Consider the following 107323-nt stretch of genomic DNA (forward strand, 5'->3'; position numbering starts at 1 on the left):
GATATAGTTGTACACGTTGGCACTAATAATATTAAGAGTAGGAGACCGGCAGAATTACTTAACAAGTACAGGTCACTGTTGAACAAAAGCCGAGAATTAGGGTTGAATTTGAAAGTGTCTGCAATTCTGCCCAGACACGATAGAGGGAGTATATGATGAGAGCCTTGTCGATCAATTCGGCCTTGGAAAGATTGTGCAAGGCTCAAGGGGTAGAATTTTTTTCAGCCTGGACTGTACTTGTTAACAGGAGAGATTGCTTCTACAGGGATGGGATACACTTAAATAGAAAGGGTGCAAGAATATTTGCTGATGCTATCGAGGCAGTGTTAGGTGGGTCGGAAAACTGCTAGCTTGGGGGCACACAAAGACCAATAGATTGACAGTAGCCACTGGCAGAGGTGAAAGAGATTCTTGCACTGCTTCTATTAGAATGAGCAGAAGCCTGAAAAACAAGATTCAGAATATTTCAGAGACTGCTGGGAGTTATTGCGGTACAAGTAAACACATGGGTTGTGTGTTAGGGTAGCTAAGAATAGAAATAGGTGCATGTATACTTGCGTGTACACCAATGCTAGGAGTTTAGTAAATAAATTTGATGAATTTGAGGTATTGCTCAAAACATCAAAGGCAGATATTGTTGGGATATCAGAGACTTGGTGTCACACAGATATAAGGAATGCAGAACTGGAATTTGGGGAGTACAACGTCTACAGAAAGGATAGACTAGATAGGAAGGGAGGAGGGGTTATGCTATTAGTTAAGAAACACATAAAATCCAAAGAAGTGAAGCCAGTGGACATCGCTGGACAGTGCAGTGTCAAGTCAGTTTGGTGTGACACAAGCATTGGGAGATCAAAATTGAGAGTAGGAGTGTGCTATAGGCCTAATGACTCTGATGAGTATAATAAGGACTGTACAGGGAAATAGAGTGGGCCAGTAAATCAGAGAGTCTTATAATGGGAGATTTTAATTTCCCAGATATTGACTGGAATTTGGGGGCTGGTTACTCACGCACTAGCAGGGCTTTTGTGGATTTATTGGATGATTGTTTTCTACATCAGCATGTTCGGGAGGCAACTAAAGGGAGTAATACTCTTGATTTGATTATCAGCAGTGATTCTTCATGCATTAAGAATCTGCAGATAAATGAACCACTAGGTGGCAGTGATCACAGTGTGCTGAAGTGGGATTTACTTAAAGAGGTAACTACCATTAGGGGTAAAGGGAAGGGTTATTGCTTCCATAAAGGCGACTACGATGGACTGAGACAGTATTTAAATTCTATACAGTGGGACCAACTGATGATGTTACCAACAGCAAATTCAAAATGGGAAGCATTCAAAGAACTCATCTTGGAAGCTACTAGGCTTTACATACCATCTAAGAAATATTGTTCAAGGTTTAGGCCAAAATGGATGTCAGATGAACTAATGAGTCATATGGCAGAGAAGAAAAATGCATGGGATACTTACAAATTAACACATGACACAGAAGCCTATGATAGATACAAGTTGATATGCAACCAAGTTACAAAGGAGGTTAGGCAGGCGAAGGCAGATTACGAGAAATCCTTGGCAAGGGATGCAAAGAAAAACAGCAAAGAGTTCTTTACTTATGTAAACTCTAGAAGGAAGGGGATGAATCAGATTGGTCCACTTGATATTGATGGGTCAACTGTTGATGATCCTGCTCAGGTAGCTAACAAACTAAATGGATATTTTGCGTCGACATTCATACACGAGGAGTTATTCAGCAAGGGGAATGCCAGAGGTGTACTCAACTCTAGCAGTAAGCTACAGAATCTTGAAATAACTGGGAGTAAAGTGGAGGAGAAACTGTTGAAGATAAACACAAGAAAGGCACCCGGGGTGGATGGGATCTATCCAGTTATATTAAAGGAGGCAGCAAAGGAAGTAAGCAAACCCTTAGCCATAATTATGAGAGCTTCCTTGGACTCAGGGGAGGTACCCATAGACTGGAAATGTGCAAATGTGACCCCAATTCACAAAGGAGGATCAAAGGCTGACACAAGTAATTATAGACCTGTGAGCTTAACTTGTGTTCCAGGAAAATTAATGGAGGCACTGGTTAAAGAAACACTGCAGGATCATTTAGACAAGACTTCAGTTATAGCTCAGACACAGCATGGTTTTGTTAAGGGGAAGTCTTGCCTGACCAACTTGATTGGATACTATGATGCAGTCACAAAAGAACTGGATGCAGGGAATAACTTTGATATTATATACTTGGATCTTAGAAAGGCTTTTGATACTGTTGCACATGGAAGACTGCTACACAAATTGGAGCAGTGTGACATTGGAGGCAAATTGCTGCTATGGATAAAGGGGTGGTTGAGGGGGAGAAGACAGAGAGTGGTAATCAGTGGACACTGCTCATCGTGGACTAATGTTATTAGTGGAGTCCCTCAGGGCTCAGTGTTGGGTCCATATTGTTTTCTGTATTTAATAATGATATTGATGATGGTATATCAAGCTTAATGTCCAAGTTTGCAGATGATACAAAGGTTGGCAGGGTTGTCAAGGACACTACTGACACTATGCTGCTGCAACAGGATCTGGAAAGGTTGAGCAGATGGGCTGAGAGGTGGCAAATGAAGTTTAACATTGACAAATGTAAAGTACTACACATGGGAAACAGCAACCCCAGAGCAACGTATCAACTCTGTGGTACTACACTGACAGTGGTAGAGAATGAAAGGGACTTGGGGGTGGTTGTGCAGGCAGATATGAAGTTCTCTGAGCAGTGCAGACGGGCTGCAAGAGTAGCTCATGGAGTATTGTCAATGATATACAGGAATTTTTCCAGCAGGGATATGGAGGTGATTATTCCATTGTATAAGGCAATGGTCAGGCCACACCTAGAGTACTGTATACAGGTCTGGAGGCCTCATTTCAAGAAGGACGTAGAGCTGCTGTAACGCGTACAGAGAAGGGCAACAAGATTAGTGAATGGAACAAAGGGGTGCTCTTACGAAGAAAGGCTTAAGTTTTGCAAATTACAGTGTCTGGAGACTAGGCACCAGCGAGGTGATCTGATAGAGGTGTATAAAGCCTTGAATGGTTTAAGCATGCTCAATGCTGATGGGATTCTTCCTCTAGCTCAGAAAAATCACCTGAGAGGGCATAAATTCAAATTGAGGAAAGACAGATGTAGGATAGACGTGCGGAAATTTGCCTTTAGCCAGCGGGTGGTTGGTTGGTGGAATAGACTTCCATCCCTTGTGGTGTAGGTTGATAGCCTAAATAAGTTTAAGGCTCAGCTGGACAGGTATTTTGAACGAACAGAGGGGGTGAAGTGGAAGTGGGGTTTTTTTTTTTTTTTTTTTTTGGCTGATGCTGCATAAGCTTGCTTTCTTGCATCAAATGCCTCTACTAATGCTAATGCTAATGTAAAGGATGATGTCCAGCAAGCACACTATAATGGAAACACCTGTGGAACGCAATACTAATAAAAAAAAACACATTTTAAAACCACTTCTTGTTTGAACTTTTTCAGTTTCACAAAGAACAGCCAAACCTTTTGGAAGAAATTCATTAAATACTGTATCTGCTCAATAGAAATTTCTGTAATTTGAGAATGTTAATGTGAGACTAATACAGCAATAAATATGTAAGTAACTTATATTAATTTTAATCAAACTAAACAGTTATGGCTAATTGGCAGGAAACGACTACAAGATAATTTTAACTAGTATGACAGTCAAATCGTGTCAACTCGCCATGAGTGTCACATTTTTTTTGTTTTATAAATCTGGTCACCTATATAATGATGAAATGTGTTCCCCTTCACTGAAACCTTCAATCATATAAAAAAAACAAATTTTCAGAAACTTCTCTTCATTCCGATTTACTTATTATAAAAGTGAAGGGAACGCGACCAACAAAAACTGCAAGTGGTGGTAGTGTCAGGAAACGAAAGTAGCATTAGCATTAGTAGAGGCATTTGATGCAAGAGCATGCTCAAACCATTCAAGGCTTTATACACCTCTATCAGATCACCTCGCTGGTGCCTAGTCTCCAGACACTGTAATTTGCAAAACTTAAGCCTTTCTTCGTAAGAACACCCCTTTGTTCCATTCACTAATCTTGTTGTCTGTACTCGTTCCAGTAGCTCTACATCCTTCTTGAAATGAGGCCTCCAGACCTGTATACAGTACTCTAGGTGTAGCCTGACCACTGCCTTATACAAGGGAATAATCACCTCCTTATCCCGGCTAGAAAAATTCCTATATATCATTGACAATACACCATGAGCTACTCTTGCAGCCCGTCTGCACTGCTTACAGAACTTCATATCTGCCTGCACAACCACCCCCAGGTCCCTTTCATTCTCTACCACTGTCAGTATAGTACCACAGAGTTGATACGTTGCTCTGGGGTTGCTGTTTCTCATGTGTAGTACTTTACATTTGTCAATGTTAAACTTCATTTGCCACCTCTCAGCCCATTTGCTCAACCTTTCCAGATCCTTTTGCAGCAGCAGTGTCAGTAGTGTCCTTGATAACCCTGCCTACCTTTGTATCGTCTGCAAACTTCGACATTAAGCTTGATATACCATCATCAATATCATTTATAAATACAGAAAACAATAATGGACCCAATACTGAGCCCTGAGGGACTCCACTAATAACATTAGTCCACGACGAGCAGTGTCCATTGATTACCACTCTCTGTCTTCTCCCCCTCAACCACCCCTTTATCCAAAGCAGCAATTTGCCTCCAATGCCACACTGCTCCAATTTGTGCAGCAATCTTCCATGTGCAACAGTATCAAAAGCCTTTCAAAGATCCAAGTATATAATATCAAAGTTATTCCCTGCATACAGTTACTTTGTGACTGCATCATAGTATCCAATCAAATTGGTCAGGCAAGACTCAGGCATGAAAATGATTAAGTACGAAGCAGAACAAAGCTTGTCATCTATTGCAAGGGAATTAGGTGTCACTTCTTCTTCAACAGTGAATATTATTTTAAAGGACAGTGTATAAAAGAACATGTCAAAGGATCAACGCAATTAAGATTAACAGTGATCACAAAACGGCATTCAGGTGGTGTATCAAAGATGGAACAGCTGTTAATAATATAGATGGAAAATCAGAGTCAGAAGCGAGTGCCCCTGAGTCCAATGGCCATTCAAGCAAAAGCAACAAGTATTTATAAAGATATTAAAAATAAGTACGGCAAACCCCAACCCAAGTTTGTGGCAAGCAATGAGCGGCTTAATAGGTTCAAGCATCGTGCTAGTTTCCACATTAAAGTATGCGGTGAAATTGCCAGTGCCGATTTTGCAGCTGCAGAGAAATTTTGTGATGTGTTGGAAAAAAAATTATTGAATGCAGCTATTCAACGCAGCAAATTTTTAACGTTGACGAGGCTGCTCTGTATTGGAAAAAATGCCGGATCGACATTGCCAAAGAGAAAAATACAATGCCAGGTTTCAAGGCATCAAAAGATAGGGGTACACTCTTGCTTGGGGCTAATGCAGCAGAAGATTACAGATTAAAACCACTGCTTTGTACCATTCTGGAAATCCTCATGCATTTAAGGGTATCAATAAAGTCACCCTACCCGTGCATTTCCAATCGAACCAGAGAGCATAGATAACAATATTTCTCTTTGGGGATTGGTTTAAATGCTGCTTCATTCTCGAGGTTGAAAAATATTGTAAAGACGACGTTACTTTCAAGATTTTGCTTCTATTAGATAATGCTCCTGGACATCCTACGCATCTAGATGATTTCAATTCGAACGTGAGAGTGATATTTCTGCCACTGGTGATATTGCTAGGTTGGATAAGTGATACTTCACCACCCAACCTATGGATCAGGGTGTTATTTCGAATTTAAAATACTATTTACGCACATTTGCTCAGACATTGTCTGCAGTAGACTGTGAGAAAAATTTTACGTTAAGAGCCTTTTGGAAATCTTACAATATTTACCACGCCATTTTACACATTAATAAGGCCTGGGCGGAAATTACTAAAAGCTGTTTAAATGGCACATGGAAGAAAATATGCCCACTACACTACACGTAAAAGGCTTCGAAGGATTTGAAAAAGATGAATCATACGAAGAGGTTACAAATAAGATTATAAAGGTTGCAGAGCTGCTTCAGTTGGAGGTTGATGCCAAAAACGTGGAGGATAATGAAGAACTTATTAACTTGCAGGCGATACTGAAAGAAGAAATTGGTGACCAAACTTAAGATGAACCGAGACGCTTCATCACAAGAGATGGCAATGCCATTCCGTGAAATTGCATCGGCAATGGCGAGGTTTGAAATGGATCCTGACAGCGAACGATTCTCAAAAGTTAACAGAGGGATGAACGTGTTTGCTTGCCACAAAGAAATCTATGATGAAAAGAAAAAAAAGCCACCATCCAGTCATCTATTAATGTTCTTTTGTACGGTTGAGCGGCTGACCCTTTCTAAATCTTCACAGCCCTGAACCTCTGCAGCGCCATACTTATTAGCTGAAGACGTCGATTCTGGCAATGATGCTCGAGAGATAAAATTTACTGACATTATGCCCGTCTCTTCTGTTTTGTAATTTTTCCTGTGCATGAGATAAAAATTTGAATAAATATAATACATAATTCTATTTATATGTTTGTCCAAGATTTCTTTTTTGATTCAATCAATTCAGCGAGTGCTGCACAAGCATGGAGGAAATTCCGACTTACATAACGTTCCGCGGAAAGCAAACCCTTACGTAAGTCGGTGAGTTCCTGTATATATTGTTTCTCTGGTATTAATCTGAATAATCAAACTGTCTGGGGATTTTATTTTTTCTCCCTCTAGATCAAATTTTTTATTTATAGAGTAGGTGGGATGAGAGGTACTGTTCTGAAGTATTGGCAGAATCCTTGTTACATGTGCGATAAAGGGTCATTTTCGGATTCTTGTAACTTCCTCAACTGATGTCTGTGTGGTAGTCTCATGTTTGAATCCCATGAATGACGAGAGGAACTTTAATGGGCTGTTTTCATTCAGTGACTGAGTTAGTCTTCAGGCGTAGATAGCAAGGTTTCCCCCCAGAAACTGGGGTTTTTTCATCCAGCAAAACAGGCAAATCAACCAGAACATAAACAATTTACAGACACAATACACATGGGTACATGTAAGAAATCACTGGGTGATCCTAATACAATAATAATAGTTTCAACTAGTGTGACTGTGCTTCCTTTTTAATGGATTAACGAAGACAATTGTATATATTGCGATTAGTTATTATACTATTATTAAAACAGCTTATATCACCTAATTTTGATGACAAGTCGGCAATTTTTTGCATTTTTAGGACTAGTGAGGTTTATTGAAGCCTTCTCAAAATGAGATGAAGTCAATAATCCTCAAAAGATCAGGGACTCATGTTTCTTCTTTCATGTTATATTGCTCATTGCGTACCACATGCTTTGTCTAGTGGTTCCTTGCACCACAGATTATATTTCTAATTCATGTGATTTATTTGAGAATAACCAATTGAATTCTCTCGGCTTGTTTTATAACCTTGTAATTTATTATAATTTGTATAAAATATGTATGTATTATGTATAGTGGAGTTGCCAGTATCTGACTAGGGGTTGCTTTTTAATAAAAATTATAAAATGAAATGTAATAGTAACACAATTAAAGGGAAGCCAAGGCGGCACATGAGAAAGAATTGGTTCAGAGAGCAAAGAATGGGGAAAAGGAATTTTTCATGTATATGAATACAAGAAAGAAAAAGGCAAATCAGTTCGGACCCTTGTGCACTGGGTGGAAAAATCTTAGACACCCCAGCTGATATTGCAGATTAATTGAAGATATTTGGCATCTGTCTTTACTGACAAAAGACCCACCCTTGTGGGGAGCACAGTTCGTAGGATTGCCGTCCTCACCACACCGGGTGGAACAGACCTTGGTTCAAACACCATCAATGATGGGAGGAATTTTTTTCATGTGACTCAGTTAGTTGGTCTGAGGCAAAAGGAGCATGGTTTTTTCTCCCAGAAATGTGGGCTTTTTTTGTCCGGCAAAACAGATCAACCTCAGATCACATGCAATTTACAATGTACACAGAGCAACATAGCCTTAGTTGCTGATGCTCCTAAAGCCCAACAACTGGACCTATGACAAAAGACCCTTTAAACTGAGAAGAGGCTGTGTGAGCAAAGGTGGGCCATAAGAAATTAGTGAGGTCAAAATTACAGATGAGCATTTTTAGAAACTTTTGAGCATAAACGCAAGTAAGGCTCTCAGAGTGGATGGCATATGCTCTAATTTTGAGGGAGTGCATCAAACCACAGAGGTTAATTATGAGGGCATCTTTGGACTCGGAGATTACTACAGATTCAAGAAGTGACAATGTATCACCAATACATAAAATCAGTTCTAAGAGTGAAATTGGTAACTACAGACCCAGTTAGTCTGGCTTCACTGGTAGCAAATATCTTAGAGGCAGGGATTAAGAGTGCAATCTGGAGACCTCTAGTAGATATGGCATTCTGGACACACATGCCTTTAATGTCAAATCATGCTTTTCTAACTTAATATGCTATTTTGACAGTTATTGTGAGCTGGATTTAGGGATTAATTTAAACTTATTTCATTTGGATTTCAGTAAAGCATTTGATTCGGTCCCTTATGAGAGGTTATTGTATAAGGTTGAACAGGTTGTGATTACTGGGTGGCTGCAGATGGTTGTAATTAATGGATATTCAGATTGGTGCAATATCAGGATTGTGGTCCCTCAAGGATCGGTTCTTGAATGTGTTGTTTCTTGTTTTCATAAATAACTTCGACGAAGGGATAGGTGTGATGTGAAAATTTGCTGATGACGTAAAAATTGATGGTGGTTAATGATCAGTGATGAGTAGCACTCATTCAGGATGAACTGAACAGACTTCAAAGATGGTCAAAGAAGTGGCAGCTATGTTTTAATGCAGCTAAATGCAAGGTCTTACACTTGGAGAACAGCAACCCATAAATAAATGATACACTAATGGGGTTGAATTTAAAAATAGTGGAGGAAAGGGATCTGGGAGATACAATACAGGTAGATATCAAGTTTTCTGAACAGTGTAAACAGGCAGCCAGGAAAGCCCCTGGTGAAAAATCAATGATTTTTAAAACACTAACCTGTAGTGATAGGGGAGGTCATAATCCTAATTATCCACCAATCATAATCCCACTGTATAAGGCGTAAGACAACATTTGAAACACCGTGTTCAAGTATGGAGACTTCATCTGAAAAAAAGATGAGCTTCTTGAAAAGGAGGGCAACTGAAATGGTCATATCGGCAGGACAACTATGAAAAAGGACTTTATGTGGGCTACAGAGCTTGGCAACCATGCACCACAGAGGTGACCTGATTAAAGTTTATGACTCTGAGATGGATTATTAAAATACATGAATGTGGAATTCTAAGTGTTCTAAAGAATTCCCGATCTAGGTGTCATAAATAACAGGGCTGGAAATTTAGATTAGACTGTAGGAAGTTTTCTTTTAGACAGTGGGTCATCGATATTTTGAACAAGTTGCCCTCCCAGGTAGTTGAAGCTGACAGTGACAATGTCAGACTCTCCCTGATAGTGACATTCACCATGAAGGAAAAAAACAAGTAATACCAAAAAAATACAGAAATGATAGCAATATAGTGGCAGGATGAAAGTATAGAGACCAAAATTATTAATACAGCAAACCCCCGCTATTCGCGGTATCTGTATTCGCGATCGCCGATTTAATATAAAATGAAACCTAAAAAATGTGAATTTTAAAGCGCCGTGAATATTTTCCGCCATAAAAAAACATGGGCGTGGCTAAAATTATCTTTCCCGGTCAAAACAGCGCTCAGTGGGTGGGGGGAGATGGGTGACAAAATCGCGAGCGTGAATGTTTCTCGCTAATCCTTGTTCAATATGTGTTATGCGCTTGTTATGGAAGGTTTCGTCGTTTGCTTTTAATTTATATGCTTAGAAATTGAATAAATTTATCAATTTATAAATTGATATGCTTAAAAAAGTGATAAATCTACCGTTTTGCAGTGTAAAACAGACTTTTTCGAGTGTGTTAACGGAAGAAAGTGACTTAATTGTGGACAAGTTCTTTCTAACCCCTACAAAAATATGACTACGAATAACAAGAGAAATGTGAAAATATCAAAGAAGGTGATAACATTAGCGAATAAAATTGAGTTATTAGATAAAATTTCTAATGGTGAAAGTGTCTTCTCAGTGGCAAAACATTATAAAATCAATGAGTCAACGGTACGATCAATCAAAAAATCGGAAGAAAAAATCCCCCGTAGTGTCCGTGAAAACCCGCTAATTGCTTCAAAAATTTGCTCTGTAACTTGTGATGTTAAATTAGAAAAAATGGAAAAAGCTTTAAATCTGTGGATAGAAGACCGAACTCAAAATAAAATTCCGTTAAATTCACTCATCATTCGTGAAAACGCAAAACTCCTTATCAACGCTTTAGCGAAACTGGTGATAGCACTGGCGGGATAGGTTTTTTAGCTAGCAAAGACGCTGGTTTGAAAGATTTGTTTGAAATTTCTAATAAATATTACATTTAATATTAAATTGTTTCTTATTTTCATTTCGATGCCATATGCTTGCATTTCACTAGGTACTGTCTATGTACATAGTCATATTATGAAGGTACATATAATACATACATAGACAAAATTTTAGACTAGTTTTTCTTATATATTTCATACTTTGGAACGGAACCCCTTTATTACTATGGAAGCCATAACTCAGTATTCGCATTTTCGGTATTCGCGGCATTTCTCAGGAACGTAACCCCCGCGAATAGCGGGGGTTTACTGTATATTAATAATGCCACCATCCTTCCAATGTATTGTTACAGTTTTTGTAATTTTTTGAATTTGATATTTTCAAGAAAAATTAACATTTGCACGTACTATTTCATTATGGTTTTCACATTTGTTTATGCAGTTTTCATGCATTCTACTTTCATTTTATTTGTACTTTATATATATATATATATATATATATATATATATATATATATATATACACACACACACACACACACACACAGAAACAAAATTATCAGAAATTTTTCCATTTAAAGAAAACAAGACCTGCAATTAGATCTATTTACTTGCAATAGTGATATAATACATAATTAAAAGATGTAAAAGTAATTTTATTAGAATTTTATTTATATAATTTTTTGCTTACAGATTTCAGCTGTCAGCTATGAATTCAGGAAATACTTCAACTTTTGGCAATCATGCCAACCTGTTTATTCATGCTGATTGTACTTCTTTAAAATTGTAAATTTGGAACTGCCAACAATACTGAAATCACAGAAATTTCCCTGCCCTGTCAAGACATTTAAGACATCGAAAACAGTACACTAAGAGCAATAAACATTTTGAAGAGACAAAATAATATGTTCACATCTGCACACATATATACAAATAAAAATCATTTACAACTATATCATAAAAACAATATTAAGGTGCTATATACAAAATGTTGACCCCTGGTCACAGAATAAAAAATGTACAGGAATAAAACTAAGCCAATTATACCTAATATTTCAAAGTATATCCAAATATGCATAAAATGCAAGTTGCACCCATTACTTTTCATGAAGTCTCAGTAACATTAAAATAAAACTTTGTATAGTGAAGTTAATTCTACACTCCAACGTTTATATATATCAATTGCTTCAAGGAACTGGTATTACAAGGCACATATCACAGCATTCTTGACTGAATGAATTCTGGCATCCAACTTTTTGGACTTAAAGCCTCCGAAGGTTACGCTTACTCTTTTTACTGCCAATGGTCGATCTCCGATGCACTTGTCCTTTCGGAATAGGAAAGCACTGCTGATCTTCATGGTAATATCCAAAACACAGCATACAGAAGTCATAGGCACATGATGTTCGAGTACACAGTGCTCTCTGTTCATCCTTGTGTACATTACATGGGGACCGACAGCGAGGACAGGATCTCAAAACTTCCCCAGGATCCAATTTTTTTCCCTCCTTAAAATAGAAAGACTAGTTTAATGTTTCAATATAAAAAAATTTATGAACTCCAATTAATAATGGTGGCCTAAGGAAGCATAATTATTCATTGAAATTTAATTTCTTGAAAGAAATTAATAAATGGGAATTAACTAATTCTAATAAAAAAAATTGAACACTGCAATACATAAATTTTAAAGGCAAAAAATGATAATTCTATTGAAACAAAATGGAAATAAAACATCCTAACCAGGTTAAAGAGGCCTCTGTTCTCAGGACAACGAGGTTCAGTTTTACTGAGAAAATGTGGGAACACGGGTTTATTAAAATCCTTAAGGAAGCAAAATTATCGGAATTTAAGATAAATTCTTAAGAAAGAAATATATTGGAATTCACTAATTCTAATAAAAAAAATTAAACAATACTGTATTACACAAATTTTAAAGGCAAAAAATAACTTGATTGCAAAAAGCTGGAAATAAAACATTTCTTACCATTCAGAAGCCAATTTTGATATTTTTAAATCCTTGCGGAAATCAATTCCAAGTGTAGAGGAAGGGAAAAAGAAAGGTCATTGTAAGAAATGACAATATAATTTTTATTTTTAAAATTAAAGAAATTGAAAATTATCAGGAAAAAGAAGTTGTGAAGATATGCTCTGCTACTTGTTATGAAATTATCATTGTCAAGTCTAAAAAAATAAATCAAATATGGGTAAGTTTACAACAACCACTGTAGTTTTATTTATTTATATATTTAGAAACAAATTGTGGATTGTATTCTAATGTAATTAATAAAACAATTCCAAGAAACTCAAGATTACAGCGACAACTATTAGTAATACTTTACGTAATTTAAGGGTCTAGTTACGTCAATCACCGTGTGTTTATTTCAAACGGCAGAGAAACGAAACTAGAATTTCTGTAACAAGCTACTGCCTATTATTTACAATTGGAAGAGCAAGGATGTGAGTTTTATTTTAATTGAAGGAAGCTGATTTAGCAGAATATTTCAAAAATAAATTACACATTGATATCAAAGAGAAAAAAAAAAAAAAAAAAAGATTTTCTTACATCCTGAGGTTCACTCTTCCTTCAAATTTTCTTTTCATCAAACCACAACGATATCGTGAAATCTCAACATAGTTGCCCCAATGGAGTATATGTACTAACTTTTCAACAGACAAAAACATACAATAATCATAACACTCAAAAAACCTTTTATAATAAACTTTACTGGAAGAATAAAAGATCATTCTGCCAAACAGCAATTAAACTACAGGGTGTCTCAAAAATATTGGTACAAACGTTTAGGGGAGGTAGGTAACATCTAAAGGAATGTGAATTGCATAGGAACCCATAACCGGAAACGTCACCCTAAGCTGGTACATGGCACTGTTCATCAGTTGGTGAGAGGGAAAATTTCTGGTTTACTCATTCAAGCAGTACTTGCTGCATGAAGAGCATGCATTGATATACAAACTGTCAGCTGATTGACATGTACCTAGTGTATGGATTAGCAGAGGGCAATGGATGAGCCGTTCAACGAATTTATGGAGAAAGCTTCCCAGACAGACAAGTACTGGACCACCGTTTGTTTGCACGTGTGCATCAAAATTTGTGCGATTATGGGTCAATTAGAGGTAACAGGAGTAGTGCGGGCAGACTACATTCAACGCGAACTCCTGCCACGGAAGAAAGTGTGTTGAATGCAGTCCAGAATAATCCTACCAGCACACGTGCCGTTGCCTCAGGAGTGTCTCGTTGTAGTGTACAGCGTGTCTGGCACAACAATTCCTTACACACCTTTCATCTCCAAAGGGTTCAGTTACTGCCCCCCCCCAAGACCATCCTGCACGTGTGGCTTTTGAGCAGTGGTTTCTCCTAGAAAGTATTCAAGACTCGAATTTTCCAGCCTATGTTTTGTTCACGGATGAGGCTTATTTCACTCGGGAAGGCTTCTTCAATCAGCACAATGCTCATGTGTGGGCTCACGACAACCCGCACGTTGCGCCTCCATGCGGCACAACATTGCTTCACAATAAATGTGTGGGCAAGTATTAGCATTAGTAGAGGCATATGATGCAAGAAAGCAAACTTATGCAGCATCAACCAAAAAAAAAAAAACTTCCACTTCATCCCTCCATTCGTTCGAAATACCTGTCCAGCTGAGCCTTAAACTTACTTAGGCTATCAACTTCCACGACAAGGGATGGAAGTCTGTTCCACCAACCAACCACCCGCTGGCTAAAGGAAAATTTCCTCACGTCTATCCTACATCCGTCTTTCCTCAATTTGAATTTATGCCCTCTCAGGTGATTATTCTGAGCAAGAGGAAGAATCCCATCAGCATTGAGCATGCTCAAACCATTCAAGGCTTTATACACCTCTATCAGATCACCTCGCTGGTGCCTAGTCTCCAGACACTGTAATTTGCAAAACTTAAGCCTTTCTTTGTAAGAGCACCCCTTTGTTCCATTCACTAATCTTGTTGCCCTTCTCTGTACTTGTTCCAGCAGCTCTACATCCTTCTTGAAATGAGGCCTCCAGACCTGTATACAGTACCCTAGGTGTGGCCTGACCATTGCCTTATACAAGGGAATAATCACCTCCTTTATCCCTACTAGAAAGATTCTTATATATCATCGACAATACACCATGGGCTACTCTTGCAGCCCGTCTGCACTGCTCAGAAAACTTCATATCTGCCTGCACAACCACCCCCAGGTCCCTTTCATTCTCTACCACTGTCAGTGTAGTACCACAGAGTTGATACGTTGCTCTGGGGGTTGCTGTTTCCCATATGTAGTACTTTACATTTGTCAATGTTAAACTTCATTTGCCACCTCTCAGCCCATCTGTTCAACCTTTCCGGATCCTGTTGCAGTAGCATAGTGTCAGTAGTGTCCTTGACAACCCTGCCAACCTTCGTATCGTCTGCAAACCTGGACATTAAGCTTGATATACCATCATCAGTATCATTTATAAATACAGAAAACAATAATGGACCCAATACTGAACCTTGAGGGACTCCACTAATAACATTAATCCACGATGAACAGTGTCCATTGATTACCACTTTCTGTCTTCTCCCCCTCAACCACCCCTTTATCCATAGCAGCAATTTGCCTCCAATGCCACACTGCTCCAATTTGTGCAGTAGTCTTCCATGTGCAACAGTATCAAAAGCCTTTCAAAGATCCAAGTATATAATATCAAAGTTATTCCCTGCATACAGTTACTTTGTGACTGCATCATAGTATCCAATCAAATTGGTCAGGCAAGACCTCCCCTTAACAAAACCATGCTGTGTCTGAGCTATAACTGAAGTCTTGTCTAGATGATCCTGCAGTGCTTCTTTAACCAGTGCCTCCATTAATTTTCCAGGAACAGAAGTTAAACTAACAGGTCTATAATTAGTTGTGTCGCCCTTTGATCCTCCTTTGTGAATTGGGGTCACATTTGCACATCTCCAGTCCATGGGTACTTCCCCTGAGTCCAAGGAAGCTCTCATAATTATGGCTAAGGGAAATTAAAACAACTTTCATAGCAGGAACAACTCAAAGTGTAATTAAAATCCATTAGATTAAGACACAACGAATTGGAAGAGATGGAAGGGCTGTCATCTGCTTGGATAGAAAATCAAACAAAAAACAAGTTCGCTTACGATAGAAGCAAAAGCATTAGCAATATTTTATTACGTAATAGTTGCAATAAAATAGGTAAGTATTTTATTATGATCATTTATTGTGTATGGTGCTGTTTTGGTTACAAATGTGTGTTCAATCTTGGGTGGTCGGCACCTAACCCTATTTTTCCCATAGGGCCTGTTGTTTATATCGCACGAGGGTTTCTAGGAATGCAACTATCGTGCTCTACGAGGACTGACTGTACTCATTCAGTTTATCAGTTACCCAAGCAGGATCATCATCAATATCAAGGGGACCAATCTGATTCATCCCCTTCCTTCTAGAGTTTACATAAGTAAAGAAGTGTTTGCTGCTTTTCTTTGCAACCTTTGCCAAATATTTCTCATAATCTGCCTTTGCCTGTCTAGCCTCCATTGCAACTTGATTCCAAACTAGCTTATATCTACTACCATAAGCTTCTGTCACCTGATATTTTATATGCATCTCATGCATTTTTCTTCTCTGCCACGAGTCTCATTAGTTCATCTGACATCCATTGAAGCCTAAACCTTGAACAACATTTCTTAGTTGGCATGAAAAGCCTAGTAGTTTTGAAGATTAATTTCTTGAATGCTTCTCATTTAAAATTTTCTGTTGGTACCACCATATAGAATTTAAAAACTGTCAGAGACCACTGTAGTCACCTTTACAAAAGCAAAAACCCTTCCATTTACTGCTGATGTTAGTTTCATCTTTAAGTAAATCCCACATCACTACACGGTGATCACTCCCACCAAGTAGTTCCTTTATCTGCAGATTCTTAATGCATGAATAATCACTGCCTATAATCAGACAATAACAGTATTATTCCCTCTTGTTGCCTCTCAAACATGCTGCTGTAAAAAACAATCACCCAAAGAATCCCCAAAAGTCTGACTAGGATGAAAGTGATCAACCCATAAGTTCCAGTCTATATCTGGGAAGTTAAAATCTCCCATTATTAGACAATCTGATTTACTGGCCCACTATTTCTGTGTACAGTAGTTTGTTATACTCATCAGTTATTAGGCCTATAACACACTCCTGCCATTATTTTTGCTGTCCCACTGTTTATGTCACACCAAAGTGACCCAACATTGCACTCTCCATCTATTTCAACTGGATTCGCTGCCTTAAATATTGTGTTTCTTAACTAATAGCATAACCCATCCTCCCTTCCTATCCTGTCAGTACACATTGTACTCCCCAAATTCATATTCTGCATTCCTTACATCTGTGTGAAACGTCTCTGATATCCCAATAATATCTGCCTTTGATGTCTTCACCAGCACTTTAAATTCATCAAATTTATTTACTGAACTTCTAGAATTGGTGTACATACAAGTATACATGCATCTGTTCTTACTCTTAGTTATCCTAACACAGCCCATGTATTTACTTGTTCCATGATGACTCTCAGCAGTCCTGGAAATCACCAGCAACTTGATTTCCAGGCTGCTGCTCATTCCAATAGAAGCAGTGCAAGAATTGCTTTCACTCTGCCTGAAGCTACTATTAATCTTTTAGTCTGTGAATCACCTCAAGCTAGCAGTTTTCCAACCCAACTAACAATTCCTCAATAGAACCAGCAAATATTCTTGCATCCTTTTGATTATGTGTATCCCATCCCTGTAGAGGCAGTCTCTCCTGTCAACATCTGAGCACTTTTTAACATTATCATTAGCAGTGGCATATGATGCAAGATAGTAAGCTTATACAGAATCACAAAAAAAAAAAAAAAAACCTTCCTATTTCACCTATCCATTCACTCCAAAAGTTTGTCCAGTTCTTCCTTATATCTATTTCAGCTTTCAATTTCCACAGTGGATGTTTGTTCCGGCAATCAACCACTCACTGGCTAAAGAGAAATATCCACACATGTATTCTGCAACTGTCTTTCCTCAATTTAATTTTATGCCTCCTCAACTGCACAATCTTAGCAAAAACCCATCAGCACTGAACCTCCTCAAATCATTCAAGACCTTATACACCTTCTGGGTGCCTAGTCTTCAGATATTACAATTTCCAGAATTTAAGCCTTTCTCAGTAAGAGCACCTCTTTTTTACCCTCACAAATCTGGCTACCCTTCTCTGTACTCGTTCCAGCAGCTCTACACGTTTTGTAAAATGAGGCCTCCCGCAGACCAGTATGGAGTACTTATATGTGCTACAAAAATTCCCGTATATCATTGACAAGACCCCACAACTTGCTCTGGCAGTCTTTCTGCACTGCTCAGAAAACTTCATATCTGACTGCACAATCTTTAAATACATCTTTAAGTAAATTCCACATCAATACACTGTGATCACTGCCACCAAGTGGTTCCTTTATTTGCAGATTCTTAACGCATTAATAATCACTGCTGATAATCAGTTCAAGAGTACTACTCCCTCTAGTTCACCTTCGAACGTGCTGCTGTATAAAACAGCATCATCCAATAAATACACAAAGTCTTGCTAATGTGCGAGTGATCAATCCACAAGTTTCAGTCAATATCTGAGAAGTTAAAATCCCCCATTATAAGGCATTCTGATTTTCTGGCCCACTATTTCTCTGTACAGTTGTTCATTATACTCATCAGAGTCATTAGGCCTATAACACACACCTACTGCTTTTCCCAGTGCTTCTGTCACATGAAACTGACCCATGCCAACTGGATGTACTGCCTCAGATTTTGTGTGTTCCTAACTATCAGCATAAACTCTCCTCCCTTCCCATCCTGTCTGTCCAATAGATGCATCTCCAGTGCTTTTATTGCACTAGATAGTAGACTACGGCCCAGCTCAGCATGCCTAAGGATGGGTGCCGGGAGGCAAATGGCAAGATGGCGGTCACTCTCTGGTGGCGAAGAGGCCTGAAACAACATAGCCATGCACTTTCACTTTATATACACACACTAAAAGAACATACTCAGGCCATTTGGCAGAGTGCTATTGCATCACAGTTATTTTGAATGGTATTGGTCTTGTGTCTAGGATCCACCGAAAACAGATACATACATAGATGATCTTTCCATACACATTGTACTCCCCAAATTCGAATTCCTTATATCTGTATGACATTTCATCTCTGATATCCCAACAATATTCACCTTGGATGTCTTGACCAGCACTTCAAATTCATCAAATTTATTTACTATACTCCTAGCATTGGGTGCCCATGCAAGCATACATGCACCTGGTCTTACTCTTAGTTACCCGAACACAGCCCATGTATTGAATTGTTCCATGATGAGTCCCACTAGTTCTTAAAATCCCCAACACCTTGGTTTCCAGGCTCATTCCAAATGGAGTGCAAGAATCTCTTTCTCCTCTGCCTGCGGCTTTGTCAATCTATTAATCTGTGTATCCATCCCCAAGTAAGCAGTTTTTGACCCATTTAACGATATTTCGATAGCACTTTCTGAGACCTGACTGTTTTCTGACATTCAAGATCATTGAGGCTGTCACAGACATTCTGTCAAGCTGGGCATGTTACCTGGTAGACTAAAATGCTGATAGAACTGATATTTGTGTGACACACAAGTCAAGTGGACATAATTTCGGTAAAGTCTAGTTAGTCTGTGACAACCAAATCCTCTGCTTGCACCTTCACAATGGTGACACTATTAGTAACCCTGAATATAACCCCCATGTGCAAGTCTTATAAAAAGGGCAATTAGCACACTCTAGATCAGTGATGGCGAACCTTTTTGAAGAGTGGGTCAATTATTTTTATTTCTTTTTTAAATACTAGCTCGTAGTCATAAGTTAGTGGCCTCAATTAGAAAGGGGGCTAAAAAGGGTGCCAATTATTTGGAAACATCAAACATTTTCTCTCTATCTCTTAACATTTTGTTAAGAGATAAAGTTGACAGTTGAATCTTTTTGGTTCTCACTTTTGAAATAATCCAAAAAAAGGTTTTAGTTTCCTTTTTGATTTATAACTTTAACTTTTGCAAGTGAAGAGCTAAAAAAAAAGTAAATATCGAAGCTTGATTTGATACCTTGTACCGCACCAGGTGACATCATGACCAGTATTGCCTCTGCACAAAGTATTTAAATGAGCAAGGAATAAAAGAAAACACTTTTATTTTGAAATATTCTTCATTAATAATTAATATAATTACAGATACAGTATGTGTAATAAAGTTGATAAAAGTATATTTAATGCGAAATTTGTTGTTGCTTACTTTCAGACAGTTTCTTAATATTAGGTACATACTTCGTGTTCATTACTTTAATACATTTTGCAGTCAATTCATTTCCAAGTTTATTCCTGTTGGAAGATTTAACAAAATTCATTGAGGAAAACAATTTTTCACATGAATATGTGGACCCGAACATTGTGAGAAGAGCATTAGCCAGTTTCCTCATACATATAAAATTGTTCGGTAAAGAATACCATGCGTTTAATATAATATTTTCAAATTTTAGTGTGGGATCTTCATTAGGCCTATCTGCATTACTTTCTGAAATTTTTCCTTCTACTTCGAAAATCAAGTTTTCAAATTTATTTTTCCACACTATGTTGCTTTGTAATTCAATTAATTCCATTTCTAAGTTAGTGATACCTACCTAGCCACATAAAATTGTTTAGCTGCATTGTATCATACTCTGCTTTATGTAGACATAAAATAAAGCGAAATGTATTTTCCAAACTTTTAAATTGATTATATCTCTCATGAGGCGCCTCCGTAGCCAGATGGGAAGGAACAGCAGTGCGTAGTACACGCTTCTTGATTAGACCAGGGTTCGAGCCCGTCACCACCAAATACGGAGGATGCGGAAAGGTCAGGGAATGACCACCGCATATCCCGGAGCAATATGACCTTAGTTGCTAATGCTCCTAAAAACCAAATAACAAACAACAACAACATATCTCTCATGGAAAGCTTGTTTTATTTCTTGCAAAATGGTTAAATATTTTTTAATTGCATTTTCTTGAATGTCAAGAATATTTTCAATATCTTTAGTGTTTTGAAAATGTTTTTGTAATTGAGGAAAATATTTCATGGTGCTCATTTCCAAATCTTTAGTAAAGATGTCAAGTTTTTTCATAAATATTTTTATATTTTCAAACATCATTAATGCAATTTGTCCATGTCCCTGAAGTTTTTTATTCAGTTCATTGGAATGCTGAGTGATATCACATAAGAACATTAAATCATTTAGCCAATCTATATTTGAAAATTCGTCATAACTATTGTTTTTTCATTCAAAAAGAGCTTTATTTCGTCTAATAAAATGACAAACCAATTAAGAACTTGGCCGCAACTGAGCCATCGAACATTGTTGTATGTCAAAATCCCAGAATATTGGCACTCAATTTCCTCTAATAATTGTGCAAATTCTTGCTTATTAAGACCTCTTGCGTTTATAAAGTTAATAACTTTAATTACAACTGGTATTACATTAGAAAATGTTTTTAAACCTTGCTTCGCACATAGAACTTGCTGGTGTATTATACAATGAAATTCTATCAGAGAATGTCTAATATTTTGCTTAAGCTGCTGAATAAAACCAATGTTTTTTCCCACCATATTGGGAGCACTGTCTGTTGTTACAGAAACAATTTTTTGTAGGTTAATTTCCATTTTTTTAAATGCATTATCAAATTCTTTAAAAATATCAAGACCAGTACACCTTCCTTTCAGTGTTATTAGTTTTATTAACTCTTCTTTCATTATATTGCCTGCATTATATCGAGCAAAAACTGCTAGTTGTGTATAACCATTTAACATCAGTACTCTCATCTAAAGCAATCGAATACATTTCTACAGACTTTAAGTCGTTATGTATTTGAGAAGAAATATTTCTTTCTAATTCTATTACTCGATCTTTAATAGTATTGCGACTTATTGGTAACTCATTTATATGCTTTATAATCAAGTCTTTTTCTTTAAAATCTGAAAACAGAGTAGCACTACATTCTAAAAATGCTTGTTTTACAAACTCTCCTTCTGAAAGAGGTTTCCCATGGCGAGCAATGCAATGGGCTACTTGAAAACTAGCAGCTGTAATGTTATTTTTTGGAGTCAAAAAAGTTTTTAAAACACTTGTTTGTGAATCATTGTTTTTTCTTTTGTAAAAAATATTCTCTCCTTTCTTCGTCTGTTGGGAAGCTGAGATTTGAATGCAACTTTTCAAAATGTCTTTTTACATTGAATGTATGAGAGGTGACTTTTTTGTTACAAATAACACACAGAGTTGTTTTATTTTTTTCAATCACACCATATTTATCAAACCATTCTGTTTGATATAGTCTGGAGCTTGTACCGTTAGTTTTCATTTTTTTAACCACAGACATAGTTCAGGGCTACACCTGCAAAAAATATATATAATATATATATTTTATTTTTATTTTTTTTCTTATAAATCTGACATTACATATTTATATTTTATAATTGTTTAATATTTTCGATTATCTTTTCTCTCTATTATAATTAAAAAAAAGTAGGCCAATATTACAATGTGCGCGTGGGTTACTTACAAAGCCTTTGTGGGTCAGTATCTGACCCACGTGTCATAGGTTCGCCACCACGGCTCTAGATGATCACCCAAGTGCAAACCAATGTAAGCAGGAGTTTGGATGTGGAACCCACACTACACAGGAATGCCGCCCCTGTGTGCAATACTAGGTGGTAGATGACTCATCAACTGGTGCAATACCACCACTTTGTTTAATGGAGGCTTGAAGTGGTAGTACCCATGTTTAGTCTCCAGAGCAAAGTTACAGCCAGCCCTCTTCCATCATGCAGTATGATCAATGTCTTTTGAGGTTATGATGGTATGTACGAGATCCAATCGTACATTTCTCCGGATCTGGAACCCTCCCAGCTGAGGTTATACACTAGCTGATCCGGAAGCCTCCTAGAGAGTTGCCTGTTAGGAGGTTTCTGGATCAGCTAGTGTATAATCTCACTGCCACTAATCTTCCAGATAGTGATTGGAGGGAGTCCGAGTAGTGTGTGTGTGGGGGCATTGTTGAGGCCATGTTATGCCAAGGAGCTCAGTATATTCTTACCAAACATGTACACCACATCCAAAAATTTAAATACTTCATACAGCATTTCCTTGCCACCTTTTATTACATCTGAATACACCAACAATTTTCAAAATAACAGACAAACTTACAGATCGCAGATAAGTTTGTTCTATCTAGTTTGTTGTATAAGATCATTGAGAATATAATTACACACACACACAATTCACAACTAACAAAATTGGATCTGTCCTTCATGGGAGCCACTGTAACTAATCTTGTTCCTCTGCAATTTGATAGAAATAATTAGATGAATATGATATATTTGGATTTTATGAAAGCATTTGACACCATTCCTCATTCTCTAATCTGTTGCAAGCTAAGTTACATGGGGATGGTGGGCAAAGCATATCTTCTATGGAAAACCTTTTTACTAATAGACGAAGTACAGTTATTTGTGTGATACATACTCTTCCTTATTTTCTATTCAAAGGGGTGTGTGCAAGGTTCTCCTCTAGGTCCTCTACTATTTGGCATTTCTTTAAATGATATACAGAAATATTTGAAGGAAGTAATTTTACATTAGCATTAGTAGAGGCATATGATGCAAGAAAGCAAGCTTATGCAGCATCAGCCAAAAAAAAACAAAAAAAAACCACTCCCATCTCACCCCTCCATTCGTTCGAAATACCTATCCAGTTGAGCCTTAAATTTATTTAGGCTATCAACTTCCACAACAGGAATGGAAGTCTGTTCCACCAACCAACTACCCGCTGGCTAAAGGCAAATTTCCGCACATCTATCCGTCTTTCCTCAATTTGAATTTATGTCCTCTCAGGTGATTATTCTGAGCAAGGGGAAGAATCCCATCAGCATTGAGCATGCTCAAACCATTCAAGGCTTTATACACCTCTATCAGATCACCTCGCTGGTGCCTATGCTGATTATTTGAAAAGCTACTAAGAGATTGGTTCAGGGTTGTATTATATAATGGTTTATCTATTAACATGAAAAATACTGTTCCATATCTATTTCAGACTACAAGAAAAAAAAATAACATTTGACTGCATTGGAAATCATATAATATTGAAGATTAAAGAAACGAAAGATGTCAGGATTATTTTCTCCTCTAATGGAAACTTAAACACATATATTGACAAAATTACTGTCAGGGCTTCAAAAACCTACTGTTTTTGAAGCTCTGGCACTGAAATCTGGTTACTACACAGGATCTTTTTTTTATTTCAACAAAATCCATCTAATAAAAAACTGCCTATACTATGACAGTTAATCTAATTCTGGAATATGCCTCCCAGACCCTAGTACTAAATTTTTAATTAATCAAGTACAGCAGGTTCAGAGGTCCATGATCAGGTTTTTTTTAATATAAATCTAAATTAAAATAAATAAAAATTGAAACTTTGGACATGAAGACATCCCACTCAGTTTAAGTTCTCTTCTTCTTTCCCTTTTTAAATGTAACTGATTCAATTTTAAATCTTATATCACTATTTCACTTATTTGCTATTACTTCGTTAATGTCTATATATTTAAATTTGATTCCATAGGTATAAAATTTGCTGTTTATAATCTGTTATCTATATAATATTCTGTTATCTATGGTCTATATAAGTTGTTCTTCAACAAGATCAGTAAACTATCATATTCATAACTTTAAGACTAACTATTTAAACTTTGATTTTTTACTCACCATAACTTTCAATATTTTAACACTTCATATATTAAAGAACCTTTTATTAAAGAACCAATATAAAAAAAAAAAAAAAAAGTTATCAACTGTCACAGCTGAGGAGAATGCAAGAAATTACTAATGAGTTTACCGTGATATACATATATAATTAGTTTTATTACTTATATGTGTAATTTTATTTCCATATGTAAAGCATTTTTGCGTTTTGGAAATTAATAATAATAAAATTAAAAATAATTACTGAAAATTATGGGAAAGATTTTACCTAAATTATGAAGCCGACTGGCTGTTATCAGCGTGCACGTGGTATCGCGGAACTGACGAAAGATAAACTCGAAACCAAAAGAAAATTTGATTTCGAGTTTTACAAAAGATTTATGAAACATATGAGGCTGAAAAAAAAAAAAAAAAGTTTAACAAACGAGAACTGAACAGACACTTGGTTTCGAGTTTATCTTTTGCCAGTTCCGCACGTGGAGGCTGATAACGCTACCGGCTCCGTAAGTTTTTTTTCCATAATTATCAATAATTATTTTTAATTAAATAAAAGTAACATAACGTATTCAACCTTTAATACTTGTTGTTTTCACAACTACTTCGTTTTTATTTTAATTTAAACAATAGGCACTAATCGGTTACAGAAGTTCTAATTTCCGCGTGTTTGCCAATTCAAATAAACTACACGGTGTTTGACGTAATTAGACCTTTAAATCGCGTAAACAATTACTAACGGTTATCTCCTTAATCTTGACAGTTTCTTGATATCATTTCATTAATTACATTAGCATCCAATCCATGCAATTCGTTTCTAAATAAATAACCGGCCTCCACAGCCGAGAATTAAGCGCGAGGGTACAAAAGTGCACACGCTTTGTGTAGCTCAATCCCGCGTGATGATTACTAAATACCGTATAACGTTCTTCATCTTCTGAACTCCTCTCTGACCTTAGGTGGTCACACCCAGGAGTATAAACAGAAAACTGATAATTTATAAAGTATGGTTTTCTTTGTAACTAGTGTTCTTTCCTAATTTCTTTAATTCATAAAACTGTACAGCATTGGTTTTAACTAGCTCTTATGCAGCCTGCATTTTTACCCTGCATCAATTTTGTTTTTCTAGACTCGACAATGAACAATTTCATAATTATTGCATAATTGGTTAAAAATAGCGCAAATTATCATCACAACTACTTTATTTCTGATAATTCACACAATTTCTTGAATTTCAAAAATAGCGCAGCGTTATGTCACCAGTTATGATCACATTACTTGCCCCTCCTCTAGACTTAAACGACATCCACGTGGATTCCAGGGTCGTTTTTCTGTCCAGGTGGTTTCTATAAACTCGACCATTTTTTACCTTTAAAATTTATATGGGGTGCAGTGTTGTTTAATTTCTTATTAGAATTATATAAAATTATTCAATTATTTTATGAAAAACCTACCTCCACAAAGTTCTCAAACCGTGACTTTAAAACCTGCACCTTGTGTGGTTGTTTTTCTGCCACATTTTGTATTTGTCGAAAGGGATCCTTGCTTCTAGTATTAAATGAAGTTAGTCCTTTGTTTTTAAGAGGCCAGTTCTCCTAAAATAAAATAGACCCTAAAAATTAAAATGTGATAAGCATTTTGAAAAATATACCCACCCTTCCCTTTTAACAAATAAATAGATCTTTCTTACTCAGGTGGTGTGTTTAACGTTTACATGTATGTGCTAAGAGTGTATATACAGCAATACCCCACATAGCATCGATAATTGGTACTGAAACTGTTCTGTGTTATGTGAAACCATGCTGCTTGAGGTATAATTATAATAGGTTTTAATTGAATGCACACCAGAGATGCAGTCTATAAACAACTTATAATAAATATATAAACAATTTGCACTTGATAGCCAATTAAAAGGATTTGAAATAAAAAAATATTGCTAAAATTTTATAAATGAAAAGGTAACATAATGAGACAAGAAAAAGCTTTGTTTATTTAGGTATTTCAATAATAAAGTCTTCACTTCTTTTTCTCTGTCTTTGTAGCATCAAACCACATCTTGTAAAATTTTCCGTATCTTGATGCTACGTTCAACATCGGATCTCCATTCGTAATTGCCTTGCAGGCCACATCAAACCCCAAAAAACTTTCTCCAATTCTTCTGTTGAAAATTCTTTTGGTGCCACTTCAGAATTGTTTTCCTCTTCTTCATATGCTGTTTGCTCGTCAATTTCAAGGAGGAGAGTTGCATCATCTAAGTCATTTGCATTTGAGTCAGTGCAGTCACATACATAGGCAGTGTCCAAAGTTTCGAATTCCAAGTCTTCTCCGATCTTCACAATGTCTTCGGCAGTTGTCTGAACTTATGATTCAAAACCAGTGAAATCATTTGCCATATGGGGCAAAACACGCTGCCAAACAGAACGCATGTTGGTGGAGTGATTTCTAGCTAAGATGCAGATATATTCTGGATCATATTTAAAGGGGTAAAAAATAAATTGTGAAATGAAAAGCTATCATGTCGTTTTGTCAGGATGGAATTAAGAACACCGTTGCATGTCGCCGCTGACTGCCTGAGGGGACCTGTTGGCACGTGAGACAATAGCGTTGGCACCGCAGCATATATACACATGTACCTAGACTATGACAATGCAGCATATATGTAGAGTACTCATACATTGGATGAGTTTAATATGTACAGTAAATTTTTGACTTAAATTTAATTGAAAGCCATGTTATAGTGAAACCCGTGCTGTTTGAAGCTGTGCCAAGCAAGGTATTGCTATATATATATATATATATAAGCTAAAATAGGATATTTGCAAGTAGCATAGCAAAGCACCTCGCAGATGCCTAGTCTCCAGATGCTGCAACTTGCAGAATGTAAGCCTCTCTAGGTAAGAGCAACCCTTTGTTCCTCTCACCAATCTTATTGGCCTCCTCTTTACTCGTTCTGGAAGCTCTACATCCTTCCCAAAATGAGGCCACCAGATCTGTATGCAGTACTCAAGATATAGCTTAACTACTGCCTTATACAAAGATAATCATCACTTTATCGATGCTAGCAAAATCATTGCATATCATTGACAAAACCCCATGGGCTGTTGTTGGCAGCCTGTTTGTGCTGCTCAGAGAAATTCCTATCTGACTGCACAATTACTTCCAGGTCTCTTATTTTCCAGTACACTGAGTGTAGTACCACACAGTTGGTATGTTAATCTTGGATTACTGCTACCCATATGAAATACACTGCATTTGTCAATATTACACTGTGTTCTTGTTGTTCCCTTGCCAGAGAAGATTAAGGTGAACACCGTTGTTTGAAAGTTTGAGCAGATATATAATTAATTGGGGGGGATACAAGGACTAATAGATTAACAGTAGCCAGTGGCAGAGGTGGAAGTGATTCTTGCACTGCTTCTATTGAAATGAGCAGAAGTCTGAAAAACAAGATGCAGGATATTTCAGAGACTGCTGGTAGTCATTGCGGTACAAGTAAACACATGGGTTGTGTTAGAGTAGCTAAGAATAGAAACAGGTGCATGTATACCTGCGTGTACACCAATGCTAGGAGTTTGGTAAATAAATTTCATGAATTTGAGGTATTGCTCAAAACATCAAAGGCAGATATTGTTGGGATATCAGAGACGTGGTGTCACACAGATATAAGTAATGCGGAACTGGAATTTGGGGAATACAATGTGTATAGAAAGGATAGACAGGACAGGAGGGGAGGAGGGGTTATGCTATTAATTAAGAAACACAAAGTCCAAGGAAGTGAAGCCAGTCGACATCGATGGACAGGGCAGTGTCGAGTCAGTTTGGTGTGACATAAGCATAGGGAAATCAAAATTGAGAGTGGGAGTGTGCTATAGGCCTAATGACTCTGATGAGTATAATAAGATATTGTACAGGGAAATAGAGTGGGCCAGTAAATCAGAGAGTCTTATAATGGGGGACTTTAATTTCCCAGATATTGACTGGAATTTGTGGATTGGTCACTCGCACACTAGCAAGGCTTTTGTGGATTTATTGGATGATTGTTTTCTACATCAGCATGTTCGTGAGGCAACAAGAGGGAGCAATACTCTTGATCTGATTATCAGTAGTGATTCTTCATGCATTAAGAACCTGCAGATAAATGAACCACTAGGTGGCAGTGATCACAGTGTGTTGAAGTGGGATTTACTCAAGGAGGTAACTACCATCAGAGGTAAAGGGAAGGGTTTTTGTTTTCGTAAAGGCGACTATGATGGTCTGAGACAGTATTTAAATTCTATACAGTGGGACCAACTGATGATGTTACCAACAGCAAACTCAAAATGGGAAGCATTCAAGGAACTAATCTTGGAGGCTACCAGGCTTTACATACCAACTAAGAAATATTGTTCAAGGTTTAGGCCTAAATGGTTGTCAGATGAACTAATGAGACATGTGGCAGAGAAGAAAAATGCATGGGATACATACAAATTAATGGGTGACATGGAAGCCTATGATAGATATAAGTTGGTCTGTAACCAAGTCACAAAGGAGATTAGGCAGGCAAAGGCAGACTATGAAAAATCCTTGGCAAAGGATGCAAAGAAAAACAGAAAAGAGTTCTTTACATACTTGAACTCGAAAAGGAAAGGGATGAATCAGATTGGTCCACTGGATATTGATGGTTCAACAGTTGAGGATCCTGCTCAGGTGGCTAACAATCTAAACGAGTATTTTGCATCTACATTCACACATGAGGAGTTATTCAGGAAGGAGAATGATGTAGGTAAAGTAAACATTGGCAGTGAGCTGGATGATTTTGTAATAACTGAGAGGAAAGTGGAGGAGAGATTGTTGAGGATAAACATAAAAAAGGCACCTGGGGTGGATGGGATCTATCCAGTTATATTAAAGGAGGCAGCAAAGGAAGTATGCAAACCCCTAGCCATAATTATGAGAGCTTCTTTGGACTCAGGGGAGGTACCCATAGACTGGAGATGTGCAAATGTAACCCCAATTCACAAAGGAGGATCAAAGGCTGACACAAGTAATTATAGACCTGTTAGTTTAACTTCTGTTCCAGGTAAATTAATGGAGGCACTGGTTAAAGAAGCACTGCAGGATCATCTAGACAAGAATTCAGTTATAGCTCAGACGCAGCATGGTTTTGTTAAGGGCAGGTCTTGCCTGACTAATTTGATTGGATACTATGATGTAGTCACAAAAGAACTGGATGCAGGGAATAACTTTGATATTATATATTTGGATCTTAGAAAGGCTTTTGATACTGTTGCACATGGAAGACTGCTGCACAAATTGGAGCAGTGTGGCATTGGAGGCAAATTGCTGCTATGGATAAGGGGATGGTTGAGTGGCAGAAGACAGAGAGTGGTAATCAATGGACACTGCTCAACGTGGACTAATGTTATTAGTGGAGTTCCTCAAGGTTCAGTGTTGGGTCCGTTGTTGTTTTCGGTGTTTATGAATGATATTGATGATGGGATATCAAGTTTAATGTCCAAGTTTGCAGATGATACAAAGGTTGGCAGGGTCGTTAAGGACAATACTGACGCTATGCTGCTGCAACAGGATCTGGAAAGGTTGAACAGATGGGCTGAGAGGTGGCAAATGAGGTTTAACATCGACAAATGTAAAGTGCTGCATATGGGAAACAGTAACCCCAGAGCAACGTATCAACTCTGCGGTACTACACTGACAGTGGTGGAGAATGAAAAGGACCTGGGGGTAATTGTGCAGGCAGATATGAAGTTCTCTGAGCAGTGCAGACGAGCTGCAAGAGTAGCTCATGGTGTCTTGTCAATGATATACAGGAATTTTTCTAGCAGGGATAAGGAGGTGATTATTCCCTTGTATAAGGCAATGGTAAGGCCACATCTTGAATACTGTATACAGGTCTGGAGGCCTCATTTCAAGAAGGATGTAGAGCTGCTGGAACGGGTACAGAGAAGGGCAACAAGATTAGTAAATGGAACAAAGGGTTGCTCTTACGAAGAAAGGCTTAAATTTTGCAAATTACAGAGTTTGGAGACTAGGCACCGGCGAGGTGATCTGATAGAGGTGTATAAGGCTTTGAATGGTTTGAGCATGCTCAATGCCAATGGGATTCTTCATCTTTCTCAGAATAATCACCTCAGAGGGCATAAATTCAAACTGAGGAAGGACGGATGTCGGATAGATGTGCGGAAATTTGCCTTTGGCCAGCGGGTGGTTGGTTGGTGGAACCGACTTCCATCACTTGTTGTTGAAGTTGATAGCCTAAACAAATTTAAAGCTCAACTGGACAGGTATTTCGAACGAACGGAGGGGTGAAATGGGAGTGGGTTTTTTTTTTTTTTTTTTTTTTTGGCTGATGCTGAATAAGCTTGCTTTCTTGCATCATATGCCTCTGCTAATGCTAATCTTGGTATTCAAATATCAGAGTTCCTAATTTTCTGTTTGAGCACTAGTTGAGAGCTAATTGGCTAATCACTACTCAAAACTGTCAAAAATTTCATACTGTACTGCCAACCTTTCCTTTTTCTGTTTGCTCTGACTATTCAAAATAATAGAGATCCTACTGTATTGTGGAAACATGAAAAGGAACTTTAGAGGCAGATCTGTATCTGTTATCTTTTTCATCACAACCATTGATGATGTAAGTTTTGTGAAATGTTTCAGGAACACTCAAATAAATTTGTAAAAGCACTCCTGACTTAACTTGACACCCTCCTAATGACATAGAAATTAAAAGGGTATACAGCAGACTCTCGATTGATTATCCGGGACACTTCAAGACTCCAAATAAAAAAAAAAAAAAAAAAAAAAAAAAAAAAAAATCAACCAGAAATCAAAAAATTCAAGTAATAACTAGAATAGGTATAAACAGATATTTTGCAAGTCGTAAATAAGCGCCAAGCGGTATTATAAGTGTCATTGGGAGATTAGTGTACCTATTATCTTGCAATGTGAAGACAGTCTTCCGCTGTCTTCACATCTGCCGCTCAAAAAAAAAAAAAAAAAAAAAAGAAACAAAAAAACGAGAGACCAAATGTTTAGTTTGTTTTAGTGCGTCGCGTAAATTTTGCTGTGTTCTGTTGCAGTGCAAAAGGAAATTTTGTTTCGTTATTTATGTCAGGGATGCCAGAATTTTTTTTATAGTAATTTTTTTTTTTTTTTTGTTTAGAAATTGCAAAAGAGTTGCATTTTCAGTTAAACAAAAACTTAAAATTATTCAAAAGTTTGAAAATGGTGCATCTGTTAAATCTCTAAGGAACCATTATGATGTTGGTGGAGAGTGGGTGCAAGAGTACATGTGAACAGGCAAAGTTTTTGCTTTTTTATTGACTTAAATTGGCATATTAATGTATTTTTTAGAGTTGCTTTATATTCCTAGTAACAATACTTTAATATAATTGAATTTAGATAGATATTTTGTAGGTTATTACTTAGTATTGGTAAGGGTATCAAATCCACGTGTGGACAGGTTTTGCAGCTCCTACGAACGAAAAGTTTTTAATTATACTTAGCCGCTTTGACTTAATTGTTAGATTAAATTATTTTCAATAAGTAGATTACAGACCTAGTCAAGCTCCATGGTTTATTTTGAATTTAGATAGTGTGATTTGGAAATTAAATAATACCTCGTGTCCGTAGATTAACTGTTCGTAACCTGCCACCATTGTTATACGATACATGTGCTAGCGTAAGGTTTAACGGAAAAATAGATAGCGAGTATAGTAGTATCAATTAATCAGTAAAATTTATTAATCTTATTAAATTTCTTTGTCAATTGAATTGTACTTTTTTAACTAAATAAATATAGCGACCTAGTTATTACAAGCGTAACATCATAAATTAATATATATAAGTTGACAGGGGATAAGAAAGTCAATATAACATAACTCAGAGATAATATTCAATACCGAAATATATATATATAGTGTTATAACTGCATTGGGATATAGGTTTAGGGTTATATTTAGTAGTGGAATTTTATTGAACTTGAATAGAAATCATGACTCGGACGAGAGAAGCAAAGCAAAAGGCTCAAACTAGTGGAAGTGCTGTGGCCCAGGGGAGAACTGAGGGGGGGGGGGTTGTCCTCGGAATCACAGTATTGAAATGCACTGCTTGTTCGATGTTTGTGGAGAAATCAGGAATGGGACATGATATTGCCAAGGGGAATGTCTGTGTGAGGAAATCAGTCGCCATCTTGGCATTGTTATGGGCTTATATGAGAGCTTGAAGGACAGGGTGGATGCCTTTGAAGGATCTAAATTGAGGGGCCCATCAAGCTCTCAGCTGCCCACTTCAATGCCAGAGCTTGCACTTAAACATCACGCAACACAGCGGCAACCCCCAAGGCAGAATTCGTTGGTCCCAAAGGAACTAGTTGTTGTAGGTGACTATTGTTAGGGAAATGGGGAATATATTGTGCAAAAAGGATAGATGTAACAGAACCAGGTTAGGTCTGCCAGGGGCAAGGGTTGCAGGCAGATATCATCCTTTAAGGGCGCAAAGGGTGATATTGTTGTACACGTTGGCACTAATGATATTAAGAGTAGGAGACCGGCAGAATTACTTAACAAGTACAAGACAATGCTGAAAAAAAAGCCATGCGTTACGGCTGAATTTGAAAGTGTCTGCAGTTCTGCCCGGACACGATAGGAGGGAGTATATGATGAGAGCCTTGTCGATCAATTCAGCTCTGGAGGGATTGTGCAAGGCTCATGTGGTAGAATTTTTCTCAGCCTGGTCTGTGCTTAATAAAGGGAGAGACTGCTTCTACAGGGATGGGATACACTTAAATAGAAAGGGTGCAAGGATATTTGCTGATTCTATCGAGGCATAGTTCGGTGTGTCGGGAAACCGCTAGCTTGGGGGGGGGGATACACAGACTAATAGATTAACAGTAGCTGCTGGCAGAGGTAAAATTGATTCTTGCACTACTTCTATTGAAATGCAATTGAGCAGCAGCCTGGAAAGCAAGGCAAAGGGAATTTCCAGGACTACTGGGAGTCATAGTGGAACAAGTAAATACGTGGGCTGTGTTAGAGTAACTAAGAGTAGAAACAGGTGCATGTATACTTGCATGTACACCGATGCTAGGAGTATAGCATTGGTGTACATGCAATATAGTTAATAAATTCGATGAGCTTCAAGTGCTAGTCAAGATATCAAAGGCAGATATTGTTGGGATATCAGAGACATGTTGTCACACAGACATAAGCAGTGCAGAACTGGAATTCGGGGAGTACAATGTGTACAGAAAGGATAGACAGGACAGGAAGGGAGGAGGGGTTATACTGTTAGTTAAGAAACAAAATCTAAGGAAGTGGATCCAATTGATGTGGGTGGACAATGCAATGTTTAGTCTGTTTAGTGTGACATAAGCACTGGGAAAGGTAAAATGAGAGTAGATGTGTGTTTTAGGCCTAATGAAATCTGACGAGTATAATGAGCAATTGTGCAGAGAAAGAGTGGGCCAGTAAATTAGAGTGTCTTATAATGGGGGGGGGGGGTTAATTTCCCGGATATTGGCTGGAATTTGTGGGTTGGTCACTCTCACATTAGCAAGGCTTTTGTGGATTTATTGGATGTTTGTTTTCTACAGCAGCATGTTCAGGAGGCAACTAGAGGGAGTAATACTCTTGATCTGATTGTCAGTAGTGATTCTTCATGCATCAAGAATCTGCAGATAAAGGACCCACTAGGTGGCAGTGATCACAGTGTGCTGAAGTGGGATTTACTCAAAGAGGCAACTACCATCAAGGGTGAAGAGAAGGGTTTTGCTTTCGAAAAGGTGACTACAGTGGTCTGAGACAATATTTAAATTCTATACGGTGGAACCAACTGATGATGTTACCAACAGCAAATTCAATATGGGAAGCATTCAAAGAATTAATCTTGGAAATTACTAGGCTTTTCATACCAACAAAGAAATATTGTTCAAGATTTGGCCTAAATGGATGTCAGATGAAATAATTAGACATGTGACAGAAAATAAAAATGCATGGGATACATAAATTAATATGTGACACAGAAGCCTATAATAGATATAAGCTGGTCTGTGACCAAGATACAAAGGAGGTTATGCAGGCAGATTACGAGAAATCTTTGGCAAGGGAGGCAAAGAAAAACAACAAAGAGTTCTTTACTTATGTAAACTCTAGAAGGAAGGGGATGACTCAGATTGGTCAACTTGATATCGATGGTTCAACTGTTGATGATCCTGCTCAGGTAGCTAACAAACTAAATGAATATTTTGCATCGACATTCACACATGAGGAATTATTCAGGGAGGGGAATGCCAGAGGTGTATTCAACTCTGGCAATAAGCTAGATAATCTTGTAATAACTGAGAGTAAAGTGGAGGAGAAATTGTTGAAGATAAACACAAGAAAGGCACCTGGGTGTGAATGGAATCTATCCAGTTATATTAAAGGAGGCGGCAAAGGAAGTAAGCAAACCCTTAGCCATAATTATGAGAGCTTCTCTGGACTCAGGAAATGTACACATGGACTGGAGATGTGCAAATGTGACCCCAATTAACAAAGGAGGATCAAAGGGAGACAGGTAATTACAGACCTGTTAGATTAACTTCTGTTCCAGGAAAATTAATGGAGGCACTGGTTAAAGAAGCATTGCAGGATCATCTAGACAAGACTTCAGTTTTAGCTCGAACACAGCATGAATTTGTTAAGGGGAAGTCTTGTCTGACTAATTTGATTGGATACTATGATGTAGTCACAAAGGAACTGGATGCAAAGAATAACTTTGATATCATATATTTGGATCTTAGAAAAGCCTTTGATACTATTGCACAAATTGGAGCAGTGTGGCATTGGAGGCAAATTGCTGCTATGGATAAAGGGATGGTTCAGTGGAAGAAGACAGAGTGGTAATCAATGGACACTGCTCTTCGTGGACTAATGTTATTAGTGGAGTCTCTCGGGGTTCAGCGTTGGGTCCATTGTTGTGTTCTGTATTTATAAATGATAATGATGATGGTATATCAGGCTGATGTCCATGTTTGCAGACGATATGAAGATTGTCAGGGTTGTTAATGACAGTACACTGCTGCAACAGGATCTAGAAAAGTTGAGCAGATGGGCTGAGAGGTGGCAAATGAAGTTTAACATTGACAAATGTAAAGTACTACATATGGGAAGCAGTAATCCCAGAGTAACGTATCAACTCTGTGGTACCACACTGACAGTAGTAGAGAATGAAAAGGACCTGGGGGTAATTGTGCAGGCAGATATGAAGTTTTCTGAGCAGTGCAGACAGTCTGCAAGAGTAGCTCAGGGTGTCTTGTCAATGATGTACAGGAATTTTTCTAGCAGAGATAAGAAGGTGATTATCCCCTTGTATAAGGCCAATGGTCAGGCCACATCTTGAGTACTGTATACAGGTCTGGAGGCCTCATTTTAAGAAGGATGTAGAGCTGTTGGAACAAGTACAGAGAAGGGCAACAAGATTAGTGAATGGAATGAAGGGTTGCTCTTACGAAGAAAGGCTTAAGTTTTGCAGATTACAGTGTCTGGAGACTAGGCACCTGCGAGGTGATTGATTGAGGTGTATAAAAGCCTTGAATGGTTTGAGCATACTCAATGGGGATGGAATTCTTTCTCTTGCTCAGAATAATCGCCTGAGAGGGCATAAATTCAAATTGAGGAAAGATGGTTATAGGATAGATGTGCGGAAGTTTGCCTTTAGCCAGCGGGTGGTTGCTGGAAGAAACTTCTATCTGTCGTTGTAGAAGTTGATAGCTTAAAGGCGGAACTTGACAAACATTTGAAGCGAGTGGATGGGTGAAATAAGGTTTTTTTTTGGCAAGATAAGCTCGTTTTCTTGCATCATGTGCCTATGCTAATGTTAAATCATACGGAATATCGTAAAAAATAAAGGGAAGCATCTTTTGGACACGCGAGCAGTGTGTGGTAAGTTTTTTTTATCTATCGCCATATTTTTTATGTAGGTTGCTGAACATTTTTCGATACAGTAAGTCCCCTACTTACGCAACTATAGATTTCCGTAAATTTTTTTATCACTCATTTTTTTTTTTTTTTTTTTTAGGATTGTAAAATTTAAAACAAACAAAAATAATAAACAAATAAAATAAACAATCAATAATGACGATCATGGCACGCACAAATTGCACAAGTGAGATACGGAGTAACAAGCAAAAAAAAACCTCGATATTATTGCAAATGCAATAATTATCGAGTTTACTACCCGTTTATAATTAGATGCACAAACAGAAAAGCCCAGTAACCCGGAAGATGCAAATTGCTTAACCCTGTGTAGTTCTTTTCAGAAAATTTTATTTTGACCGTTATCATGGTGCCGACTAAGAGAATAAGTGACAGTGGTGCTAGAAAATTTACCAACAAAAGGAAAGCCACCGATTTGGATCAGAAAATTAAATTAATAAGGATGTATGAAAATGGGCCAAACATTAACAAGTATCACACGGAATTCAGATTTGTCAATAATATTATAGCAGCAATATGTTATTAGTCATTCCCGAGTTACGTAAAACTCCATGAAGTAAGAAGTCCTGGAACATATCTCTTACGTATGTCGGGGACTTTTGTATTTTTGGATTAACTGGGATTTGTTTTTTACCATCTATCCCGGAAAATTTGAGTCTACTGTATACACATTTTTATAGACAAGACAAGGGAAAACAATGCAAGCATAGCTCTGTCTGTAACTATAATTACCATTGCACTACTTGAGCAGTACTTATCCCTTTACCCTCGTATAAAGAAAAATAAACTTTATACCTTAGGACTGAACCATATCTTTTAAGTTTTTCTCCATTTAATTATGCAATACTTAAACTATTTCTTCTATAAATCATAAATACATGCCTAAGCTGGATACAGTGTAAGAGATTGTTTGTGATGGCTTCATGGTAAGACCCAACCATCTTTACATTTCAAGAGTACAGCTTTAAAATGGTTTTCAGAGGCTAGCCACTAGATAGTCTAGATCAGTGGTTCCCAAACTACTGAGATCTATGGACTCCTTCAAAAATTAAAAAAGCTTATGGATCCCCCTATATATATACATATATACGTACACACACACACACACACACACACACACACACACACACACACACACACACACACACACACACACACACACACACACACACACACACACACACACACACAGGGTTGTTAAAATTAAAGTATCCCTATGTATTTTTGTATTAAAGTATCCCTATGTAGAGGGCTCTGGAGCGAGTTCTAATGCTCGTACTGAAAAGAAACTTGGACAATAGTACAAAGAATGAGCTCGCCATTTATTGGGAAAAAATATATATTTACAAAATTTGTCACTATATGGCGCTGTGCCAATACAAATCACTTGAACAGCACTACAATTGTTCAATGTGTCCTCCATTTTAGCATTAACATTAGCAAGGGCACATGATGCAAGTAAGCAAACTTATATAGCATCAGCCAAAAAAAACACACACCCCCTACTTATTTCACCCATCCACTTGCTCCAAATGGTTGTTTAGTTCTTCCTTGAATCTGTTTAAGCTATCAACTTCTATGACAGATGGAAGTTTGTTTCAGCAATCAACCACCTGCTGGCTAAAGGCAAACTTCCACAAATCTGTCCTACAACTGTCTTTCCTCAATTTGAATTGATGCCCTCTCAGGCGATTATTCTGAACAAGATGAAAATCCCATCAGCATTGAGCATGCTCAAACCATTCAAGGCTTTATACACCTCAATCAGATCACCTCGCAGGTGACTAGTCTCCAGACACTGTAATTTGCAAAACTTAAGCCTTTCTTCATAAGAGCAACCCTTTGTTCCATTCACTAATCTTGTTGCCCTTCTCTGTACTCGTTCCAACAGTACTACATCCTTCTTAAAACGGGGCTCCAGACCTATATACAGTACTCAAGGTGTGGCCTGACCATTGCTTTATACAAGGGGATAATCACCTCCTTATCCCTGCTAGAAAAATTCCTGTATATCATTGACAAGACACCATGAGCTACCCTTGCAGACTGTCTGCACTGCTCAGAAAACTTCATATCTGCCTGCACAATTATCTCCAGATCCCTTTCACTCTCTTCCACTGTCAGTGTAGAACCACACAGTTGATACGTTACTCTGGGGTTACTACTTCTTGGTCTACAACAGTTACCATTCAAAGAACAGCATTTCCTACAGCAGAATGTAACATGTCAACTGGAATAGCCAGCACATGAGATCTAATGCTGTCCTTCAGATCTGCTAGAGTTTGACATCCTTCCCAATACACCTGGTTTTTCAAAAAACCCCACAACCAGAAGTCGCATGGAATGAGATCCAGTGATTAGGGTGACCAAGATGTCTGGAAACAATGGCTGATGACCCACTCATCTATAAAGTTTTGCCTTAGCAATCTTTGGACAGAACGGTGGATGTGGGGGTAGCAGACCACCTTGAATGAATATGGTATCCTGAAGGCACCCACATTGTTGCAGCTCTGGTATTGCAAAATTTACCATCCTTTCATAATATTGCTGTCCGGTGACGGGTCTAGTTGGTGTTACCTTTTCAAAAAAATATGGCCCAATCATGAATGTGGCCATAAATCCACATCACATTGTCACCTTTGGAGAATGCAAGGACCTCTTGGATAACTCGAGGATTTTCTGTTGCCCAAATACGACAGTTGTGCGTATTTACTTCTCCATTTAAGCACAAGTGGGCTTCATCACTCCAAAGAATGTTCCATGGCCAAGTGATATCGCACCAGAAACTGAAGTGCATATGTGAAACAAATTTCTGCATCTCCATCTTGTTATTTGTTTTTTTTTTTTTTTTTTTTTTTTACAAGCATTAGCAACTAAGGCCATATTGCTCCGGGAATATGCGGTGGTCATTCCCTTGACCTTTCCGCATCCTCCGTATTTGGTGGTGACGGGCTCTAACCCCGGTCTAATCAAGAAGCGTGTGCTACGCACTGCTGCTGCTCCTTCCCACCTGGCTACGGAGGCGCCTTGTGCATCTTTTAAGGATAGTACTGCAACACCTGATGCATTACTAGCCTTACAGTGGAATATGTCATATCCACTTCACAAGAAACAGCTGGCACACTTGTGCTACCACATGGAGATTGGCTTGATAAATCCACGACAGCCATAGCCACATCTTCAACATGAGGAGCCCACTCGTTTTCGACCTCTACCTGGTTGAACACCAAGATGTCCTGTCACTTCAAATTTCGCAATCATTTTGTGGACAGCACAAACAGTCATAAGTCCACGCCTTAAGTGCTTCTGATGTCGGAATTCTCTGATAGCCACAGCTGCATTGTTGCTCTTCTGATAGTACAGCTTCACTAAATGCCTTTTCCTGCAACGTTGTTGGCATTGCTGCTGTAGGCAAACATCTACTGTATGATTTGAAGGGACTGCTTTGCTTTTATACAGTAAAAGGTAGTTACTGTAACTAAGATAGTTGCACACCATACAATGACAAATTTTTTTTCCTGATAAGCAAGCGCATTCTTTATTGTACCTGTTATCCAAATTTCTCTTCAGTACGAGCCTTAGAATTCACTCCAGAGCCCTCTACATAGGGATACTTTAATTTTAACAACCCTGTATGTATGTATGTTTCTGTGTGTGTATATATGAACACTGGATTTTCTGAAAAGAAAATTCAAAGTTTTATGTTTAAAACAACTCAACTTTATTCTTTATTTTTACATAAATATATAATAATAGCTTTATTTTATTAGAAAACAGGCCTTGTGCATAGGGTTGCGTATCATCCAAGTTTCTTGCGACGAACGACTAACTGGTTAAAATAAAACACTTTTATCTTATTGTATTTTAACGCTTTTATCTTATCTCTGTTTTATTTTATGTATATATCATTTTTATTTTAAGAAATTTATTTTAACCAGTTAGTCGATTGTTGCAAGAAACTTGGATGAATAACTTTATTTATCATCAATCTGCTATATATAGAATGAATAATTTGATCAGTTCAAGAGTGTCATTTCGTGGACTCCCGAACTGGTCTACAGACCTCCAGGGGTCCACAGACACAAGTTTGGGAACCGCTGGTCTAGATCAAAATCCATAATTCTTTCCATGTGGGAATTATGAAGAATTCCCATATGGAATCCAATTTGGCTGGATTCTGTGAGAAATATGAGGTTCCACAAGATTATTAATGAGCCAGAGATGGTTTTATCTTTGTTATGTTTAATGAAAAGAAAGAGATAACATTGAAAGCAGTCTATTTCAACAATCAAGTAACCTCTGGTCGAAAGCAAATTTCCATACAACTGCCCTACAACCATCCTTCCTCAATTGAAATTTGTGCCCCCCTGATGTGTGTTGTCTGAATTATATTAACAATATTTTAGTATGACCTTAATCCAAGAATCACAACTATCTAGAGCATTGGTTTTTGAAATGTGTTCCATGGCACCCTGAGTTCCACAAATGCTCTGTTAATATTTTATCATTGAATAATTCATTTTATATACAGTGCACATACCTAATAGTCTTGAACACCTAATACCCTTCGAAACACACAGGCACAAAACCTAATAACCTTCAAAGCACACAGTTAATGTTAGTGGTCTTCCAGGTGCCTCAGATCACAATGTATTTGTTGATTTCTCGAATGGAACTCTGCCACGGCCATTCTCAGCTCTTGTGTCATTTGGCATTATAATTATGCCAAATGGATCAGCCACACGATTTTCGTTTTTTTCTATTGTTGGATTACTGTTTTATATGAAGTGTGAGCCAAACATTTCTGATCTGGGGCAATAAATTAATTTAGGTTCATGATGGCATTGTTCCTTTTAAAATCTAGAGCTTATACATCAATCCCAGTACTTCTCCCATCGTTTGAAAGATATCTGGAACTCATGTTTCTTGATGCTGTGACTTTCTGTGATTCAGCTTGAATCTCCACCCTTTTAATTGGATTTTGGAAAACAGGAAGAGGTCATAGGGGACCAGGTTGAGAAAATAGGGAGGGTGTTAATTGTCTGATGGCACCAGGGGTTTGGGACCATCACCATTTTGTTCTTGGCTAAAAACTGCTAAATCAACAAATCCATGTGGGCTGACATACTGCATCACAACAGAAGCCAATCCTGAGCTTTTTCTCCTGCTCCCTTCTTCAAGTGACTTAGGATCCCGATGTAGAACTGGTGATTTATGGTTTGGCCTGGCAAAAGGAACTCCAAACAATTCCTCCAGGGTCAAATGAAAAGAATCAATTGTTCTTGATGTTTGATCTGAGTTACCTTGCCTTTGTTTCTAGATCATAACCATAAACCTAGCTTTCATCCTCTGTTCTGACCTTGGAAGGGAAGTTTCTGTCTTCTCCAGGAATAGGATTCCTGGTTATACCCCAGTGAGATGGCAGTAATTAGTGAAGTGGACGTCTGGATGGCAATGTCACATTACAAATACGAGGGGTTTCCAAAAAGTAAGGTAACACATTTTTTCTTCTTCTTAATAATGGTGAAAGGGAATGAGATGAAAAGCTTTGGACAGATAGACCCGTTAATAATGTTCAAAAAGTCACCAGTGAAGTGTTGCGGTACTGTCACCTCACAGCAGATTCCAGTTGCAAAATGGTGGCTACCATGCGAGTGTGGTCCAAAATAGGTGTTTGTGAAGTCATTCGCTTTTTGAAAGCAAAAGGGTCTTCACCAAGTGACATTCACCATGACAAAGAAGCAGGTGTGTTTTTGGTACAATGAATTTAAAGCGGACCGTGTTGACATTGAAGATCGACATTGGGTAGGCAGGCCTTCATCGATCAAGACAGAAGACAACATTTCACACATTAAGGGCATCATTCTTGAAAACAGGCGAGTGAAACTGCATGAAATTGCACAAATAGTGAACGTGAGTAAGTCAACTGTTCACGATGTCCTTGACTTTCGAAAGGTGTGCTGCTGCTGCTGGGTGCCCTGACAAAGAAAAACATATAGGGATGTGCCTGGAGAACCTGTTGCGATACAGTGATTGAAGGAGAGGATTTTCTCGCTCGCATAGTCACAGCAGGCAAAACATGGGTTCATCACTTTACCCCCAGAGAGAGCAAACAAGATTCCGTCCTGGAAACATCCACAATCTCCTATGCGCACAAAAAATTCAATTGTTCTCTGTGTCCAAAAAGTCATGGCCACTGTGTTCTGGGATCGCCAAGGCATTCTGTTGGTGGATTTCTTGACGAACAATCAGTGCACAGCTTTACTGTGCAATGTTGGAAAAGCTGAAAGCCAACATTTGATGCAAACGACCTGGACTCCTGACAAGTGGCGTGATTTTGTTGCACGACAATGCAACTCCACACACCACCTGTGAGTAGTTGCGCTGTAATCATTGGGAAACTCTGTCAATATCCCCCCCCATACAGCCCAGACTTCCATTTGTTCAGCCCTCTGAAAAAACACCTTTCAGGAAAGCATTCCACCACAGATAAGGAAGTTCATCAGGCGGTGCGATGTTGGTTACTGCGTGTGGGCACAGACTTCTTCAGTACTGGTATTGATAAACTGATCCATCGTTGGGACAAGTGCCTCAATAAAACTGGAAACTGTGGAAGTAGTAGTGCATGTTCACTTATTTCTTGGTGTGTAATTTCAACTTCGTATTATTAAACATCATCGAGAAAAAAAATGTGTTACCTTACTTTTGGGAAACTCCCTTGTATATAGTAGTTATAATTCCTATATATATATATATATATATAAAAAAAGTACCATTTTTTTTTTTTTTATAGTGCAACATCAAGGTAACTTACTGCATTCATGATGCAAGTATTTAAAGAATTAACATTTATTGTATTAATTGAACCATTAGCAATTTCACTGCTTTACAGAGAGTGCAAATTATTCCTATAGCATCCTTTCCTATGAGTGCCAGTTAGTCTTGAATTACAATTCTTATTTGGTCTTTAATGGTAAGAGGCAGTTAATCAGCTCTTTTTTTTTTAAAACTTACTATAAAGAAAATTAAACAAGTTAAATTCCTTTTCCTAAACAAAATTTGAAGTTCACTTTAATTGGTTAGTAATGGGAACTAAATGCAAAGAATCAAAGCTTATGCAGCCTTACCTTTCCAATTCGTTTAAATAATTGCTCTCTTTGCTCTAAGTAGCTGGTTCGCCTTTCATTTGCCTTGTTGTCACGCAAGCACAGTCTTCTCCACATTTGGCTAGTATGGGATATATTGCACAAGTCACGAGGAGAAAGATAATTTAAAATATGAGATATGATATGATAACATTCCCTCCTGCAGCCTAATTCCATTAGAAAATCTATCCTTGTACCCTTTTCTGCAGTATCATTTGTATTATTCCAAGCTGAGCAAGAAAATTTAGTGTAAGAAGATAGCACTTTAGATTCACACCCAAGATATGATCCTTTTGAAAAATTGGTCAGTTGATTTAAATATGCTGAATCGGAAAGACTGTTATATTTTATACTGGAATGTTCTTTCTCTTTATTCGTTTTTACTAAAGAAATGTCACAGTCTGATATACTTTTAATATTTTTCATTTCATGTTTTATAGATATCACAGCAACATCACTTCTCTTGCAGGACTCAGCTATATTACTAAATTCATTAGTCAATTCTGGACAATTGACAGGATGACACACACTGTCTTTTCTTTCATAAGATTTGTATTTCTCTGAAAAACTTACAAATTTTTGCTTTTCTTGAAGATTACAAGGCTTCTGGTCAAAGAGCACTTCAAAATCGTCAAATAAAATTCTAGCACAGTCACCACTACCACGATTTAATTTGAGTTCTTCCATACCTGAATCTTTTTCCTCAGATGATTTTTTATATTGTTCCTGACGATTACATTCAGAAATTTTGGTAAGAGGCATATCAAAAAGATCTCCTTGATTTGATTTTGCAATTGTTATACCAGAATATCTAATTGGAGAATACTCACATTTCAATTCATTTGATGTATTCTTATACTTTATAGGGCTTTGTACCAAATAACATGACTTATTTATATTGGCAAGAGGTGTTGAAGCCCATACATAATGTGATGGGGAACTGGGAGTGGCCACTAAGGGTGTACAATTTGAAACTGATATGCTTGGTTCAGATAATGCTTTGCTGATGTCAAGGCTGCCACAAAATCCACTGTCACCCTTTGTGTCCAAAAAGGTTTCACCCGGAATTAGCCCATCTTTGTTTTCAGAATGGGAATAAATGAGTTCAGGATGGTGTAACTCCATCATAATCTGAAAAATTAAAAAATAGACATCAAACCTTTTCTCCTTTTTTAACTAATAGCAAAATATTCTGTTGGTAGGATAATTTGCACCATAACTATTTTATATATAAGGCATTATGAAATTGTTTTTAGCATCCAAATGGTTTAACGTTTGAATGCTAATTATTTCAACATTTTAGACCAAATGATGTAAGAAAGCTGAGAAAAAATAATAATAAAAGATAAAGCCACGTCCCAATCCCATTGGATCCTGTCAGCAGTGCTGCAGTTGTGTGTGTGTGTGTATATAGAAGAGTAAGTAATGAATGTGGCTAGTGGTGAGTAGGTAGTATAAGAAAACTGGAAGTCGAAATATATATATATATATATATATATATATAGTGTTCTCCCCAGAAAATTTTGCCAGTCAGGTGGCATTACTTTGCAATATTATAAAATTTTATGTTATTTATAAATGTGACTTAAGCAATCCAGAGCAAAAATTAATTGTATTATATGCTCCTGTCGCATTGACCTCGATCGCATAGTATGTTCAAATTATTACTGATCGAGATAAGTACCGTACAGTACTGTGAGAATAGTTTAAATTTTAGCTGGGCGGTTATGCCCATTCAATAGGTCCTGGGGAGAACACTGACACACACAGCATATTTACTTACTTATCTATGTGGCATATATATTAAAAATAACAAAACTATAAGTATTGCCTAATAATCAAATTCTAATAAATTTATTTTTTAATTTTCTGTAAATATTTTAATATTTGTTTCTTCGAGTCTTTCAAAAACCAGAAGGAATACACTATTCACCTAAAAAAATCCAGAGGGTATGCGGCTTATACTACACTACATCCCTGCCTGTCAGTGATACAACTAGTTGGGAGGGGGGTATAATTCTGCTGTATAAGGCAATTGTAAATGTACTTTGAAGTTATGTATTTGTAAAATAATAAGAGAAGTTCACAATATTTTCAGAGGATATTGAGCATTACAGCTCTGATTCATACTATCTAATATTGATGTAGAAAATAAATAATGCTTCTCTAGTAGAGAAGACTACTGTTATTTATTTTCAGAGGATACCACCACCCAGACAATCGTTTCAGGGTAGTGGGTGGGCAGGTACTCTGGTAGTGCAACATGCCATCACAGTTGCGAAGTTATATCCACAATATGAGAGATGCCAAAGGGTGGTGGTAATAATGTATTTGAAAACGAAATGCATAAGGCATAATCCTTATGGGTTTTGGTAATTAACTATATAATATCGGTGTAGATACACCATAGTTAACCCATAAATTTGAACTTCGTATGTAGTGTAAAAGGCATCGTTTTAATAGTATCTCATATTGTGGGTGTTTTCATAAATGATGATGATGAAGCCCAGTAGCTTCGAAATGATCGTCTAAGTCATGGTATCCTCTGAAAATAAATAACAGTAGTCTTCTCTATTAGAGAAGTGTTATTTATTTGAAGTAGTGCAATACCAGCAATCTCATTGTGAAGGCACCCCAATATGAGATACTATTAAAACGATGCCTTTTACACTACATACGTAGTTCAAATTTATGGGTTAACTATGGTGTATCTACACCAATATTATATAGTTAATTACCAAAACCCATGAGGATTATGCCTTGTGCATTTTGTTTTTTCAAGTATTTTGACATGTAGCATCTATCCCTTCCCAGACATAGATGCTACACTTTGCCTTTAGCCAGCGGGTGGTTGGTTGGTGGAACAGACTGCCATCCCTTGTGGTGGAGGTTGATAGCCTAAATAAGTTTAAGGCTCAGCTGGACAGGTATTTTGAACGAACAGAGGGGTGAAGTGGAAGTGGTTTTTTTTTTTTTTTTTTTTTTTTGGCTGATGCTGCATAAGCTTGCTTTCTTGCATCAAATGCCTCTACTAATGCTAATATATATATATTAAAAAAAAAAAAAAAAAAAAAAAAAGCCATCCAACTTCATAAAAAGGTCCAAAGTTGGATAATGTGCTTGGTAAGATTGGCTAAGGGTTTCCCATATGACAGGAGATTGTAAAATGAATGAAAGTAAAATTTCCATCATATTATGTAACACTAGAACCAAGTGTATTAATTGAAACTAAAGTGGGAGAGTTATAAATTTTTTCTTTTGGCCAGTGAGTTGTTAATTATTGGAATAAGTGGCTTAATTAGTCATAAGGCCAGTGCTTGGGATTATCAAAGGCTTCTTGATAATCTTTGATTATCCTTACATTATATGGCCAATACTGATACTGCTCTGGTTCCATTCAAGTTTGCTAGGCATGGATTAGAAATGTATTGCAGAAATCTACAATAACGCTGCAAAAAGGTAAATAAATTTCATAAGATCCAATCTCATGAAATTTCAATTGAGCCTTATACTTGTAAAACTTAGTCAGATCCTCCCTTAGGTGTCTGGCTCCCAAGCTTTCTAAGTCCACATCTAAACTGGTTCATCATGGGAACAATTTTTAATTGCTCCTTGCCAAAGCCAATCTGGTCACAGCTCTTTAAATTTTCTCTCTAGAAGTTCTGTCTTTTTTTAGATGCATTCTCCCAACCTTCATGAATACAATATTCAAATAAGTTATCATCATCTCATATAGAGGAGTGACATCCTACTTGAAAATGTCAGATAAAAATCACTAATAGGTGCCTGCTGTTTACATGCAGGGTAAACTCATCTGATTGTATTATCATACATCTAAAATTTCACCCCGGTTCTCAACCCTACCATTATCCTGCCCCCGAGGCACAAGCCCACCACATTTAGCAGCAGTTACTTTTACTATCTTGATAGTTTTTTTGTTTCAACCAGGATAATCATAATATGATCATAATCATAGTCAAAAAGTTATTATCCTAGATGAAGGAGAAAATTATGTTATGATCTCAAACTTAATTCTAACCTTCTTTATTCTAAATGTTAAGTGGTTGAACCATATAATGAATGTCTTTGCACAGTAAAATGGTTTTTACTGCCTAATAATATTGGATTTTGTCCCTTTCAGATAGGATTATTTCAGTGTTTCACATGAGGTAATTTTAAAAATTAAAAGTGTGGGACATATGATCAATGCTATTCATATTTGTTTAATATAGTAAACAGTGGTTTCTAACAAGTGAATAAAAATAGGAAAAATAAATGAAGTATTAGAACAACTGATAAAGGTGAGCCATTAAAATAAAATAAAGGATAGGATAATGAGCAGAAGCCTGGAAAACAAGATGCAGGATATTTCAGAGACTGCTGGGAGTAACTGCGGTACAAGTAAACACATGGGTTGTGTTAGGGTAGCTAAAGAAAAAAACAGGTGCATGTAACACCAATGCTAGGAGTTTGGTAAATAAATTTGATGAATTTGAGGTATTGCTCGAAATATCAAAGGGGGATATTGTTGGGATATCAGAGACGTGGTGACACAGAGATATAAGGAATGCAGAACTGGAATTTGGGGAGTACGTCTACAGAAAGGATAGGAAGGGAGGAGGGGCTATGCTATTAGTTAAGAAACGCATAAAATCCAAAGAAGTGAAGCCAGTCGACATCGCTGGACAGTGCAGTGTCGAGTCAGTTTGGTGTGACTTAAGCATTGGGAGATCAAAATGAGAGTAGGAGTGTGCTATAGGCCTAATGACTCTGATGAGTATAATAAGAAATTGTACAGGGAAATAGAGTGGGCCAGTAAATCTGAGAGTCTTATAATGGGGGATTTTAATTTCCCAGATATTGACTGGAATTTGTGGGTTGGTCACTCACACACTAACAAGGCTTTTGTGGATTTATTGGATGATTGTTTTCTACATCAGCATGTTCGTGAGGCAACTAGAGGGAGTAATACTCTTGATCTGATTATCAGTAGTGATTCTTCATGCATTAAGAATCTGCAGACAGAGAAACCACTAGGTGGCAGTGATCACAGTGTGCTGAAGTGGGATTTACTCAAAGAGGTAACTACCAACAGGGGTAAAAGGAAGGGTTATTGCTTTCGTAAAGGCGACTACGATGGTCTGAGACAGTATTTGAATTCTATACAGTGGGACCAATAATGATGTTCTCAACAGCAAATTAAAATTGGGAAGCATTCAAAGAACTTATCTTGGAAGCTACTGGGCTTTACATACCAACTAAAAAATATTGTTCAAGGTTTAGGCCTAAATGGATGTCAGATGAACTAATGAGACATGGCAGAGAAGAAAAATGCATGGGATACATATAAATTAACATGCGACACAGAAGCCTCTGATAGATATAAGTTGATCTGTAACCAAGTTACAAAGGAGGTTAGGCAGGTGAAGGCAGATTACGAGAAATCTTTGGCAAGGGATGCAAAGAAAAACAGCAAAGAGTTCTTTACTTATGTAAACTCTAGAAGGAAGGGGATGAATCAGATTGGTCCACTTGATATCGATGGTTTAACTGTCGATGATCCTACTCAGGTAGCTAACAAACTAAATGAATATTTTGCATTGACATTCACACATGAGGAGATATTCAGCGAGGGGAATGCCAGAGGTGTATTCAACTCTTGCAGTAAGCTAGATAATCTTGTAATAACTGAGAGTAAAGTGGAGGAGAAATTGTTGAAGATAAACACAAGAAAGGCACCTGGAGTGGATGGGATCTATCCAGTTATATTAAAGGAGGCAGCAAAGGAAGTAAGCAAACCCTTAGCCATAATTATGAGAGCTTCCTTGGACTCAGGGGAGGTACCTATAGACTGAAGATGTGCAAATGTCACCCCAATTCACAAAGGAGGATCAAAGGCTGACAAGTAATTATAGACCTGTGAGTTTAACTTCTGTTCCAGGAAAATTAATGGAGGCACTGATTAAAGAAGCACTGCAGGATCATCTAGACAAGACTTCAGTTATAGCTTGGACCACAGCATGGTTTTGTTAAGGGGAAGTCTTGCCTGACCAATTTGATTGAATACTATGATGCAGTCACAAAAGAACTGGATGCAGGGAATAACTGATATTATATGCTTCGATCTTAGAAAGGCTTTTGATTCTGTAGCACATGGAAGACTGCTGCACAAATTGGAGCAGTGTGGCATTGGAGGCAAATTGCTTCTATGGATAAAGGGGTGGTTGAGGGGGAGAAGACAGAGAGTGGTAATCAATGGACACTGCTGATCATGGACTAATGTTATTAGTGGAGTCCCTCAGGGTGCAGTGTTGTGTCCATTATTGTTTTCTGTATTTATAAATAATATTGATGATGGTATATCAAGCTTAATGTCCAAGTTTGCAGACGATACAAAGGTTGGCAGGGTTGTTAAGGACACTACTGATGCTATGCTGCTGCAACAGGATCTGGAAAGGTTGAACAGATGGGCCGAGAGGTGGCAAATGAAGTTTAACCTTGACAAATGTAAAGTACTACATATGGGAAACAGCAACCCTAGAGCAATGTATCAACTCTGTGGTACTACACTGACAGTGGTAGAGAATGAAAAGGATTTGGGGGTAATTGTGTAGGCAGATATGAAGTTCTCTGAACAGTGCAGACTGGCTGCAAGAGTAGCTCATGGTGTCTTATCAATGATATACAGGAATTTTTCTAGCAGGGATAAGGAGGTGATTATTCCCTTGTATAAGGCAATGGTCAGGCCACACCTTGAGTACTGTATACAGGTCTGGAGGCCTCATTTCAAGGATGTATAGCTGCTGGAATGAGTACAGAGAAGGGCAACGAGATTAGTGAATGTAACAAAGGGTTGCTCTTACGAAGAAAGGCTTAAGTTTTGCAAATTACAGTGTCTGGAGATTAGGCACCGGCGAGGTGATCTGATAGAGGTGTATAAAGCCTTGAATGGTTTGAGCATGCTCAATGCTGATGGGATTCTGCCTCTTGCTCAGAATAATCACCTGAGAGGGCATAAATTCAAATTGAGGAAAGACAGATGTAGGATAGATGTGCGGAAATTTTCCTTTAGCCAGCGGGTAGTTGGTTGGTGGAACACACTTCCATCCCTTGTTGTGGAAGTTGATAGCCTAAATAAGTTTAAGGCTCAGCTGGACAGGTATTTCGAACGAACGGAGGGGTGAAGTGGAAGTTTTTTTTCCCCCTTTCTTTTTGGCTAATGCTTCATAAGCTTGCTTTCTTGCATCATATGCCTCTACTAATGCTAATGCTAATTAGAAATTACATTTTAAAGAAGTTAAAAATCGAGTACGATTTGCTTTTTAGAAAAAAAGAAAATCAAGTGTATTTGTGGTTTTCTATGGTTTTTCAAGTTTCAGGTATAGATATCAGCACCAAAGAAAAACACACACCAATGACTCAAAGAAAAATAGCAAAAACATGTGAAGTAAGTGCTTTAAATAAATAGCTACAATGCAAGGAAAGAGACAAGGTCAGTGTCTCCAAAGCAGAAAGGAACCTGTAAGAGAAAGTGAAAAACTATGTCAGAGATGACACAATCCTTTTAAGAAAATCTATGATTAATTCACAGAACACAAGTTTTGACCTTCAAAAAGGATATAAATACGTATATCCAGTAAAAATTTTAATAAACATTTAATTACAAACCATTTGTAATTAAATGTTTATTAAAATTTTTACTGGATATACATATTTATATTTATGCAATGGATTCCAGTACTATAGGCCAATTTACTCTTCAAAAAGGATTTACCGATGCTGGAATTCATGTCCATGACACCACAGTCCATTGCAGACTCTTGGAAGGTGGTTGAATGGCAAGTCGCGCTCTGTCTTGTCGGAGGATGCTCTCTCTGACAAAACAGCTTCTAGCAGAGAATACGAACAAAAATTATTGGATCGGGCAAAGAAATATGCTGGATGAACAACTGAACAGTGGAAGAAAGTGTTATTTTACAAGACTTACTTTATGTTCAGGGCAAGCACTCTTGTTACGTTATAAAAACAATATTAGGAACCAATTTCAGTGAAGCACATTACATAGATTGCAGTAGTAGTGCAAATAATGCAAAACAAGCTTATACAGCATTATCAAAAACACACACACACACACACACACACACACACACACACACACACACACACACACACACACACACACACACACACACACACACATTCATACCTTCCAAGAATTTGGCTAGTTCTTCCTTGAATTTAATCAAACTACCCACTTCCAACAACTTAAGCCTGTTCCAACATTCAACAAGATGCTGGCTGAAGGCAAACCTCAACACATCTTTCCTCAACTTGAATTTATGCCCCCATACGTATGTAGTCTCAGCAAGAGAAAGAATGCCATTAACATTTAGCTTACTCAATCCATTCTAGGCCTTACCTCAATCAGATCTAATTGGAGGAGCCTGGTCTCAAGATGCTGTAATTTAAAGAACTTTTTTGTGAGAGGAACCTTTGTTCCTCTCACCAATCTCATTGCATTTCTCTGAACAAATTCCAGCAGCTCTGTATCCTTCGAAAATGAGGCCAGCACATCTATATACAGTACTGGTGATGCAGCCAGACCTGGCCTTGTAGAAGGGGATAATTACCTTATCCGTGCTAGCAAAGTCTCTGTATATCATTGACAAAACCCTGAGCTGTCCTGGCACTGTTCAAGGAATTTCATATCTGACTGCACAGTTACCCCCCCCCCCAGATCTTTTTCATTTTCCACTACCCTGAGTGTAGTACCATATAGTTGGTATGCCACCCTGGGGTTACTACTACCCATATGTAAAAAAAAAAAAGGTAAAGTGCAGCCATTATCAACCCACTGCAGGATGGAAGCCTCCTCAACAATTCATGCTGAGGGAAATGGACCATAATCTGCCACGCTGGTCCAGTGCGGGTTGGCAGATCGACCGTATTCAGCAGTCAGGGGCTTGAACCCCGGTCTACTCAAAGAGCGTGTGCTACTGCACTCCCGCTCCTGACCACTCGGCTACGGAGGCCGTCTATCCATATGTAGTACTTTGCATTTATCAATGTTAAACTGCACTTGCCATTTTTCAGCCCATCAGCCTAATTTTCTAAATCTTGTTGCATTACCATACTGTCATTAAACACCCTGCCAACCCTTGTATCATCTGCAAACTTGAACATTAAGCCTGATATTCCTTTATTAATATCATTGATAAATATAGAAAACAATGGGTGCAACAACGAACCCTAAGGAACTCCACTAATAACATTGATTCATGAAGGGCAGTTGTTGTTGTTGTTTGGTTTTTAGGAGCATTAGCAACTAAGGCCATATTGCTCCGGGGTATGGTCATCCGCATCCTCCGTATTTGGTGGTCAAGGGCTCGAAACCCGGTCTGATCAAGAAGCGTGTGCTACGCACTGCTGCTCCTGCCCACGGAGGCGCCGATGAAGGGCAGTGTCCATTAATTACCACTCTCCATCTTCCCCCACTCAACCTCCCGTTATCCATAGCAGCGTCTTGCCCTTAATGCTATAACTGCTCCAATTTGTACAGCAGTATCAAAAGCGTTCCTAAAATCCAAGTACAGTGGATTCCGGTTAATTGGGGCAGCTGTTTATTTGGGGAAAAACAGAACCCAATAGCCAGAGTTTACTTCGCTTAATTGGGACAACATGCTGTTTAATCGGGACAGGAGACCACAGCACTGGAGATTACCCTACGATTGTCTCCGACCATACCACATGGTTCGGTTGGATTTCTGGAGGTCACAACCATAAAAACAATTAGCAGTCAGCTGTTTATTGGGCTTTTCTGTTAGTGCAATCTATCATAAACAGATAGTAAACTCAATTTTACTGAATTTGTGACAATACCGACAGCTGGAATTCTGTGGGTTATTATGGTGAAATGTGTTTACACTTCCACGGAATCTTCAATCATATAAAAAAATTAATTTTCAGACTCTTCTCTTCATTCCTATTTTTAAAGCTTCGTAACTTGTTACTCCGTTCTCACTTGTGCGTATCATGTTACTTGCAATTTGTGTGTGCTGTGTTCTTTGTTATTGATTGCTTATCTTTTTACTTTTTTTAATTTTAACTCCCACCCACAAATGTCAGTGAACAGAAATGTTAACTAGTTAGTATGTACATATTACAGTAAGTATTAATTATTCCAATTATCACGTATATTCTTCCGATTTTCACGTATCATTTAATTTTTTAATTGGTTAGGTAATAAAGGGTAAATTTGTGCTTAATATATCTTTACTTTTATAACCTGTGGATAATATTCCTCCTATTTTTCACTAATTAGAATCACTGTTTAATGGAATTAAAATTCAATTCACAAATGTGATCGCAATGACCGCGCTTACTACACATCTTATAGCGAACGGTACTTTTCTATGGCGAGTCCATCATAACGTGATTTGATTGTACAGTGAACCAATTGTAAAGGGGGGTCCATTGTATTTTAAACTATTTACGTGAATCTTCGGATAATTGGGGCAGCCGCTTAATCGGGCCAAAATGCACTAGTCCCGATGTGTCCCAAATAACCGGAATCAACTGTATATGATATCAAAATTATTTTATGCATCCTGTTCCTTTGTGACCACATTGTAGTATTCAATCAAATTGGTCAGAGAAGGTTTCTCCTTAACAAACCCATGCTGTGTCTGAAGTATAATTGCAGCCTTGTCTAGATGAGTCTGCATTACGTCTTTTACCAGAGACATGATTATTTTCCCTGGAACAGAAGTTAAACTAACAGGTCTGTAATTACTCGTGTCACCCTTAGATCCCTTCCCTTGTGAATTAGGGATACATTTGCACATCTCCAGTCTTTGTGGAACTCCCCTGAATCCAAGAATGCTCTCATAAAAGTTTTGCCCACTTCCTTTACTGCCTTCGTTAATATAACTGGACAGATCCCATCCACCCCAGGTACCTTTCTTATGTTTAACTCAACAATTACTCCTCCACTTTGCTCTTAGTTATTACAAAACCATTTAGCTCCCTGTGTTAGAGTTTGATAAACTTCTGGCCCCTCTTCCCCACAGAGTTCGTCATGTGTAAATGTAGATGCAGAATACTCATTCAGTTTGTCAGCTAACTGAGCAGGATCATTAACAGTCGAACCATCAATAACCAAGGATGCTTTCTTAATTATGGCTAAGGGTTTGCTTACTACTAATCTGTATCAGTGGGAAACAAACAGGCAAAGGCTATAATGGAATAAATCTGTTAACTGAACTGGCTGGCAAAATCACAAAATAATAAAGAATTTTAGAAGTTAAGAATCTAAAATTCTTTATTATTGTTTAGCTTAATTTTAGAATTAAGCTAAGCTATACATACGATCTAGTTATTACATTACAGCACATAAGGACTCCTTAAAAATTCAAGAGAATTTTAGAAGTTAAAATAATGCCCAACTTTTCCAACAGTGAAATATTGTATGCCAGTCTCTTTAATATTAATAACCAACAGTTGAAATGTTAGTATAAATTCTAACAATATAATATAATATAATATTCAAGGTTGTTTGCCCTCTCATTGGTGGGTAGGTATCCTGGTGTTGCAATAAGTGACAACCCAGTTTGAGGTGTATAAAGTCTTGAATGGTTTGAGCATGCTCAATGTTGATGGAATTCCTCCTCCTGCTGAGAATAATCATTTGAGAGGGCATAAATTCAAATTGAGGAAAGGCAGATGTGGGATAGATGTGCGGAAGTTTGCCTTTAGCCAGCGGGTGGTTGGTTGGTGGAACAGACTTCCATCCTTTGTTGTGGAAGTTGATAGTCTAAATAAATTTAAGGCTGAGCTGGGCAGGTACCTGGAACGAATGGAGGGGTGAAATGGGAGCGTGTTTTTTTTTGGCTGATGTTGCATAAGCTTGCTTTCTTGCATCATATGCTTCTACTAATGCTAATATATTTTTCTTTCTCTATAAAAATTCAAAACAGAAAAATATTAGAGCATGTAGTACTTAGTACCATTCATACTTTAAATGGACAGATAACAGAAGGTACTTGTTAACATTAGACTCAAATTTCTGAGCGTATAAATTTTTTGTGAAATACATATGAAGGAAGATTGTTCCAGGGAACAGAAGTAGATTGTTAGTTCTTTGAGCTTGGAATTGGACAGTGAATGGATATTGGCTGTTTGAGGCAAGTGTTCAGAATAGAGAGTGGTGGAATATCTGTTACTTGATGTAATGGTTAGTGCAATAGCATCATTGTTATATGTAAGTGAATCACTGAAATGGTGAACATGGCATTGTTTTTATAATATCTCATATTGTAAACACTTTTATAACAAGTTGCCTGATATTGCACTACCTCGAATAAGCAATACTTCACTAGTGGAGAAGACTGTTGTTACTTATTCTCAGTGGATAACACCACCCAAACAGCTGTTTCAAGGTTGTTTGCCCTCTCATTGGTGGGTAGGTATCCTGGTGTTGCAATAAGTGACAACCCAGGTATGAAATATAACTTCACAATATGAGAGATGATATATAACAGTATAGACTGCAAGAGTTTGGAAGAGCTATAGCCTCAACCTACAGGGAATTCACTTGACTTAATGGTTACTGCAATAGCATCATTGTTATATGTAAGTGAATCACCGAAATGGTGAACATGGCATCGTTTTTATCATATCTCATAATGTGAATACCTTCACAAGTTGCCAAATATTGCACTACCTCAAATGAGCAGCACTTTACCAGTAGAGAAGACATGTTATTCTCACTGGATAGATGAGAGGCCAAACAGCCTTGAAACGGCTGTTTGGGTGGTGGTGGTATCCACTGAGAATAAATAATGTCTTTTTCACTAGTGAAGCACTGCTTATTGCAAAAGTTCTGAAAGGCAAGCGTTTCGCATCCGACACAACAACTCAGAGCCACAACAGAAGCACTTTGGAATCTTTCAAAAAAAAAAAATGGCTTGCATTTAATGAGTGGTTATGACAATGGCAAAAGTGTGTCGAGTTCGAGGGAGTGTACTGAGGAGAAAAGCAGAGAAGATTCAGATTGTGAAAATTAAGATAAGATCTCACACCAGTCCAAGAATTAAATGATCACCCCTCGCACATATAATAAATGGTTGTACCAACGAACAGAAGCAGAAAGTATAAATGAGAAAGAGGAAAGGTTAGTTCTGTGATCTTGGAGCGGGACAGTGAATGGACGTTGAGTGGTTCGACTGGTTTTGAAGCAAGTGATGGAATTACAGATGACAATTCAGAAACAGTGCCCACTCAAGTATCAATAGAAAACACAATCAGCAGAAACTGAATGTCTCTACTATTCTTCTGCACTACTAGCTTCTACATTACGAGCTACAATATTCATACCAAAGCATCAATACTATAGCAGTACGAGTAGCAAGTTGTAACTTACAAAATCACTATCGAAATTTAAAAAACAAGCTAAGGAACTGGACACAAAAAATAATATTGCTTTCATATACTTGGATTTTAGGAAAGCGCTTGATACTGTGGCACATGGAAGACTACTGTACAAATTGGAGCAGTATGGCATTAAGGGCGGGTTCCTACAATGGTATGTTGTTCTGTGGGAGAAGACAGAGTGGTTATCAATGGACACTGCCCTTCATAGACTAATGTTATTAGTGGAGTCCCCCAAGGTTCATTGTTGAGCCCATTATTGTTTTCTGTATTTAGCAATGATATTGACGAAGATATATCAAAGTTAATGTCTAACTTTGCAGATGATATGAAGGTTGGCAGGATTGTTAATAAAAGTAATGATAGTATGCTACTGCAACAGAATCTGGGAAAGTTGAGCAGATGGGCTGAGAGGTGGCAACTGAAGTTTAACATTTACATATGTAAATGTTCTGTATATGGGTTGTTGTTGTTGTTGCTTGGGTTTTATTGGCGCATTAGCGACTAAGGCTATAATGCGCCAGCTGTATATGGGTAGTAGCAAACCCAGAGTAATATACCAACTGGTTGGTACTACACTTAGGGTAGTGGAGAATGAAAAGGACCTGGGGTAATTGTGCAATCAGATATGAAGTTTTCTGAGCAGTGCAAAAAGGCTGCAAGAGTAGCTCATAGTGTCTGTCAATGATATACAGGAATTTTGCTAACAGAGATAAGGGGGTGATTGTCCCCTTGTATAAGGCAATGGTTAGGCCACACCTTGAGTACCATATACAAGTCTGGAGGCCTCATTTTAGGAAATGATGTAGAGCTGCTGGAACGAGTACAGAGAAGGGCAACGAGATTGATGAGTGGAACAAAGCTTTGATGTTATCAAAAAAGGCTTAAATAAATTGCAGCTTCTGGAGATTAGGCACCTGCGAGGTGATCTAAATGAGGTGTATAAGGACTTGAATGAATTGAGCAAGCTCAATGCTAATGGCATTCTTCCTCTTGCTCAGATTACTCACCTGAGGGGGCATAAATTCAAATTGAGGAAAGACAGTTGTAGAATAGATGTGTGGAAATTCACCTTTAGCCAGCGGGGGGTTGATAGTTGGAACAAACTTCCATCTGTTGTAGAGGAGGTCAGCAACCAAAATAAATTCAAAGCAGAACTAGACAAACATTTGGAGTTAATGTTTTTTTTTTTTTTTTGACCGAAGATGAGCAAGGAGAAGAAGGAATCCTTTTTGCGAAATATAAGACAGGACTGAGTTTTAGAAGGATTGAAATCAACTAAGTTGTCTTTGCTCCACTGGAGATTGGCATTTAAGGAATTGGTAGCAGATGTTCGAGAAGTTGAAGCAAATTGAGCAGGGCGAGGTTTCTCAAACTGGAAAGTGGAATGCAATGTGCTATCATTGGCAAAACTATGGACAGGATTTCCAGTCAATGGAAGAAGGTCATTAATATACAAGAGGAAAAGAGTGGGGGGAAAGAACCGAACCTTTCGGGACACCAGCATTAGTGGAGAAGTTAGAAGATTCTACCATCACCCTCAAGTGAGCAGCAGTCAGAGAGAAAACTGGATAACCAATTACAAAAAATAGTTGGCAAACCATAAGATGGAAACTTCTTTAGAAGACCTTTATGCCAAACATGATCAAAAGCCTTTGAGATGTCAAGAGCAACTGCTTGTGTTTCACCAAACTTTTCCATTGAATTTGTCCATAAATGGGTAACATAATCCAGAATATCACCAGTGGATCGACACTGACAGAATCCATACTGGCGATCGTTGATCAGACGGAAGGTCTCTAGGTAGTTTGTAAGAGTTGGCAGTTAATTGATTTTTCCATTACTTTAGAAAGAGTAGAAGTAATTGCAATGTGAGGGATTTGTCACCCTTTTCTGGAACTGGCTGGATATGAGCAAATTTCCAAGCAGAAGGAAAAACACTTTTGGAATAAGAAAGTGCAGAGAACAGGAGTAAGTTCAGGAGCACAGGTTTTGAGAAGAAGTGGAGAAATACCGTCAGGACTTGGGACTTTCTTAGCATCAAGATTCTTCAAAATCCTTTTGACGGAAGATCACAAGAGACATTGAACGGAGCGTGTTGGGAATAGTGGAAGGCGTTTTACCAAGATCATTGCAAGTAGCAGAGAACTAAAGTCTTCTTGGTAAGAATATCCTTCTGTGTCCTAACTAACCTAATTACTCTTATCTGCACCTGTTTTACAACAGATCTACATCCTTCCTAAAATTTCCAGATGTGGCTTAACTATTACATTATATTGAAATCACCCCTTTTCCCTACTAATTCACATATTTCTTTGACAAATCTATTGTTGTACTTGTCTACACTGCTTAGAGAACTACAAAATTAATCTATATAATTACCCCAGGCCCCTTTTTCTTGTGAACTATCTTGAGTTTGGAGCTACACAAATGGTATGTTGTTCTGGGATTAGTGCAACCCTAATACACTATCAAACCTCAACTGCCATTTTTCAGCCCATCTGTCTATTTTGTCCAGGTGTTGTTGAAGTAGCATACTCTGATTACTGTAGTAGTATTAGTGGCATGTGATGCAAGAAAGCAGTCATATGAGCTTATTTATGCAGCATCAGCCAAAAAAAAAAAAAAAAAAAAAAATACAAAACAATTCCCTCTAAATGTTTGTCCAGTTCCTCCTTAAATTTATTTAACCTATCAACTTCCACAATGACAGATGAAAGTTTGTTCCAGCAATTAACCAACCGCTGGCTAAAGGCTAATTTCTGCACGTCTGTCTTTCCTCAATTTGAATTTATGCCCCGTTAGGTTCGTAATCTGAACAAGTGGAAGAATCCCATCAGAATTCAGCATGCTCAACCCATTCAAGGCCTTATACACCTCAATCAGATCACCTCGCAGGTGCCTAGTCTCCAGCCGCTGCAATTTGCAGAACTTAAGCCTCTCTCGGTAAAGTATCCCTTCATTCCCCTCACCAATCTTGTTGTCCTTCTCTGTACATGCTGAAGCAAATTTACATCCTTCCTAAAATGAGGCCTCCAGATGTCATTAACCATCTCACCCATCTTTGTATAACCAGCAAACCTGGGTATTAAACTTGATATACCTACATGAATATCATTATAAAATTTTAAATAACAGGAAAGGGGGGCCCAATCATAAAATTAGTCCATGAAAAGTGCTCATTTATAATTCCCTCACACACCACCTAATCATCTCTTTATCCATAGTAATTTACCCTAATATTTCTGCATTATACACAAACTTTTAGTTTATTGAACTTAGACAACAGGTTTTCATTGCATGACCTCTATTCAGTTATGAAACATTTGTTCTGCATATGAATCTAGTAGTGTACCTCTACTAGAAATTAATTACACAGAGGTTGCCTATATGTAGAGGTGAATTAAGCCATTACCAAGGGTACCAAATTTAAGAAAATAAATAATTAAAACAAATTAAAATGAAAAAAATTAAAAAGATGCCATCAGTTCCATACAGTAATTTGGCAAAACTAATTTCTCCACATTTCTGAGAATGTATTTATATGTCACATCTTTTATTTATTTTATTCAGTACAAAAATAAATAACATTTTAACAGAATTCTTTTTTTAATTTACAAAGTGTGGTCAGGGTGCCTCACTAAGCAAAGCAAATCAAAAGAGCAAAATGTTTCAGTGTACTTAACAAACTCAGTCCATGGAGTTTGGGGAGTGAGGTCATTACATTGATTCATCAGGGTTTGATAGAAAACCCCCACCATGATAGAAAAACAATTGCAAATCAAAACGAAAATTGTCAGTTACAATATGAATAACTTAATTCAGAAATTTTTGCGAATGAATTGTGTTTTCGATTACATGATCATGTACTTAGAATATGAAGAAGCGCACACACTAATAATCAGGAATGTTTTGTTCCAGCATGGGCCAAAGGGCAAACTGATCACCGAGCCCGCCAGTTTCTTTTCCCTACTTCAGATCCGCCTCACACACACACACGGTCAGGACCCGGGAAAGCTGACCAGTCTCAACTGCAAACTACCGTGTCATCTGTAAAGATTTTTTTTTTTCCCTGCAAACTACCGTGTCATCTTTAGATATTACACTGTAGTTTGCAGTGCCAGATCCGAATCCCAGGCACGATACACCTTACAACCTTAAAAGATGGCTGTTTACATTAATGATGTTTATGTTATTACTTTTATATACATATGCAAAAGCAGTACAAAGAAGGCTACGAAAAAAAAAAAAAAAAAAGTCGGAGTAGAGATTCAAAAATTCCATTAAATTCATATGCAGTTAGTATTTTTTTAAAATATAAATCGCAAAAATGTGTATAGTAATTTTCTCAACTATCCATTTTCAACTGCCGCCTAAACAGCTCATCTTGAATACATTGGACTAAACTTATTCCAATAAATTCATTAACTAAACCAACAGGGAGGGTTTAATTTCTATTTTTAAATTATTTTGTTTTCGGAAAGAGGAGAAATGTTTGGGTAAATAAAATAAATTTTTTACTTCCTATATTAATAAGTTTTACCTCTGTTAGATGCGATATCTTCCAAAAAATAAGAATATTCACTGTTTAAAATATCTTCTAAAATATAACTGCTGATAAAAAATATATTCACTTCATTAAATACTAAAAACTTCGCAAAATAACAATTAAAAGACAATGAAGGTAAAACATCATCACTGCTACAGACATCTGTACTCAAAATTCGCTCCAAACGTTTGAATTCCGAGAGTGTATTTTTCTGACCAATGACGTTTACAACTAGGTTCCCTCTAGTGGAAGTTTCTATAAGCTTTTCTCTCTCTGTGTTGGTTAATGTTAGAGAATTTATAAAGACGACTTGTGCCTGTTGTTACGTCTAGTTTCTGATGGTATTATTATAATTCTGTGAGTTACGTTATGTCAGCTCAGTCAATCGTTTTCACTTTGTTTAAAATTTGCCTTTCTAAACTAATTTCGTTTTCACCTTTCGTTTATTTATATTTTTTAATTGAATACCTTCTTGGTAGCAGTTGACAGCTTAGTATATTTTAGTGTTATCTCTAATTGTTTTTGGTAATCTAATTAACAAACTAAAAACAATTAGGGATAACACTAATCATTTGCCTTATGAAAAAAGCTGTAAATACGAATGTATTGAGAATTTTCATCGTTTGCAATGCATATATATTATGGTGTTTTCTTCGTTGTAGGAAGTTGTGTATATCAACACGTGTTAATAAAATTACTAAATGTAGGGGGAAATAACTCAAATTTTTAATCACATATTAGCTGGAACGTTTAGTTTTATTTTATTTATAAGTTTGAATTATTTCATAACTCAAATAGCCTGAGAGGACAGAAGATAAGACTTGTTGATTTCTGGTAATGATATTTAAAATGAAGAAATAATTGTATGCATGAATGTATACAATTTATGGGTTGCTGTTTCCCATAAAAATAGAAGAAAAAGTGAATAAGATAGTGTGTGTATATATATATATATATATATATATGTATATATGGGTATTCATTGTAACCCCTTAAAGGTAACATTTAAAGAGTTACATATGAAAAGAGGTATACATTATGGCTAAGCAAACCCTTAGCCATAATTATGAGAGCATCCTTGGACTCAGGGGAGGTTCCCACAGACTGGATATGTGCAAATGTATCCGCAATTCACAAAGGGGAATCGAAGGGTGACACGAGCAATTACAGACCAGTTAGTTTAACTTCTGTTCCGGGTAAAATAATGGAGTCGCTGGTTAAAGATGCATTGCAGGATCATCTAGACAAGACTGCAGCAATAATTTAGACACAGCATGGGTTTGTTAAGGGAATGTCTTGTCTGACAAATTTGATAGGATATTATGATGTGGTTACAAAGGAACTGGATGCAAAAAATAATTTTGATATCATATATTTGGATTTCAGGAAAGCTTTTGACACTGTTGCACATGGAAGACTATTGTACAGATTGGAGCAGAATGGTATTAAGGGTAAGTTGCTACAATGGATAAAAGGATGGTTAAGTGGGAGCATTAGCATTAGTAGAGGCATTTGATGCAAGAAAGCAAGCTTATGCAGCATCAGCCAAAAAAAAAAAAAAAAAAAAAACCCACTTCCACTTCACCCCTCTGTTCGTTCAAAATACCTGTTCAGCTGAGCCTTAAACTTATTTAGGCTATCAACCTCCACCACAAGGGATGGCAGTCTGTTCCACCAACCAACCACCCGCTGGCTAAAGGCAAATTTCCGCACGTCTATCCTACTTCTGTCTTTCCTCAATTTGAATTTATGCCCTCTCAGGTGATTTTTCTGAGCTAGAGGAAGAATCCCATCAGCATTGAGCATGCTTAAACCATTCAAGGCTTTATACACCTCTATCAGATCACCTCGCTGGTGCCTAGTCTCCAGACACTGTAATTTGCAAAACTTAAACCTTTCTTCATAAGAGCACCCCTTTGTTCCATTCACTAATCTTGTTGCCCTTCTCTGTACTCGTTCCAGCAGCTCTACATCCTTCTTGAAATGAGGCCTCCAGACCTGTATACAGTACTCTAGGTGTGGCCTGACCATTGCCTTATACAATGGAATAATCACCTCCTTATCCCTGCTGGAAAAATTCCTGTATATCATTGACAATACTCCATGAGCTACTCTTGCAGCCCGTCTGCACTGCTCAGAGAACTTCATATCTGCCTGCACAATCACCCCCAAGTCCCTTTCATTCTCCACCACTGTCAGTGCAGCACCACAGAGTTGATACGTTGCTCTGGGGTTGCTGTTTCCCATGTGTAGTACTTTACATTTGTCAATGTTAAACTTCATTTGCCACCTCTCAGCCCATCTGCTCAACCTTTCCAGATCCTGTTGCAGCAGCATAGTGTCAGTAGTGTCCTTGACAACCCTGCCAACCTTTGTATCATCTGCAAACTTGGACATTAAGCTTGATATACCATCATCAATATCATTTATAAATACAGAAAACCATAATGGACCCAACACTGAGCCCTGAGGGACTCCACTAATAACATTAGTCCACGATGAGCAGTGTCCATTGATTACCACTCTCTGTCTTCTCCCCCTCAACCACCCCTTTATCCATAGCAGCAATTTGCCTCCAATGTCACACTGCTCCAATTTGTGTAGCAGTCTTCCATGTGCAACAGTATCAAAAGCCTTTCTAAGATCCAAGTATATAATATCAAAGTTATTCCCTGCATCCAGTTCTTTTGTGACTGCATCATAGTATCCAATCAAGTTGGTCAGGCAAGACTTCCCCTCAACAAAACCATGCTGTGTCTGAGCTATAACTGAAGTCTTGTCTAAATGATCCTGCAGTGCTTCTTTAACCAGTGCCTCCATTAATTTTCCTGGAACAGAAGTTAAGCTCACAGGTCTATAATTACTTGTGTCTGCCTTTGATCCTCCTTTGTGAATTGGGGTGTCACATTTCCAGTCTATGGGTACCTCCCCTGAGTCCAAGGAAGCTCTCATAATTATGGCTAAGGGTTTGCTTACTTCCTTTGCTGCCTCCTTTAATATAACTGGATAGATCCCATCCACCCCGGGTGCCTTTCTTGTGTTTATCTTCAACAGTTTCTTCTCCACTTTACTCCCAGTTATTTCAAGATTCTGTAGCTGACTGCTAGAGTTGAATACACCTCTGGCATTCCCCTTGCTGAATAACTCCTCATGTGTGAATGTCGATGCAAAATATTCATTTAGTTTGTTAGCTACCTGAGCAGGATCATCAACAGTTGTCCCATCAATATGAAGACAGAGAGAGGGTGGAGACAGAGGGTGGTAATCAATGGGTGCTGCTCTTCTTGGACTAATGTTATTAGTGGTGTCCCACAGGATTAGCATTAGTAGAGGCATTTGATGCAAGAAAGCAAGCTTATGCAGCCAAAAAAAAAAAAAAACCACTTCCATTTCACCCCTCTGTTCGTTCGAAATACCTGTCCAGCTGAGCCTTAAACTTATTTAGGCTATCAACTCCCACGACAAGGGATGGAAGTCTCTTCCAGCAACCAACCACCCGCTGGCTAAAGGCAAATTTCCTCACGTCTGTCCTACATCTGTCTTTCCTCAATTTGAATTTATGCCCTCTCAGGTGATTATTCTGAGCAAGAGGAAGAATCCCATCAGCATTAAGCATGCTCAAACCATTCAAGGCTTTATACACCTTTATCAGATCACCTCGCCGGTGCCTAGTCTCCAGACACTATAATTTGCAAAACATAAGCCTTTCTTCGTAAGAGCACCCCTTTGTTCCATTCACTAATCTTGTTGCCCTTCTCTGTATTCGTTCCAGCAGCTCTACATCCTTCTTGAAATGAGGCCTCCAGACCTGTATACAGTACTCTAGGTGTGGCCTGACCATTGCCTTATACAAGGGAATAATCACCTCCTTATCCCTGCTAGAAAAATTCCTATATATCATTGACAATACACCATGAGCTACTCTTGCAGCCCGTCTGCACTGCTCAGAGAACTTCATATCTGCCTGCACAACCACCCCCAGGTCCCTTTCATTCTCTACCACTGTCAGTGTAGTACCACAGAGTTGATACGTTGCTCTGGGGTTGCTGTTTCCCATGTGTATTACTTTACATTTGTCAATGTTAAACTTCATTTGCTTCATTCACCTCTCAGCCCATTTGCTCAACCTTTCCAGATCCTGTTGCAGTAGCATAGTGTCAGTAGTGTCCTTGACAACCCTGCCTACCTTTGTATCGTCTGCAAACTTCAACATTAAGCTTGATATACCATCGTCAATATCATTTATAAATACAGAAAACAATAATGGACCCAACACTGAGCCCTGAGGGTTCGGTGTTAGGTGCACTGTTGTTTTGTATATTTATCAATGATATTGATGAAGGTATATCAGGCTTAATGTCGAAGTTTGCAGATGATACAAAGTTGGCAGGGTTGTTAATGACAGTAATGGCAGTGTGCTACTGCAACAGGATCTAGATAATTTGGGCAGATGGGCTAAGAAGTGGCAACTGAAGTTTAACCTTGACAAATGCAAAATACTGCATATGGGTAGAAGTAACCCCAGAGAAACGTACCAATTGTGTGGTACTACACTTAAGGTGGTAGAAAATGAAAAAGACCTGGGAGTAATTGTGCAGTCAGATATGAAGTTCTCTGAGCAATGTAGACAGGCTGCCAGGGCAGGTCATGGGGTTTTGTCAATGATATATAGGAATTTTGCTAACAGGGAAAAGGAGGTGATTATCCCTCTGTATAAGGACATGGTCAGGCCACGCCTTGAGTACTGCCTACAGGTCTGGAGGCCTCATTTTAGGAAGCATGTAGATTTACTTGAGCGTGTACAGAGAAGGGCAACAAGATTGGTGAGGGGATTGAAGGGATCCTCTTACCAAGAGAGGCTTAAGTTCTGCAAATTGCAGTGGCTGGAGACTAGGCACCTGCGCGGTGATCTGATTGAGGTATATAAGGCCTTGAATGGGTTGAGCACGCTGAATTCTGATGGGATCCTTCCACTTGTTCAGATTACGAACCTAAGGGGGCATAAATTCAAATTAAGAAAAGACATGTAGAATAGATGTGCGGAAATTTGCCTTTAGCCAGCGGGTAGTTAATTGCTGGAACAAACTTCCATCTGTCATTGTGGAAGTTGATAGGTTGAATAAATTTAAGGAGGAACTGGACAGGCATTTGGAGAGAATAGTGTGATTTTTTTTTTTTTTTTTTGTTGGCTGATGCTGCATAAGCTCATACATTTGCTTTCTTGCATCACATGCCACTACTACTAATTCAACATGCTCAACCCATTCAAGGCGTTCATCATAGCCATTTTCAGTCCACTGCAGGATGAAGGCCTCTCCGGCAACTTTCAACTTCCTTCTGTTTTGTGCAATGGACAATACTACCCATGAACTTGTGAATTTCATCTGTCCATTTCCATCTTGCATCGTGTCTTCGAGATATATGTCCTGCCCAAGACCGTTTTAGTTCTTTTAGTTTTAATAAGAATGTCCTTTACTTGAGATTGCTGCTTAATCCATGTGTTTCTCTTCTTATCTAACAGTCTGATTCCTAATATAATTCTTTCCATCCTTTGCTCTGTAGTTTTCAGTTTCTCTTCCATTCTTTTGGTGAGTTTGTTTGTTATTTGGTTTTTAGGAGCATTAGCAATTAAGGCCATATTGCTCCAGGATATCGGTGGTCATTCCCTGACCTTTCCGCATCCTCCGTATTTGGTGATCACAGGCTCGAACTCCAGTCTAATCAAGAAGTGTGTGCTGTGCACTGCTACTTCTGCCCACTCGGCTACGGAGGTGCCCTTTTGGTGAGTTCCCAAGTTTCAGTTCCAAAAGTCATGGTGGGGAATATACATTGGTTCATTTTTTTATGTTTCAGATGAATTAGGATATTGCTCCTAAGTATGTGACTATATTTCCTGAATGCTATCCATCCAAAATTTATTCTTCTCTTGACTTTCAGCCATTTATCATTATTACAGCTAATAATTTGTCCAAGATAAGTATGAGTCCACCTTTTCAATTACTGCTCCTTCAATCATTATGTCCCTTTCTGTGGAATACTTGTTCATCATTACTTTTGTTTTAGCCATATTCATCTTTAGTCCAAAATCCTTACTAACTCTGCATAACTGATTAAAATTTTCCTCTAATTCTTTGGGATCATGGCTTATGATAACAATATCATCTGCAAATCAAATGGTTTTGGTACTCTTCATTTACATTGACTCCTTTCTGTGACCAGCGTAATCTTCTGAGAGCTTCCTCAAGGGCAGCAGTTAACAACTTTGAAGATGTTGTGTCTCCTTACCAGACTCTTTTCTCAATTTTAAATTGGCTACTCTAGTCTAATAAAGGAGGTAGTGGTCTCATATATTTTCTTTAAAATCATAATATGTGGGGTATCCATGCCTTGTCTTTCCAGTGCCCGAAACATTGTTATATTTACATGAAGTTGATCCATAGTTGAGAATCCTGTCCTAAAGCCAGCTTGCTCTTTCGGTTGAGTCTCATCAAGTATTCTTTTTAATCTGTTAGTAATGACCCTTGTGAACAACTTGTAGATGTGGGATACTGTAATTTCCAATTTCTGATTTATCTCCTTATGCAGCAAGACTATAATTGCATTATTCCCTCCTTAGGTGTCACATCTTTTCTAATGCATTTTGTGAAGAGTCTTGCCAGTTTTCTGTGTCATGTCTCTTCCTCCCAATTTTAACAACTCTACAGTAACTTCATCTTCCCCTGGGGCTTTCTGATTCTTCATTTTCTTCAATGCATGTTTTACCTCATCAGGAAGAATATCGGGTATGTGTTGCTACTTTGCAATCCATCTTCCCCACTGCTGGCATCATTCCCTCGATCCTTGTATAATTCTCTATAGTAGTCTTCTGCTATTTGAATTATGCTTTCTCTGCTATTTATAAGTACACCATCTCTGTTCTTCAGTTTCAGTATCATTTGTCTTTCTGTATTACTGCTCAACGGCTGCTGATTTAAGTCCTTTGTTTTCCCTTAATGTTTGTTCTACCCATACCTATATATGCGTACCCATACCTATATATATATATATATATATATATATATATATAGGTATGGGTACGCATATATAGGTATGCGTATGCGTATATAGAGAGAGAGGGAGAGGTGGAGGGAGGTCGCCGGGAGGGAGAGGGATGATGGTGTCCAGCTCGGGATCCTGGGTGTGCCAGGCTCATACTCACCAGATGTGAGCCTCTCGGGTCGGTCTCAGGCGAGAATAACAGTTTTCTCTCTCTCTCTCTCTCTCTCTCTCTCTCTCTCCCTCTCTCGGAAACTCGTGTTTTTAGTGCAACAAATAGCAAATAGGCCACAAAACACACGAAATTTACAGACATAATATATACAGCGCAACGTGGCCTAAGTGTCTAATGCACCTAAACCCTCCAATAACAAACGGTTAATCTGCAAAGAGTTCAATTTTTCAAAAAAAAATTTCATGTTTGGTGTGCGTGGTAGCATAGTAGTATCCTTACCATTCTCTCTAAGGGACAAAGGCCCGGGTTCGAATCCCATCGATGACGCAAGGAAGTTTTATGTGTACTTTTTTTCACTCCTTGGATGAGTCTTAGACGTAGAGAGCAAGTTTCTCTACCTCGAGAAAAAAAAAAAAAACTGAAGTTTTTTGTCCTTCAGTTTATTTTCAACAACGTTTTTATGAGTCACAATTAAAACATAAAACTGAAATGTTATTCATATGAATGCTAATTGTAAATGAAATTAAGGTTTAAAAATTAAATAACATTTCTTTTTATTAAAAAGGGCGGCAAAAAAAAAGGTACGCACCACAGCGACATAAGACCCTGGAACGGGTGTGTTACCACTCTACAACCGGTGTCTGGCGTTCATATAATCTCTGAATTTTCTGATCACTTCACGTGCTTGATTGGATGTATTTATTTTTATACAAGTAATATTAAAAGAATAAATGCACAAGGCTTACGTAATAGCCTACGGATTGGCAATCCACTATAAAAATATCAGTGATATATCACCATATATTTATCCGTAGTACTAAGAACTACAGATGTAGTGTAAATGGCATCGATTTAATTGTTACTCATATTGACTCATTTAATCTCATATTGTGACTGCCTTCACAACGAGTTATTGCACTATTTCGAATAAGTAACGCTTCACCAATGAAGAAGACTATTATTACTTATTCTGGGGGGGGGGGTACCAGCCCTCATGAGTGTTACTTATTAAAGTTAGTGCAGTACATGATAACTCGTGGTGAAGATGGTCACAATATGAGATTCAATTAAATCGATGCCATTTACACTACTTTTTTTTTCTGTGGCTTTTACTACTACAGATAAATACAGTAGAAGATAAGAAGGGACTGGAGGTTTAGAACTTCTTAGGCGGGAAAACTTCTTAGAAGGTAAAATGACCTAAGAGTATGAAACACAAATAAAAATGAAAAGATAGATATACATAAGTTAAAGATTAGTTTTAAGTACTACTTCAGAATTTATAAATATTTTACTCTGCATATAAGAAATATATTTAAACTGAGGATTTCTAATTGCTTAACATTCTGTTAAGCAATTAGAAATGGAAGGATGAGCTCCTTTGGAAGTTGGAAGGATGAGCTCCTTTGGAGTTTCAACATACCTTAAAAGGTCACAATTACAGTAAGAGAGAGAGCAATAATCTACTAATTGTTCATAACTGTTCACATTCAATTAAAAGTAATTCAGAACTGTTCACAACCAACAGAACTTAACGTTGTCCATGTATCCAATTATGAATATCAATGCAAACAATGGCAATGTGTTACTTCCATTACATATATATCAAAATGTTTCTACTAAAAATGTTTTAGTGCTGAAAGCCTCAGACTACAGAAAATTCACTAATCTAACAAGTTAGTGCACAGCATCTTTTTAGTTCGTAGTAAACCACCAAAGTAGGTGAAATGTTATTGTTTTTGTTGTATCTCGTATTGTGAGTGCCTTCACAGCGAGTTGCCCTCATCTACCTCGAATAAGCTAAGCTCAGTCAATGAATTCTCGAATAGGCAACACTTTGCCAATGGATTCTCGGCGGATACCACCACCCAGGTGGTATCCGCCGAGAATAATCCCAGGGGCTGATATCTGGTGAGTATGTGTCTGGCACACCCAGGGTCCTGAGCTGGATATCATCATTCTTCTCTTTTTTTGTGATTCCATTTTACTCTCTCTCTCAGGATAAATGGAGAATTTTTTTTTGGCTGGTGCAGCATAAGCCTCAAGCTTCCCTGCACTATATAGCTAATAATAATAATAATAACAGTTGTCTTCTCCGTTGGCGACGGGTTGCTTATTGGATGTAGTGCAATATCATAGCAACTCGTTGTGAAGACATTCACAGTGTGAGATTTAACGGCAGAAACGATGCCATTTCACTTCAGTGGAATTACTGCCACTTCAGTGGTTTACTTTGAACTAAAATGATGCTTGGCATAACTTGTTCGGTTATAAAATGTTTATTTTGTTTAATATTTTTTAATGTTAAAAATAAAGAATTTTTATATTTAAAAAACGTATTAAGTGTGGAACATTATAATAATACACTGTGTATTCTTTATGGCAAATTTTTATGCGGGAAAACTTTTTACTTGGGAAACTTCTTACGCGGGAAAATAATACATTACAAGGTACCCATAGACTGGAAATGTGCAAATGTGACCCCAATTCACAAAGGAGGATCAAAGGCTGACACAAGTAATTATAGACCTGTGAGCTTAACTTCTGTTCCAGGAAAATTAATGGAGGCACTGGTTAAAGAAGCACTGCAGGATCATTTAGACAAGACTTCAGTTATAGCTCAGACACAGCATGGTTTTGTTAAGGGGAAGTCTTGCCTGACCAACTTGATTGGATACTATGATGCAGTCACAAAAGAACTGGATGCAGGGAATAACTTTGATATTATATACTTGGATCTTAGAAAGGCTTTTGATACTGTTGCACATGGAAGACTGCTACACAAATTGGAGCAGTGTGACATTGGAGGCAAATTGCTGCTTTGGATAAAGGGGTGGTTGAGGGGGAGAAGACAGAGAGTGGTAATCAATGGACACTGCTCATCGTGGACTAATGTTATTAGTGGAGTCCCTCAGGGCTCAGTGTTGGGTCCATTATTGTTTTCTGTATTTATAAATGATATTGATGATGGTATATCAAGCTTAATGTCCAAGTTTGCAGACGATACAAAGGTTGGCAGGGTTGTCAAGGACACTACTGACACTATGCTGCTGCAACAGGATCTGGAAAGGTTGAGCAGATGGGCTGAGAGGTGGCAAATGAAGTTTAACATTGACAAATGTAAAGTACTACACATGGGAAACAGCAACCCCAGAGCAACGTATCAACTCTGTGGTACTACACTGACAGTGGTAGAGAATGAAAGGGACTTGGGGGTGGTTGTGCAGGCAGATATGAAGTTCTCTGAGCAGTGCAGATGGGCTGCAAGAGTAGCTCATGGAGTATTGTCAATGATATACAGGAATTTTTCCAGCAGGGATAAGGAGGTGATTATTCCCTTGTATAAGGCAATGGTCAGGCCACACCTTGAGTACTGTATACAGGTCTGGACTCCTCATAGAGGTGTATAAAGCCTTGAATGGTTTAAGCATGCTCAATGCTGATGGGATTCTTCCTCTAGCTCAGAAAAATCACCTGAGAGGGCATAAATTCAAATTGAGGAAAGACAGATGTAGGATAGACGTGCGGAAATTTGCCTTTAGCCAGCGGGTGGTTGGTTGGTGGAACAGACTTCCATCTCTTGTGGTGGAGGTTGATAGCCTAAATAAGTTTAAGGCTCAGCTGGACAGGTATTTTGAACGAACAGAGGGGTGAAGTGGAAGTGGGTTTTTTTTTTTTTTTTTTTTGGCTGATGCTGCATAAGCTTGCTTTCTTGCATCAAATGCCTCTACTAATGCTAATGCACTACTTTGCATTTGTCAATGTTGCCACTTCTCAGCCCATCTGCCCAAATTTTCTAGGTCCTGTTGCAGATGATACAAAGATTGGCAGGGTTGTTAACGACGGTAATGGTGGTGTGCTGCTGCAGTCAGCACAATGATATTGATAAATACACAAAACAACAGTGGAAACAACACCGAACCCTGTGCAACTCCACTAATAACATTAGTCCATGAAAAGCAGCATCCATTGATTACCACTGTCTTTTCTCACTCAACCACCCTTTTATCCATTGTAGTAACTTGTTCTTAATACTAGTCCAATTTGTACAGAAATCTTCCATGTGCAAGTGTCAAAAGCTTTCTTGAAATCCAAGTATATGATATCAAAATTATTTTTTGCATTTAGTTCCTTTGTAACCACATCATAGTATCCAATCAAATTTGTCAGACAAGACTTTCTTTCCTTTAAAAAAAACTTATGCTGTGTCTGAATTGTTGCTGCAGTCTTGTCTAGATGATTCTGCAATCTATCTTTAACCAATGACTCCATTATTTTACCCGGAACAGAAGTTAAACTAACTGGTCTGTAATTACTCGTGTCACCCCTTTGTGATTTGGGGATACATTTTCATATCTCCAGTCCATGGGGACCTACCCTGAGTCCAAGGATGCTCTTATAATTATGGCTAAGGATTTGCTTAGCTCCTTTGCCACCTTTAATATAACTGGATAGATCCAATCCACCCCAGGTGCCTTTCTTATGTTTAACTTCAACAATTTCTCCTCCACTTTACTCTCAGTTATTACAAAATCGTTAAGAACCCTGTTACATTTTGATAAACTTCCGGCATTTTCCTCTCTTAATAACTCCATGTGTGAATGTAGATGCAAAATACTCATCCAGATTATCAGCTAACTGAGCAGATTCATCAACAGTCGAACCATTGATATCAAGTGGACCAATGCGATTCTTCCCCTTCCTTCTTTAGTTTGTATAAGTAAAGAAGTCCTTGCTGTTTTCTTTGCATCCTTTGCCAAAGATTTCTTATAATCTGCCTTTGTGACTTGATTACAGACTAGTTTATATCTGCCATTTGCTTCTGTGTCACCTGATAATTTATATGCATCCCATGCATTTTTCTTCTCTGCCGAGAGTCTCATTAGTTCATATGACACACATTTAGGCCTAAACCTTGAACAGTATTTCTTAATCATTATGAAAAGCCTAATAGTTTCCATGATTAATTACTTGAATGCTTCCCACGTACTTAGAATTTGCTGTTGGCAATATCATCAGTTGGTCCCACTGTACAGAATTTAAAAACTGTCTGAGACCAGTGTAGTCACCTTTCCGGAAGCAAAAACTCTTCCCTTTACCCCGATGGTAATTATATCTCTAAGTAAATTCCACATCAGTGCACTATGATCACTGCCACCTAGTGGTTCCTTTATCTGCAAATTCTTAATGGACAAATAATCATTGCTGATAACCAGATCAAGAGTATTACCTTCTCTGGTTGCCTCTCTTTATTATATACAGAAGTCACATTTATGTATACAACTCCATTCATGGCTACAAGCCAGAGGTTCTTGAACATGCTGCTGCAGAAAACAATCATCCAATAAATCCACAGAAGTTTTGCTAGTATGCGAGTGATCAACATACAAGTTCCAGTCAATATCTGGGAAGTTAAAATCCCCCATTATAACACAATTTGATTTACTGGCCCATTCTATTTCTCTTTACAGTCGTTCATTAGAGTCATTAGGCCTATAACACACTCCTACTCTCATTTTTGCTGTTCCAATGTCTATGTCATACTAAACTGACTCAACATTGCACTGTCTAACTGTGTCAACTGTATGCACTTCCTTAGATTTTATGTTTTTCTTAATTAACAGCATGACCCCTCCTCCCTTTCTGTACACATTGTACTCCCCAAATTCCAATTCTGCATTCCTAATATCTGTGTGACACCACGTCTCTGATATCCCAACAATATCCACCTTTGATGTCTTGACTGCCACTTTAAATTAATAAAATTTATTTATACTTGTAGTTATAGTTATATAAGACTCATGAACATGGTGTCACTTGTGAAGAGATACATGTATATAGTAGACAGAAAAGAGAATTAAAAAGTATATAGGAGAAGAATAATAAATATACAGTTGTAATTAAACTGAATGGCCAAGGCTGAATATTTAGAGAATTTAAAAGTACAGTTTGGTTAAGTATAGTGTAAAGTTATAATCTTAATAAATGATAAGGAGATTACTGTGTGTAATTTTCACTTCTAATAATTGCAGAAAAAGACAAAAAATCAGTTAATTGAAGAAAAAATTTAACATGCTAGAAATTTAATGCATTATCAATTAAGCTAACTTTAAATTAACTTGTTACACCTTTTTATTTTAAAAAAAAACAAAAAAAATATATTAATTCTGAGAAAACAAAACTTTTAGACGAAATATAAACATGAATCTATTAAAAGCCTTCCATTTTACAGTTTAAAAGACCATTAAGTTCTTGAAATTTTAAACATGCAAATATTTATATTTCTGCTTATTGTGTGTACAAATGTTTAAAAATTTATATACTGTATTATAACTAATTATATTAACAAATTAAAAATAATTTTTTCAAAGTTAATTCAAATTTGTCAGATTCACAGTGCATGAAATTATGTTACATATGTTGCTTCCTGCAGAGTATTAGCCATTGTGACAGAAAATTGGGTTTCAGCTTCTGGTCTTTGCTATGTGAATAATAAATCTTTCAAAAACAACTAGGGTAAGACTAGATATTTATTGAATTAGTGGGAGAGTTAAAATGAGTAACTTGAAACTGTAAACAAACACATAATGAAACTTTGTGGCATGTCACTTGACAATTCTTATGCATGATTACTATGCAAAAACTATAAAAAATCACTTTAGAACACTTGCAATAAATGTTTGTCTATATTTAGGAAGGTAGAACTAGAAAAAATTTTCAGATTTTTAATCACTAATTAACGGTTAATTTTTGGCCTATTACATGTTATTAAGAGAACTGTTCTGTTACAGATTTGTTCCTCTACAACAAATAATTAACCAAGTGTTACTATGCAAAAACTAAAAAAATCACTTCAGAACACTTGCAGTAAATGTTTGTCTATATTTAGGCTTTTAAAGGTAGTTTCACACTTCAAGTTTTTAAAGGTAGAATGCTTGATTGATAATACAGTACATTTATCAAATAATACATTAATACACTTATAAAAAAAAACATTGAAGCTTTGGTTAAAACAAATGGAGGGTGTTGTGCTTTTCCAGACACCTTTCAACAACACAGTTCTTGAGCAAGAAATAAAAAAAAAATTTGTATTTTACTCTTTTTTCTTCTTCACAAAAATAATTTATTCCAGCTATGCCGTTTTGTTTTACAAATGGCTGTGTTCCAAGTCTCCATACTTATTTTCTTCTAACTGGTCATGGTTTCCATCATGATATGTTTAATATGTCTTCTCATTGTAACTGTGGCCCACAGAAGACTGGGATTGCGTTCTTTTAATCTGTCCATATTACTTGGATCTCTGTCTGGGATGTGTTGGCAATCTTCTCTCTTGGATTGTAAAGAAAAGTTTATTCTTCTGCAAGATTTTGCTCATAAAGTCTTTACCAGACATGGGCATCTTATTATTAATATTTCAGTACCTGGAATTACTCCTCTTGCCCCCCACCTTCAGCTCAGACCATCACCATTATTGTCCTCATTATCGTTAGTTCATGTAACCATCTTCATCATCACCTTCAGTTGGGAAGTTTGGAGCAGTTCCTAATCATACTGTTATCACAGAAGGTTATTCTTTCCTAGCAATTTTCTTTTTTGTCTGTTCTGCCAGATGTTAATTTTTTATTCTTCCTCCTTTTTCTGCTTCCTTTCCTGTATTGTGTTTCTTCTTGATGCCACCAGTCTTGTGCTTAGTGTCGAATTTTTTTTCTTTTTTTTTGAGAATGCTCAAAATTTTGAGAATACTCAAAATTTTTTGAGTTTGTGCATACTCTGTGTTAGCTGTGGGTCACACTTAGTGCCTCCTTGTAGCATAGATGGATACCATAATGTACCTTCCTGATGCTTGTTACTTTCTGGTAGCAAAGTGGTAAAAAAAAACTAAAACATAATAACACACACGTGCTGCATGAACATAGATTAACAGCTAACTGAAATTACTCAACCTATTCCATCCAGTTTCACTCCCACTGCACAAACACAGCACAACACATTTTTGGACTTTCTGCAGAGTTTTTGTATCATCACAGTATACCACAGAGGAGTTGAACTAGCATTTGGGAGATGCCCTATATAAGATACTATACATGTCTTCATATTACCATTTGATATACTGTATTCTTCCAATTCCACTCCATGCACCTTTTTCAGTTTTCCAAAACTGGAAACCTTTAAAGGATATCATTTTGAATTGGTCCGAGACATTTAATGCAATGTGGCAGCAATACTAAAAAGACTTCCATTATTTTCCAGTCTAGAAAATAACGTTGGGATGTGTACATGAAGTGAGAAGGAGATTACTTTGAAGTTGACAACTTCCAATAAATTTTAGTAATAAAATATTTTTTATATATAGATTAAGTTTATTGTCAACTTAAATCTGGCACTTCACAAGTGTGATGTTATAACTAATTTCCAATTATTTTTATAGGAACTTATGGAGGGTACGCCAAAAGAACAACCACCACCAACTAAGCAACCTATGATGTATATATGTGGTGGTAAGCTTAATTAATATGTGTGTGTGCACATGCATGCTTGCATCTTTCTGTAATAAGATCTTGTAATGGTATAAAATTTAATTTTTGGTTGAACCTGGTCAGGTAATAGATGATAGACCACTACACATTTTGTATTTTCACAGTAAAATATTTAGATAAAAGAGAATATAAACAATCCACATATCAGTTTTGTAACCAGATATTGCTCAACAAAAACAGATTCTCTTCATTTAGTTATAAGTTAAATTTGTGATTATTATTATTTAAAGTGAGAATGAGAGTCCAGTGAAAGAGTGTAACACCTGGTTCATCATCAGCCATTTTCAGTCCACTGCAGGATGAAGGCCTCTCCAGCAACTTTCCAGTTCCTTCTGTTTTGAGCACTGGCCATCCATTTACTACCCACAAACTCATGAATTTCATCTATCCATCTCCGCCTTTGTCTTCCAGGTTTTCTTCTAGCTCCTCTTGGATACCATTCTGCTATTTTCTTAGTCCATCTGTCATCATGTCTTTGAGCTATATATCCTGCCCAAAACAATTTTAGTTCTTTAGTTTTGATAAGAATGTCTTTTACTTGAGTTTGCTGCCTAATCCATGTGTTTCTCTTCTTATCTAACAGTCTGATTCCCAATATGATTCGTTCCATTCTTCACTGTGTAGTTCTCAGCTTCTCTTCCATTCTTTTGGTGAGTGCCCAAGTTTCACTTCCATACGTCATGGTGGGGAGTGTACATTGGTTCATTATTTTACGTTTCAGACAAACTGGGATATTGCTCTTCAGTATGTGACTATATTTCTGAATGCTATCCATCCAAAATTTATTCTTCTCTTGACTTCCAGCCATTTATCATTATTACAGCTAATAACTTGTCCCAGATAAGTATATGGCCCCACCTTTTCAATTACTGCTCCTTCAATCATTATTTCCCTTTCTGTGGCATACTTGTTCATCATTACTTTTGTTTTAGCCATATTCAACTTTAGTCCAAAATCCTTACTAGCTGTGCATAACTGATTAAGATTTTCCTCTAATTCTTTGGGATCGTGGCTTATGACCACAATGTCATCTGCAAATCGTAAATGGTTTAGGTACTCTCCGTTCACATTGACTCCTTTCTGCGATCAGTCTAATCTTCTGAAAGCTTCCTCAAGGGCAGCAGTAAACAGCTTTGGAGATATTGTCTCCCTTTGTCGAACTCCTTTCTCGATTTTAAATTTCGTACTGTCTTTGTCTAGTCTAATAAAGGAGGTAGCACTCTCATATATTTTCTTCAAAATCATAATATATGGGGTATCAATGCCTTGTCTTTCCAGTCCCCGAAACATTGCCTTATGCTGTATGGCGTCAAATGCCAGGCATAATGGTGTTTTATATTCATTTGCTTTCTCCATTAGCTGTGATATTACATGAAGGTGATCCATAGTTGAGAATTCTGTCCTAAAGCCAGCTTGCTCTTTCAGTTGATTCTCATCAAGTATTCTTTCTAATCTGTTAGTAATGACCCTTGTGAACAATTTGTAGATGTGGGATAACGAGCTAATTGGTCTATAATTTCCAATTTCTGATTTATCTCCTTTCTTATGCAGCAAAACTATGATTGCATTATTCCACTGCTTAGGCGTCACACCTTTTCTAATGCACTTTGTGAAGAACCTTGCCAGTTTATGTTATGTCTCTTCCTCCCAATTTTAACAACTCTACAGTAACTTCATCTTCCCCCGGGGCTTTCTGATTCTTCATTTTCTTCAATGCATGTTCTACCTCATCAGGAAGAATATCGGGTATGTTGTATGTGTTGCTACTTTGCAATCCATCTTCCCCACTGCTGGCATCATTCTCCTGCTCCTTGTATAATTCTCTGTAGTAGTCTTCTGCTATTTGAATTATGCCTTCCCTGCTGTTTATAAGTACATCATCGCTATTCTTCAGTTTCAGTATCATTTGTCTTTCTGTATTACTGCTCATGGCTGCTGATTTAAATCCTTTGTTTTCCCTTGATGCTTCTTCTACTTTTCTTGTGTTAAATTTTCTTATGTCCTCTCTGAGTCTCTTTCTAATGGCTTTGCATAACTCCGTATACTCAGTTTTCTCCCTGTCAGTGTTTTTCTTGCTTTTCATTTGTTGTCTTCGGTTCACCATGACAAGTGTTTCTTGACTAATTTTTTCTTCTTTGGATTTCTTTTTCCCTATAGGTTTCTTGGGCTTTATCACTTTCAGAAAGTTGTAATATTCCTCGTCGATATCTTGGTCCTGAGCAGTCTGCAGAAGCTCAAACTTGTTCTTAAGTTCCAGTAAATACTGCTTTTTCTCCTCTTCTGTTATCTCAAAGGTCTTTGTATTATTTACTCAAGTCAGTTTTTTCCTTTCCTTTCCTACATCTATATCGTGTACATCTTACCATTCTGTGATCACTTCCAAGATTTACCTTATTCAGGACGGTAACATCATTCACAATATATCTTCTGTTAGTGAGGATGAAGTCGATTTCATTAGTAGTTAATCCATTTGGACTCTTCCATGTCCACTTTCTGTTCACCCTTTTCTTGAAAAAAGTGTTCATTAGTGACAGTCCTTGAGATTCTGCAAATTCCACAAGTCTTTCACCTCTTTCATTTCTTTCACCAATTCCAAAATTTCCTATAGTTTCCCTTTCTGCACTGTTTCGTCTTTTTCCAACCTTGGCATTGAAGTCTCCCATAATAATAGTGTAGTGGGTTTTCTGCTCATCTAGAAGACTCAATTTTGGTGTACATTTGTTCAACCTCTTCATCATCATGGCTTGATGTTGGTGCATAAATCATTATAATCTTTAGCTTGTACCTCTTAGAAATCTTGAGTATTAGTCTTGACAGAGACACCCTTGGTGATGTACTTTTGAATTCCAAAATGTTGTTTTTAAAATCTTTATGGACCAGAAACCCAACTCCACCTTCACTCCTTTCACTGTTTACATTGGTGTACAGCAGATTTCCACTTGATAAACTTATAAGTGATTAATTTCTTCTTCTTCTTTCAGCCAAACCAATGATATTCCAATTCACATTTTCTAATTCCTTTTCTAGCTCTAATATCCTGTCTTCACCGATGAGTGATCTTATGTTATAACAGGCCAAGTTCAGTTTCCGTGCTTGGCAGCCTGGTCGTACCCAGAGATTCTTAGCATCCTCTGCTTCCACTCTGATCCTCTCGCTGCCATAAGAGGGAGAGTGAAAGCTGCTGGGGACTGAGGGCCATTTGTTCGTCGTGCTGTCATATGCTAGAGGATTTGGTCTTTTCCTCTTCACGCTGACCAGGCGTCTTGAAGAGAACCACTCTACATGTTCGTTGCCACCTAAGTGACGTAACAGGGCTTACCATCGAGAAGGTGTGGATGAGTGGATTTTAGGGAGGCAGGCCAACCGGACTTCTCCTAAATCTTCTGTAATAGAGAGATTTTGGATCCATCAGTGTTTTAGGCTGAGTGTCTGATAACACACAGGATACCTGTTCCCTTCTAAGCCCCAACACCTGGTTATAATGTGGCAACAATTTTTTTTTTTTTAATAACTGCTGCTAATAAGGCTTCAATGTATAAAGTTATTATACTTCATGTTGGGGATGTAAAAAAAGAATAAAGGAAGGAAAATCCTTAACACCAAAATTTTGGTCAAGTAGCATTCTTAAAAACAACAACAAGAGCAGATATATGCTTAGTGGCCTCTCTTGTATTAAATAAACTCTAAACTGAAACTTGAGTTGGTCACTCACTCACTCACGAGCAAGATTTTATGGATTTATTAGATGACTGCTTTCTACTGAAGCAGCAGAATGTTAGAAATGGGACAAGAGAAAGAAGTATGCTTGATTTGATTATCAGCAGTGATTCTTCATGCATTAAGAATCTGCAAATAAAAGTACCACTAGGTGACCATAGTGTATTCATATGGGATTTACTTAAAGATGTAAATTCTCTAAAGGGTTAAGGGAAGGTTTTTGCTTTCATAAAGGTGACTTCGGTGGGACCAACAGCAAATTCTAAATGGGAAGCATTAAGATTCAGATGATGAATGGGAAGAATGTCAGATGAAATACTGAGACTCATGTCAGAGAACAAAAATGCATGTGATACACATAAATTGTTAAGCAGACTAAGGCAGATTATGAAAGGTCTTTGACAAAGAATGTAAAGAAAAACAGCAAACACTCCTTTACTTATGTAAACAATAGAAGGAAGGGAATGAATTACATTTGTCCACATGATATCAATGGTTTAACTGTTGATGATCCCATTCAAGTTGCGGATAAACTGAAAATTGGTATTTTGCATCTACATTCAAACAAGAGGAATTCTTTAGGAAAGAGGATACCAGAAGTTTATCAGACTAATAGGGAGCTAAATGATTTTGTGATAATTGAAAATGGAAGAGAAATTGTTGAAACTAACATAAAAAATGTACTTAGGGTAGCGGGATCAATTCATTTATATTAAGGGAGGCAAAGGATGTAAACAAACTTTTATCCATAGTTACGAGAGCATTTTTGAATTCAGAGCAGGTTCCTCTGAACTGAGATGTGCAAATGTATTCTCACTTACAAAGGGGGATCCAAGGTGAGACATGAATAATTCCACAACTGTTTGCTTATGAGTGGGAGAAGATAGAGAGTGGTAATCAATGGACACTGCTCTTTGTGGACTAATGTTATTAGTGGAGTCCCTCGGGGTTCAGTGTTGGATACATTGTTGTTTTCTGTATTTATAAATGATATTGATGATGGTATATCAGGCTGAATGTCCAAGTTTGCAGACATTACGAAGGTTGACAGGGTTCTTAAGGACACTAATGACAGTACGCTGCTGCAACAGGATCTAGAAAAGTTGAGCAGATGGGCTCAGAGGTGGCAAATGAAGTTTAACATTGACAAATGTAAAGTACTACATATGGGAAGCAGTAACCCCAGAGTAATGTGTCAACTCTGTGGTACTCCACTGACAGTGGTAGAGAATGAAATGGACCTGGGGGTAATTGTGCAGGCAAATTAGAAGTTTTCTGAGCATTGCAGACAGTCTGCAAGAGTAGCTCAGGGTGTCTTGTCAATGATATACAGGAATTTTTCTAGCAGAGATAAGAAGGTGATTATCCCCTTGTATAAGGCCAATGGTCAGGCCACATCTTGAGTACTGTATACAGGTCTGGAGGCCTCATTTTAAGAAGGATGTAGAGCTGTTGGAACAAGTACAGAGAAGGGCAACAAGATTAGTGAATGGAATGAAGGGTTGCTCTTACGAAGAAAGGCTTAAGTTTTGCAGATTACAGTGTCTGGAGACTAGGCACCTGTGCGGTGATCTGATTGAGGTGTATAAAGCCTTGGAATTTGAATGGTTTGAGCATGCTCAATGCTGATGGGATTCTTCCTCTTGCTCAGAATAATCACCTGAGAGGGCATAAATTCAAATTGAGGAAAGACAGTTGTAGGATAGATGTGCAGAAGTTTGCCTTTAGCCACCGGGTAGTTGATTGGTGTAACAGACTTCCATCTTTTGTTCTGGAAGTTGATAGCGTAAATAAATTTAAAGCTGAGCTGGATGGGTATTTGGAATGAATGGAGGGATGAAATGAGTGTTTTTTTTTTTTTTTTTTTTTTTTGGCTGATGCTACGTAAGCTTGCTTTCTTGCATCACATGCATATACTAATGCTAATGCTTAACTTCTGTTTCAGGTAAAATAATGGAATCACTGTTTAAAGAAGTAATACAAAACCATCTAGACGGTAGTGCAGTTACATTTCATTCACAGCATTGACTTGTTAAGGGGAGATTTTGCTTCACCAATTTCATTGCATTCTGTGATGCACTAACAGAGCAACTTGATGCAAGAAATAATTTTGATATCATATACTTGGATTTGAGAAAAACCTTTTGATAGTGTTGCACATAAGACTGAGATACAAATTGAAGCAGTGTGGCATTAAGGGAACGAAGTTGCCATTACGGATAAAGGAATGGTTGAGTGGGAGAAGACAGAGTAGTTATCAGTGGACACTGCTCTTTGTGGACTAATAGTATTAGTGGAATCCCACAGGGTTCAATGTTGAGCCTATTGTTGTATTGTTTATTTATTAATGATATTGATAAGGGTATATCAGGCTTAATGTCTAATGAAACAAAGTTTGGCAAGATGGGTAATGACAGTGATGAAGGTATTCTGCTGTATCATGATCTAGAAAAATTAGGCAGATGGGCTGAGAAATGGTGTGTGAAGTTTTTAACATTGAGAAATGCAAGGTACTGCATTTGGATAGCAGTAATCCCAGAGTAATGTACCTGGGTGTAATTGTGCAGTCAGATATGAAGTTCTCAGAGCAGTGCAGACAGGCTGCCAGGGCAGCTTGTAGGATTTTGTCAATGGTATACAGGAATTTTGCTAGTTGGGATAAGGTAGGGATTATCCCATTGTATAAGGCAATGGTTAGGCTGCAACTTGAATTCTGTATACAGAACTTAAATTTCATTCTTCCTAAAATGGGTGGCTCATTTTAAGAAGGATGTAGAGCTGTTGGAACTGGTACATGGTACAGAGAAGGGAAAAGAGATTGGTGGGGGAGAACAAAGGGGTGCCTGTAAGAAGAAAGGCTTCAGTCCTGCAAATTGCAGCATCTGAAGACTAGGAACCGGTGAGGTGATCTGATTGAGGTGTTTAAGGCTTTGAATGGTTTGAGCAAACTCAGTGCTGGTGCAATAATTTCTCCTCTTGCTCAGACTATGCACATGAGGGGGCATAAATTCAAATTAAGTAAGGATGATTACAGAATAGATATGTGGAAGGTTTCTTGCAGTCAACAGGTTGTTGATTGTTGGGATGAGCCTCCATCCTTTGTTTTGGCAATGAATAGTTTGAATAAATTGAAGAAAGAACTAGACAAACTATTGAAATGGATGGATAGGTGAAATCTTTTTTTTTTTTTGGCTGATGCTGTATCTACTTTATTTCTTGCATAATTTTCCACTACTAATACTAAAACAGTGGCAACCTTTGCTAAGTCTGCTTAAAGATAAAAAAATAGAAAAGAAAAGCACTTTTCAAAGTTATCAAATTAAAAAGTAAAATGATCACTAGTGAGTTGCATGAACTCATGTTTAAAGCCAGTTCATTAGCCAAAAGTTTTTATAGAAGACAAATTGATGAACTCAAGAAAAAGAACTTCTGAAGTGTAAACTTCCGATAATTCTAACCGTGTTATCCTCACTTGTGCAGAAGAAATGTGTTTGTGCTCCTCTCTCTTTCTGGCTTGAATAAAGCAATTTGTTTATTTCTTTAAACATTATGCCAACGTGAGAAAATCCAGACATTATCTCTTTAGTCCAATATACCTCACATCCATGATTTTCTCACAATGTTTATTAAAGTCATTACTCCTAGATATATTGAAGAATGTATGTGCAAATTTATTTTACCAATAGGTTTCAAATCTTCCACTGCCATTTTAGAAATTGATTCCTTTTTATTCTGTTAGGAAGTACTTTATGTTTATTTTTATTTATACATTATGGTTGTAAAGCACATGGTGCTTAGGTTGTATAAATTGCATCAATTAGCAATTCATCATTTTCAAATTTGAAAATTTTTGTCGTCAAATTTCAAGTAGATGCATATCAGATAAATCATTATTGTTGATAGAACTCTAAATTTTTTTAATGTTGCTTAATCATTGATATAATTTTAAAATTCTTCACTCTTTAAAATTAATATATTGATATAATTTTAAAGAGTGAATCTTTTAAAGAGTGAATCTTCACTCTTTAAAAGAAACATAAAAAATACTGTGTGGCAAGATGTACATTACTGAAACAGGGAAGCTACTAGAAATAAGAAAGAAAAGACTATTTTATTTTAAAATGCAAGTCCACACTATCAGAACATGCATAGAAGTGTAAAGTAAAAAGCAATTTTAAAATTATAGAGGGGGGTTAGATTAGAAAAAAGAAAAATTAAGAAGCTATGAATTACATAGAAATTTTTGGTAGCATTTTTAAAAATTATGGATTAATGTATTTGGAATTATATAATCTATGCAAAGCTATGTGTACATTATCACATACAGTACATGGTTTCCAAGAAGTAGAATTACACACCAGATTCCAGACTTTAAATGTCATCAAAATGAATAACATATAATGGAGTAATCATGTGTAGTTATCTTACATATGGTTAAGGAAATGTTATAGATTCTGAAACGTTATGCTTTTGAATAAGTTAGCATTATTAGAGGCATCATATACCTCTACTAATGGACCACTAGTGTAATTAATAAAAAGTCGGTTCTTAGTGAATCTTCGGGTTCTTTTATTTTGTCTCTATAAAATTTAAGTTATAGGGTATTCGAAGGGGGGGGGTCACTGCTATGGAACTGACATGAAATGCTGTATTTATGAACTATTTTAGTTGATCCTAATTATTATGATCATTGTTTTTGCATTTCCGATATATGCAATTTATTTATTAAAATAACAATGATATTTCATGAATTTAATATGTATATATATATTTGGTAGATTGCCATCATGAAAATGAGATCAAACCTAAAGATCCTATTCGTTGTATTGAATGTGGATACCGAATAATGTATAAAAAAAGAACCAAAAGATGTATCCTTTTTTATTCATTAAATTATTGATATTATTAATATGTCTGTTTTTGCAGCACAGTTCTTGCTATGGTAATCATTGTAGGGCTGTTAAGTGTTATAAAATGAAACTAAGATGAAATATTAATCTCTATATCACTTTTATATTTAAAGGGATAGGTGTAAAGATTGAAATAAAGTTTTCTGAAGACAAAGAAAATTATCATCATGATAAAATTTGATTGGATATTGGTTACGCCCAAGATTTCTTATTTCTTAAATTTGATTGGATATTGGTTATGCCCAAGATTTCTTATTTCTTTATTTGTAATGTGGTCTTGCAATTTCTTCCGTCTGTTAGTTACATTTATTTTTCTTAAACTCATATATGAAGATACTAATTTTTGATCAGTTCCTTTATTTCTTACCCAGCAATCAGCTCCATACATTAAAATAAGCTGAAAAACTATGTTGTAAAATGCCACTTATGGCTTTTGGTTATTTTTCTTTTGCTCAAGTTGAATATTTTTGACTGACTTCCTGCTTTACTTATTCTTCCACTAGTTATATAAACATCTACAGTCACACAAGTTGTTTCAAAAGCTTTATTATTGTTTTTGCATAAATAAAGATGAGAACACAAAATGTGATCTTTCCTAAAGATGTGGGAAGCATGATATCGCTGTTTCAAATTTTATGTACTTGTGAAGTGTGCCTAATTTAAATGGAGCTGACTGTGCATCCACCAATCACACTGCAGGACTTGCTATGACATTGCATAGTCAAAAAATGTTTTATTTGTTTATATTTTGTGATCTGTGTTCTTTGCTTTTAACTCCACATTTTTGAGATCTGAATAGTTTAAGTTTTCTTTTTTAGGTTGGATATATATAGTGGTATTTTTTATTTTGAATAAGTAAGGTTTTTTTTTTTTTTTTTTTTAATTTTGATTTATTGTTATTTTTGAGAGCAAGTAACGTCCAACTTAAAAGTTGGTAGAATATGTGGGATTTTGGATGCATTTGTATTTCCAACCATTAATCTTAGTGAAGCATGTTATAACTGCTGTCAGTATAGTAAATACACTTCTGTAGACTCAAATTATGTTGAATGCAAATATTTTGTAAAGATTGTCCTTTGGTTTTTGTGTTTATCAAGGGGCTCAACCTATGGCCTAGAGGCCAGGTACGGCTCTGGACACTACTTCTTGTGGTCCCTTAAACTTATTAAGTAGCTTACAACTAGGACCATTCTAAGAGTATGATCGTAATTGTAAATTACAGGGTAAGTGCCCCAGTCCTGCAAATTGAATAAACTTAATTTTGTTGGAGCAGCAATTGACAAAAGTGAATTTAGTCTCTCCTGTTAACAAACACAGACCACTCTGAGAAAAAATTCAACCCCATGAGCCTTGCACAATCCCTCCAGGACCGAATTGATCGACAAGGCTCTCATCATATACTCTCTCCTATCATGTCTGGGCAGAATTGCAGACACTTTCAAATTTAACCCTAACTCATGACTCTTTTTTTTTTTTTCAGTATTGACCTGTACTTGTTAAGTAATTCTGCCATTCTCCTACTCTTAATATCATTAATGCCAACATGTACAACAATATCACCCTTTGTGCCTTAAAAGATCTGTTCTACATCATCAACTTTTGTCCCTGGCCGACATATCCTGGTCCTATTCCACATGTCCTTTTTACACAATATATTACCTGTCTCCCTGAGAATAAAGTCACTGAGAGTGACTAACTCCTGTGGAACCAGTGTATTCTGCCTTGGAGATTGCTTCTGTTTTGCCTAATGCACAAGACTGAATTTAATTATCAATACTACACTATCTAAGATTCCTAAATGCAGTGATAAGTTTTACTCTGTCTAGTTGTACTCTGGCAGAAAGTCTGCTGACGAGGCTACTAGAGACGGTCGTGTTCCAAGCCGCTAAGTGGATTTTTCTTATTTATTGATTTGAAATTATTGTTTTTCTAAAACTTTTGATTTAAATTTAGTAGTATAACATTATTTTGTGATTTTCTGATTAACTTGGTGTATTTATTCTTTACTCGGCCTTGTAATTGCATAAAACTCCAGGGGCTCACATCTGGTGAGTATGGGCTTGGCAAACCCAGGGTCCTGAGCTGGATATCACCATTCTTCTCTTTCTTGGTGATTCCTTTCTACTCTCTCTTTCTCTCTCAGGGTAACTCGGGAATTTTTTTTTTTTTTTTGGCTGGTGCAGCATAAGCCTCAGGCTTCCTTGTACCATATGGCTATTAATAATAATAATAATAATAATAAAAGTATCGGTAAAGGCTTCCACGTGTTTCAACTCCGTTACCGTTCGTAAATTTCCCGCCATTGTGATACGATAGTTGTATGCCGTACTAGATAGCGTTAGTTGAACTTCGTTAGCAGTTAAATTGTACGTTTAAATAAATACATATAACGACTTAGATTACAAACGTAATATAATTAATTATATTTAACATAATTAATAACATAACATAATTAATTATAATTAACTAATAAATTAATAGAATCATGACTCAGACCAGAGCAGCAAAGCAAAAGGCTCAAGCTAATGGAAGCGCTGTGGCTCAGAGCAGAACTGAGGGGGGCAGTTGTCCTCTGACTCACAGCCTTATAAAATGCACTGTTTGCTTGATGTTTGCAGAGCAATCGGGTACGGGACATGATACTGCCAAGGGGGATGTCTTTGTGTGTGCGCGATGCAAGGAGTGTATCGATATCAGGCAACAACTCGGCGTTCTTGTGGGCCTATATGAGAGCTTGAAGGACAGGGTGGATGCCCTCGAAGAAACTAAATTGAGGGGCCCATCAAGCTCTCAGCTGCCCACATCAACGCCAGAGCTTGCACTTGGGCATCGCGTGACACAGAGACAACCCCCAAGGCAGAATGCGCTGGTCCCGAAGGAACTAGTAGTTGTTGGTGACTCTATTGTCAGGGAAACGGGGAACATGCTTTGTAAAAAAGATAGGTGGAACAGGACCAGGGTATGTCTGCCAGGGGCAAAGGTTGATGACGTTGTAGAGCGAATATCATCTTTTAAGGGCACAAAAGGTGATATAGTTGTACACGTTGGCACTAATAATATTAAGAGTAGGAGACCGGCAGAATTACTTAACAAGTACAGGTCACTGTTGAACAAAAGCCGAGAATTAGGGTTGAATTTGAAAGTGTCTGCAATTCTGCCCAGACACGATAGGAGGGAGTATATGATGAGAGCCTTGTCGATCAATTCGGCCCTGGAAAGATTGTGCAAGGCTCAAGGGGTAGAATTTTTTTCAGCCTGGACTGTACTTGTTAACAGGAGAGATTGCTTCTACAGGGATGGGATACACTTAAATAGAAAGGGTGCAAGAATATTTGCTGATGCTATCGAGGCAGTGTTAGGTGGGTCGGAAAACTGCTAGCTTGGGGGGAGACAAAGACCAATAGATTGACAGTAGCCACTGGCAGAGGTGAAAGAGATTCTTGCACTGCTTCTATTAGAATGAGCAGAAGCCTGAAAAACAAGATGCATGGCATTTCAGAGACTGCTGGGAGCCATTGCGGTACAAGTAAACACATGGGTTGTGTTAGGGTAGCTAAGAATAGAAACAGCTGCAGGTATACTTGCGTGTACACCAATGCTAGGAGTTTAGTAAATAAATTTGATGAATTTGAGGTATTGCTCAAAACATCAAAGGCAGATATTGTTGGGATATCAGAGACGTGGTGTCACACAGATATAAGGGATGCAGAACTGCAATTTGGGGAGTACAACGTCTACAGAAAGGATAGACAGGATAGGAAGGGGGGAGGGGTTATGCTATTAGTTAAGAAACACATAAAAACCAAGGAAGTGAAACCAGTCGACATCGCTGGACAGTGCAGTGTTGAGTCAGTTTGGTGTGACATAAGCATTGGGAGATCAAAATTGAGAGTAGGAGTATGCTATAGGCCTAATGACTCTGATGAGTATAATAAGGAACTGTACAGGGAAATAGAGTGGGCCAGTAAATCAGAGAGTCTTATAATGGGAGATTTTAATTTCCCAGATATTGACTGGAATTTGGGGGCTGGTTACTCACACACTAGCAGGGCTTTTGTGGATTTATTGAATGATTGTTTTCTACATCAGCATGTTCGGGAGGCAACTAGAGGGAGTAATACTCTTGATTTGATTATCAGCAGTGATTCTTCATGCATTAAGAATCTGCAGATAAAAGAACCACTAGGTGGCAGTGATCACAGTGTGCTGAAGTGGGAGTTACTGAAAGAGGTAACTACCATTAGGGGTAAAGGGAAGGGTTATTGCTTCCGTAAAGGCGACTACGATGGACTGAGACAGTATTTAAATTCTATACAGTGGGACCAACTGATGATGTTACCAACAGCAAATTCAAAATGGGAAGCATTCAAAGAACTTATCTTGGAAGCTACTAGGCTTTACATACCAACTAAGAAATATTGTTCAAGGTTTAGGCCAAAATGGATGTCAGATGAACTAATGAGGCATATGGCAGAGAAGAAAAATGCATGGGATACTTACAAATTAACACATGACACAGAAGCCTATGATAGATACAAGTTGATATGCAACCAAGTTACAAAGGAGGTTAGGCAGGCGAAGGCAGATTACGAGAAATCCTTGGCAAGGGATGCAAAGAAAAACAGCAAAGAGTTCTTTACTTATGTAAACTCTAGAAGGAAGGGGATGAATCAGATTGGTCCACTTGATATTGATGGGTCAACTGTTGATGATCCTGCTCAGGTAGCTAACAAACTAAATGAATATTTTGCATCGACATTCACACATGAGGAGTTATTCAGCAAGGGGAATGCCAGAGGTGTATTCAACTCTAGCAGTAAGCTACAGAATCTTGAAATAACTGGGAGTAAAGTGGAGGAGAAACTGTTGAAGATAAACACAAGAAAGGCACCCGGGGTGGATGGGATCTATCCAGTTATATTAAAGGAGGCAGCAAAGGAAGTAAGCAAACCCTTAGCCATAATTATGAGAGCTTCCTTGGACTCAGGGGAGGTACCCATAGACTGGAAATGTGCAAATGTGACCCCAATTCACAAAGGAGGATCAAAGGCTGACACAAGTAATTATAGACCTGTGAGCTTAACTTCTGTTCCAGGAAAATTAATGGAGGCACTGGTTAAAGAAGCACTGCAGGATCATTTAGACAAGACTTCAGTTATAGCTCAGACACAGCATGGTTTTGTTAAGGGGAAGTCTTGCCTGACCAACTTGATTGGATACTATGATGCAGTCACAAAAGAACTGGATGCAGGGAATAACTTTGATATTATATACTTGGATCTTAGAAAGGCTTTTGATACTGTTGCACATGGAAGACTGCTACACAAATTGGAGCAGTGTGACATTGGAGGCAAATTGCTGCTATGGATAAAGGGGTGGTTGAGGGGGAGAAGACAGAGTGGTAATCAATGGACACTGCTCATCGTGGACTAATGTTATTAGTGGAGTCCCTCAGGGCTCAGTGTTGGGTCCATTATTGTTTTCTGTATTTATAAATGATATTGATGATGGTATATCAAGCTTAATGTCCAAGTTTGCAGATGATACAAAGGTTGGCAGGGTTGTCAAGGACACTACTGACACTATGCTGCTGCAACAGGATCTGGAAAGGTTGAGTAGATGGGCTGAGAGGTGGCAAATGAAGTTTAACATTGACAAATGTAAAGTACTACACATGGGAAACAGCAACGTATCAACTCTGTGGTACTACACTGACAGTGGTAGAGAATGAAAGGGACTTGGGGGTGATTGTGCAGGCAGATATGAAGTTCTCTGAGCAGTGCAGACGGGCTGCCAGAGTAGCTCATGGTGTATTGTCAATGATATACAGGAATTTTTCCAGCAGGGATAAGGAGGTGATTATTCCATTGTATAAGGCAATGGTCAGGCCACACCTAGAGTACTGTGTACAGGTCTGGAGGCCTCATTTCAAGAAGGATGTAGAGCTGCTGGAACGAGTACAGAGAAGGGCAACAAGATTAGTGAATGGAACAAAGGGGTGCTCTTACGAAGAAAGGCTTAAGTTTTGCAAATTACAGTGTCTGGAGACTAGGCACCAGCGAGGTGATCTGATAGAGGTGTATAAAGCCTTGAATGGTTTAAGCATGCTCAATGCTGATGGGATTCTTCCTCTAGCCCAGAAAAATCACCTGAGAGGGCATAAATTCAAATTGAGGAAAGACAGATGTAGGATAGACGTGCGGAAATTTGCCTTTAGCCAGCGGGTGGTTGGTTGGTGGAACAGACTGCCATCCCTTGTGGTGGAGGTTGATAGCCTAAATAAGTTGAAGGCTCAGCTGGACAGGTATTTTGAACGAACAGAGGGGTGAAGTGGAAGTTGGTTTTTTTTTTTTTTGGTTGATGCTGCATAAGCTTGCTTTCTTGCATCAAATGCCTCTACTAATGCTAATGCTAGTTGTACATTAGAGCTACCTATTTGCAACAATTAAAAATGTGAATTGTAATATGAAAATAGGCTCATTAACACATCTTGTGCAGACATTATACACAATGATGTGATATGGTCTGTCATTGATGCATATAAAACCCTACAAGTAACCTGCTTTGTATTTACTGTAGGCTTCTGTGTCCCTGATAATTTATAATCATCTTATTTTATTAGAACCTGGTGGAAAAGACCTGAGTTAGAGTCCCATCGATGACGTGAAGAATTTTTATGGGCCTTTTTCACAATGTGGCTATGTGGTTGAGTTAGTTGGTCAGGTGAGGATAGCATGATTTTTTCCAGCAAACAGAAAATCAAACTCAGAACACGCGCAATTTACAAACAATATACACAGAGATATATGGCCTCGGTTGCTGATGCTACTAAAAAAAAAACCCTAATACTACTCACTGCCATTAGCTTCATCAGTTGATCTGATATTCATTTAGGTCAACCTTGAACAGTACCTTTTTTTTTTTTTGTTGTTGTTGTTGTTGTTGCATCACCTTCTGTGGCCATAATGCACCTCCCAAAGTTTTTGCACTACACTGATCCAAACCCGAGGCGGGATTCGAACCCGCGACCTTTGGTTTGTCAGGCAGGTACTTTACCCACCTGGCTAGCCCAGTCAGTGAACAGTACCTTTTAGTAGAAGAAGCATAATAGCTGCTAACATTAACTTCCCTGAATACCTTCCATTTTCATTTGTAAACTGACATTAATACAAATTTAATAATAAAGAATAATTTATAAACCAGGTAAGACTGTTTTATTGACCTTCGTGAAAGCAAAATCCCTTCCCTGTATCCTTGACAGTAGTTAGCATTTTTTCCAGACAATAAGATGCACCCATGTTTTCGAATGCAAATTTTTAAAAAAAGTTTTTTTGCATATACACCGATGAGCAAAAACATTGACCACCTACCTAATATGATGTTGGTCCTCCACGTGCAGCCAAAACAGCTTGTACCTGGTGAGGCATGGACATTACAAGATTTCTAAATGTCTTGTGGTATCTGGTACCAACACGTAACCAGCAGATCCTTTTAATTCCTGTAAGCTCCATGGTTGAGACACCGCAGATCAGAGTTGCTGTTCCAACACAAGCCACAGATGCCCGATGAAATCGATGTCTGGGGAATTCGAAGGCCAGGGAAATACCTGGAGGAAGTCTTCCTCATGTTCCGCGAACCAGTCTCGAACAATCCGTGGTGTGGCATGGCGCATTATCCTGCTGAAAGACGGCACCGCCAGAGGGGAAGACCGTTGTCATGAAAGGGTGTACCTGGTCAGCAATGATGTTTAGGTAAAGTGTTCATTGTCTAACGGCCCCCAGGGGTTCCCCCATCTCCGTGCTGTGTACTCTGAAACACAGAACACTGTGAAGGCCAGAGATTTTAAAAAATGTAAGGTACATGTTTATGCTGTGTTGTTCCTCTGACCTTTTAGCCATTGGGCCCCTAGTGGGACCCCCCGTTGCCCACACTTAGCCCCGAGGAGGCAGGTCAGGCAAGAGGGATCGCATTAGAAGTACTCTGGCAGGCCCTGCTACCTAATTTCCTAAGATTTCATTGGAAAGGGCCTTAAAAAAAATTTTTTTAAAATGGGAAAAAAAGATAATAAAATAAATAGAATGCATATTCAGTTAGAGTAGGGGTGAAGACTGAAGAAGGGAGGGGGGGACAGATAGAAAATGGGATGATAGGGAAGGCAACCCCAGAAAGGAATAATGTGCCAATAAAATCAAAACCAACCAACCCAGAAAGGACAGTGGGGACTGGCCCCACCAGGAGAAAAAGGAGGTAGCAGGGAGGGGACGGGTCTTTGCCTCCCTACCAGGGGGGTGTTAAAGTGAACCAAGTTAGAGTACCCGGTTCAGAATGCTAGTTGGCCAAGAAAAGCAGTTGACATATAATGGTGGTGTTGTCAGTCTTCATCTAGGAGCAGTCTTCATCTATAAAAGCAGTTGACACACCGGTGGTGTTGTCAGTCTTCATCTAGGAGATTGTCCTATTGGTCACATCCATGAGAGTCAAGTCCAGTAGTATATGAACCTTTTGTCTTTCTTAGATTGTCTTAATTTGTGGGTTGTCTCTATTCAAAGGTTCTTCACTTGGTAGTTATCTTTGGTGCGTGACATCTTTGGAGAATGTATGGTAGTTTCCACCAATGATGGTAATGCTGGTCAAATTATGCTGCCTTGCTCCAGTACCATCAGGGTCCTGGGTTCATTTAGTAGATGGTTATCACGTTGCTGCGATTAGTTGTCTTCTCGAGAAAAGCTGCTATGTGTAGTTGGTGAGAGCTTGATACTCTTCCGTAGCATTCAGTAGGTGGTTTTCTTTGCCTTTTGGTATATAAGTCAGCTTTGTGATAAGCTGGCAGTGGAGGTCTTCGTAGAGGGGTCACTTGTGCACAAGATGATCCCAGTTCTCATTTCCTCCACAGGAGCATGTTGGGTCCTCTTCTAGGCCAAAGGTTGTTAGTTTTGCCTTTATTGCACCATGGCCAGTAAGCAAATACATAGCATACAGGCCTGAAGAAAACCATGTTGGGGATTTTGGATAGACTCTGCTAATATCTGGGATGAATCTCCTGGTGATTTCCCCCTTGGTTGAATTTGTCCAGCGGTTCTGCCACACCTGCTGCATGTGTGCTTGAAGTCTCCTCTTCTCTATTTTTTGGTTGTTGGTAAGATTCAGCTCGAATCCCAAGCAGGTCTGAGATGCCCTTAGAAAGATGATACAACATTCCAGGTCGAGGGTGAGGGCCCCACCAGGACCTGGAGGGCGTGAGTACTCACAGTGCAGCAGGCACGAGAGATGGAGAGCAGGACCATGCGTTGAGTGGAATCCAGGATTCATCTGTTTACCGCAGTCGTAGCCTTGCCAAACCAAACTCCGGCTGCATACGTAATCACAGGAATGAAGATAGCTTTGTAATACGAGAGAGTTCGCTTGTTGAGACCCCAGTCCCGACCGGAGATCCTAGCAACCATGTCAGTATAGTTTCTTACTTTGGTTCTGATGTATTTGAGATGAGCTTGGAAGGAGAGTTTTCTGTCTTGTATTATGCCAAGATATTTCAGTTGCTCCGACAATTTTATGGTCTTGTTTCCAATTTTAATCTGTGGCGGTCTTGTAATACAGAGTTTGTTTTTGATGGTGATATTTTCAGGCAGTGTGTTTTTGCCCAGTCCTGGAGGATTTGGAGTGCGTGGTTTGCCAAGGTGTCAAGCTGGGCCGTGGAATTTGCAGCCACTGTCAGGATGAGGTCATCAGCAAAGGCTTGTGAAAGAACCTCCCCGAGGTCAAGGCATAGAAATTCGTCCATCAACATGTTCCATAAGGTCGGCCCCGGGACCGAGCCCTGGGGGAAGTCACAGTGTATCTGTGTTGTGAGTTTCTGATAAGGAGCGTTTACTGTGATCACCCTATTTGAGAGGTAGCTTTCATGAAATTGAACAAATTGTCCAGTACATTTGCTTGCCTGAGTCTGCGGAGGATGCTCGGCCACCATACAGTGTCGAATGCCCCTGCGAAATCAATTGTAATCATCAGGAAGTATTTCCTGTCTGCTTGGCGGGCCTCAGTGAGCAGTGCCTGTAGAGCATCAACCATGGAACGCCCCAGTCTGAAACTAAATTGGTATGGTGATACTAGGTTTGCTTTCTCATAGTGGCTTTGGATCCGTACATGGAGGAGATGCTCTATGAGCTTGCTGCATACGGACAATAGGGCTATGGGCCTGTATGAACTTGGTAGATGTGGTGGTTTAGTCGGATTTTAAGGATCAGTTTCATATTTGAAACCTTCCAGTCATCCGGGAGGGTGCCAGTGTGTAGGCAGAGATTGAATAGGTGCAGCAATAGCTCCGGAGCAAGCTCCACAACCTTCTTCACAATCTCATGCTCGAACAAATCTGGCCCCGGACATTTTTTCCCTTTGATAAGAGCTGCTGCGGCTAGGAGTTCTTACTGTGTGAACTGCGGTTCAACTTTTCCAATCCAATAGGTTTCATTTTCTCTGCAGGTCTCATGCTGCTCGGTTGTTGTTGGATTAATGTTTGGATGAAAAACGTTTAAGATATTTGAGACTGAGTCCCTCCAGGTGGTGGTTAGGTTTCCCTGTGGGTTTTCCATAGCAGTGTTCACTTCCCCCCTGGGAAGTTTGTTTGTGGTGATTTTGTGCTGTACCACGCAGGAGACCTGTAGTTTACATCTGCCCCGACGATAATTCCCCCTCCAGGGAGGGTGTTTAGTACACTTTGAAGGTATCTTATAGCCCCGATAATATCTTCACCTGGACGGCAATATAGGGTGACAATGTAAAAGTTTCCAAGCGCTGTAATAATGTGGCCACATACGGCCCAGGCTGTGCAAAGTTGGGTTATCTTTGTGGCTGTGATGTCAGGGTTTCTTACAACTATTGCTGCCCAGGGGGTTTCCCCTTCCACCTGGATGACCTTGTAGGTCAAGGGATAGCCTCTGACCTGGTTCTTATGGGTGTATGGCTCTTGCAGGATAATTATGTCTGTGTTGTCCTCATCTGCCTGAATCCTGATGTGGCCAACCACAGCCCGGGCCCATTTTGCGTTAATTTGCATTATTTTTACCTCTTCGAAGTTAAAATTTTTAAGGTGTCTCCCCATAATCGATCCGTTGTTGGTGCTGATCCTTGGCTTTTATATATGTTGGACATTTTCTGTCTCTGATGGAATGTGCTGAGTCCATTTTGAAACTTTTACAGTTCACACAAATAGGATCTTTGGTTTTGTTAGGACAGCTGTTAAATTTGTTGGCTTTTTCAGCGCAATGGCCACATGTTGGCACTGTCTTGATACAAGTGTGTGAAGTGTGGCCGAAACTGCAACATTTGAAGCATTTAGGCACAGCCACATGTTCGCGAATGCAGTGGCTGCCCCAATTTTTGTATACCCTTGCTTGATTGATTAGGACTTTCCAGGCGATTGGGTTGAGTTGAACAATCCAGTTTTTGCCTCCTCCTTTGACTTTTTTCGAGTATTTAGGTGTGATTAAGGCATCTGCCTCTAAGTCTGGGAAGTACTCCTGCAGTATAGTTCCTCAGTGAGTTGCTGTGGGGTCAGGTTGTACTAAGGTCAAAAATGATGATAGAGGGCCCCAACTTTTTTGGCACCTCTGCCTTTAAACCCATTGTTGTTATTTTTGCATCGGTCATAATTTTGTTAGCTTCTTTTTTAGTTTCCGTTTCGATCACTATGCCTGTATTTCTAGTTTTTCTTATTGCTTTTATTTTTGTAGTTTTGAGATCATCTTTCAACTCTCATTATTTTGGTCTTGATTTGTTCACTTGTATGTGATTCTTTGGAGTTAATGGGTCCGATAACCACCAGATTCTGCTGTTTTATCAGGGTTCTTTTTCTTATATGCTGGGGGTTCTGTCGACTGGTCTGTGGTGGATGCCCTTGGATGGAGGCATCCAGTTTAGAGGTTGGAAGGTTCTTAAGTACAGCGCCAGCATAAGAGGGTACTGTAGATGGTTCAGGTAGTGTTGTTAGGCCTAGATTCCGCTCAGGTGAAGACTGGGAAAGCTTAGCGCAGACGTCTTAAGGCCTTTTCCATTATTGTAGACCTTGTCTTGATTTCTTCGTTGACAGCTTTTAGCTTCTCATTCTCAATTAGAAGAGCTGTTGTGATTGTTTCTAGGCTTGTCCAAAGTTCCTGGACATAGTTTCCAGTGGCTTTGGTGAATCTTTTGGAGTCTTTGTTGAGGAGTGCCTTATTAATTATATCATAATTAATAAATAACATCTCTGATTCTCTCTCAGACCTGCTAACCTCATCCTGTGAACTTCCAGCATTTTCATTATTTTCAAGCATCTTACTGTGCCGGGATGAAATTTTTAAGTTCAGGGTGTGAATGGTTCTGCTGAATTTTAGTCAAATCTCCAGAAATGGCTAGTGAAGAATTTAAATAATTAACAGAAAAGTTCCAACTGTTGTCGGTAGGGGGCACTGAAAGAGATGGGAAGAAATTTGCATATTGTATTCTTGGGCGACAGACGACTGCTGACATCACCCGAGGGTCAGTAGTCAGATGTATCAATACACAGTAAAAGAAAGTCCCCTTCAAAACTGCTATGCAAATAGTATGTTAATAACCACATTAATTAACTCAATCGACAATCAGTATTAATTACTACTGACATCATAATTAATAAATAAATGTTCCTAATTAAAAGTTCTAACTTTGGTTCCTGGCTTCAGGACCAAAGGCTGATTGCCCTGGAGATCACGTGACTTGTTATTTCAAACAAAGTGGCCAAAGAAGAAAAGATGAATTATTCACGTCAAAACAATATGTCCCTCAAAATCACAGTAATCAATACAATTTCACTATAAAATTAGTATCAACAGACATGAAGTTAATTAAGGTATCTATAACTCTCTAAAAGATAGAGAAATCTAAAGATAAGTGGTATAAAACTAAGGCAAAGGATGATAGTTAAAAACAACGGCCGGACTTATAGGGCATAGCCATTACGAACGAGCCATGAATGAAAGACAAGGGTGAAGATTTAAAATCGTTCATATCTGGAGAAGGCCTTAGAAGGAAGTTAGGCATAAAATAAACATCAGTCGACTCACCGAACCAAACAGATCCACTTCGACTTAAATTTAATCCAAAATGATAAATGGGCACCACTTTGAAGAGCACTAATTAACACAACCAGCAAGACTTGCCAACCATCACTAGTTGATCAGATGTTTAGGTAGGTGGTAGATGTCAAAGTGCCATCCTGGGTCCAGGCAGTCATCTGGACCCAGGATACTCTGGGTCCAGATGACTGGACCCAGAGTATCCTGGCAGAACATCGCCCAAAGCATGACACTGCCACCACCGGCTTGTTTTCATCCCACTGTGCATCCAGGTGCCATCACTTCCACAAGTAAACGACACACACATACCTGGCCGTCCATGTGGTGCAACAGAAAACGTGATTTGTAGGGGCTGTCACTGGTGAACCGTGGTCAGCATGGGCACTCGGAGCAGCTTGCGGCTACGCAGCCCCATTTTCAGCAGGGTTCAATGTACTGTGTGTTGTGACACATTACTCCTGTCACCAGCATTCCAATTATCATCAAGTTGCACCACAGTTGCCACATACCATCCGGGAGAGCCTTCGCATTAACCTCGAGCATCAATGAGGCGTGGTCGTTCCAACACCACGTTAATGGTTCATGGGTTTTCCCTCAGACCACTTTCAGTAGGTACTAACCAGGGCTGACCGTGAGCACCCCACCAGCCGTGCCATTTCAGAAACGCTCTGACCCAGTCGTCTGGCCATTATAATTTGGCCTTTGTCACAGTCGCTTAAGTCTGCTACCTTTCCCATCTGAAGAACAAGAGTAACACTGATTAATGGGGCTCATTATCAGGTGTTTTTTATACCGTGTCCCGACCCGCACCCCAATTCACCTGCAGTTGCTTCGATTCGCATAAAGACCTGCTGGTCAATGTTTTAGCTCATCAGTGTATATATATATATGTATACAGTAAACCCCCGCTATTCGCGGTCGCTTATTTAATATAAAATGAAACCTGAAAAAATGTGAATTTTAAAGCACTGCGAGCATTTCCGCCATAAAAAAACATGGGGGTGGCTAAAATTATCTTTCCGGTCAAAACAGCGCTCAGTAGGTGGGGGGAGAGGGGTGACAAAATCGCGAGCGTGGATGTTTCTTGCTAATCCTTGTTCAGTATGTGTTATGCGCTTGTAACGGAAGATTTTGTCGTTTGCTTTTAATTTATATTCTTATAAATTGAATAAATTTATCAATTTATAAATTGATATGCTTACAAAAGTGATAAATCTGCCGTTTTGCAGTGTAAAACACTTTTTCGAGTGTGTTAAAGGAAGAAAGTGACTTTATTGTGGACAAGTTCTTTCTAACCCTTACAAAAATAGCTACAAATAACAAGGGAAATGTGAAAAGATCAAAGAAGGTGATGACATTAGCGAATAAAATTTAGTTATTAGATAAAATTTCTAATGGTGAAAATGTCTCCTCAGTGGCAAAACATTATAAAATCAATGAGTCAACGATACGATCAATCAAGAAATTGGAAGAAAAAATCCGTAGTGTCCGTGAAAACGTGCTAATTGCTTCAAAAATTTGCTATGTAACTCGTGATGTTAAATTGGAAAAAATGGAAAAGGCTTTAAATCTGTGGATAGAAGACCGAACTCAAAATAAAATTCTGTTAAGTTCACTCATTATTCGTGAAAAGGCAAAACTCCTTTATCAGCACTTTAGCAAAACTGGTGATAGCACTGGCGGGATAAGTTTTTTAGCTAGCAAAGGGGCTGGTTTGAAATTTCTAATGAATATTACATCTAATATTAAATTGCTTCTTGTTTTCATTTCGATGTCATATGCTTGCATTTCACTATGTACTGTCTATGTACATAGTCATATTATGAAGGTACATATAATACATACATAGGCAAAATTTTAGACTAGTTTTTCTTATATATTTCATACTTTGGAACGGAACCCCTTTATTACTATGGGAGCCATAACTCAGTATTCGCGGCATTTCTCAGAAACGTAACCCCCGCGAATAGCGAGGGTTTACTGTATATATATATATCACACAAATTCAAATGTGCCTATGAATAATTCCCACATGAGACAGTTACCCATCTCTTGAGAGATGTGTCAACTATCTCACGTTTCATTAATTCCCACCCAATAATTTTTAATCCATTCACATACCTGTGAAATGGTTAGTCACTCCATTTATCCTGTTGGTATCAAAACACGATTTTGTGCCCCCATCCATTTGGCTCACTCTTCAAATATTGAGATGTAATGACTGTGGTTGGCTAATACCTCTTGGAATTAGAACTAACTCATTGTTTAATTTGACAACCATCCTTTTTGTAGTGGACACAAAAGAGCTCACTTTTTAGGAGGCCACCTGGATATTTTGATCATGTCTCTAGTGAGAGTTGAAGATAAAGATTTCAGTGCATTCACTTCAGCAATGTTTTTTTGAAAAAAAGTGCACCTCATAGTTTGTAAGATATAGTGTATCTTTAAATAAATCCCACATCATTGCACTGCAATCAGTGCCACCTACTAGTACCTTTACCTGAAGGGTCATGATAATGAGATATTTCTTTCTCTTGTTGCTAGTCTAGAAAATAGTCATCCTGTAAAATACAGAAAGTTAAAATCTCCATGATAAGACATTCTAATTTACTGGCCTACTGTCTAGTTGTTCATTATATTCTTCAGTCATTTGCCCTTTAACTAGCACACGCTTCTTGATTAGACCGGGGTTCAAGCCCGTCACCACCAAATACGGAGGATGCGGAAAGGTTAGGGAATGACCACCGCATATCCAGAGCAATATGGCCTTAGTTGCTAATGCTCCTAAAAACCAAATAACAACAACAGCCCTTTAACTTGTACTGTCATTTTTGTTTTCCCAGTGTTTGTCACACCAGGCCAACTGAAATATAGTAGTGGTAGTGGCATGTGATGCAAGAAAGCAAGTGTATGAGTTTATGCAGCATCAGCCAAAAAAAAAAATTACAAAACAAATCCCACTAAATGTCTGTCCACTTCCTCCTTAAATTTATTTAACCTATCAACTTCCACAACAGACGGAAGTTTGTTCCAGCAATTAACCACCCGCTAGCTAAAAGAAAATTTCTGCACATCTATTCTACATGTTTTTCCTTAATTTGAATTTATGCTCCCTTAGGTTCGTAATCTGGACAAGTGGAAGAATCCCATCAGAATTCAGCGTGCTCAACCCATTCAAAGCCTTATACACCTCAATCAGATCACCTCGCAGGTGCCTAGTCTCCTATAGTCTCCTCGCTGCAATTTGCAGAACTTAAGGCATTGCCTTATACAGAGGGACAATCACCTCCTTTTCCCTGCTAGAAAAATTCCTATATATCATTGACAAAACCCCATGACCTGCCCTGGCAGCCTGTTTGCATTGGTCAGAAAACTTCATATCTGACTGCACAATTACTCCCAGGTCTTTCATTTTCTACCACCTTAAGTGTAGTACCACACAGTTGGTACATTTCTCTGGTGTTACTTCTACCCATATGCAGTACTTGGCATTTGTCAAGGTTAAACTTCAGTTGCCACTTCTCAGCCCATCTGCCCAAGTTTTCTAGATCCTGTTGCAGTAGCACACTGTCATTAACAACCCTGCCAACCTTTGTATCATCTGCAAACTTCGACACTAAGCCTGATATACCTTCATTAATATCATTGATAAATATACAAACCAACAGTGGACCCAACACCGAATCCTGTGGGACTGCACAAATAACATTAGTCCCCGAAGAGCAGCACCCATTGATTACCACCCTCTGTCTTCTCCAACTCAACCATCCTTTTATCCATTGTAGCAACTTACCCTTAATACCATTCTGCTCCAATTTGTACAGTAGTCTTTCATGTGCAACAGTGTCAAGAGCTTTCCTGAAATCCCAAGTATATGATATCAAAATTATTTTTTGCATCCAGTTACTTTGTAACCACATATTTATAGGTATGGTTTCTTTTGGAAAGACATACTTCAACATACCACTACTTTCACAGAAATAAAATAAATTCTTTTTAGTGAGAGCAAATTTTATTTACAAATTAGTTTGTTTTTTTTCCTCTCCCATACATACCTTAGTATATACTAAAAATAATAAAAGTAGTATATTCAAAATATGAATACTTGAAATGTTTACACTAAACAAACACACATGCACTAAAAAAATAAAAAATTGCAGGTAACAGTGTAATGATGAGAAAAAAGTCAATTATATATATATATAGAGAGAGAGATGGAAATAGTTTCATTTATTTTTATAGAACTTGGCATTGTATAATGAAGATCAATGTGATAGACTATATGAAATTATTTGATACTATCTTTTTAATGAAAAAAATTTTTATATTGTGGGAGTATTCTCTTTGTTTGCAGTAGTGCATACTTTTTCTCATTGAATTTAATTGCTGTAACTGTGTTAGTTTCCTTAACAAGATTTCAGTGATTGTGTTTGATGCCCGATAATTATTTGTGTAACTATGTAAAAGACATTTTGTGAACCTGTGCTATTTCACATTTTACTTCATTCAGAAAGAAAAGATGAACCCATCTGTTTTGTTGAGGAATATTTAAATTTTATAAATCTTCAATACTGTATCATTATCAGTCATTTGTCGAATAAAACCTGAAACACAGTATATCCAATTTATTGAAGTTAAATAGTTATGTTTCAGTATTTAACTTTTCTAAACTAAGAAAAAAAGTTTCATTCAATACATGCTTTAAGGATAACACTGAATAGGATTAATTTTGGTAGGTGATAGATGTATCCTTTTTTTCATTGGAATATGAAAGTCACAGCAGAGATCAACTAGTGGAATAAATAGCATGAAGTTATTTTACAGTTGTTGGGTATTTGAAATTTGTGAATTAAGGTTGCTCTAGTAGCATGGTTTGCAGGTGCAACCAGTCAGAATTAATGAGGATGCATTCAAAGTTAAAGTAGCACTTACCGAGTAAGTTAAGTTTAACACAGTTGAGCAGACACTTTAAAAAAATGTTTTCATGGTGTGGACAGTATATAGTCAAACTTGGTTATAAAGAGATCACGTGTGTAACGAGCAAAAGCCATAATGATTTTAATTTATGCGTATTCCCATACAATCGGTCATTGTTATAACGAGCGTATTACACAGATATACCGAACAAATTTTGGTAACTATGCAGACATTCTTAATTGCTCAGTAGTCGAAAAGACAAAATTCTTGGAATAGATGATAATAAAAAGTGCGACAGTTTTATAACCACCTGCATCGGATTAGCAGCCGGTTTATGACCTTGTCCTTCCAGGGACTGGGCTATACCATAGTGCATTGGCATTCTGCGTGTCGCATTACCCTATTTACGGATTGTCTTGTATCACTGGATCATAAATGCATTTCGGGACTTATAAGAACTCTGTATGCATCTTGAGAGCTTCCAAGAACTTTATATGCAGATCAATTTATTTTAAAGTACAATCAGTTAAAAACGAACCCTTCCTTCGGAAACATGTCTACTAACAAAAGGAAGTGTCTCTCGAATCATGAAGAAATCGAAATTATTCGTGAGTTGAGTTAGAACGTGGTGCAAAAACTTTTCTTTGTCCACTTCAAGTGTATAGACATTGTGGAAGAATAAAGATGTTTACATATCAGCACTGGAAAAGAAAAACTGGGAAAAAAAATAATAAAAATTTAGAAAGTGCGAGATTACAAATGACAAAGCATTATATATCAGTGGTTCTTTACAAAGAAGTGCTGGATTTTCATTAGACGGTCTGATCTGGAAGGCTCAAGCAGAAAATTTGCTAAATTTTCTGCTTTGGACTCGGCGATTTTGTGAGTAACAACAACCATTGGCTCGATCAATTAAAAACTGACAATTTTTTGCAGATAAAGAAACCACTAGGTGACAGTGATCACAGTGTACTGATGTGGGATTTACTTAAAGATGTAACTACCATCAAGGGTAAAGGGAATGGTGTTTGTTTTTGTAAAGGTGACTACAGGGGTCTGAGTTTTTAAATTCTGTACATTGGGATCAAAGTTAACAATGGTGAATTCTAAATGGGAAGCGTTCACAGACTTAATTTTGGAGGCTGCTAGACTACTTCATACCAACTAAGAAATACTGTTCAAAGTTCAGGCCTAAATGGATGTCGGATGAATTAATGAGGTTCGTGGCAGAGAAGAAAAATGCATGGGATGCATATAAATTATCAGGTGACAGAAGCCTGCGACAGATATGAGCTGGTCTGTAATCAAGTCAAAGGAGGTTAGGCAGGTGAAGGCAGATTACAAAAAACCTTTGGCAAATGATGCAAAGAAAAAGCAAAGAGTTCTTTGCTTATGTAAACTCTAGAAGGAAGGGGATGAATCAAATTGGTCCACGTAACAGATGGTTCGACTATTGATGATCCTGCTCAAGCAGCTGTCAACTGAATGAGTATTTTGCATCTACATTCACACGTAAGGACTTATTCAAGGAGGGGAATGCCAAAAGTTTATCAAACTCTAATAGGGAGCTAAATGATTCTGTAATATGTGAGAGTAAAGTGGAAGAGAAATTGTTGAAGTTCAACATCAGAAAAGGCACGTGGGGGCAGATGGAATCTATCCAGATTATCTATGCAGTACTTTACATTTGTCAATGTTAAACTTCAGTTGCCACCTCTCAGCACATCTGCTCAAATTTTATATTATACTGAACAAATATTTTAAATGCAAATATTAATACATTAATCAACAATATTGTTTAACAAATGCAGTCACTCATAAAATAGTAATATTAAATAATAGGTAGTCTCGTTGATAGAAATGCGGAAGACACACAAGTGATATTATTATTTAGACCATTTGAGCACGGGGTAGAACTAGCTGAACATGTGTGTAGCACCCCTGCACAGGCAATACTGTATCAGGAAACTGATACAGTATCGCCAATACTGTTACTTGAGCTGAGGGGTGGTGCGCGACCATATGCCTCCTTCCCCAGTTGATCGCTTGCTTTGCCACTGAATTTTGTTTCTAACCGAAGATCTGCATTGGCAATATTCAAAAATCTGGAAAACTGAAGGATTTAAAATACACAATAGTAAAAATGTTTAAGTTCAACGTATTTTAATAATTTTTACATTGAATGTATATTTCAATAAATTTATTGATGTTACTTGAATGTCATTAATTAAAGGACTTTTCCAACTTTGTTTCTCTTTTCTTGATCCCAAGCGTTAAATTCCTCCTCATACAAAATTCCATGATGTTCCTCTATGTGTCTTCATTTTTCTGCATAATGACTGTGGGATTTGTCCCACAAAGCAGAGACACACTGTACAATAGCAATGATTTTATTGTTGTCAAAAAGACTCCCTCCATTACAAGTTCAGAAATAGTAAAACAATATAAAATAGCAAAAGAATAGAAAACATGAAGTATTCGATACAGAATTCTCCATGTGAATGGTGCAACAGCCAACAACAATACATTAGCTGCTTAGATATTGCTAGCATTGTCAGTGACAGAGATCCAGGCAATACTTGAATTGTGAATCATCACAGAGTATGCGATAAATATCATTGTTTGGAAGGCTCCATTAGCTGTAATGATTTAGTATTAGTAATGGTCACATGGTGCAAGGAAGCCTATGGCTTATGCTGCACCAGCCAAAAATAATAAAAGAAAATTAAAAATAATAATTTATAAGAGAAAAGGAAATAGACAACCTATGCATTTCTCTCCTCCCTTAGGTAATTATCCAGCTGATCTTTGAATTTCTGCAAACTGTCAGCCTCTACCACCCGTGTAGGTAACTTATTCCAGTAATTTATAACTCTCTGGCTAAAATAAAACTTACTGCAATCCAGTCTAAACATTCCCCCCCATAACTTGAATTTATGGCCCCTAGTTCTAGAATCACTTATAACCATGAAAATTTCATCCTTATTCATTTTACTTATTCCTCTCAGAGCCTTAAACACCTCAATCAGGTCTCCTCTAAGGTGCCTAGTTTCCAAGCTCTGCAACCAACATATTCAAAGTCTTTCCTCATGTGGACGCCCTTTTGTCGATCTCACCAGGCAAGTTACCCATCTTTGGGCTTTTTCAACAAGCACATCTTTCTTTAGGTGCAGTCTCCATACTTGAACACAGCATTCCAAGTGTGGTCTGACAATAGCCTTATATAATGGGATTATGATGTCCTTATCTCTACTAGCAATTGTTTGATAAATCATTGATAGGACACCATGGGCCCTCCTTGCAACCAGTCTACAATGCTCGGGGAACTTCATATCTGACCATATCGTAATACCAAAGTCCCTTTCCTCCACTATAGGCTTTAGTTCAACTCTGCCAAGTGTATAAGTTATTTTGAGATTACTGTTCCCCAGGTACAATAACTTACACTTTGCTGTATTAAAGCATAGCTGCCATTTTTCTGATCATCCCTGAAGTCTATCTAGG

At 37.9% G+C, this 107323-nt stretch overlaps 1 protein-coding gene across 2 annotated transcripts; it reads left to right on the forward strand.

Moving 5' to 3' along the window:
* The first annotated feature begins 24759 nt into the window (after window positions 1-24759).
* Polr2K (DNA-directed RNA polymerases I, II, and III subunit Rpb12) lies at window positions 24760-103521 on the forward strand. 2 transcript variants are annotated; one of them, XM_090384315.1, is made up of 4 exons: window positions 24760-24858; window positions 77082-77151; window positions 85686-85778; window positions 103324-103521. In XM_090384315.1, exons 2-4 carry the CDS (start codon window positions 77088-77090, stop codon window positions 103344-103346), a joined length of 180 nt encoding a protein of 59 aa, XP_090240441.1. In that variant the 5' UTR covers window positions 24760-24858; window positions 77082-77087; the 3' UTR covers window positions 103347-103521. The 2 variants fall into 2 exon arrangements, with proteins under 2 accessions (XP_090240441.1, XP_090240440.1); XM_090384314.1 differs by lacking the exon at window positions 24760-24858 and adding an exon at window positions 61710-61800.
* The last annotated feature ends 3802 nt before the right edge of the window (window positions 103522-107323 follow it).

This window comes from Mastigoproctus giganteus, chromosome 11, assembly GCF_048544385.1.
Source record: "Mastigoproctus giganteus isolate SK-2022 chromosome 11, ASM4854438v1, whole genome shotgun sequence".
NCBI lineage: Eukaryota > Metazoa > Arthropoda > Arachnida > Uropygi > Thelyphonidae > Mastigoproctus > Mastigoproctus giganteus.

Bases quoted from the DNA above. Each gene is read 5' to 3' on its own strand.
- Polr2K (XM_090384315.1), top strand. From the start codon at position 77,088: ATGGAGGGTACGCCAAAAGAACAACCACCACCAACTAAGCAACCTATG. The intron at 77,152-85,685 runs GTAAGCTTAATT...TATATTTGGTAG, and splicing joins TATGATGTATATATGTGGTG to ATTGCCATCATGAAAATGAG. The intron at 85,779-103,323 runs GTATCCTTTTTT...ACAAGATTTCAG, and splicing joins TAAAAAAAGAACCAAAAGAT to TGATTGTGTTTGATGCCCGA.